This window comes from Lonchura striata, chromosome 11 (genome assembly GCF_046129695.1).
Source record: "Lonchura striata isolate bLonStr1 chromosome 11, bLonStr1.mat, whole genome shotgun sequence".
Taxonomy (NCBI): domain Eukaryota; kingdom Metazoa; phylum Chordata; class Aves; order Passeriformes; family Estrildidae; genus Lonchura; species Lonchura striata.
In genome coordinates, this window is record NC_134613.1 from 10,630,431 (window position 1) to 10,749,094 (window position 118,664).

At 38.1% G+C, this 118,664-nt stretch overlaps 2 protein-coding genes across 3 annotated transcripts; one reads left to right on the forward strand and one right to left on the reverse strand.

Annotated features, from left to right (window-relative positions):
* Positions 1 to 1,271: 1,271 nt before the first annotated feature.
* On the forward strand, positions 1,272 to 43,578 carry ADAM10 (ADAM metallopeptidase domain 10). Its single transcript, XM_021532052.2, has 16 exons — positions 1,272 to 1,524; positions 9,756 to 9,906; positions 21,196 to 21,314; positions 22,519 to 22,677; positions 29,651 to 29,754; positions 31,553 to 31,702; positions 32,821 to 32,913; positions 33,541 to 33,724; positions 35,345 to 35,508; positions 36,563 to 36,746; positions 37,625 to 37,775; positions 38,077 to 38,260; positions 39,430 to 39,538; positions 39,817 to 40,037; positions 40,729 to 40,855; positions 41,323 to 43,578. The coding sequence occupies exons 1-16, from the start codon at positions 1,470 to 1,472 to the stop codon at positions 41,415 to 41,417; spliced, it is 2,250 nt and encodes a 749-aa protein (XP_021387727.1). The 5' UTR covers positions 1,272 to 1,469; the 3' UTR covers positions 41,418 to 43,578.
* Positions 43,579 to 46,272: 2,694 nt separating this feature from the next.
* On the reverse strand, positions 46,273 to 114,628 carry LIPC (lipase C, hepatic type). 2 transcript variants are annotated; one of them, XM_021532054.2, is made up of 10 exons: positions 114,463 to 114,628; positions 97,351 to 97,463; positions 61,238 to 61,437; positions 59,871 to 60,050; positions 57,408 to 57,525; positions 55,255 to 55,488; positions 53,631 to 53,873; positions 50,503 to 50,623; positions 49,595 to 49,813; positions 46,273 to 47,428 (listed from the first exon to the last, which is right to left on the reverse strand). In XM_021532054.2, exons 2-10 carry the CDS (start codon positions 97,427 to 97,429, stop codon positions 47,323 to 47,325), a joined length of 1,500 nt encoding a protein of 499 aa, XP_021387729.1. In that variant the 5' UTR covers positions 97,430 to 97,463; positions 114,463 to 114,628; the 3' UTR covers positions 46,273 to 47,322. The 2 variants fall into 2 exon arrangements, with proteins under 2 accessions (XP_021387729.1, XP_021387728.1); XM_021532053.2 differs by lacking the exon at positions 114,463 to 114,628 and adding an exon at positions 97,667 to 97,789.
* Positions 114,629 to 118,664: the final 4,036 nt, after the last annotated feature.

The window sequence follows — 118,664 nt, forward strand, 5'->3', positions numbered from 1 at the left end:
TAAAAAATACGACCGTGGCGCGTGTAATAGATAACTTCAACCATTTGATTGTATAGGCTAATTGAAAGGGAGGAAATTTAGGTTAAGTATTGGGAAAATATTCTTTACTGTGAGGGTGGTGAGGCACTGGCACAAGTTGCATAGAGAGGCTGCAGATGCCCCGTCCCTGGAAGTGTTCAAGTCCAGGTTGGAGAAGGTCTTGAGCAACCTGGTGTCCCTGACCTTGGCAGGGGGCTGGAATTAATGTTCCTTGAGATCATTCCAACACCTTAACATTCTGTGATTCTGTAAGAATTAATGTGGGTGTATTACTCAGACTTTACCCCAGTGAACCTCTCCTCTCCCTACAGAAATCTTCAGCTTTTAATCACAAATTTTAAATAGTCTTGGGATGATAAGGATATATCCTCTCATTTTATTCTCAGCAGCTCTCTAATTTGAAGTCTGTAAACACTTGCATCAACTTCTGCAGCCTTACCTGAGGTACATTCACTATAATCTTATATTCTACGTGCATTTCCATAACACCTTCTCTCACCTGTATCAGTGTTCAGAGGGAAGTTGTTTTTTATTCTGACATGGCAATAGGAATAGAAAAGCACAAATATAAAGGGCTGACAGTAAACTGAGAAACTTGGCACGGACTCTAATATAAAAAACAAATCTTTGAGGAGGCACAGTTGATGGAAGAATTAGCATTAGGACAAACAAGGGAGGAAACATTTTGTTCAGATATGTCACATTTATATTTCCACGGGAGGATTCTCCCGTACTTTTGAATTGGGAAAGTTGTTCAAGACAATCTCAGAATGACACGTCCCTGTTCACTGGGGACACTACAACACTTCACAACATGTAAAGCATCGGGAGAAGTCGGTGACCTAAAAACTCTGAAAGTAAGTAAATTAGTTTGTGCAAGGAAAAAATGTGTGTCCGGTAAGAGATGAAGGAAACCAGAGCAAAACTCTAAAAGTAAGTTAGTTCTCTGCAAGGAAAAGCCACGTATGCGGTAAGGGGACAAAGGACAGCAGCTCGTACGATGCGTTCGTACTTGGGTGACGGCCGCGCGGCGCCGGCCCGGGGCGCGCCGGAAGCGGCGGGGAGCCCCGCCCGTCTGCGGCCCCGCCCGGGGCGTGTCCGGGCCCGCCCCTTCCGCCGGGCCCCGCCCCCGGCGCGCGCGGCGGGGCGGGGCGTTCGCGCCCTCTGGGCGCGCCCCGCGGCCCCGCCCGCCGGCGGCGTCTGGCGCGCGCGCGGGCGGAGGGAGGGGGCAGCGCTGCCGGGGGAGCCGTCGGTCCCGGCCGGTCGGCGGCCGTACCGTGGGCGGAACAGTTCCTCGGAGCGCCGGGGGACAAAGCGGAGGGAGGCGCCCAGCTCGCCCCTCCCCATCCCGCCCGGCGCCGGTCTGGGGCGGATGTGCCGTGGGTAGGCGGCGGCGGTGGCGGCGGCGGCGGGGCCTGCGCCCGGCGGAGATGGATCTGGCGGGGACGATAATCCTGCTGTGCTCCTGCGCGGCGGGCGCTGGAGGTGAGGAGCCGCCCGGCCTCGCGGGGCCCTGCTCTGGGGCCGTCTCCCTTCCTCTCTCCCTCCTCCTTCCCTCTCACTCTCTCCCCCGTCTCCGGCGCTCGGGGCCGGGGGCGGCGGGCCCCGCTCTCCGGGGCGCCCCGGCGCCAGGGCCGCGGCTGGGCCGCCAGCCGGGCTCCCCGTTCCGCCGCCGCTTCAGCCCGCCCGGGCCTCTCCTCCGCCGCCCGGGCCGGCCTGGCGCCCCCGCGCCGTCCCCGGGACTTTCCCCGCCGAGGACCGGGTCAGTTGCCCTCCGCTCTCCTCCCCGCTCGGTGCCTCTCTCCGCGCTCGGCTGTGTTTGTTTTCCCTGACCGGCTTCGCTTCCGTCACTCAGTTCTTCCCGCCCGGTCCCGGTGGCCGCTTACCGGCTCCCTGCTCCCGCGGCTGCTTCTCTCTGCCCGAAACCAGGAAGGACGGGCAGGCGGAAAGTTCAGCTTAAGGAAATAAAAGAGGAGCCGGGGTTCTTCCCGAAGTGTGACCGGGACTTCCATGAGGGTCTCAGCTCTCCCAGGCCGGAACAAAACCCGCTTGTGTTTATGGGGATGTGTAACTGTATCGGCTCCCGTTAGGAATTGTTTGTCGGCTTTAGGATCTGGGCAGTTTCTTCGCTGCGCCTGGTAATGTTTAATTGGTTAAATCATGGCAGGGAATCATGGTTTCGACTTTGTACAGAGAAAGAGTTTCGGAAAGGATGGACTTGGGAGGGTGTTTCTACAGAACTGTGGGTGGAACAACTGATAAAGACTTGTTTCCTCTGTTTCATTTGGCACCTCTGATGTATCTGGGCTCTGTCTATGTGCATCAATATGTAGGTTTATAAACAATGAAGCTAGTACTAAATCCCGGTCTTCAATACATTCTCAAAAAGTAACATCAAACTATAGGAAACTTCAGTAGGTTCTAATCGTGGCTAAGCCGTGAGATAAAAAGCAGGGTGATTTGCATGGTCAGAAGCCATCCTGTTCTTTATATGATTAGAAATGGGATGCACCAAAGAATTTAGGTTTTTCTTTGTAAATTCTTGTAAACTATCGAGATATTTCAGACTTAATTGTTGGCATGCTTTCAAGGTGTCTTTATTTTCTGAACTAAATGGTGCTGCCACAGAACTAACTCAAATTAATTAATTAACCAGTTGTAAGGGTTGTTTTCACTATTTAATTCCAGGCAGGCAGTTGTGCCTTAAAAGTCGTAGTAAAAATGTAAAGTTCAGTCCTTTGGGTATGTAGAATAAAGTTCGTGAAATAAATTTCAGAAATTCCTGTTAATTTTTTTTTTTTTTTTGAGAGAAGTATGGACACCTTCAACATTTCTGGGCACTGAGAAGTACACCTCACTAGCAGTTGGCAGAAGTACATGTCTTTGGTGTGTAGCAGTGCAGGTAAATCTTTAAAGAAAGACTAATAATGCTGGATAGAAATCTAGTGATAGGGCCGATACACATCTCTAAAATACCCAGTAGAACATTTTTTGGTAAAAGTTTTAATGTAATTATGAAAGATTTGTCATAGTTCTGTGTTAAATTAAAAACAGACTTTTAAGGTTAGGAAGGTCTATTTTACCTGTGTGCAATTTTTAGAGTTTCTTAGATACTGCAGATGTTTTTATTTATTGAAAAATAGGGTTCTTAATTTGTGTATTTTTCCTTCTAGGCAGGCATTAATATCTGTGTGGAAAGGACAAGTTCATGATTTTTAAAGAAGTTACTGTGCAAGCAGTGCAAACTGGAAAGGACTGAAAAGACCCCAATAATTTACATTTCATTTATGTGCAGTGTATCTGATCTCATTCATTTTACACAGATCTTGAAGCTAAGTTACCTTTATCTGTTATGTCTGGTTTTAAGCCCCATAGGTATTAAATGGTAATAATTTTGGAGATTTCATTAATCTGCACTTTAAAAATAATTAGGGGTTTGCATGTTTGGTCTAAGTTGGAGTATTTTTATGGGATACCCGAGTTTGGACTCTTTCAGAATTATGCAAGGCCTTGTGCCTGTGTACTGTGCAGACACTCTACATATTCTCTTGTAATAGTCTTTAGATATAAAGGTATAGATTAACTGAACCAACTGTAACATTAGCTCACAGCTAAGTATGAATCATAAAATCAACTTCTAAAAAATGGCACAGCATAATTTGGATGGTTTATTTGAGAAGGTTTAGTGAAATCTTAGTTTTGTCTAAAAAATTCTTTTCAGTTGTAGTTTGTATTGTTCTTAAAATTATGTGAGTGGAATGCAATCAAAAGCAATCAGTAGTGCTGCTGCACTGGTGAAATGTACTGCAGAGAATGTCTTGGGCTGCTTCATAGCTTTTGGTAGGTTATGTCTGTGTGGTTAAAGCAGACACATTATCAGAAGTTTAGCCCAATAGGTCCAGAAATGTTCTTGATCAGGTTCTGGTATTAGATTACTTCTAGTGATTTTCTGCTTTCTTTGCTTCCACTGCATAAATATTACTTTCATAAAACCAGTGGTCCAGCAGGTCAGTTTGAATACTGTTTCAATAGTATAAGAAGGAAAAGCCATACCATTTATTTTCTTTCTGTTAGTAATTAGAGAAAGCTAGAATTTTGTTTCTGGTATATGGGGTCTATTTGAGATAGGGTATATGTACCTTGGCTTTTAAGAATTCTTTATTTTTAAAGTGAATCTCGGCATTTTCCCAACACCCCTGGAATTGCTTGGCTTAAGGCATCTTTTCACTCACTGGTGCCGTCATGAATTTTGATGTGTGTGAAGTGGTGCTTAAGTTGGGCAGTATTATTGGCAGCTGACTGCAGCATGCTTTTTTGCACGTGATGAAGATGCATGCAGGTGTATTAATCAGTACTTAATTATCCATACATAATGATGTTCATAGAGGAATGGAAATAACTGATTTAACCTCTCCTTCTGCCTAAGGGTCATAAAAAAAAAAAAAAAAAGGGCAGTAGCAAACACAAAGCAGAACTGTTGAGGCCTCTGACAAGCTTGTATTTAACAAGAGTGACCATGCTTTGGCTAGGCTAATGAAATGCTAAATATCATTGCAAATCTGTGATAAATAGTTTGTTGTCACTGGTACAACATGCTCTTTTTATGTTGCTAGGACTTCCAAGTAGTAGTGTCTTGTGGTGCTGGATATTGAACTGCCTATTTCCCAGTGAGCCTGGGAGAAATTCTGCTTTTTTTCTGGACACATGGGGGAGTTGTGGGAAGGCATTTATGAGCTATCAGCATCTGAGTGATTTAGTTGCGTTCTTACTATAAATTGGGTAGAACAGTAGCCTTCATAAATATGGCAGCACTCAACCTCCAGTATTTATTTGGCGTTTAAAATAAAAACATTATGGCTATGACAGTGGCTAGTCAAGACAGCTGTCAGATGGTTGTTTCAGAAATGTCTGTGGTAATTAAAAATAAATAAAATCAGGTGTTTAGGTGGTTGCTTTGAAATAATGTTGCCCAAAAGCCTCAGACTGCAGTTTGTTTATACTTTTAGAAGATCCAAAGGTTTGTCTTTGCAGTAATACAGAGCCACTGTACTGAGTTACTCCTGTCTGGTGGTCCTGCCCTGGCCGTGCACTCCCCCCTCTCCTCCTGGCATGAGAAGTCAATCCAAAGAAAAAAAATCGGTCAGTTCCTGCCAGTTGTGTAACTAGAGTTGCTTTATTGAGCAAACCCAGGCCTGATGGGGAAGAAGACCTGGGACTTTCACAGGGTGGAGGGGAAGAGGGTCAATAAAAAGCAGACATATGCTTGCACTGGTGTTGCCATACAGTCTGACCATACCCTAAATTGAAGCCTCAGTTAAGGGAAATGATCCTGACCTGACTTCTTGATTACATGTTTTTCTTTCACCAGAAACTCACTTGATCAGAAGAGAGAGAATATTTTTTCAGCTGACTCTAGTGCCAGTGCAAGGGAAGAATGGAAACAGAGTAGGTGTAAAAGGGCAGCAGGGCCTGCCCTTCTGCTGGCAGTTTTGAAACAACAGCCTGAATAAATGCTTTGGAGAAGTCCAAGTCAGGAGGTATATCATAGAATTTCTGCCTTGCTAAATCTGAATGCTGTGTACATTCTTTAATGTCCCATGTAAATGGCGCTTTTTTTGTAAGATAGATAAACTCTGTGTTGAAAACAACTTGAAGCAAAAGTTGCTTTGATTATCTTAATTGAAATTATAATAATAATTCTCTACAAGATGTTTATCACATGCTGGCATTTTAGATCTGCAAATTAGTGATGATGCTTGCAGTAATAAGACTTGTCTGGTGAGTTAGCTTGGCTTCTGAACAATTTCTGATCTCTTATCAAGTTGTATTTTGTGCTTTTTTTCACCCCACAAACAAACTTGAGTTGTGTTTGAGCTATTTGCATTTGTCATGCAAGTCTTAATCTGAGTGGTTTAATGCAAACGTCGTCTTTCAGAACAGTGCGTGCTTGATTTATCCTCTTACGGGAAGTTAAATGTCATTCTGTTTTATAATGATGTGTACAAAATTAATAGATATTTATATATACATGGGTAAACTTTCAGTACTGTTTATTACTAGTCTTTTTTTTTGTGCATGGAGCTGGCTTTCATAAAAATGTGCTCCAGAATCTTCACAGACACTGATTAGTCTAACCAGCCTGTAATTCTCCAGGCCCTCCTCCTTGAAGGTGGGGATGACATTTGTCAGGAACTCCCCTCTATAACAGTAGCTTTTCAGAAAGGTGATGGAATCCTTGAAGTGGTGTCAGCCAGCCCCCTCAGCACTCCTGGATGCATCCCGTTTGATCCTTTGGACTTCTGTATATCCAGGTGGCTGAAGTGTTCCCTAGCTCATGTCATGTGCTGCAAGTGCTGCTTCTCTCCTGCAGACTGAGAAAGGTTTGTCTGGGGGGAGAAGCTCTTCATGGTTTTCTCTGGGGAAATAACCGACCAGAATCATTTAGCACATAGCACCAAACAACTATTACATCTCTCTGCTCACTTGTGCCAGGAAGCTTACAGCTAAAATCACATGGATGATCCAATTTAGCCTTTGCATAAGACTGGTTAGAAGGTGAGAGTACACGTCTCAGACTCCATACCTGTCCGGTGGGATTTGTTTGTTCACAACAACAACAACTGTAGATACTTTACAGCTCTCTAGGGATCCTGAAGAGTTGTATATCCTCACACACAAAACATCTTTCACAGGGACTGGCACACTGAGACATTTGCCTAAATGCTCTGCTGGATTCTGTTTTAAGTCCTTCCTGGTGTTTGGTTCTAAGCTATGAGCGTAAAGCCTCATTCCTGCAGGGAATTTGTCATAGGAAATGCCACATCGAGTTTAGCAAGTCTTTGGAAGACTATACTGTCAAGTTGAAATGCCATCATCCCCCTGTCACTCTCTGATGTCTGTGTCCTAAAGGGTTTCTGTCTCCTAGCTTAGTGTTTAGGTGAAGTGTAATGTTGTTTTATTCCACCAGATTGCCTGGAAGGCATCACGCTGTTTTGTTTTGTTGATAGCAATATGACACATGGAATTTGTAGAGTGGTTCCCATAAACTACGTTTAGGTGTTCATGGTTCAGTGTTTCTCACCGTGGGCTTCCTGACTGTATCCTTAATTGAAAAAAATCTTTGTCATGCGATCTTTGTTAAAAATGCCCAATCCGCTAGTTTTTCATTTACTGAAAATAACGGCAATAGTTTGTAACAGAGGTTGGGATCTGGTATGTGCTATCATGATTTCTTGGGATGTGCCACTTCTGGTTTCTGTGAAAGTCTTCTTCAGCTTTTTTTTGCAGTCTTCTACTTAGGAACTGGAGCCAGCAGTTCTACCTGCCTCATGTACCTCAGTGAAATTTTCTTTCAGTTTAATGAACTTTTTCTTCAGAATCTTCTATAGAGTCTTGTGTTACCAAGGTTGAGCTACTTATTAAGCTACCTTTGTAAAGAGATAATCCCTTTTGATAGGTAGCTAGTTTGATTACAAAGGAGAGTGTGATCAGTTGCAGACTTTGAATGCTGTAGCAATGTTGATGTTATAGAGGCTTCTTGAAGTGAAACTGTTCATCTTAAAGCTGTAAGTCCCTTTTTGGAGAAGCCATAATGCTCTAGGTGGTGTGCAGCTGCTCTGCTTAAGCAAGAAGAGAGCAGTAGGAGTGTTTGTGTTAAGTGTTTGCTATGAGAGTACTTAAAACATAAGGAGTTCTTTAAGTTTTGGAGAAAGGGAAAAGAAAGTGTTGCTTCCCTGTGTGATCATACCAAGCATATGAATTGGTTTTTTTTAAGAAGAAAGATCTTTGCTTAAAACCCTCTGCTTTTCCTTAGCAGAGAGAACAGTTATAAAACTTCTAATGTCAGTAGTCCTTTGCTGTCTTGTCACAGTAGTTAGCACTTAAAAACTATTCTTTGTGACTCAGTTAAATGCTGTCTCTCATCTTTTTATGTGGTCATGAGACCTGGATCGAGTGCCAAGTGTTATTGAGTCTTCAATAAGTTGTCACACTTCAAAACTTTTTTTCTGGGTGCCTGAAGCATTCAAAGTGTATCTTGAAATACTCAGAAGAAAAATGGTCTGTAACAATTAAAGGAGTTCATTATTACAAGCTTCCTACAACCTTTCCTTTCAGAAAATTTAAAGATGATCCTGAAGCACCAAAGTTTACAAATTCTGCAGTGTACTTACTGTCTAGTTTTGACCAATTTCTTAAAGCGAGTTATTAGTATAATATTCTAGATTCAGGTTCATTTAACAATTAAAACTTTTAAGTTTTAGCCTATATCAATTAATTTTTAAGCTTGTCTTCTTGAATGTTGATACTTCTGGGTCATCCACCTGGAATTGGAAAGCATGTATCTGTAGTCAGGCACACGTATATTGTGCATGATCTCAGGACATTTTGGTTCGGTTTATAGAAGTTCTTGGGTTGTAAGAGGTGTTATGGTTCATTTTGGAGGGATTATGTTGGAGTGATGAGAGAAGCAACAGACATAGACAATATCCTGCATCCTCAAAACTCCTGCTAGTTACTGAAACTTTGTAATAGTCCTGTGTTTTACTGAGATTAGAATTAATGTAGACTTTCTTGAACCACACATTTTAAACATTTTAAGACACCTAAGACACTTTCCTTTCTGAATAGCTGATTGAGAATAGACATGTATTTTGAGACTAAGAGTGAGAGGAGATTACGAAGAAGTTTTGTTATTGGACTGTATTTGCAGTTAAGAGTCAACATTTGCACAAGCCTATGGTAATGTGAGAAAATTTGAATGTGATTTCTCTGCAGTGTAGCATTAATTGAATTTTAAACAGATACAGCAATATCATCTTGTGCACGTGGCTTCTAAATGCAAGCAATGCATTTGAAAGTTTTAATTTATTTGGTCATCTTTTTAGGTATCTGAAGAAAAATGCCACATGTAGTGCCTGAGAACTAACATTTAGGTTGGTTTGAAGTTAAATTGATTACAAGAAGATGTTTCTTCTTGCATAATTCAGAGTTCTTATGGTTTTCTCCACAAGTTTTATTTTGGGTTTTTTTTGGTGGTTAGTGTCTCTCCTCCATCAGGATAAGAGGGTCAAAATCTTTGCCATTTTCTGCCATGTACTTGTATTAACATAAGTCATATATATTACCCTAAATACAAAATAGACTGAACTGAATCTACATCTCTGGAGATAAACTTTAATAAAACTTTTCCATGCGGTAGAACATTCCATGTGATACAAAATGTGTTGCTAGGTGGCATGATTTGCTCTTAATTTCCCTGGATATTTCACATGTAGAATACAAACATTCTGAGGAGATAGTGTGGTGTCATGACTGCAGAGTGAAGCTGGAAGCACAATTTCAGGGAACCTGAAAAGATATTCAGCTGTTGCACTTCTTGTTTTGAATCAGTTATTTTCTAAAGCATCTCTCAAGCATTCCTGTTGACAGTGATGTAGTTTGCACTGTGGGGTAGTTTTGGTGTAAATGAACTATACTTGTTTTGATTGAAATTCAAGTGAAAGATGCTTTCCAAGGCCCATCTGATGCATTTGTAGCTGCAAATTTTGTGTCCTGCCTGTGGGACTAGAGTAGAATGAATCTGATGTGTAGAAAGCAGAAAAATAACTTAAAATGGGTATAATGTGGAATTTGGGTCCTTGTTACCAACTGCTTTGCACCACAGGTCTGCCATGCCTGGCAGTATGGTTATAACCTTGCTTGTCTCTGTTTTTCAGGCCAATATGGAAATCCTCTGAATAAGTACATTAGACACTATGAAGGACTGTCCTACGATGTGGATTTGTTACACCAAAAACACCAGCGTGCCAAAAGAGCAGTGTCACATGAAGAGCAGTTCTTGCGCCTAGATTTCCATGCTCATGGAAGGTTAGTGATATGGTAAAAGTTGTTTGCTTTAAATATTTTATTCATGTATTTTAATTGTAGTGAAATGGAAAGGATGAAATACAACCACCACAATAACATTAGCTAGAATACACTATACACTATATTGCACTGTTTGCAGTTTCTGTGAAGTATTTTTCTCTTATGTCCAGTTTAGGTATGAAATTGTTACTTGCAAGCACTTATTCAAACATCTGATGGTAACTATTAATACACTTTGAAGCTTAAATAATGGAATCATACTCAGAACAGAATGGTAGTTGATTCTGAGCTTATAATGCAGTTTTGTGTTGCATATATGTTTGGGGTTTTTTTTAAGAATTGTGCCAAACTGCATTAGGAAATCTAATTGAGCAAAAGTAACATTTCAAATTGCATTTGAAGATACAAAATAGGCCAAAAATGTTCTGTTTTGTGTGTACTGGTGTTATCTGATATTTTGTGCTAGTGTGAAATTTAGAAATTATTTGACATGGGGAAAGATGATTACTGTTACAAGATATGCTTTGCCTTGTATTTAACATGTAAGATCCAGTACAAAGTTAGATATTCAGTGTGATCAACTGAAGTATAATTTGTAGGTTTTCACTTAGGAAGATCTTGTTGCAATTTGAAATTGCCTGCTTTTTGTATAACCCAGGAGAAAGAGGAAGAAAGTTAAAATATTTATATCTGTATCTTAGTTTCTATGACTCCCTCCTTTTGCAGCACCACTCTCTTATATATTTCAGGAATGTGTAATGCCCTTGTTTTTCTGGTTATTTGAGTTACAATTTAAGTATTTAGAACTTGATTAATAATTGTTAGCCATGTGTAGCACAAAAGAAGTTTAACAGAGAAAATGTAAACCTAGGTCTCCTGAATCTGTTTGGGATATTGTTTCTTGAGTAAGTATTTTGGTTTTGTGCCAGCTTGTCATTTCTTTAGGGAATGAAGTGTTGTTCCTGGAGGTTTCTGATGTAATGGCTGGATTTCAGTGCATGCTCCCAGAAGGTTAGCATTAGGGTTGTATTTCTAAATGCTATAGAACTACAGCCCAAATCCTGAATTTGAAGTCCTGTCCTTAAAACCATGTTTTCAAGTGTGATTTTTAGTCCAAGGAATTTTATTGTTTAAAGAAGAGTCATAGTGCTGCTGTCTCTGCTGTAACTTCAGTGGTGGTCTCTAGTTTTCTCTTTTAAATTGTTCTAATAAACAAGACTGCAGAGTAGAATGCTTCAGAGGCTCCTCACAGTGTAAACCTTGCTACTTTTAAATCTCCAGCAAGATTGCAAAACAGTGAAGTTCAGTTTGAGCCTAATGCTGCCACTTCTAAGCTTCAGGCTGGTGGATAATTTAAGCTCACTGAAGTGTGCACTGCTGCAGAGGGAAACAGGCCTAACCACATTCCCAGCATCATCCTTGTGCTAACACTGCTAGTGTTAAAGCCATGCAAGGAATAGCATCTGGGAACTAATCTGTCTAAAAATTACTTGGGGAAAAAAGGATCAGTATGACCTGAAGGAGTGATGGGAGGAAGAATGAGACCATTCTTGCTGGGACCAGGCCACATTTCAGGCCATTTGAGCAGCTTCGTCTTGTCATTGGTAAAGATCCCATAATAATCTTCTGTAAGATAGAGCTGCTGGCTTAGTCTCTGAGTTCTCTCTGTGTTGGGGGGGGGGGTGGGGGTTGAAAATCCTTATCCTGTAAAAATGGTAGTTGCACCTAGGATAATGTCTAAAAAAAAAATTCCTCTCTTACTTCACAGAGGAAGACCAGACTTTAGTCTATCAGGTTTATAAATATTTTGGTTGTTACTCATAAAAAAAAATGTTGGTGTTTATACGTGGGATTGGTCATAAATCCCTATGGTTTGAGGCACAAATCCTTAACTGAGGAGGCTGATTGGAAACTGACTGTAAAGTCCAACCAGTTCATAATCTAAGATTTGGGTAATTTCCTATGGCACATCTAACACTTCCTGCCAAAGAGAGGGTAGTTGACAGGACATAAATTTAGTCCAAAGTTTGTGTTAATCAATTTGGATATGTTCTTACAAAATATTTTAATTTTGCTCTAAATATAATTAGGAAGGATCAAGTGATTTGTGTTTTACTTCACAGAGTCTGTTTATTTGCTTTGAAGGTGTGTAGCAGTTTGAGAAGCTGTATAAACAGGACTGGCTTTTGCAGTTGCAGCTGGTTTAATTGTGAATTACTAAGTGATTTATGTCATCTCTGAGAAGGACAAAAGTAAAACCGTTCTATCAAGTATTCTAATTACTTTGTGTGAAGGTAGGAAATAAAGCTTTTGCAGAACATTTGAACGATGTAGATATAGGCTGTGGACTCTTAAAGTGCTGTGGCATTTAAAAACAGATGGTGAAACTTAAAAACATTCAGTCAACGTGAGAGTTGAGGTTCTGGAAACTTATGCATGGTCTTTTTTGAATGGCCTTTTACCAAATGGTCAATTAGGGTTTGTCCAGGTGTAGTGTTTTTTTGGCACACAGCTGTCCAGCTTGCATCCCCTCAACTTAATAAATACAGTAAACAGCTTCTACTTAGGACTGAAATGACAGTCTTGTATTTTGATTTGGATTCTGATGAAATGGCTGTGTTTTGTAGCCAGGAAACAATGGAAAAGCTGTCCTAATATTTACTGCTGTTTTCTGCTGGCAGCAGCAAGTGAAGCTGGGCCACAGTGGTTCTCAGGCTGTATCTCTGTGACCAGTTGGAACTTCTAAACTTCATCTTTTGGTGTGTGCCAGAGGAAGCACCTGCTGTTCACATGGCCAGTCAAGATGGGAAAGTGATTTGGCTGCTTATTTTTCAGTGAGGTTAATTGGTTCTTCTGTTTAGTGTAGAGGCAAATTTGCTCTAAGAAGGAGTGCAGAACTAAGCAGCAGTGGTGAGAGAGAGGATGCAGTACCAGCCTTTTCAGTGGCAGTGCTGACATATGCCAGATAAGCATTCATCAGACTTAACAGTTTCATTGTCCAGAAAATGGCTGGCAGCTACCAGTATTTTAGGTTTGTGTAAGTAGCATTTGTTATTTTCAGTGGGCTGTTTAGATTTAAGAACTGTATCTCATAGTACCCCTTCTGTTGAAAAAGGAAAAAATAAAACCACAATTTAAATATTACATATTTATACCAAGTTAAAGGGACCATTTAACTATGGGCTAATAGTTAAATAATAAAATAGATACTGAAATGATGTAATTAAACCCAAAGCTACCTTTTTTCATACCAGATTCAGTAATTCTACAAATGAATGTATAATGTGCCATCACTTCTCTGTTTAACTAACTGAAAGTTAGATGCTACACAATATACTGCTCAGAATAGAAATTTTTCAAAATCTTTGTTTGGTAATATAAAATACCACTTCTTAGGGTAAATGCAATGAACTAGATGGAACCACCCACACTATTCAATGCTGAAATACTAACTTAGTAGGACAATTAAAATTGCTGAAACTGAGCTACAAATCCTTATTAATTATTTTTAATAATAAACTGTGTATTAGATTAATTGGCATTATTGCTTCCTCAGTGGTGTAAAATGTGCCTATTCCTATAATGCTTCAACTTGGAATGCGAAGGTTTGAAATTATCCTGGTTGTGTGGTCAGAGCTCTTCCACCTGCCAGTTCATATTGAGTGTTCTAGTATGATTTAATTTAGGTGCCCTGTGAGTCCAGGGAAGGCTCACACAAAGTTAATGAATGCCCAGTATTAATGCCATGAACATGGCTAATATAAAACAGTTTTTGAACTCATCCCACAGTCCTTCCCCCAAAAAAAGCAAAATATAGCACAGACTCCCCAACATACATGGATTGATTCAAAGAAGAGCAATGCTTTTGGCATTGTCTTGAGATACAGTGAAGCATTTTAAAAAGAGAATTTCCTTTTGCATGTCAAGGTAATGTCAGTAGTTTCAAAAAGGAAGTTGGGACATCACTTAAACTGACATTGGATTTTATACAGTTTGCACCTGATCACAAAATGTGCACTTGCACTTGTTTACTTACTGAACACATCTCTTCCCCTCCAGAGAAACTGGAAAGTTTTCTTCCCTTTTTCAGTACAAATATTTGCAATATATTAATCATAGAATGTCTTGACCAGAATTCCTATCCACTGTAGAATGTCAGAAATATGCTGAATACTTCATAGTGATTTTGAGGACAGAGCTTAAAAAACTTGAATGATGTCTGATAATCAAATTTACATTAGAACTGGGAATTCCTGAGATGCTAATGCATTCAGAAGGGAAACATTGTCTGTGGATTGTTTAACTCTATTTTCAGGCAGCTTTTTATTTAATACATTACCAATAACTTATGCTTTCTAATTTTTTCTTGATCCTGTTAATTGTCCATCCACACCTTCTTTCAACACTCCTAGATTAGTTGATGACTCTTGCTTGGGAAAGGTGCCCACACAACTTGAGTGAACAGTTGAATTTTGAAGTGGTGCTTGAACACATGATAACACCTGCTTATTATTAAATTAAGGACATGTCAAGAATTTCTTTGATGTTGTACAGTTTAGCTATATTTTTTTCTGTAGATTTTACCTAAAATTCTATTTTTTGAAAAATACTGTAAGTTGTTCAGACACTTTTGTAGGAATGTATGGTCTTACATAGTCCTTTAGGAAAACTGGACCACAAAATTTCAGTTCTTAATTAAGTCTGAGGGATTGTTTTTTAATTCTTGATTCTGTAGTAATCTGTAATCATTCATATTGCCTTCATTACTCAGAGCTGGTAAATGTGTTTAAACAACATCATTGTTGGCCATATTTGAGTAGGTTATGAAAACAAAGGAGGATACCTGCAGAGAAGTACTTGATAAGCTGAATTTTAAAAGTGGTGTTCTGAGCATGCTGCCATGCTGAGATGGACTGAAGTAACTGAGCTAGTTACTCTTGCATTAAAGAGGACTTTATATTGTCAATTTAAGGTTTTTATTACACTAGATGTTCTTTTTATGGCATTTAATTTAAGTACTTTTAAATTGTCCATACAGCACAGTGCTCAATTCATGAAATGAGTCTGCCTTCTATGTTCTATGAGCCTGTCAGAACAAAAAGCAGATTCAGTATTACTGGACTAATCTGAAAATTTATGTTGTGTCTCTTTCAATTCCATGTGCCTTAAACACACCCCTAAAGAGCTCAACTTCTTAAGTAGGTTGGTTCAGCAGTCATCAAATAGAACCTACTGGTTGGATTTGTGAGACTTAGAATTATTTTCATGAATTTTGCTAAGTGAATTTTTTGCAAGATTAACTTACTGCAACTCATTTTAGGCTGTCCTGAATTTGAAAAAGGAAAAATTTAGATATCTTTAGCTCTTACTGTAGTTTTTTTAGTACTATTTACTGCTCTGTGGCAATTCTTCAATCATTACCTATCTAACCTATCTATTAGACCTTTTAAGTTATATACCTTGACAGATAAGTTGTCAGACAAGACACCTGTGAATCAGGTGTCACTTCCTACACTTGTTTTGTCAAAAAAAAACCAAAACCAAACCCACCCTATGCTGATGCTTGTATGTAAAGCAGTTTTATCATGCAGAAAATTGGGAAGAAGGGTCCTAAATTCTTACATATTTTTTAACTGAAATGAAGTTTAAAAAATCCTGGAGGCTGAATCTGTGGGCTAATTGTCTTGCCTTTTATGAGTTTAAATACAGTGAGCTGGATTATGAGTAGCCCTCAGGAAAAAAAAACATTTGATGCTTGACTTGGTTTTGTCTGGGAGACACAACAGTGTTGGACTGGTTGGACAGCCTGGCCAAAGTGCAGCATTTCCACTGTGCTGCTTAAATTGTTATTAATGGTTTACAGCTCTACTCCCTGGCCAGCAAACTTCAGTAGACATGGCCATGCTCTGAGAAAGTCATGCTCTTAAAATGTATATTTAAATGAATGTACCTAAGCAGGGGTAAAGGGGGAAAAAAGTCAACCTGGGGTAAAGGGTGTTCTGCCTTTAAAATCTGTACAGGACTCTGTCTTCAGGACAGAGAGATACTTTCTCATAGGGAAATTAGCCAACATGTAGCTTCTTGTAATCCTATTTGGATGGTTTCTGTTATCGGAGCTAGCTTGTGTTTGCAGCTATGCATATCAAGAATAATCAGTGGGAAATGCTTTGGAGTGAAGGCTGCATCCTCATTGTAGTGTTCTAGAATACCAAGTTTAGCAAGTCTGGCTTCTGAAGGTCGGGAAAGACATCTGAATAACCACAAGTGTCATCCTAGAGGTGCTAATGGAAAATAAATATAAGTTGTGAGCATTCTAGCTGGGATGGCTGAGTGTTGAAATACTGTAGAGATAGGGATTTACATAAACACTTACTAGGGAATGATTCTGTGTGCATCTAGGTGGATCAAAGAAAGAGTGATATACCTGGAGACCCTGTCATGTGCTGCTTCAAAGATAAGTTTTCTTTAAGTAGCAGGACTGTGGGAATTAACAATTAAGTGATAAAGTATGTTCTGTGGATTTAATAAGTAAGTTAAAACAATGAAAAAAATCTTCAAGTGTGGTGGTTATGTAGAATTGTGGGTAGTATAAATCCAGTGTTAGGTTGTTAAGCTGCCTTCTATTTACTATAGTTCAGAGCTGGAATGAGTCTGACAGTCTTATGGGAGCTGAGTAGATTGTGGGATGCCTCCTGGAAGCAGTTAGAAAGAAGAGCTCAAGTTTTGAGCTCCCTGTCCATTTATAGACACTCCCTCACTGCTTCCATTTTTCCAAGAAGAGTCTTTGAGTTCTTAGGTAGGAAAAGTAAGGATAAAAGACTTGCACCTCAAGCAGAACAGTATTTTGTAGAAGCTGGCTTGTGAAGAGGCTGATGGAGCCACCGCTGCAAGGATTTTTCTGGTTCCTACTGGGAAGAAAAGACTGTGAACCTGAAAATGGACTCTCCTTGTACTGAAGTCATGTTACATACTGCTGTCAACTCATCCCCTTCAGTTTCCTTCCCCCACCCACTTTCAGCTGTAGAGTAACTCCTCCATCTCTGTTTTTCTCGTTCTCTTTTCTCAACAACCTCCTCTGGTCACTTAATGCTTCTGTTGGCCTGTCACCAGTTACAGCAATTTCACGGAGGAAAGGCAGAAAAGGGATAGATAGCACCAAGTGCCATTTTTGTATGCCAGATAAAAGCTTTTTCTGCTGGTTGTGTGCAAGTCTGCAGACTTGGTACCAGCTAACTAACATATTGGACATTGCATTGTGGTGAAATCACTGATGTTAGGAGGTAACTCATATTAAAAAGAAATAGAATAATATATTTTGCATTAACTCTTGCATGTAAGCCTTTATATGCCCTTTACCAAATGTTAGTAGCATATAAACATGGCTTTTTTTTTTTTTTTTCAAGTACTTGCTCTGATTAGAGCTTAGGATAACTTGAGCCCATGGGAAAGTACTGGGTCTTAGCTATAATTTTTTCTTTAATTATGACTGAATTGCTGTGTACTTGCAAATTGGACATGGTCTCTCTGAGGTAAGCTAAAGAGAAATAAAAATGTACTTCTTGATAGTCTTTTGGGTACTGCCATTAATATATAAGATGTAGTTTATTGTCAAAGCAGGTTATAATTTTATATGTGTGTGTAGTTGTAAGTTTTACCAAAATTTGGTCTACAACCAAGTGGGCAACCATATAGCAACTAAGTAATGTTCTCTTACTGTATCAGTTTTCAGATCTGTGGAAAACAGAAGCAGTAACAAATAAGCAAGGTCAAAACTTGGTCTTAATTGATTTAATTCTGTTCTAGACATCACTACTGCTGGGAAGGGTCTTCTGTGAGGTAGAAAGTGTGTTAATAAAAGAGGCATTATTTTTCTGAAATTAGTTTAATTTTCTGCCTGGTGTGTAGCCAGGCTAAGGAATAGCTTAGTTTGCACTAAGAATTTGGTGCATTGTAAATTGCAAATTGTTATTGTCAAAAGATTTATTTTAAGCTTTTTGTTTCTTCCATTGTGGCTAATTTAGAAACCATATTCAGTAATTATAAAGACAGATTCATTTAACTTCCCTGGAGTCTCCCGTCCTCAGAAGAATCATGAAGTTACTGGGTTTAAGCCAAGGTAGAATTTATGTTTGAAGTTTGATGGTGTGCTAAAGTTGTTAATTATTGGAAGTAGAGATGAATAGATGCTTGTTTACTCCTCCACTCTTCCCAGCCCTTTTCCTCCCCACAGTCCCAAGTTGTCTCTTCCTTCCTTTGGTGGGGGAGAAGTAAAGGAATATTTGTCAGTTGTTCATTATTAAGAAGGTGAACAGTTTATACAGATTATCCTGTTTTCATCAAGCATGTTTGAATGACTAAGAAAAGACCTGTTTAAAAATAGCTGAGAGATTATCAGGTTATTTAATAGTTTAACTTAAGAAATGAAATAGAGAATTGTTAGTGTGAAGCACAGCTGAGTTTTTTTGTATTTGTAATAGTTCTCTAATCCTGCAGATAGAGCTAATTTTATTAAAAGACAGATAATCAGCAACAGGAGTTAGAATCTTTAGTGTTTATTATGTAGCAATGTGGAAAGCAAGGAGAGGGTAAAAATTAAAGGAAAATAAATAGAAGCTTCCTAAATCTTAAACCAGTGAAACATTTAATTTGGTACATAGAACTTCTTACAGTCCATTTTGAAGTGACATACAGGTCATGTTGATGGAAGGGTATCCCACAGAAGGAACAACCATTCCCAACTTCATTAAACTCCACTGAGCCCCTCTTTCCCCCCCAAAGCGAGCCCTGGAGTGTCGGATGTGTAGGCAGAACTCAAGGCTGGCCCTAAAGCATGGTTAGAGGGCCACCAAGGGTAACCCATGACTGCACCACAATTGTCCTCCTGGTTTGTAAGGGTGAGAGCAGCAGCTGAGGATACCCTGGGTGGCTGCACAGATCAGGCCTGGGGCTTGTCCATCCATGGTCTTGGGGTTACACTAAACTAAGCTTGGTAAGTTACCAGCTTCATGCTGACATCAGGTCCTGGGTTTTTTCCCTCTCTGGGTTTTTGCCAGTATAAATGGGAATTAATACTTCAAAGCCACACAACATTGCTGATGCAGTTGGGTGTCCAAGACAACTTCTCAGTTTTATTTGCAACATACATGAATATAACCAGAAAAAATGTAATTTTAAAGAAATGGTGTATACACTTCTGAAAAAAGTGCTATACAGGGTGGGGGTTTTTTCCCAAAAAACTTTTTTTCATGAGGAAAGATAAGAAGTCTTCTATCAAATACTAGAGAAGGGAGAAGAGATTCTAATGAATCCAGGATCTCTTTGCATTTCACTTCAGTTCAAATGCACTGAGAGTCTGATCCATCCTTGAGTGTGACAACTCAGTCACAAGGAAAGCTCAAAATGAGCTCAAATCTGTATAACACCCTGAGCAGTGTTTTACATCCAAAGTGAGTATAACTTTTTCAAGTACTTAAATCAAGTTTGTCATAGTCTCATCAGTGTTGGTCTTAATTTCTTTCTACCTGTTCATTTTTTACTTTTGCCCAGGAGGGCCACATAAAGCGGCTTCAAGTCTCCACACTGCCCGCCACCCCACCCTCAAAAAACCTGTTGGGTAATCTTGTGGTATTCAGTCCTACCATGTGTCTCTGGGTTGCTTGTTCATGTTATTTCCTCTTCCTCATGAACCTCTGGGTTGCCTTTAAAGGACTTGTTGTGGCAGAGGTAGTGAAAAAATGAACTAGAAGAACAATAATTCTTATTTCTTGTCTCAGTGATGCCAGGAACTGATCCTTCCTTTGTAACAGGAGGATCTTTCTCATAAAATACATCTCTACTGGAGCTGTGGTTGGAGCACTGCTGGGCTTGGCACAAAGCCTGAATCTCAGGGAATTGCAGAAGTTTAACCTTCCCATCTACCAGACACATCTCAGTTTCATAACCTCGTAGTAGATACCTGTGACACATTGCCAGAGGAGAGTACTTGCTTTGAAGCTTTATTAACACTGTGGCAGTAATAATAAATATAGTTTAATTGTGAAATGCTGTTTGTGTTACAGAATAGTCAACATGAGTCACTACAGCCCTTCCCAGGTTTTAAATGTAGGCAAGACTACCTTTTGATCTTGAAGTTTGCATCTTAATGTTTCAAAATACTTATAACTATGGTATCATATTTAATGTGCAGGTGGAAACTGGAGATACACTTTGTGTATGCTTCAGCTCATTAGTAAAAAGTAACTAGATTTAATCAACTTTACACTATGGATCTTAATCGCCTGGGTTATTTTGTTGGTCGCATACTAGGATACTAACTTTTGCTTTGAAGGTCAGCTCTGATGGTCATGGTTTTTAGATGAAGACTCAAATCCAAAAGTACTCAACTTATCAGTGTTACTTTTTGTGTAACAAATTGGTGACATAGCTGTAATATTCCTTCAATCACATCATTGTGCGGAGAAGGAAAAATATAGGAGGAAAATCAAGACTAAAATTGGAATGGTTGAAGTTTCAACAACTTTGTGATCTGTATTTGCACATATGTTTATACAAAATTTAAAGAGAATACCAAATGAAATTCTGAAGCAAGCTAATGGTTGTCACAGGTGTGAATTCGTATAATGTCAGGTGATTTAAAACACTTCAGTTATGTTGCTTGAATGAAACTCCTCAAGCAAGCTGTTTCATATGAAGGTTGGCAGTAGGATTTGCATTGAAGTATGTTCTGAAACCAATCATTTAATGAATAGAGCTATTTACATAGTTGTTCATGTAACTCTACCAGTTTATTTATTAGATGTTGTTGCCCATATTATTTTTTGAGTTTCAGTTGAAACACTGATTAACTCACCTACTTTCATTTATGTTGTTTAAATCTTAAGTGTCATCAATAAAAGTAAAATAAGTGAAAGCTGATTTTATCTGTTCTGCTTCACAGTGCTGTAAAGTAAAATACTTGCATTTTTCTTAAGCTACTTGCGTGTCTTCTGAAGGACTGGGAACAAGTGTATAGACCAAGTCGACACTTTAGAATTGTGTGTTTAAGTCTAATGTGTTTTCTGGCTTAAATCTTATAAACTTAGCCACTTATTTTAAAAGCATCTAAAGAATCTTGCTTTAAAAATCCTTCTAGGCTCTGATCTAATTCTTGTACAGTAAAAACATTTTGTACAGATAAATTTTACAAGGTCGGCAAATCGTTTTCACAAAAATGTAGTTGTGAAGTACTTTATTAATGCTCTTGTAGCTGAAGCTCAGTGCCAATTTACTGTCTTGTTTTACTCATTTTAGACAATTCAACCTTCGAATGAAGAGAGATACATCTCTTTTTAGTGATGACTTTAAAGTAGAAATATCAAACCAAGTAATTGATTATGATACCTCCCATATTTACACTGGACACATTTATGGTAAGTATAACACTTTTAAATGGATGGAATTACAGCAATTTTAAACAGGAATTTTCTAATAGTATATGGAGAACATTAGTATCAGTATTAGATTATTGTTAAACTTTAATAACGCATCTAACACATTTGAACTCCCAACTGCTTTTATATATGAGTCACACTTAGATGAGTATTTTATCTAATAATTTTCATACCCATAGAACTTGAATTTCAAATCTGGTTATAAAAATACTCTTCATAGAAGCCTGCATTTTAAAAAAAGAGAGAAAAGTTGTATACATTGAAGAAAAAAGAAATCAGGTGCCATTTTCATTTTAAAGGAGTAAAAGGAATATAGTTACCATCATTAAGGGTAATATATCTGATTTTAGTAAATACAAAAGATAAAATTGATTAAAAATTAAGAATAATTACAGAATTAAAAGCAGATTGAAAGAAGAGATGGATTAAGATTTACTCTGCCTCTCTTTGTACTGTTTGTTTGGTTTTCCTGAACGTCTTTGTAAGCCATTTTCTGCAGTCTTGAAGTGAGCATTTTCAACTTTGAAAAGTAATAAACACAGGGTTTCATATGCATCTAGGCAGACCAATTTACCAGTTATTTTGAGTAGGTCAGAAGGCTTTTTGATAGTGTGATTCTGAATTTTCCTCAATGCAAGAGTATATAAGTATTGTTTTAGCAGAGTAATCTTTCATCCTTTATATGGGAAAGGCTGTTGGGATGCTGCATGTTGTAGAGTCAGTGATTAAACTTTGACAGTTGTACTTTTCCTGATTATGACTGTTTAAAATACATTCTATGCCAGGTTTAAACCTAGCTAGAGTTTTAAGAGGATGCTTGAAGAGAAAAATTGATGTCTTGAATATTGGGAAGTCCTCAATTGAAAGGAAAGCCCTTCTTTCAAAGTTGTGTATATGCTCTGATTTTATTGTTTATTATTTCTAATTGTATGACCAGATGTATAAGGACAGGATTTGATTGTAGAACTACATGCTGTGTATGTACCAGCTTTAAAATACAGAGCTGAATTCTTCATTATATGATTTTAAACATTTCATTTATGCACCTGATTGGGAAGCTGCTGAAAGTTCAGCATGATTGTGATTGTGATTTTGCTGTAACTGTCTTAGTGATGGATAATCTTAGCCTTAAAAAGGAGTTTTGAAGGGTATAAAAAAGCTAATACACTTTGTCCCTTAACAGGTGAGCAGGGAAGTTTTACTCATGGGTCTGTTATTGATGGAAAATTTGAAGGATTCATCCAAACTCACAGTGGGACCTTTTATATTGAGCCAGCAGAGAGATACATTAAGGACAGAAACCTACCATTCCATTCTGTCATTTATCATGAAGATGATATCAGTGAGTACTTTCATTTTGTGCTACAGATGAAATATTTTTTTTATTAAATGTCAAAACCTGCATGCCATTTGTCAGCATCAAATGAGACTTTGGCTTCTGTATGACACTGTAAATCATGCTGTCCTCAAATGATTCATATACAGTTAAGGTGTGAGAGAGATTTATGGCTGACCAAAGTCAGTCTTTATTCTGCCATTTGAAGAAATCCTTAGCAGTCAGGCTTAAGTGTGCAATCAGTACATTTCCTACCCAATGGATATATGTTTCTTTGAAAAATACATTCTTAAAATGATCTATACTGATTGTTCTTCCATGTGTTCTGGAAAAGAAAAGATAATTAAAGTTCAAGTCACTCAGTGATTACCTATATCTCATGAGGGTGACGTTTATGTGAAATAAAAGCTTCCCCTGCATGTGTCTCTCACATGTGCCTTCAGAGATCTCTAGAGAAGAGGTGGTGGCACCCAGTATGTCCCATTTTACACAATAGCTGATGGAAGGGTACAGAGGATAGTACTTAAATTTGACAGGAATAGCCCCAGAAATCTAGCTTCAGTTGCAAATACTCAGAAGGATGAAAAAGTACCATGAAATACTTCTATGTCTTGAGAACTGATGCACCAGAGTTCTCCTGTGTTTTACCTGTCTATTTATGTATGATCAGTCTTCAGATGTAAAACAAATCAGTTTTGTTTGATGCTTAAGGTATATTGAACCTCAGAAGTACTGCCTTGAAAGTTACGGTTCCAAATTTGAATCCTTCAAGGATCAAGGAGGTATCAAAGATAAATGTTAGAGGCATTCGTTTAAGACTAACTTCTGGTTATTGAAGCTAACAAAGTGTCTTTCTAGCTAACTTCAGGATGTCAGTCTTGCTTAAAAATCAATTTAAACCACAACTTCATTTAAAAACATGTTCTGTCAGGCCACTGTGCAAACCCTCGAAGACTTGAGGTTGAAATATCATTTGGAACTGGATGAGGAGGCTTGGATTAAATCACTAGAAATTACTTGAACCACTCTGATAATGATATATGTATAAACCATTTTCAAAGTATGTTATAATGAGACTACATTGTGAAAAGAAATGTCAAAGAATAGGAAGTTAGATGAGGAAAATTTCTGATTGTGATTTGACTTTGTATATTATAATTTTCTTGGTGCTATAAGCCAGTGAAAAAAACAGGGTTATTGCATATTGCTCTCCTTGATTACTTCTCTTGGGTGAATGCAGTGAAGTGATCTTTCTCCACTAAAAACACAGCAAATTTAGGTGATTTTTTTGTACTTTACTTTCAATGGCAGTATGTGTGCTGTCTCTGAGTATATTAAAATTGCTGTGAGCTAGCAAATATGTTTGTCGTTCCTGTTATCTCATTCTGTAAATATGATTACTAACCCAAAAGCAAATAAAATTTCCATAATTTTAAAGAGCTTGTGAACGAAAGCATTTACTGGATTTGTGAACAGTATTTGTTTTCTGACTAAGTGTATATTTTCCTGGTACTTACAAGACTCATACTTAAGAATAATTGTATGGGTTAACATTAGATTTTTTTGATTCTCAGAGCTGCAGCATGAGCTTCATTTTCATCTCTACAGAGCATTGCTGGTCAGTTCAGCTGGGGGGAAGTCAGTTCAAAGGGGAGAAGGCAGTTTTTCCCTGTGAGCTGCAGTTGGAGTATTACTGGCTTTGCCGCTGTACCAGGAAAATAGTGAGGGATAAGTAATAAAAAAAAGTATAAAAGTTGGGTGTGGAACTTAAGATACATATTTCATAACATTTCTGTGAATAATTCACACATACTTCTAAGTTTTGTGTTGCATCTTAGAGGTCTCACTGAACAGTTCAGTTCACTGCTTGATAGTGGGAGTGTTGGACTTCTACTTATGTAGGACTTTGTGTAAATAAGTCACTGTCAGCTTCATAAAGGGCTTTATTAACTAACCCTTTTGTTGAAAAGAGGGGGAGGAGGAAAGTAAGAGACATAAGGCAGTGATGTGCCCAGTTTTCAAAGGTTGAGACAAGCAAGAAGATTGTCTCATGTCCCAGTTCCTTATGCTGTAAATAGTGAGTGGCTAAAAATACGCTTCACTGTTATCGAATACTGACAGAAATAGCACTGTGCCTTAAAGAAGCAGATAAATTGATTTTATGAAAGTTACTATTGCTGTTTTGTAGGAGTGATCTCTGTCAGAAGAGTAAATGGATTGTTTTGGGAACTGGAAAAAGTAATGTTGAAATTGGTTCTTACTAATGTCTTCTAAAGTGAATGGGAGCAGGGTATGCAAATTATTTAGGTATTAATATGTGGTATTGGTATGGGTTACGTCATTTTTCCTCTTGAATCTAGTGCATCAAAACCATTAATTAGAAACAAAATCAGATTATCAGAGGAGATGGTCTAAATCTATTCTGGTGAGACACATTAAAGCAGCAGTACAGTATGGCTTCCAAGTTGCCAAGTGAGTGAACGTTGCTGCTTGCTCAGCAGGATTGAAAATAGCCCATCCTGGAGCAAAGTCTAAGCAGCACTATTTAAAAACACATCACTCCTGTTGGTTGCTGCCAGTGCAGTCTGATGTGCCTGTGTTCTGATTGTATCACTTTGGTCATTAGGATCATAGATGCCTCTAGGATTTCTGTTGTCTAAAATACCTGGAGCATACAACTGCTTCTGTCTCTTTCTGAAGAGTGTGTTTGAAGCTACATTATTTTTGTCTTTCACGAGACCTATTTTTGCATTGAACTGCAGCGCCAAAAAAACCTCAACAACTCAGGAAAGCTCAGCTTTGTAGTAGATTTGTTGTTAATTTGTTGTTACTGCTCTAATCCGAAGCTAGCTCTCATGAAATAGAGTCAGACCACTACTGTCTTATGCAGGACAAAAGCAACAAAAATTATCACATTTCTGACTCGGGAGAAACTGAGGTAAAAAGTCATCTTTGCTTTAATTTGGGTATTTTTTGGTCACCCATGGTTCAGCCTTTTGAAACAATATGCTTTTTAGTGCTTTTCAGAAACCACAATGCAACATATGATTAGCATCTCAATGAGTTCTTTTTCAGTAGTTAAACAAAAGTTGTTTTGTAAATGGGGATTATATTGTCAACTTTATAAGGCAGCTTTTGTCTGTTACAGTGGATCTGGTGACCAGTGGAAGGCAGCCTTCTATTCAGGACTTGAAACACAAGTTGAATGATTTTAGTTCCTAAACCAGTCTTGATAAACTGTTTTATAATTTACAGTTAGAAAGATGCAAATTGCTGTTTACATTGAGATATTTAAGAAAAATTTCTTTAAGAATGAGGATATATTTACTTTATTTAAATCATAGCTAAATCATACACTTCAAGTGTATCCCTGAGTTAATGCTATAAAATACAAAATCAGTATTTCTTCAGATCAACAGTATACAGGAAAATCCTGTTGACATTCCAGAAAATTAACATGGCCACTTAATTGTCTTTATGATCTTGGAAGGGGCATACAACTGAGAACAGAAAGTGAAGTGGTTTGTAATTTTGCAAAGCCCTATCTGCTGAATAGGCTGACCATTGCAAACTGTGTTATTAATGAGAGCCTGGTTTCTTTTTCATCACATTGTGATGACAGTTGTTATGGGAGCACAGCATCACAGAGTGCTGCAAATTAAATCTGTAATAAGGATTTTTTTTTTTTTTTGTATTTGTTTACATTTGAGTTTTATTCTGCCATTATTGCTTTTGCTAGTATTGGGCAGATTTCTATGGCTGTTAAAGAATTGAGCTTTCATAATTTTAATGGATGTTTGATGTCATCCTTGCCCAAGATGCCTAAATTCTGTAATTATTAAGTGGTTAGCCTAAATGCTTAACAGATCATAGTATTAATTAGAAGAAGAAATAATAGAAGAAAAGAAATAATTAGAAGAAGAAAAACCAAGTATTCAGGAATGTCTTTGTGGAAGGTAGTAGTGCATCTTCTTGAAAGGAAAAAAATATTTTTTATATCTGAAGTATATATCATTAAAAATTATCTGCCATCTAGTTAGAATAAGACATTGTAGTCAGAAGGTATGCAATTTTAAGATTTTGCAGGTCGTTTTTAGATTGTTACTTTTTTTCTACTCTTTATTATTTCTTAACATTCTGCCAGGATGTACAAAACCTGAAAGTGGACAGTACTGGAAAAGAAAAAGTTGGGGATTTTTTTGCCTAATGATTTTTTCTAGTTAGAAGATTGAACCTGTTATTAACCTCTACTACAATAGCTCTGATGGAAAACAGTCTTTTGTTTTCTTAACTCTGCATTCACTGTAAGCAATCATTTCATGGTGAAAGCAGGTTTTTTCCTTTTGGCTTCTCAGGGTTGTGGTGTGGATAGTCTAAGAAGCTCTTGGTCCCAAAGAGCTGGCAGAAGGCTGCACAGAAAGCTGGCACATCTCAGAGCATTGAAAAGCTTCACAAGAGCATGGACCAGACCTGTGTCTTGTGGGTCAAAACTGGCCAAGTCATCTGGCACCATGTAGTTCTTGCTTAGCTTCAGATATTTCAGACTGGAACTGCTGCAGGGGATGATGGAAATCAGGAAGTCTCAAGATGACAAGGGAACGGTGCCTTCACAGTCTGGGGGCAGTTCAGCATTTAGCAAATAAATCTTCATATGCAGCTTCCCCTGGAAGTTAGAAATGGTTCCAAAGTGAACTATCCTGTATTACCTGTCTCTGTGATTAGCAGGGTGGTTTCAAATCTGCCTCTGGGGGATTTGTCTTTTCCAGCACATGCAAAATCTTGGCAATTGCTGTTGCAGACTGTTTTGTGTTCATTTTTTTGTAATTTTAACTGTCAAGGCTTTAAAGTATTCCTTACTAGATTATTACTTCTGAAGTGAGAAATATCTGAATTGCAGGCAGTCAGTATAAAAAATGTGTTAAGGGATTTCCTAACATCTTTGGGAAACAAGATAGAAAAGAGAGATCATTTTGTGTAATAAACTGAGCACATTTATTTCCAGTACTGTTCTGCCAGTTGTCATAATGCTTCAGAGTGGGGCTCCTGCAAGAGTTTCAGGGTACATTGGTTTTCTGCAGGGGCAGTGTCAGGGGGAAAAACAGGATGGGCCATTGCTCCTGCCCCAGGGTAACCTGCTCTTGTTGCAGAGATAAGCTGTTGGTGGTGTGAAGTCAGGTTGTAAGTAATGAAAATTTGCATTAGACTAAATACGGTAGAACTTTTTATACTATAGTGGGAGGAAGGAGGGGTGGTGGAGATGGAGAAGGGAAAGATCATATCTACAGTCCTTTGCTCATAACTCCAATCTAGTGATAGTACACAGGCTCCCAAAAGTAGAAGGTGACTTCAACAGAGTGGTGCTATTTAATTTTGGTTGTAGCAAATTCAATGTTCCAATACCATGCTGGAGAAAATTGTGTGAGGTGACTTGCAGTAAAAGCAAGTTTATCTTTTTCTCTCCATTCTTCTGGCACTGTGCTAGGGCTAATTGTGTTGGGAGGAATGTGATGAGAGAGCAGTTCAAAAATGGTATTTGTGTGGTGGTGGAAATTGAAATGAGGGAAACCAGTATGTAAAAAGTAATTAAATAAACTTATAAGGTAAGCTGTATATTGAAATAGTTCAGCAGTATCATGCAGTATGACTGTAAGAAACAGCCTTAAGAGTCAAAGATTAATAATGGCAGTTGTCAGATGAAACCATACAGAGCCCATACCCCAAAGGAATACATCTACTATGCTGCCACACTTTCATTCCACAGCCCAGACTAGAGCTCTAGTCCAGGGCAAAATCACCTGAAATGCACAGAATGTGGGCATCAGGTTCAATAGAATGTGAATAGAACGTGGGCATCAGGTCCTTGGTGCCTAGGCTTTACAATTCTACTCTTACATAGCTGTTCTTTTACCCTTTGAATTTGGATCTTCACTCTTAAAAAAAACCCAAACAACCCACCAAACAAAACTAAAAAGATAAATTAATCAACCAACAAATCCCAGAACACAGCAAACCTTGGTAAAGTTTGTACATTTCTGACAAAAGTGGCACTCTGTTGAGATGGTGCTGAAACTGTGGTTTGCCCTACAGAAACTGACTTGTTAAGTATTCAAATCTGTGGCTACCATAACCTGTATGCTATTATTTCTTACCTGGGCACCAATTTATGATGGGGTTGAACCTGCAAAGCAATCAAAGGGGAAGTATTCAGTATTTCTCATCTCCAGAGGGAGCTATTGCAAACACAGGTTACAAATCTGCAATAGGTACTGACAGTAAAAGCTAAGCACGTGTCTGAAACACATTCCCTTGTACAATGAGGTCTGCACTGGCAGCTGTTGCAAGAGTTGGCCTTGTTAAAGAGGTGCTTGTGAATTTTCTCACTGGTTTGGATCTCCAGCATTTTTAACTAACATGTAGTGGTTAACTAAACCATGGTTCTATCCATTAGCATTTCCCTTCTTATGTCTTGGTAGTGAAGTAGCATAATGTGAAAACTTTAAAAGAATCAGTGGAAGATGAATAAAATAATAACATCCTGTAAGAATGTTGGCAAGGTTTCTTAGTTTGTTTACCAAGTGGCATAAAAACCTTCTCTTACCCAAGCAGTCTTCAGTATACTTGATATCTAATAATTTTCCATTGTGATGTCATATTTTGAAGGCTGCTTTTAGCTGAAGTGTGTACAGATGTGTGAATAAAAGCTCTTGTTCTTATGTTAGGCACTGCTCATCATGTTTTCTTGTGCTGCCTGAGAAAATAATGTTAAAAAGCAAATGTCAGTTTTGTTCTGTTTGTAAAACTAAGAATGTCTTAGTAGAATGCTTAATGAAAAAAAGCTGCATAGACCTTGCATCTTCCGCTGCTTCCCTCAAACCACATGCAAAATATTGGACACCAACTGAGTAAGTTGCACTGATGCAGCCATATTTTGAACTTGTACTTGGAATTTGAAAACTCAACCTGGCCTTCCTCTTTTTAGAATATCCACATAAATATGGACCACAAGGAGGTTGTGCAGATCATTCAGTATTTGAAAGAATGCAGAAGTACCAGATGACTGGTGTAGAAGAACCAACAACTGAGGTACAACAAAGGCTGATGGATTATGTTGTTCAGTACTTAGTGTGTTAACTTCCTATTTCTTGTATGTTGTCTCTTTTATTTTTGGTGAGCTATCATCCCTCCACATTGTGAGATACTTAAAAGTATTGCTGGAGGTTTCTTTTTAACATATTTTTTCTAAATTCTTTTTCTTATTGCTTCTGTAGCCCAGATGTGCTACTTACAGTCTTAATGAATCCTAAGTGATCTCAAATTTTTCAATTTAGTTAGAATTTTAGATGGATGTGGAAATCAAGCTTGAAATGAGGAATATACTTTCTTGCAATTGAGAAGGAAGAGTTTCAAGATCCCTTGATCTCCAAGTAATACATTGGTTCTAAAGAGTAATAACTTCTAGATTTTCAAGTTATGTTAATATAACACACTTGGGATATGAGTGCTTTCAGTGGAAAAGTGATATTGGTGGGAGGGTCTTCCTAACAACCCTGTAAGCTTGTGGGGGTTACAGCATGTTGCAGATTGGCTGCTGTGAGAGGTAAGTTTCCTGTGGCAGGAACCTGTGTACCTGGTGGAGTCCCACAGTGGGTTGCACTCAGGTTTGCACCACATGTCACAAAATACTTTTTTTCCAGCAGCAAATTACTGAGTTTCTTTTAGACTTAGCTGTGTTCTGAGCTGTTCCAAGTCTTGGCATAATTTTGTGGTGTCAGCTAAATATATACTCAGAAAACTATGCAATATGGCCTGTTAAATAGCATCAGCAACTTAGTTTATTTATGTTGTGACTCCAGAAATTGTCAACATTAATGCACTTTTCAGCATTGGTAACAATAACATGCTTTTCCAAAAATGTGCTTGTAAAACTTCTTGGTGAGAGAGGGCCATCAGCCAGTGAATGCTGTAAGGCAAACATGCTACTGATGCCTTGAGGGGCTACCTGCAACAGTGGCTAGACAGTGTTAGAGGAATAAAGTAGGGATTTGTTAAAAGGCCTTTGAAGGATGTACCTTGGGCAGTACAAAGAGCCTGGCTGCGGCTCTACCCAGGATGGACTCTGAGTCACGAGTTTTCACACTTTTATAAGTTTTGGTCCATTTCCATATTGGGGTTAATTGTCCAATTACAGCTTCAGGTTATAAAGTCCCATCCTCTCCTCAATTGCCCTCCTCAATTCACTGTTGTTTCCACTTTTTGGGTTTTGTCTGACTAAACTGTGAAGAGAACTTGCTGACACTTTATATGAAGTTCAGAGTTACATACTAATACAGTACAGAATCTGGAAAATATGGAAGCTAAAACTTAATGCACCCCTATCAGATACCACTCAGGAACACTTGGTGTTCCTTTAGCTTCTTGTTCAGTGCCCCATTTGTTCCATGCTGAAGTACTTAAACATTTCTGTTTGCTGGGGTAGCTGACTAAGGTAATTACAGTTTGAAATAACTGCACCTTCCCTAACACCAGCTAAGTCCAACCAGTGCTGATTTTTTCCTAACCAACTGTTTATCTTAGAAAAGGATTATAAAGAAGAAAAATTCCAAAGATCACATAAATGAAGAAACATCTATATAATGTTGACTGCCTTTTGAATGTAAAATGAAGTGCAGCAAGAGCTTTTGCTAAGATTACATTCCAAGTATTTGAAAACTGAGCATAATGTACCTAATTCAAGATTCATGAAACTTTGCAAATTAAAGAAAAATAATGAAAACCTGTTTGTGTTAGTGGAGTATGTTTAGAACCATTGTTATTTTTAGGCAATCTAGTGCAGCAGGTGGAACTAAAAAAATTAATGTATTTCTTTCCTGTGCATGTGTAGAAACCTGTTGAAGAGCCTAAGAAGGATGATCCACAGCTTTTGAGAAAAAAGCGTGCCACTCAGGCTGAAAAAAACACATGCCAGCTGTATATCCAGACTGATCATTTATTCTACAAGCATTATGGAACCAGAGAAGCTGTGATTGCACAGGTATTTCCAGTCCCTCTGTTTTCAATTACCTGCTTTTACTTTGGGTAGTCCTGATAAATTTCATGTAACTTTTCTTTTTGCTTAATTACTGTATAATGGCTTGTTTCCTTCTTTAAAGTGGTCTTGGCATAATTGAAACAACATTTTTTGTTTTGCTAAAAAGATGCTGTTTCTGTGACAAGTCCTGGGCGCATGTGCCTCCTTTAATGGCAGCTGTGGTGTGTTTAGCACCTCTGAGCAGGACTTGCAGTCTGACTGTTTTCACTTCTTACTCAGAAAAATTGTATTTCCTGAAGAGTTCAGTCCTGTTTGACAGCCTGCCTGCCTCTGTTCTAACACTTACATAGGCTTCCCTTTGAAATTCTAGCTCAAAACACCGTGAGCTGATAATGCTGACATCTATTCCTGTAGTGTCTAATATAGTGGATGGTAAAAAAAGCAGTGGCAGCTAAAGGCAGATGTGTTTCATTTGTCAATATACTATTAACTGGGAAAAGGGTTGATATGATTTAATGGTTTTGGTGATAATTTGTTAAAAATACAGCTAGCATGTTAACATACTTCTGCTGAAGTCTGAAGTTTCAGTGCCATTGCAGGTCTGAATTTTACTATTTATTTATCACACTGTACGTAGGCAATTCAAGTAACATTTTTCAAAGATCTGAAGTTACCTTTCAGTCACCTTTTAGCTTTTTAGTGAGTTAGCTTTTCTGTGTGCTCTTACAAAAGGTAAATTATTAGTTTTTCCATATCTGTATTCTCTCGGAAATTAAAGAATAAATCTGTAACAAGTAAATTTTTTTCTCCAAGAAAGAATTACAGTGCTTTGAATACAAAGCAGTGATTAAGGGAATATTGCAAACAGGTACCTGAAAGTTGATAGAATTATACGTTTTTAAAAAATCAAATGGCAAAATCCTTTTGTGGTGTCTGGCATAGTGATGATGCAGGTAGTGATTTATTTCCATTGTGGGTCATGATGTAATTCAAAAGGCCTGTTAGAAGTTCCTACAGCACAGTATCACATATTGTAGGAGTGTAGGCATTGCAGCTATTGCTGTTAAGGTAAGCTGTAGTGTAGTGGATCTCTGAACTGTAGCTGCTTTTGTTTTCAACAGATTTCCAGCCATGTTAAAGCAATTGACACCATTTACCAGTCAACAGATTTTTCAGGGATCCGTAACATCAGCTTCATGGTGAAACGAATCCGAGTAAGTTGGGTTGGAAATGCTTTCAGCTTCACTGATGCTGCTTGGAGGTCTATTCTTCAAATCTGCTGTTGCTGTTGACTTGTACCCATGTACTGTTTTATAACAGTTCTTTAGCAGAAGTGTCTCTGCAATAAATGGTGCCCTAAACCATTTATTTTATTTGGTTTTAGTGATTATTATCAAAAGCCCACTACTGATGTTATTAAGCTGTGGTCAGTTTTTCTACAGGAATCAACTTACTTTGTTTCAGCACCATTATTCTGTGGTGAATAAACTATTGCTATTCTCCAATAACTTAATACTAAAATAGAGAATGGCTATCTATGTTGGGACTTCCTTGTAAAAGTGCTAATTTAGGAGGATAAATACAAATTTTTGGAGACTGATGGAAAAAAAAATAGAAGGAAATAGGAGAATGGGGATTTACTACACAAATGCAATTCTTCATTTATTGTTACGCTTCATTTTCCAAATGTTGGGGTGGTAATTTACAATCAAGGCTTTTAAGTTTTAAACAACATCTTTAACTAGGTGACATAGCAAGGTACTGACAACAGTGAGCTTCTTAGCTGTCATGTGCAAGTGGAAATGAATCCTGTCTTACCATTGGTTTCAATTTACTTTTAGATTAATACAACTGTCGATGAGAAGGACTCTTCCAATCCCTTTAGATTTCCTAACATTGGTGTGGAAAAGTTTCTGGAACTGAACTCGGAACAGAACCATGATGATTATTGCTTGGCCTATGTGTTTACAGACCGTGATTTTGATGATGGAGTCCTTGGTCTGGCTTGGGTTGGAGCCCCTTCAGGTAATTCTACACAAGCCTTCAGTGCTATGAGATAAAGTACTGTAGGTAGGCACTAGAAAAAATGTAGAAACCACCTTTTAAACTGACAGCGAATACACAAAAATCTAGCTTTTGACAGTTTTGGTTCGGTATGGTGTAATTTTATTTTTAGTATATTGTACCACTTCAGTTAATCTTTATGTATTTCTGATAAGCAGCATATGAACAGTAAAGAAAAACACATTTATTTTGTTATACAAAGGTGATATTACTTGGAATTGCTTTTTATTTAGGGTAGGTGTGAGTGACATGTAAAGTGACAGGTGGAACAAGTATCTGCTTTATATAAACAGAGCTTACAACTATGAGAACTGCACTGCAGAACCTTTAGGTTTTCTAGGTAGTATTGAAAGAATTTTTTTTTTTTTTAATCAATGAGATCTTGTTCTGGGAGATAAGAGAATAATTACTGCATGACTCTTCTTTAACTGCTTCTCATTAGTTTTAGTCTAGTTGTGTATTTTGGGTCTAAAGTATATCCTTTGATGTAAAAAAAAAAAAATCTTAATCAGTATGACTTTAATGAAAACATTATTGAGAACTTTAAAAGAATTGAATAATGGTAGAAGAAACATGAAAGTGTTCATATAAGGGGTAAGAGATCAACAGACCCATGACTTCAGTTGGTATGTTAGAGGCACCTGTGTGGACTAACCTTAGTGACTGTGGAAGAACCACAGGAAATGTAATGCCCAGAAGGTGAATAGAAATGAGAAATTGGGTCTGTGATAACTGTTTTAGTGTATACACTGAGTGAGGACAGGATGAATTGCTATGTGCAATCCACAAACACTGCTTTCAAAACTAAATTTAATTGAGAAAAGCTATGATCTTTGAGATTGTCATCTTTAACACACACACTGACATAGATTAAATGGGATATGTCACTAAAACAAAATTCTACTTGAGAAAGGAAAATGTCTTTAGACACCATTTACATTAGCAGTAGAATAGCTGGATTTTGGAACATTATTCACTAGAAACTCAAGTTATGGAAAAATTTGGTGAAATTAAAGTCAAAATTTTGGGAATTTTCCAAACAGGAAGTATGATGCACTTGACTGCCAACCTTCTGAACAGGTCTCATTAGCCAACACATCAAAAGCATTTTCAGCTTTAGGGTTTTTTTTTCTGACAATGAGATACATATATATATATGTACTTATTCTGACAATGACATTTTATATATAATGCTCTTGCTGTGAGAGAGGATCTCCACATTTACCTTGTACTTTTTCACTTGGTGAAATCCAAATAAGTTGTAGATTGAGGCTGCTTCTGTTGGACATTGCACCCTGCTAGTCTTGTACAGGTATGATGAAATAAGGGCTCATCTATTCAGGGAGTACTCAAAATAGCTCTCAAAAGCTATTCTAAACCAGCTGACTTCCTGTGTGAATTTATCCAATCTGTGTTGAGAGCATTTGTGTGAATAAATCTAATCTACCTTCAAGGTTGTGTTCATATTAATTATAGAGAGCTCTTAGTCTGTAAACCTGTTTGTTGCTCTGGATGTCAATGGACAAGTAACACAACACTTCTTTCCCTAAATGTGTGACTTGTACTTTTGTGTGAATGTAGGGAGCTCTGGTGGAATATGTGAGAAAAGCAAATTGTATTCAGATGGTAAGAAGAAGTCTCTGAACACTGGAATCATCACTGTGCAGAACTATGGCTCTCACGTGCCCCCCAAGGTTTCTCACATTACTTTTGCACATGAGGTTGGGCATAACTTTGGCTCCCCTGTAAGTATTACTGGTGATCTGTTAACTCACTCTCAGCCATTCACAGGGGGGGATTTACAAATGGAGTTTTACTGCTTATAAACAGGGACAGCAGAATCATGACTCCATGGGCACATACGCACATACATTGCATACAAACAAAGGGATGGCAGCTGAGCCCTTTCATGAGTATTTGACAACACTGGTGCAACGGTGCATTTTGTGAATTGATTACTTATATTAGTTCAATCCCTTACAAAGATACATTATTGTTGCTCCCTAAATACTTCCCTGTCTTTATGAGGAGTAGGGTCACATGCACCTTGTTAAATGCATTGTACTTTATCCTGGAGAGGAAGAAGAAGCACTGCAAAATTGATTAAGATGACATTTTATTCAGCAAGTGGCTCATGTTTGCTAGATGATTTATACTTAAAAGTTTATCTAAGAAAATAGTGGAGGGAATTAGGATGCTAAGAAGAATGGTTTTGAGGAGAACTGTTTCACAGACATTCAGGGATGTTTGTGGTAAGCTTGAAAGCATGAGACTTTGTTTTGCCAATGTAATGCATTTCATTCCTCATGCTGAATATTGTAGATGTAGTCCCTGGCTGACAGACTCCTGCTCTGTTTTGAAGTTCTCTTTTTACCCCCCTCAAAGCAAACAAGAAGAATGAACTGTGGTTTCTGTTAACTCCTCCTACTTTTATTCCACAGAATGCCGATTACCCTTTTGTGATCATAAAGCCACTCTTTTTAGGAGGTGGCAGCTTGTCCAAGTCAGTATTCATTCCAGGACATGCACATGGGGGTAAATTACCAAGAATGCATATAAGATGAAACTTGAGAAATTAGATACTTGCTGCTGTTTTCTTGGGGGAAACAAAAACAACAATGGAACAAAGAGAACACAAAATCAAACCTTGGGTTTTCATATAGTTTTTGTATTGCAAGAAACCTGAGTGTAAGATGGTGGTTTATTTTTATTTTATTTATTCTGTGTTAAGGCTACCAAATCCCAGGTTACTTTTGCACCTGCTATGATTGAGATCATTGTAAAATATTTGTTTTGCAGCATGATTCTGGAATGGAGTGCACTCCTGGAGAGTCCAAGAACTTGGGACAGAAGGAAAATGGCAATTATATCATGTATGCAAGAGCTACGTCTGGGGACAAACTTAACAACAATAAGTTCTCTATCTGTAGCATTCGGAATATAAGCCAAGTTCTTGAGAAAAAGAGAAATAATTGTTTTGTTGGTATGTATTTAATACTCCTGAAAGCTGAGTAACTAAAATATTACTGCAATGCTTAATTTAAAATTATTTATTTTTATTTATCTTATGTTTTAAAATTTACTGAAAGATTCTGCAAGTAAATAATTGAATTTGAGATCTCCAGTACTCTGTCAAGTTCTGGGCTGGCCAGCATAGAAGCAGCAGGACATACTGAAGTCAGTCCAGCAAAGGGCCATAAGGGTTATTAAGAGATGGGAGCATCTGACATATGAGGAGAGTTCAAGAGAGTCTGTTTAGTTTGGAGTAGAGAAGGTTGGGGGAGGCTCTTCTCTGTCTTTGTAAATGCCTGAAGGAATGTAGTAAACAAATAGGGTCAGACTGGTTTCAGTCATGCTCATTGTGAAAGGACTAGAGGTAAGGAGCACATATTAAACTGCAGAAAAATCCTATTTAGACAGGAAAAAGAATTTTGCATGAGTTTTTCTTTCTGGAGTCTGATATATGAGCTCTCACAAATTTTGAGAGCTTGTGCTCACATAGGTTTGCACATATATTCAGTAGGTTTGGATTTGGAGTAGCTCACCCCAGTACCAGCAGCATTTGCCTCAAGGTCCTCTGACTGTTAAAGGAGTGCAGAAAAGGATGCAGCTCCCTGGGAGACTGAGCAGAAAGCTGGTTCTTACACTCCCACTCTTATCAGCCAAAACCTTTTACTCAGAGGCTTTAAATGCTATGAATTGTGGGAATGACTAAGCTGGGTGTTGAGCAGTAATGCAAGTTGACTTGAGCCCTAGTCTCAAGTCCAGCTTGACTCTTTCAAGCTGGATGCTTGTTGAGGTTTATAAATATTTGCATATTCTTTGTACTGCTTTGTACATAAATATACTGGCATTTTTCAGAGTCTGGGCAGCCCATCTGTGGTAATGGACTGGTTGAACAAGGAGAACAGTGTGATTGTGGATACAGTGACCAGTGTAAAGATGACTGCTGTTATGATGCAAATCAACCAGAAGATAAAAAATGCAAGTTAAGACCAGGCAAAAACTGCAGGTATTGTGCATGTGTTACACTACACTTGAATTTTGGGCATTTAGTGGGAACTTTAATGGGGATTCCAGAATCTGAATCAGCTTACCTGCATTTTTACAAAAGTACTGATTTTGTTTAAAATGCTCTATACAGTGAGTGAGAAGTACATAAGCGTAATTATGCTATGGGGAAAATTATTTTCAAGTCACATTTGATTAGGACAAATCAGAAGTTGGAGTGCTTGAGCAGGTTTCAGGGTGAATAGTTTGTTTGGAATGGTTCATGCTTTTTCTTGGCACCCACAATCTGTGCTTGTTTGCAGCCCCAGCCAAGGCCCATGTTGCACTGCCCAGTGCGATTTCAAATCGAGGACAGATAAGTGTCGGAACGATTCTGACTGTGCTAAGGAAGGAATGTGTAATGGTGTCAGTGCTCTCTGCCCAATATCTGAACCCAAAGAGAACTTCACAGTGTGCAACAGGAACACACAAGTTTGCATAAAGGGGGTATGGTTTTTAGTCTTATGTAACTGCTAATGTGGTTTATTGCAGGGCACTGTATTGTGAATTGGTACTGTTTCTGTACTTACTGCACAGGAGCGCAAGCTCAGTCTCTTTTTCTGTATAGATGTTTGATTTATTGGTGTCAGTCAAAATAACAGTGAAAGTACACCAAGGATTAAAAAGTAGGTAATAAATTCCAAGATAGCAGTACTGTCTGAGAAAGTTACACTTAAAAGTTTTTTGTAAAAATCAGGATTATGAAGGTGTTTTATTTACTAGTGCCACCTTTTCACTTTTCTTCAGTCTTGGTCAATAATTTTGTTGCCTTAGAAAACTGGATAGTCTGTCAGTAGAGGTTGAATTTGGTTTATTGGCAATACACAATTTCTCCAAACACGTACATATAGCACTGATATGCAAGCATATGGAATTAGAATGATTCTGAACTGCCATTAGTTTCCTGGGCTAAAGAGAGCATGGCAGATGCCATGCAATATGGATGGGAAGTCTCTTATAAATTGATCTTCGTTTGCTTGGAAGCAAACACAAGCAAAAATCATCCTCTTTAAGACCTGTAACTTGTTTTGCTTGTTTTCCACAGTCCAGGATTTTAATCAAGTGCTGCTTGTAATATTTTTCAGCTAATTTATAGCTATCTTAAAGATAGAGGAATTGTTTTCATATAGGTACTGATTTTGAAACAAAATTATAAATAAACTGAACTTGGAGTTTGAAGGATCCTCACGAAGTGAAATTAAATACAGTATCTTTTCTGCCATTAATTTTTATTATTTTCCAAGAGATATTTGTGTATACTTGTGTTAGATTTGTTTTTCTAACCATGATTTTGAGTAGTCATGTTCCAGTGTGAACTGTGGTGCTGTGGGTGTTTTCCAAGGTACTCTCAGGTTATAAAATAACCTGTGTTAAAAAATAAAATGGTTAAATCACCTTTTAAAAAACTAGAAAATATGCCAAAATATTGACATTGAATAACTGTAATAATTTTTTGTTTATAGACTTTAGAAAAAAAATTGAAGCAGTTGATTTATTGATAAGCATCTTTAGAGCTATAATTATGCTTTCAGATATTAAATGTTAATATCTCTCCTAATGTCAGTATGGTTAGAGTGAAATTGATTTTTGTGTTGCTGTGCTTTTGTCTCCCACAGCAATGTGCTGGCTCTATCTGTGAGAAGCACGGCTTGGAGGAATGTACCTGTGCTAGTTCAGATGGCAAGGATGACAGAGAACTGTGCCATGTCTGCTGCATGAGAAAAAGTAAGATTCACCTGAATCATAAGTGTAAATAGCTGGGGAGGGGTCTGAGGAATCTGCTCATGGTGTTTGTACTTGAGGTTTTGTTACCTTTGAGAACATTTTGTTCAAATGTAATTTCAGACAGACATTGCATTGTACTGTGTAGGAAAGAAACAATACATTGTGCATTTTTACAGATTATTAGAAAAGCATTTTGAACTATTAAACACTAGGTTGGGTATTCATGCATGGATTTTTTAATACAATAATGGTTTGATTCATTTGTATTCACTTTTCAGTGGACCCTGCTACTTGTGCAAGCACAGGCTCGAGCCGATGGCAGGAATATTTCCACCTTGAAACCATTACTTTGCAACCTGGATCTCCCTGTAATGATTTCAAAGGCTACTGTGATGTGTTTATGAGGTGTCGGCTAGTAGATGCTGATGGCCCTCTAGCTAGACTAAAGAAAGCAATTTTTAATCCAGAACTATATGAAAATATTGCAGAATGGATTGTGGTAAGTATATTTTTCTATTACAAGTCTAATATGAAATGTTCTTGGTAATCAATATTCACAGTTGATAAGTGTTAATATGCAGACAGCTTCAGCATTCTTCAAAGTATAATTAGCCCTTGTTTCACTAGATTTTCTGTGAGCCCCCGGTGTGCAACAAATAAGTTTTCTAGATTAAAGGGAATGGAAACAAACAAATAAGTAGGATCTGTTAATACCTCTATTCATTCACGTTTTTAATTTACTGTTTTTTCATGTTTTGACTCTTCATATTTGAATGCTCTGACTTCTTTCAAGGAACTCAATATTTTGATCTTTAGCATTCATAATTTTTATTGTGCTAGATGTCACTTTAATAATAATATACTGTAAGAGGAGCTAGAGTGAAACACCCTTGGAGAGCTGCATAGGCAATTCTGTGCAAGCTGTTGATTATTTTAGGCTTATACAGCTCTGCTGGAGTGTATCTTCTGTGAAGTACCCTTCTGATACTAGAATGGAAGTATTGGGGCTTTTCTGTGGAAGAACTCTGGGGACATTTTTTTCAAATTTTTGGCTGGATATTCTTGGTGATGTTTCAGAAACTTTTTGATGACTTCAAAAACACAGTGGAAAGCCATATTCAATGTCCTCTGTCTCTTGTGCATGCGTGCCAGCCCCTACACAATCTTTTTGTTGTGGTTTTGTTTTTTAGGCTTATTGGTGGGCAGTGTTGCTTATGGGAATTGCATTGATCATGTTAATGGCTGGCTTCATTAAGATATGCAGTGTTCATACTCCAAGCAGTAATCCAAAGTTGCCTCCTCATAAACCACTTCCAGGTGAGTAATGCAGCTAATTATAGAGATATGTTTCTCCTCAGCTGTTTAGTTCTAAAGAGAAATTTCAGGTGTTTCAGCCTACAGTTCTTAGGCTGGCATTGTGAAACTACAAATGGAATTAATGCCACTGAAACAATTAATGAAAATCTAATTCTTGTCTTATTTTCCTATAACATAATATGCATGTCAAAAGAAAGCTTTTAAATACTTTTTCCAGCATCAGAGTTCCTTTTATTTCCTATCCCATGCTACCTTTTGTAAGAATTGGCCTGTTTAAGGAAGTGCTGTTGAGATACTGAAATGTATTCTGTATGTCCTTGGTGCAGTTACTCATCTAGTTAAAACTTTGCAGGTCTAAAAAAAAAAAAATAGTTGTATTTAATTTGCATGGGCAGGGCAACTCTTCTGGAAATAACTTGAGTTTTTTAAAAATTAATTTTAATAATGGCTACTTTTCTTTGAAACAGGCACTTTAAAAAGGAGGAGACCACCACAAACCACTCAGCCCCCACAGCGGCAAAGGCCCCGAGAGAGTTATCAGATGGGACATATGAGACGCTGACTGCAGCTTTTTGCCTTGGTTCTTCCTAGTGCCTACAATGGGAAAACTCACTCCAAAGAAAACCTGATAAGTCATTGTCCCCACTCTAACTCTCAAAAATTGAAGAGGAAAAAAAAAAGCATGATATGCCCTCAAAACAAGTGGAAGTGGTTAATTTTTAATGAATCTTCCAGCTCAAAAAGAAGAAAAGTGTTTTCCTTGAATATTTTTAATTTAGTGGCACAAAGTCCTAGCATATCATGATTCTTTCCCCCTCCTGTGCTCTTCATTGCTGCATTTTCTTCACTTGCAGGCAAATATGGCTGTAGTAAAACTTTACTCAAGAATTGAGAGGAAGATCTATTTTTCAACTGCCAGACAAGGCTAGGAAGCTAGACCACCTCAGCATTGGAGACATTACTTGTCAATGTATATACATTGTTATATGCAGACATGTATTTCTAACGTACACCCGTACTTGTGTGCAATTGTAAACAAGAGAATTGCAATATGGATGTTTCTTTGTATTATAAAACTTTTCCGCTATTAATGAAGAAATTACTGTTTAATTGACATACTCAGGATAACAGAGGATGATGGTGTGTAGTGGTCAAGGGTCCTGTGATGCTTTACACAGCAATTTTGAATCCAATCACACTTTTATCATTATCAAAGTTGTTTCAAGCACTCATTTCATCTTCATCCAACAGCTGTTAAGATACAGCATACAAGCCTGGATGGTCTTAGACAGATTTAACAGGTGTTCTGCAAACTTTGCAAATGTCAGAATGTTTCAAAAATGTTTTATGTGTCTTCCTTGTAGCTCAGCGTAAATATTTTTAATTTGTCTGATTATTCAGTGAAATAATGAATAGTTAGATCAAATATTTCCATGCTTTATTAGAAAATTTTGCCTGTTATTCAACTTGTTTTAAAAATTGCAACCACTTTATTTGGGCTGTTCAGATATTCTTACAGTTTGGTAATCAAGTTCATGTTCTAAGAGATGTGGAAAGAAAAAAAAGCTGTAGTTTTTTATTTTCTATTTTAATTTATCAGGTGTTTGGATAACTTTTCAGCATGATACTGTTGATTGATAACCACTAAAGTAGAGTGACTTGCCTGGCTACTGTGGCAGAGTTAGAACTGTAGTTAGGACTACCAATTTTCCCACATTTATACCAGTAGTGAAGTTCAACAGCACAATGTCCCATTCCAGAGTTTTTATTACAAATGTAAATAATTGGCATTTTTGAAGATGAATAAAAGATGTCTTAAGGTGCTTACTGCTATGCAGGAGATGAAAGGGGGCATTACAAAATGTTTAAGCTTGTGATGTATTTATTGCTTGTTTTCCAAAAGCACCAAGCTAATTAGAGATGCAAATGGCTATAATTTTCCTGGCTTTGCTTAGGAGAAAATTTACTAAGGGTTGGACAGGCTTCCTTTGTTTGTTTCTTTTTTCTTTGTTTTGTTTTTTAAGAGTATAAGGTTTACACAATCATTCTCATAATGTGACGCAAGCCAGCAAGGCCAAAAATGTTACAGAATATAATGGGATCTCTTCCTTGTAAACTTGTACAGTATGTGGTAACTTTTTCAAAATACAGCTTTTTGTACATGGTTTAGAGACAAATTTTGTACATGAAACCCCAAGTCCAATAGACTATATAAATAATTCTAAATGATCTTAACTAGTTAGAAGTGTATGTAGTTGCTTTTAAGTCATTTTAAATACATTTGTTTTAAGACTGTGCAAAGATTGGAAGTGGGTTTGCATTTCTAAAATGGTGACTTTTATTCAGCAAGAGTTCTTAGTAACTTCTTGAGTGTGGTAGACTTTGGAACATGTAAATTTTTTGCCTGTAATGTTATCCTGTGGTAGGATTTTGGCAGACAAATGCTGCCCTATTTTATTTTGAGTCTAAGTTAAATGTTTTTTGAAAACAGAAATGTGCACTGAACTCTCCACTGCAAGTCAAGATGTGGTAAAGCCGAAAGGAAGTTCAAGACAATGAAACAGAAATACTACTGTCGATTTCATGTCCACTGTGTTTTATACAGTCTCTTTTTTTGTTCACTTTGGAAATTTTTACTAAAAAATGCAAAAAATAAAGTATTGTGCAAAGATATGTAAGGTTTTTTGAAACTTGAAATGCATTAATAAATAGACTTGATGAAATCATCTTCTGAAGATCCATTTACTTGTTGAGCCCTGAAAGCAAAGAAGAATACACAGATTTCACTTTGCTTGAGTTTTGGCTTTTACTGTCATATCAAAATGTAGTTGTACTATCTCTGTCAAAGTGTCCCTCTCAATTTTAACATCCTGCAGTTATATATAAGAATAAATGTGTTTGTGTAACCTGTTTAGGGAAAACCATGAAATTAATTTTAAATTGCTTACATGATCACAGGAATAAAACTTTTCTTACCTCCAAAATGAAAAACTAGTTGCTGGTGGGATGTTCAAGCCTGACATCATCGTTCCTGATGGATACCTTTGGAAATCTATTTGGAGAGGCATATTGGAATTAATATGCAATACTCTGAATACACAGTTGGTGGATGAGACTTACAGAGGGAGCAAATGTGCTTTTTGCAAGGCGTTTTGCAACTGCTAAGTCGGCTCTCTGGGTTTTTGTGTGTGTTGCATGGTTGATTTAAGTGATAAGACAGCTTTTCAAAGCCAGGTCCTGCCAGTGAGGCTTCCATTCTTAGGGCTGTTTGTTGAGAGTGGCCTGCTTGGACATCTGTTTCCCGGAGTGAGCGGGGTGGACTTTGATGTTATCAGAGCATACTCAGAGTTCCTTCCTCACAGTGCTCCCCCCACCACCCCATGACTTTTTATAGAAGTGCTTCTCCCTGTAGCTAAATAGCACTGTCTTTGCAAAGGGCATTAAAAGAAAATCCCTTGGAGCAGAGCCCTTCTGCAAATCCTCATAGAGGTGGCGGTGGTTGTGTTTAAATCTCTGTAAGAACACAGACCAGAGGGGTGGAATAATGCCCGAGCAGCTCAAATACAAGTTTTGTGTATATTTTAAAGTCTAAGTGAAACAAATCAGTACATAGTTTTTCTAGCTAATGTTTGACATAATATTATTTGTACATATTTATTTATTCATCTTGCATTTTTTAATGTTCAGTTATTAAATGTATACATTCACCTCATGTAGAAACATATATAGGGTAGTCAGAATGGTGTGAGCATGACAAAGGCATCAAAGTTCTCTTAAGCAATGAAACTTCATACCATACCACTGATGGTTTTTAATTAGTGTTCCAATATTTCTTTCAGGAAAAACACAAAGAGAAAGGAAGAGGCTTTTATTTGTCAACATTGGAGGTTCATTATTGCAAAGAGGTGATGAAAAGGACAGGAGCCATTCTGTCACTCTGAGCTGTGTGTACTCTGACTGGAGTAAGCACCTGGTGGCTTCCAAGGTCTCAAGTCAGCTGTATGGAGTGAGGCAGGAGTAATTCCAATGAGCACAGAGTAAGGCACCACCTTAGGCACTTGAGACTGTAGGTATGACTTCAGTTTTATGATCAGGCATGACGAGACTGAACGTATTACAGCTTGGGCTTTATTCCACTTTTATATCAGAAATTAATGTAATGGCTGTCAAAACAGGGACAGAATTTGTTTGGGAATATGATTTGTGAAAAATGGCATCAGAAGAAATATCTTCATATCTGCAAGAGTTCACATACTGACTGTTCTTTTAATTTTCCTGCTTGGCTTTTTAAACCTTTCAGATTGTCTTATCTGAGTGTATACCATCTTCACTTAGTTGAGAACTGGAGAATGTCTTTTCACAAACACTAGAAGTCATCAAACACCCATTTCTTGAGTTTCAGCACTATGTAGACACCCCTGACCCTTGTTCCACCTGCTTTTCCTGAAGTAATGCCTTTTTCTCCTGAAGTTTAGATCCCTTTATCAGCCTGCTTACCAAGAAAGTGATAGTAATTTGCAAGAAAAGCCAATATTGATGTAGGAGACGTTTCTAAGAGTGTAGTTTCTCTACTGTTGGGGTACAGCCTAATTCTTTTTAGCCTTTATCTCTTGCTCTGTCATCCTTCAACTTCTGAAAAAAGCTTTTATTTTGAGGAGTAGGGATAGGATTTGTTTCAGGAAGCTTAGAAAATTCATAGCTTAGAAAGTTGGTGATAACTGATGTAAATGCACTTTCAGTGACAGTATTAAATTCTCTAAATAGACAAGTATTTTATGAAAAAAGAAAACCCTGAAACAGAAGTAAGTGGCAGGTCTTTAGTAGCTTTTTGCAGAAGCAACAATTCAATTCTAGAAACAATCTAGAGAGATGCCTAATTTGAGTTAGCCACACATACTTCTCTCTGTTTACTTTCATTTTCCATTGTGCTTTGGAGCACTAAAATGGCCACATTGTTATTTGTTCCTTGCCTGCCATCCTGCAGGACGTGCTTCATTGTAACTCCATGCCCCTAAAAATGCTCTCACTGGCTCTAGCAACCGAGTCCCTGCAGTGCGTTATAGCTACTGCAAATGTAAAAAATCAACCAAACAAAAGGCCTTGGTGCTTATCTAACTCTCTCGCATACTTTTGACTGAAATCTCATTCTGTGTATGCTCCTGGTTTGACTCAGCTATTGTACTTAAACAGTTGATTCTTACACAAACACAGAAGAGAGCTCTCATAAAATAATTACGTTGCAAAATTTAAATATATATAAATATATAAAGCCCACTTTATTCCTGATAACATCTGAATATTTTGATTCTAAATTCCCTGCAGTATCTTGGTATTTTTATATTCTTTGCATCAAGTCAGCACTTTTTTGCACTTTTTTTTACCACTTAGAGAACATTTAGCACAAATTACATTCAAAATTCAGAGTTCAAGAAACCTTAATTTTTAATTAATCTTATGCTCAGCATTAAAGTGATAAATGAATACATATATATTGATTTCTGTTTCAGTACATAAAGCCATAGAATAAAATCAATCTGAGACAATAATGCTCCTTTTTGTTGTTTATATTCTGACATAGGAAACAAGGGAATTGTGTATGTTTGACCTTACAAAGTTTGTTTTTATGCTCTGAAGTTTTTTGAAGGTTTAACCATTTTTATTTATTCTGGCAGTTTCAAGTCATACCGAAGTCTGGTATATGCCAAAATCTGGTATACAGGTTTTTTATAATCTAAAAAACTCAGACCTTATTTGAATGGCTAAATATGATTTACATGCAAAAAATTAACTGAACTTAGTTGTGCTAGAATTTTGTGTAGTATACTAATCATCATTCAAATAATTAAATTGCTAGTAATTTAAATCAGTTCTTTAATTAAAATAGTTAGCAAAGCATTTTCAGAGAAAAAGATTTATTATAGAATTTTTAGATGATGCTATTATTGGGCTTTTCATATGGTTATTACAGCTCAAGCATTTTATATTTTTATATCTATTTGGTAGTATTTTCTTTTATGAACTATGTAACTCTTCATTAGGAAATAATCTAGCAAAATTTTAACTGATAGTCATAGCTATTAATATTTCAATGTATCTACCATGAAATGAAGTTTCTTTTTTGCCTTAAATCCAACAAAATTAAGTTTTTCAAAGGCTTATGACAATGATTTTTTCAAATAATATCTTTATTTCTGGTGAGCAGATGGTTTTTTAAGATTTTAAACAGTTAAAAATTGTCAGTTTCCTTGATGAAGCTGCTCACTGATCATTTTCAGAGTATGCTTCTAGATGAACAATAGCATATTTCAGCTTACTGTTGGATGACAAAAACTAAATATCTTAATGTATTTTTTCACCACCTCTGAAACTGCTAGGATATTTGATACAGCTGCGAATTTTTAAAACACTTTACTAGATGTATTGTATTATGGATATTTTGGCGAGGAGTTCCCTTTTTGTGTTCTTGCTCATTTTCTGTTTTGTCTCTGGAAGACATCTTCACACCTCACAAATGTCTTCTCTTGGGATGGATGAAGGTGAATGTTGTCAATGCTTTGGGGACAAAATGCGTTTCTGCAAAGAAAAGACAGCATGTGAGTACAATGTTGGTCACAAAGCATAATGTTAGTTAGAGTCTCCCATTCTTTAGCCAGTTCTTTAGGCTGTCTTTTACAGGAAGGTAGCTTTCTGTTTTATAGGCTTGTGAGGAAAGAGTTGTGTCTGCCTGCCAGACCATAGGTACAGAGGAGAAGAGCAGCAGGCAGCTCCTGGGTACTGAGTGCATTGTGCCTCTGTCTCCCTGGTGTCACTGTGCACGTTCTTCAGAGCACATCCTCACAGTCACTTGGGCTTTACTGTTAGTGGGGCATTGCTGTTGTTCCAGCTCTCACTGTTATCAGCATGGTTGCCCTGTTTGGGCTGCTGGAATACTGGTACTTAGCTGGGAGGTTGCTAAAAAGCAGCTATATAGGATGCTAACATCAGCAACTGCATATGCTAGAGAAATATTTGAAACCAAATATTGGAATCAGGTACTTTATTGCTCGTCATGGTCTGTTTGTTAACTGCTTTTTAAGTTTATGCTGTTACATCTAAAGTCTTTGCCATTAGATAATCTAACAAAAGAACTTTCATCATGTGTACAAAGATCACAAACATCTAGAGGTAGAGATAACCCAGAGATAAAATATTGTCAACTGTTCAAATGCTTAAGAAAGCACAAGAGAAGTCAAAATATATTTCATGTTTACTGCCTTTTTAAATTATTGAGTTTCCAAAATTGCTAATTCTGCAATACATGATGTTTGGTATTCTGAGGAAGGCAGAACTCTACATACTCATTGAAGAAAATACTTTTCCTTGAGTGTCCTTTGTTTATGCTTTTAGAACCACCTAATAATCTTTCCTCCTCTAAACATTAATGCGGCATTTCAGTGATAACTGAATGTCACTGCCCAGATTGCAAAGAACAAACCCCAGCACATAATCAGTGTCCACTGAAAGCTTGGCACAAACTGCTTCCACTTGCAGCAAAATAAACCTTCCAAGTAGCATTAGTACCTGAAGATACCAGCATTATTTTTTGTCAGTATAAGTGCCCCCATCACTTAATAATTTGCTAGATGAGGAAAGTAGTACATCAGCAGTAATTATCTTGTGCCAGGTTACTGGCACAGCTGCATTGGATAAGAGCTTCCTGGTTAGGAAAATGACTTCTCACCTTCATACCTTTTTATCTCAAGGTACAGGACCCTGCACCTAAACAGAGCTCCCTAGTTTGCAATGTATGCTTTGCTTTAATTTGCTTTGCCAGCTAGGTAGGTACTGATTCTGGGTCCTGGCTTTTAAAATAGCAGATGTTAGAGAAACTCCTTTGATTTTAATGGCAGGAGCACGTGTCAAGTGCCAAGTTAGGAACACACCTCCAAAATACACTTTTAGAAGGATTCAACCTAGGAGAATATGATCCTTCCTCTGCCCCCCAGCACACACAGATTGTCTTATGAAATGTCTCTTAAATTGTCTAATTTGTTTTTTGTGTCAATATTAAGGAGATGCAGCTCTGCCTGTAAGAGTTCTTCTGCAGGAAATCTGCACCAGTTGTGGTGGTAAGAAAGGGAATGTACCAACGAAAACTTGCCTTCTAGGACTGAGCCTCAGTTACAAGGTAAGGTGCTTTTCTCATTAACTTTAATTAAACTGCTCAGTTAGCATTTCGCAAAAGATTAAAGCAGTGAGAATCGTTATAAGTTTTTTTTATTCTGTCTTCTGGCTGAAATTTCTCCGTATGACTACGCAGTTTCAGATGTGTTGTTAGCATTGCTGTTTGTAGAGAGCAAGGCTGCTCAGATGTGGTGATCCAGTTTCAAAGCAATAAACAGGGGAAAGAAGAACACAAAAATAATCAGAGGACTGTGTAATACAGCACATGATCCTTCTAATGAGTATTTTCAAGAATGGTGATTCTGAGTTTCTCTAGGAAGTAAGTATTGAAAGTCAAATAATTAAGATTTGGCATATTTTTTCTAAGTAGGAATGTGAATATTTCACTATGTTAATGTTGGAATCATTATTTATCTTGCATAGCATCTTGTTTCATTGAAATTTCATCTGGTCCTTATGGAGTGAGGTAATTACATTCATTGGTGTGACTGCTGGGACTTGGATGCTTGTGTTTGAACTGGGATAACCTGGGTGCCAAACACCTGAGGAGTTACTGAGTGCTCTCATTACACTTACTTTTGCTGTGTTTCCCCTGCTTTCACTCTTATTTCCTTCACTATAAGTCCTGGTCGACGGGTGCCTTTTGTCCATGGTATTATGGTTTGAAATGTGTCCCAGATATTTCCCCAAAGTGGAGGTACTTCCCATTTGAACTTGATCATTATGAGGTCACCGATATCAGTGTCCAGAGTGATGAGAAAGGAGTAGGTTTTATTCCCAGTAATACCTTCAACTCTACAGTAAACAAGAGAGAATAATGTTGTCTTAATTATTATGAATTAAAGTGAAAAAAACAGGATTTTTTTCCTCTGAAAAACAGAGAAAGAACTATGTTTGCTTCTCCAAGACAAAACATTAATGTCTTAAGAATGTTCTTCCTCCAGGTGCAAAAAAGTGATGAAATATGACAACGTGCTAGGAAAGAAGCAGAAATGGCAGAAGTTTGAACAGCTGATGAAGCAGTAGTGGTTTCTGACAGCAAAATAAAAGCTGTCCCATAATAGCATCTATGTTACACCTACTGCCTGCTAGAGCAAATGCTGAGCCACACTCTGGCCTTTGCTTTCGTTAATGCAGATAGTGTCCATTGTGATAAATATCCAAAATGCTTTATCTTAATTACAGCTGATTTTTTCATTTGTGTTTTAATTGATTATACCTCCCTGTCTTAGCTATGGAATGGAACAAAGTAAGTGGACAGAAAATTTTCCAAATTTACTGTTTGTATTTTAACAATTTTCTTCTGCACAAACTGCATCATCATTGTAAGAACTTGTGACTTTCGGGAAATATGAGTGAAGAGACAATTTCCAGCTCATGTTTTCACTTAGCTGTCCTAAACCATTTCCCTCATAGCATGACTATCAGCGTGGTATGATATTACAAATTGTCACATGCACAATTACATGTGATACAACACTCACAGTGGGATGTGCAGGCCTTTAGCATCCGCCTTAGTCCCTGCCAGAGACATGGTGAAAGCTGGGTCTGTCGGCTTGCCTTGGATTTCATTGATGATGTGGATCTTGAACTGATAATGATACACTGTAGGAAGGAAGAATTTGCAATAAGTGGCAAAATGAATGGTCAAAGAATCAATAGATTTCTTAGGCAAAAGAATTTTGCCTATCAGAGCAGAAAGTTGATGGCTATTCCATTTTATTTTTCAAACTAGTTTGTTGAAATTAAAATATTGTCATTTTTTCTGGTTGTTGCTGTGTTAGCATTCGTGGCCCTGTTGCTTCATTTAAAGTACAGAGAAAAAAGTAATCGGTGTTGACTTTCTTTTTGGGATAAAACATTCTTCGATGGGAAATATTTCAGCTTTTCTGGAGTTCAGTTGTCAGGATTTCTGGAAATCCTTCTATCTAGTGACCAGGCAAATCCTTGTGACTGGGCATGACTAGAGATGTATGATACAGATCAAAGACCTTATGCAATGTGGTCAGGCTCTTTCTCTGATCAGCTGAAAATTGCCCTGCAAAACAGATGACTCACAAACTTTCCTTGACTGCATAATGATACACGTTGTGCTTAACACACATCTGTTAACAATGTCATTAATGCTTCAAGGTCTGGGGAGTTTCTAGAACACTGGTTAGGAAAGTCTGACCTGAGTATTGTCAGCATGAAAAATGCCTAAGAAGTCATCAATTTTATATTTAAAAAATTATGAAAAAGAAAACCCCAATAACATAGATTTCGAGTATGTGCATACAGATATTGTCAGCTATATTTGAATGTCCAGAACTCTTCTATCTGGTCATTCTTCCAGCAACTTTCTGGACCAAACTGCTAGATTTATAGATAAAGGAAGGTTATTGTATGCTAGTTTTTGAGTAGAGCCACTTTACCCACTTCAGTCTTCACTACATCTGAGAATGGGTCCCCATACCACTAATGGAATCATGTTTTTATGCACATGCACAGATAGATTTTTTTTTTTTTTTTTTGGTGTTGCTCATGATGGAAAGTATTTTCTGGAACAGCTGTATCATTTTATTGTTCTATAGTTGTTGTATGTCAGTACAACATGAACAATGTATTTTCTTTTGAAAATGTGTCCCTCAGTAGAAAACAAAATGGCTGATTCTGTGCCACAAACCTGATGATGACCAAGGCAGAGAGGGTTGTTTACAGATCACTTACATAACTGATCTGTCTTTCTCTGGGTTCTCTCTCTATGCAAAAACTTATTTTTCAGTATATGATCAGACACAGCCTAAGGTTTTGCAGTGGTTATGGTGCTTACTTTTAGGAAAAGTCATCTAAAAACCCAGAGTCTTATCACAGCTTCATTATGAATGTTAACTTCCATGGAACAAACTGGGGGTTTTGTTTGAGCTGGACTGATGTATACTCCAGAATATAATGTCATTAACTTGAAATTAAATGTTAGATTTTTTGAAGACACAGAGAATTGTGAAGTGTAATGTTGAGTTTCTCACACTTCTTCCGTTTGTGCTTCTCACATGATCTTAAAACTTTTTTTTAAAAAAGCATTACAAAGATGACTTTGTAAGCACCTTGCCACAGTTGCCGCTTTGTTTGGCAATTTTTGTGAAAGGGGATCATTGTCTGGGGTACTTTTTCCACATGTGTGCCAAGGATGGTTTTTTATGCAAAACCAGTTCTAAGCATAAAAATGCAACATGTTTAATTGAAATCAAAGCTAATAGGACAGAGATATTTTACTCCAGTCTGAAACTAGCTCCATATCCAGAGAGGAACACAACACAGTGATCACATATCTGTGCCCAGATGTGGGAGCATCCCCAGAGCCTGTGTGTGATTCTGATAAGGACCTGACCCTGACTGTGCTGGAGCAAGATAACATCAGGAACTAGACACAGCCTCTGGAGTTTTAAAATGTACTCCAAACATCTTCCTGAGCCATTTTAAACAGTATTAAGAAGAAATTCAGCAGGTTCAGCTGCTCTGAGTATCACTCAGGGCTCTGCAGATCCCTCTGGAGTCATCACGGGATATTTTCACAGCTGTGCTAGTGGAGGACTTGCAGAATTATTTTAAAAGTACCTGAATTTTTGTTGGGTTTTGGTTTGGTGGTTTGGGGGGTTTTTTTTGTTTGGTTGTTGCCGCTGTTGTTGTTTTTATGTATGATAATGCAGCTGAGTAACCGGGCGCTGTGGGGAGACCAGCGACACAGTGCAAGCAGCCTCTCAAAGCCGTTCTCCCCATCCCCTCAGGGTTCGTGCCGGGTGCGGAGCGCGCCGGGCGCTCCCCGGCGCCGCGGGGCCGGCGCGGGCAGAGCGTCCAGCCGCGGGCGGCCCCGGCCGGCACGGCGGCGGGCGCCTGCACCGACAGCCCCGCGGAAGAGTGTCCCACACCGTCCTGCTTGTTCTCACTTTAAAATGTACGGGAGCCTCTCCAGGGGCGAGGGAGCGAATGCTCAAACAGCGGTGGGCTCTGGCGGCTGAGTGCGGGGAGACCGGCAGGCCATGGCTCCTCTCTCTGATCACACAGCCAAAAATCCACACTGACTCGATAAAGTAACGCAGTAGAGCTAAAACAGCACCGCCAGACTTGATTTTAGTGCTACACTTCAGCATTGTAAAAGTCCAGGCTATTCTGTTCTCTGTCCATTGTGTGGAAAGTAGTAATTTGTATGTCATTTCATAGTCTAATTGCAGATAAAATTTGGGCAAATGTGGAACAGGATGTTTTGTAGGCCTCCCAGAGTAATTATGCAGCTTTTTTTGACTTGGCTCTATGCCTGCATATGTTAGAACGAACCTGCACAGTCCAGTTGCAGGAAAATCCTGCAGATCAGGAGCCTGGGCGTCTGCGCGCCCTCAGCTCCACAGCTCGCCTGGGGCAAGCAGGCAGTGTGCTTTTTCCCACAGAAATAGGAGAGCCAGGATCCTGATGAAAGGGCATCAAGATGGCCCACTGGGATTCTCAGTTGTCTCAGCAAATTGATCATTCTCACAGTTTTATAAGCTTTAATGACTGAGTAAATAGGATCACAAAGCTTAGGCTCAGACTTCACTTTGTGATCAATCTGGACAGTGTAAAAAGTATTACTACAAACCTTTGAAGGGCATACGCGCTCTTGTTTTCAGAAAGAGTCGTCTGCTTTTGGGCAGCCTTTCCTCCCTGATGTTGTAGCCCAGGGTGTTACACCGGTTCTTCTTACAGCTGAGGCACAGTCCTTTGTTGAAAGTGTTGATGTCGTTGCACCAGTAAGCTGTACTTTGCTTGTCCTTGTGCAGCAGAGAGTCGATGAACAAATGAACTGACCTCTCATGAGCACATTTCACAGTTTGAGTGATCCCTGAAAAAATGCAACAACAAAATTTTACGTGGCCTTGTTTCTTTTTACCATTTCAACTGCAGAGAAGTACCATAGCCAACTATAAACTATAAACATGATATTGTTTCCCCCTACACGCCCCTACCCTTTGCATCATGGTTTTGCCTCAGAAATCATATATCCTAGCAATTTTACTTTTAGGATAATTCTAAAATAGAATGGCTGAACTTCCATGATAATAAACTTAAGTAATTTTCTGCTTAAACTTCTCTAGCCTGACAGTATCAGACTGTAAGTATGAGCCTTGATTTCAGTGTTCTGGTTGTTTTTGTCAAAAGAAAATACAGCCTGAGTTGATGTGCAGTCTTTCAGATCATGCCACATTAAAGACAGCAGTCTTATTTGAATTGCTGAATACTCTTGGATTTGGATGCTTAGGCAGCAATACCATATTTTGTCCCTATTAGACTGACACAGTCTTATGTTGAATTTTTCTTGCAGTTACTGCTTGGAAAAAAGGAGAAAAAAATTTATTCAACACAATAAAAATATTAAATAGGTCTGCCCATTATGAGAAGTATCTTTTTCTTTAAGTGCTGTCAGATTGCAAAAATTATTTTGTACAAATAGGATGTATCACAATGGACTGCTTTATGTCTCTATTGATAAGCTTCGAGCTGATGCTTAGTTTCACATTTGTCATTATTTATCTTCTAACAAGTAAGGCCCAAATTAGGGCCAAATACAATTGTAGAGGATAATTGAGAAATACTTCTGCGATGCCATGTGCTGGGTGAGCAGGGCTCATTGGGGGTTTTCGGTCAACACTTCTGGTTGTCACTGCACATCAGGACCTTTTTCAGTATCTTGCATCAGTTTCTCTATAGGTTTATGTTTAGGTACATTGAAAATAAGCTTCTATAAATAAAAGCTAGCCTGGAATACTGACACTCAGATCCTAGAGAGAGCATCATCTGTGCTGCTGAAGGACATGGAGCTGGGAAAAGGTGAGCTAAGGAGGTGAGTAGTACAGACCCGTGTTTTATTTGATTTGAAATAATTAATGTCGCACTAGACAAATCTGGCTTAATTAGAATAAATTTTATCATCTCTCCTACTGCTGAAACAAATACCATTAAATTATTCAGAGGTGCTTGACAGCAGGATGCTCATGGCCTCATTTTCAGGAGTGCTAGGCAGCTCAATTCCTTGCTGGAGTCAGTAAAATGACTATGAGCTCAAGACATGTAAAAATCAGGTACTTCATCTCTAAACAAGAAAATACCTTGCATGTAAGGGGTGATAATAATAATCCTTAGATGCTGTTTAAGACCACCATTATGTAGTTTCCCAGACAGACTCACTGCTCCCCTGCCTCCCACTGTGTGCCATTGGTTCTTACCAGCAATCCCCAGTTGTGCAATGTGGTTGTACACGTGCAGGATGTGACAGCCAGGCTGGAAGGTGCCTCCGTTGGGATAAAAGTCAAAATGAGCCACAGGCTGCTTGATGCCAACACTGAGGCCCATGTGCTGTTTAGTGAAGGTATGAATTGCATCCACAAAGTTTGCATCATCTGGAGATAAACGGTCTGTTGGTGACATTCCTTCAAACAAGGGACCAGCAGGGTCAAGGCCTGCAATAAAGCAAATAATATCTCATTGTCATATAGTGCAGAAGGACTGTTCTACTGCTGTAAGTCTGATAAATGTCTGAAAACAGGCAGCACCTGGTACTTTACAAGGTCTCTGATGGAAACAATAAGAGCGCTTGTCCCACAGAGGGTAGATGGTTACACCTAAAGCAAACACAGGCACTGTAACAAACACTAACTGGGACCTGCACAAGGACACAGGCCCAGAGCCAGACGTGTTTGTCAGAGACAAACTGTGCCTGCTGCCAGTGCCACTTGAGGGACCTTGACATAATTCTGTTCTTTCAAACTCTAGAGGTTCTGTGTTTCAGAGGCCCTTTGGAAGTCACCAGTCCCACTGCAAAATTTACTTTATCTCACATGTGGGACCTAAAACTTTATAAAACTAAGTTATTGTTTAAAAGCCCTATATGCCTGCTAGATTTTATTAATAATAATTCTTCAGTTTAAAACATCTCCAGGGCAGATTATTACAGTATTCAGAGAAATAATACTCCACTTAGGGAGTCTTGTTGATTTTTGTTTTCTGGATTTTTTTGCACAGTGGTCTTCTTGGTTGGGAATTGATTTAGGAAGAGAACTTTGTGCTTAGTTTAAAGTTGCATTCAGCTTTTAGGACAAGCTTCTAAATTTGATATTCTTCTGTTGGTATTGTGGACTAATATCGTTGCATAGATATATCCAGACAAGACTAGTAACATAGGCAGCAAGTAGGGAAGTCCCACAAAGACCCACATTCTTTTGGGCTTCAATAACTATCCATTTTTGGAACTTATTGTTACAAATCTGAAAAGCTTTTGCTGAAGAATGCATATAGTTGTTACAGTCAATAATGTGCTTTTAAGTGTTTTTTTGCTTACCCATTTTCAAGGTGTTATGTTCCTATAATGTTTGAGCAAGCAGTGCTGGGGAACAGAAGTGCATACACTGGTGTAATATCAGGGTACATTTTGTAAAATCAGCTTCTTGGCACTGCCACAAGAACTGATTGTGTAAGAGACTGGTATGTGGCAATGTATCCAAGATCAGAATGCTGACTTCAAAGTACAGCCATGAGTACAGCGTCACTCCTAAGACTGATTAAAGTAAAATGTTTGATAAATTAAAGGTAGCTGATGTGGGTCTTGTGTAAAATGCACTTCCGTTTTCATTTTGTTTGGTTTTTTTTTTTAAGCTCTCACTGTATATTATATGTATATAGTGTATCAATAATATTATAAATATATTTTCATTACACTCATAATTAGTACACTTACAAAACATTACAGAAGGTTCAGAAAGTCACTAGTCAATCAAGTGTTAGGGTTAACTTTGTTTACTTTAAGCATCTACTAGGGGTACTCCAATGATATGCTTCTTGTAAAATGTAATCCAGAGCTCTCATTTTTGCCACAGGAGAACTGTTTGGAATTCACTATATGGGCACTGTCCCACCATTGAAAGCTCAAGCACAGTCAGACAATTTCCTTAATATATGTTTTTAATTACTTGCTAACAATGAACAGTATTTTAATGACTTTGGGTCAAGACAGTGGCTTAAGATCCAAGGTTAGTGGCTAACATTTAGTTTAAAGTGTTACTGGAAATGGATAAGAGCTAAATTTAAGCAACCTGCATCTTGAGTCTTTGGTTTATGATTTCTAGTCCCTATGCTTGTGTATTCTTTATGTCATAATTGGACTGAGGTAGGAAAGATCAAAGGTAGAAATGCTATGAGACCTAATTTTCAAGAATATTTTAAGTTTTCTAAATCGAATTTCTAAACCAATGAGATGAAACTTCTAAACTGTGCTGAATATTGCTATTCAACAGCTATTTGTTGATACAACATTGATATGTCAAATATCTTCACAACTTGATTCAGTTGACTATTACTTTTCTGAAAGGTATAAGTCTTTTACCTGTAATTCTTCCAATCTTTTTTGTACCATTGATAAAACTTCCAGCAAATCCTGAAACATGAGCTCCCAGGCTGTATCCAATTAGATGAGCATTGCTTCTGGAAAATTGAATGGATTCCTGGAAGATAGTGGAAACTTGATTTAAATGAAGAAATGTGAAAAGTAAACAGTGAAATATCTTTTGCATGCTAGCAATACTGTGAATTATAACACAAGAAATTTGTATGTTGATGGTGGTCAAATGAGGTGCATGAATCATTCAGTAAATTTCTATTGGCTGAATGTTATTTCTTGCTTCTTTTTCATGCAGCAGGAAAATGCCACACATTTGGGCTCTGCCACTTATCTTCTATGCACAGGAAAAGCATGAACACAGTGGAATTGTTATTCTGCATTTGATGCAGATGTTCATTGCTTTTTGTCAGCAGCACTTGGCTTTCCTATAATTATAAAATGGATATCTGTTCTTTAACTTCAGGGTAAAATAATCCCCTATAAAAGGTGCCTTGGTTGTTTTGCCTGAGATACCAGTACAAGCCAAACTAAAGGGATCAAAATATTGATCAGACATGTTAAATGACACAGTAATGATATTTCTTGTAAAAAGATGTGTGTCTGATTTGTAACAAACCTATTGAAGCAGAATTGCCCTGCTTTCTACCTAATCAATGCTATGTACATCTTAAGCATTTCACCTGAGCTGCAAAGTTTATCTGACTTGAAAAGAAAAATGTATCATGTTTTGCTTGCAGGAAAGGCAAACCTCACTTAATTTCTTTGTGCATGTTGCCTGTCCCAGTGGAGTGGCTGTGCAGTCTCAATACCAATCTCTTCTGAAGATGAGGTGAAACTTTGCAGACTTCTTGTGAGAGAGACAGCTCTTAGAAATCACAAGATCTGACCATTTTTTTTTGTCAGGTGATGCTGAAATGGATGCTATTGAGGCTGTTACTGATCATGCCCTATTAATTCTTGGAATAAGAGCACTAATATTTACTTACTGTTTATTCTTTATTAAAATGTGCAGCACTGTGGGTTTTGTTACATCCATTGAGAAGCTTTGAAATAATTGTCTGCCTGTACGCAGACAGAAGCATAGCAGAAAGATAGTTATGGCAGTTTGAATGAAGGGGTTTTAACTCTGAAGGACTGCTTCTCCATATGAGGAACATTTACTGGCTGGAGACACTCAGTGCTGTGAAAATTTATGGTATATTTAAATTCTGGAACACATCACAGTACAAGAATAACTACCAACAATACTAGAGAAAGGAGTAATTTATTCAAGCCTTGGTTTGTTTGTTGACACTAGGAAATCACAGAATGACTTTATTGTTGACAATGTGATATGTCATCCTGGGAACTGATCAAATTCCACTATTTGATTCATTCAATAATTAAACAGCTTCAAAAAATTACTTTAGGCTCCAGGAAGTTAAACCATATTTGACCAAGAGCGGCGGTTTCTTCTAATATCACAATGAAAAATAGTGACTGACTTTCCTACCTTCTCGTTTGTACCTCTTGTCCCTAGCTGGGTGTGGTATCTGACACCTTCTAGCCCTGCCATTCCTGCTTAGGCCTTTAATGGTATTTGCTACAAACCTTTCATCCTTGCAGTAAATTTCTCTTCCACCTTTCACTTCACTAGGTATTCAAAAATTCATTGTTAGCTATATTATAGAAGTATAATTTCATTTCAAATTAAGTAGCTTAATGTTAGAGATTGATGGAATAAGAATTGCTTAGAGTTCCTGGTTTGTATGAGTGATTCTCATTCTACTCTTTGCTTTCTGCCTTTTCTTAAATTGTGCTGTGCAGGGATCCTCTGCAGACTCGGCTGCAGCCTTTTCAATCCAGCCATGGCCACTGCTCCCCATGCAGCAGGAGTTTTGTGAAAGAGTCACTGCATTAGTCTGGCTCTGTACTCACTACTGCCTCCATGTCATCTGCTTTGTGAAGCATATCTGTCCTCTTGAAATGTCTCCCTTTACATTCTGGATCTCTAAGCCATTATTTTATCCTAATCTTTGGGAAACTGCAGCAAAAATCAGATGCAGTGTCGGGATTGAATTCTGCAATAAAAGCTGAAGTTGAGCACAGATAACAAACTCATTTTCCTGTACTTTTGTCTTGCAAATGATGGTTGCCTGTTTTCTATGTATGGAACAGTGTCAGCTGCCTACACACATGCTAATGGAAAAGTCAAAGTAGCAGGAAACTATCTCATCTCTAAAGATACATAAAAATATTTTCATAAGCAAGGCGACTTGCTTTGACCTCCTGCCTGACAAAAGTTTTACAAAGTCATATGAAAGTTTATGGAAGAAAAATGTGCACGTCATAAAAAAAAAGTGAATGATGGAAAAGAAAGCATTAGCAAGCACAATATTTCAGAAAGGTTGTGGAAGTATAAGTAAATACATCTTTTCCAGAGAAACAGGCTGTTCTGGCAGTTCTCACCTCCAGCCACTCCAGGAACTGTGCGATCTCTTTTCCTGTGGTGCGTGTGTTCCGTACGGCAATGGGATAGTGCTGGTGAGCCAGTGTGAGCCAGTCTGCAATGATCACGTTCACTGGCTTATGATGAGACTTCAGGGCTGCTGCCATTTTCCAGATCCAGCTTTCTAATATCCCATCCACCTGTCACAGTTGAAAAAAAAAAACCAACCCAAACAATAAGAAAACCATTGTTATGGGAAAGCAGTCTCTGCCAAATATTTGTTGAGAAAAACATAAGGAAACAAAAACCACAGTATGAACAGGGAGGGATTAATGCTGAGAACTAGATTTTAGGGGCCCCAGCCTGCTTCAGTGTTGAGAATCTTTAGGTTTTGGTGGACCAAAAATATAAGAGTAATATAATAAGGGTATAATAGTGTATATTTTGTAATAGGATCTCTTATAAGTCAAAATGATGTCTCCAAATACTTTAACTCATCTGGAGATAACTGTTAAAAAGTACTGGTTAAAAGACAGACAGAAATGCCCATCATTTGAGGAGGAGGGTGTAGGTTTTGAACAATTTTTTTTTTTTTGTGAAGCTTGGCTTTTATTTACTAAGGGAGTTAAATGTATCTCTCTTATTTGTTAAGGGAGTTGTGTGCATCACAGGGGGTGTTCAAAGTTCCTCTGCATATTTGCAGATGTGCAAGAAAGATCCATTGTGCCATCTTATGTGATTCCATTGGTTCTATGAGAATTTAAGGATCTCTTAAAATTACTTTGTTTCTTATCCTGCCTTTTCTTTTGTTTCTTTGCCAACTGAGAAGCTGATGAAATGTCACTCTTACTATTGGCATGCTTTTTAGAAAGCTTTTTTTTATGGTGACTTGGTTTTTTACAGTTTAACTGGAAGCAGTTCAGTAATAATTAATTGAGGTTGAAGGCTTTGCTTTAAAATAAAGGGTCTTGTGGAGAAGTTCTTTTTAAAGGTCTATCTGTGAGAAAGATGTGGGGATATTGTGGCCACTTTTCAAGAAGTCTGTAAATATCTGGCAGTGAACATATCAGAGAAATGAAACTGGTGTTCTTCTCTCCAGGGCATAGCACATTAATTCAGCTACTTGTTCAAGCTCTGCTGGCTCTAAACCAGGGCTGAATTCAATCCTTGGCATGGGAGTCCCTTGTGAAAAATTGTTCGTAGGCTGCTCCTTCAGAATCTGTTGGGAATATCCACTTTGTATTTTTTCTAGCCATGATAGGTACCAGTGAAATCTATCATCTTTGTATCACAACCTTACTTCTGAAGTTACTTCTGTAGCATGATGAGAAGGAAAGTATATCAAATCAGATGTAGTAAGAATTAAAAATAAAATGGGAGTTCATACCGACCAGCCATGGACTATCATCACCAGAGGAAGAGAGGCATTGAAACGGCATTTGTCAAGAGTCTCCAACTGATTAACAAAAATCTGGCAGCTGCCTTCAGCTCTATCTGTATAGAGTCGAAATCTGGTTTCTAAGTTTTGATGATCTTTCTTTCTTGTAATGTATCCACTCCATGATCCCAGTGCCTCTGAAATGAAATCTGTGACAACAGTCTTAATAGGATAGAATTGAAAGCCTGAAAAAGTTACTAGTGCAACATACTTTTTAAAACAGTAAATTAGTAAGCTTGAAACTCTTCCTGTATTTAATTGTTGCTTGTTCCAGCTGGGCCTAAGCTGTGCATTTTGGGTAAAAAAAGTGATCTTTTTCAAAGTTTGAGATGGTCTAGATGTGCCTGTGAGTCCCTCTGTGTGAACAGTAACAGTTAAATGGGAATAGTGATCTGATTGCTACGGGCCTTTATAAATGCACAAGGATGGTAAGATCACAGTACAGGTGTTACAACTTGACCATGGAGTGCATGCACAGACAGGAACATTCAGAGGCCCTTATCTCTGCAGAGCATTTCTGCTAATGTGCATTTGCTAGTAATTGCTGAGCAAGCATCATTACACTAAAATAACCATTTTATTCAGGGTTATAACTGCTTAGAGACCTGGGTGACTGCTTAAAACTATTAGACCACATACTACTTTTTTTTTTTTCTTCCCTCTGAAAAGGCAAGATGAAATGTTTTTATTTTAGCTGTAATATTTTTTATTATTTTGTTTTTAGGTAAAATAGCTTGGTGCACTTAGGACAGCATTTTCAGAAATGTCTGTTAAGTAAGAAAGTGGCGGCAGTGTGAACTGTGGTCTAAAAACATCATAAACTTAGAAGGAAAATACATTAAATATAGAGCAATTGCAGAAAAATAGAGTACAATAAAGCAGAAGCTTACAAAAAGCACCTTGTGACGTGCAAGCCTTTCTAGTGAGACTTCACCATATTTATTTAGCTGAAAAAACTCCATATAATAAATATCACTTAAGCTATAAAAAATGGGGATTAGTAGAAGAGAAGGTATGATGAACTACGTAAGAAAGAGGTTACTGTTTCTAGTATTGGAGAGGAAACATTTAGATTAGAGAGGTTTTACTAATAGAGTTCTTTTGGGACAGTTTTTTGGCTAATCTTGTTTTAATATTTTCATTAAAGAAGCAGCAGGAAAAGTACAAGACATGAGAGGCCCTTGCTAACACTGTTAAGACCAAGCCATGAAACATTAAGAGCTAGATGACAATTTGAAAATACAGTAAGTGAAACTGGTAGAAATTTCTTACTATGAAGTGCAGGGTCATATAATTGATAGGAATTTCTCTATAAATGGGACACATAAATAGGAAGTGACACAAAGATAAAACTTGACTGAAGTAATCAATAACAAAACTGACCATAAGTCACTGCTATCATTTGACTGTGAGAAAGGAAAATATAATTCCAAGATGCATTAAGGTAGATGGTTTTGGTAGGAAGAGAGGATGTCAGTTGCAAGTAAAGGCAGTTGTTAACCACATCCAGAACAGTGTGCATAGCTCTTGTTGCCAGGCACATCTGTGAGAAAAATGTGGGGAGATTGTGGGCACTGTAAATATTCGGCAGGGAATATATCAGAGAAATGATACTGTTAGTTTCATTTCAAATGAAATTTGTGGTTCAGGTGTTACCAATTCCCTCAATTCCAGCTGCTCATCAGTACCACTGAGGTGGTCAGGAAGGAGGCTTTTTTTTTTAATTAGACCCAAGAAGAAATGAAATATTACTGTTATTACTGGAGGTGAAATCAAATATTTTATCAATGAGAAGTTAAAATTAATTTTGTTGCAGCAGCACTGAAATTAGTTACATTTCAGTTCTTATTTTTCCTGCATAGAAGTTCCTTAATAAAACATTGATATCGGAAAGATTTTATTTTGTCTTCTAAGACAACACTTTTTTTTTTTTTTTTTTTTTATACATTGAAACTCTTACTGTCGATGTTTTTAGAAAATACCTAAAATCATAGACAATTAATTTCTCTGTTGTATCTGCAAATCTATGCTGGGGTTCTGTGATGTTGTTGTATTGATGAGATTTTGGTAGTTTACAAGAACTTGTGATTCATTTACAGGGGAATCTTTATCCTGCAAATGTGTGTTGTGACCTCTCATATCATGAACCTCTCATATCATGAACCTCAAATATCTGCGGTAGTAGTATCTTGTGATGCACAATACAAATAACCCCAGTGTGGAAGTGTTCTGGGTCTAGATCAGACTGTGGTTTTGCCACATCAGTTCTGTTACAGACATTATTCAAGGTTTAATTTCAGTGTAATGATAAGACATGATAGAACAGCATATTTCATTTGTTTAAGTGCATAGCAATTCTGGCAAGAAAACTCCTAAACTGACCTGCACTGAATGTACACTGTTTTCTATTTGTTGCTAATTATTGTTCATTCCAAAGAACAGGCAATGTTATGTTTCACAGCTGGGAAACATTGAAGAAATCTATTCAGCCTTGTACAATAGTTGGAATTTTAAAAGCTTCAAAGTTACAGAAGGTTTGGTTGATAAAATTTGTAGCTTCAGTGTCTAACATTTTCCTTTCAGTACACTTTTAACTGCCATAGGACCAAGTCTGATCACTTCTCCCTACAATGTCCACTTTAAAAAACTTCTGTTGAATTTTTTTTTTCCCTCATGCAGAGGACTTAGTTTCTGAAGTAAGTAATATCAGGAAAGGATGAATCTACATAACTGAAAATCAGAAAGAGCTTTAATGATGTTGATATTCTTATTGTCTGGTTTGTTCAGCCTTTGGTGAGTAGTCTCTACACAAAAATAAGCATTGTGTTCTATTTTTAGCACAAAAAGGAAAACAAACAAAAAGTAGCTTGTGCCTGTTCCATTGTACACATCCTTTCTTTGTTTAATGCCTTGTTTTCATTTTCTTTTTGCTCTCTCAGTGTTTGTGCAATGCAAAGGCACTTTGTCACTCTGTACTGTTTGTACATAGTACAGAAAACAAGTCTGATAAAAAGCTGTTTTCTTTAGACACTGGCTGGAAAGTGCTGTGGTGCTTTAGTGGCTGAGTGTTGTTTTGCTGGTAAATCTGGGAGAGAGGATTAAAAATACTTCTTGAACTTCTTCTTGGCTGTCAAAAGTTAGAAGTTCCTATAGGATCAGATGGGTTATTCAACAAGGAACTGCTTCGATCTGTTAATTTGTGTAATGACTTGGAGAAGGAAATGGTGTCTGAAGAGCCTGGCTTCCACAACAGACTCTTGCTGAAAATGTCATGCCAGTGACTCAGTGACATGGCCGCAGGGAACTGGGAACTTTCTTAGGTCAGTTTGCAAAAACAACACAATTCAACTGCTAAAGATTTCTTCATGGTAATTACAGTTAAGTGTGCAGAGATCTCTCTGAGCCACCAGAGAGTTTTGCTTTGGAAAAATACAGGTGAGCAGGTTGCTGATTAATTTCCTTTTTCTCAGAAGATCCTACTCTGACATGAATTCTTTCAGCAAAGGCACTGCAGTGTGGCCACACTGATCTATGTGCTTCCATAAATTACCTTCCCACAGAGCAGTGCAGTAATCATGAGCGAGAAAGGCTATTGTCAATCCCAAAGTAGGTTCAGCCCTTTACCTTTACTTTGTATTAACAATATTTCTTTGATGTGTACTACAGACTGAAGGCTGGGTTTGTAAACATCACTTCATTGCAACATAGCAGATTCTTGTAAAATGTTTTTTAGTTAGTTTTGGGCAGACAAACCTGCGGCACAAACCAGAGCATTTTTACATTTGACCTGAGATAATCATGTTTTCTTATTGAAAAGTAAAATGAAGAGAGATTCCCAGTTGAACAAAATAAGCAGGTTAATACAGCAGACTGACTTGGATTGAATCACACCATAAGATAAGAAGGTGTTCCTAAATATAGAATTTTGGAGTCCCTTCTGAAATTTCCAGATGTGATAGCACTGCTTTAAACTTGTTGATAAAAACTCTAACAGAAACTAGACAAAGGTCTAGATGCTGCCTGGGTTTGAAACTATAAATATCCTATGCTTTTCTGGGGGAGAGAGCCACAGTAAAAATATATTTATGTATCATGTCTGATCAGGTATAAAAATACAGCTACAAAATATCTGCTCCATAGCAGAAAAATTGCCTAAACATATAAAGTCATGAGGATGAAGTATAGTAGAACTATCTAATGTTAAGAGCAAAACTTTAGTATTTGCTAAGTCATACACTATAAATTCATCTTACAGTACAGCATAAAAATTTTTAGTAAAATTGGCATTTCCAAGTAAGGAAAGTAACTTTTCTGCTTAAGAAAAATAATGTTCAACATCCTTCTTCCTGTCATGGAACTTGGGTTGAACAGTGGCTCTCCTAATCTTTAGGCAATTGAAAAATTATTTAAGTAAACTGAACAGAAGTTGAAATTTGGGCTGTTGGTGTGTTAAGGATACATGAAAATCACACAAGTTAGCATGTGAACACACGCTATTTCCAGGTCCTGGCTCCATGTGACCCCAGCAGCAGCTTCCCTTCATGGTCAGGAGTGGATTTGTCTGAGCCCTGATAAACCTCATGCATCTTTTGGGTGGCTTTTCCTGCTTACAGGGAAATGTTTCCAAGAGTACTTATGTATTGTAATCATATTTTAGTGTCACCAGTATCCAGCATATTTCAGAAACAAGTGATGCAACAATTCCCCAGAGAATTCTGTTGTGAAACTGAGCAAAGGCAGTGATGTGTTAATAAGTTTGGTTTGTGCCATGAGAAGTGGAGTATATCACAGATCTCCTCATTTCCAATAGCAAGATTTTTTTGGTATCACTTAAAAGAAGAGCTAATGTCTTGTCAGTATTCAAATGTCTCAATTTGACAAATACTTCTTGTAGAGCTTTTCTCTTTAGTTGATTTTTATTCTTCCTGTCACTTCAAGGTTTTTGGATGTCATAAACATTTGGATGTCATTGGTTGATAATTCCATCTCATGTAGTTCTTAGGGGAGAACTCTATAACATGTAATTTTCTTTTTGGGGCGGGGTGGGGAGAGGGGATCCTAGGCCTGTTTTAGGATTGCTCCTCAGTCCCAGTCAAAACTAAGGTTGTTGTGCTTAAATTTTTTCATATCCTCATATAATTTCTTTGTGTTCTCACTCTCCTTAACTATCTTTCATTTTGTACCTTGCCAAATGAAAAGCAGGTATCACTTAGCAAAGAATGGATGGGAAAAAAGCAAGAAAGCAAGAAAAGGCTTTGACAATTGGATTAAACATTAGCAGGTCTGTTTAGGAAAAAGACATTTTAGAAAAAGCTTCCCTTTCTCTTCAAGTTTAAATGAATTATGAGATTAGATATGGCTAGGTATTAGATGAATAATTATATTCTCTGACTGAGAAGTATTCTGAGCTTTCATTTCTTGTTTCTCTTGTCCTATGCATGCATACAGGCATGCCAAAGGTGAATTGAACTCCTCATGAGTGTAGTTTGTACCCAAACAACCACAGAGGGAGAGTAGTGATGATTACCTAACTGTTGTTAGCCCTCTGGTAACACACTTTAAACCCTCTGTTGGGAAATCCAAGAGGAGAGCACGTAAAATTGCACCTTTTATACTGAATGCCTTCTCTCTGTGTGTCCTGGCTTTCAAACCATCCAGGCAGTGGTACTGGGAGGTGGCATTAGTGAGCCTTGACATTGGAGAAGGATGTGTCTGGAAAGAGGCCTGTCCAAAATTCACTGGAGCTGCTTCTGAGGCAATGGCACCTTCAGGGGAGGTGTGTGAGGTGCTGGTCAGAAATCAGCTCTGTGCTTATCAGGGATGATTCTGGCTTTACTGTCATTTACCATGACAGTGCAGAGGATACCTTTCATTTCCATGGGACCAGGAGAACACCTCTATTACTTATGTACATAGCCCTTGGAACCATTTCCCATATGCTGATACTCTCATGACAAGTGCAAATTTTGATTTTAAAAAATAGACTGTCTTGCAATAGATAAGACAGTTTTTGAGTTGTATTTTAAGGTAGCTATCCTGCAAGTGGGAGTTCATTTTCTTCCTATGGCCTTACTTTTTGTATTGTGATCTTGCAGTGAAATCACTTTCCTGGTGCCAACTTGGAAATTAGAAATTCCAAGTTATGGAATTTCTGACTTATGTCAGGAATTCAGCATGATTTCTGGGTCACAGCATTCCATATTATGAGGAGAAGTTAAATAGATGCACCAAGAACATGTGTTTGAAGTTCAGAAAAACACAAAACCAGAAGAATGAGAAGAGAGAAACATCAGCATCTTTAGAATATTAGCACAGGAAGGCATTACTGAGTAAAACTCACTTGCTGGGCCATGGGACAGCCCTGCAGGGCAGGCTGCTGGATAATAGATTTATTCCCTGGAAGGCAGAGCTGAGCTGAGGGCGTTGGGTGTACAATAGTCACATGTACAACCAACCTTGTCTGCACAAAGTTAGTGAACTGTTTATTTACTTATTGTTTGGGTTTTGTTTATGAATTTTTGGTAGTGGCTATTCCACCAAACTCTCCTTGTGAATATTTATGCTTGGCAGCCTTCTGGTACTCAGAAAGAGACAAATAACTGTCTCAGTTTGTAGAAAGGCAGGGGGGAAAATGAGAGGTCAGTAAGGCCTGGAAGGTGATTGAGTGTTGTAGTGGAAAGGAGGTAGGAAAAAAGAAAGTGGATACTCGAGCCTTGTTAAGTGGGGGAATCTGCCTGGGTTGAGTATAATGAAATCTCGGGCTACCAAAGTGGCCTTTGTTCTATTCAGGGAATAGGACTAAGCATCCAAAAATCTCAGTCTGAGTGCAGACTTGGCATCTAGTCCCTTAAAATTTTTCTACTTCCAAGAAACCTGTGTCTTAGAGGAAATATTGGGAGAATTTTAAAGGGTATGTTCTATTTTGCTTTAATCTCCCTCTCCTCCCATTCTTCTTGTCTCCTTTTCTCTTTCCTCTCCAATAAGTTCCTGGTTTTTTCCATTATGTCCTTTGATTGTTTTAATTTTTTTTAAAAATAATAGAATTGTTTTCTTTTGCTGTTTTTGTCTGAAAGCCTTAGTTAAACCAAAGTAACTGAGGGGAAATCCTGTTTTTGCGGCAGATAAAAGCTTTTTGCTTTGACAAGCACTAGGTGTGTTCATCTAAGCAAGAGTTTGATGATTTCACTGATACAGTATTAAAAGGCTTTGATTATTTTAAGTGTATCCTGAATTTCTCCAAACTGATCTTTTACAGTAGATGCCTGTAGATATTTCTTCTAAAACCAGTGCAGATTGTTTACAAAAGTTATTTCCACACAATTCTGTCTAGAAGTTAGACTTTTTATCAAATACTGAATGAATTTGTTTTCAATGAATAAATTTGTTTTTCTTACTTTAAGAGGAAGAGGAATTTACTGGGGACATATTTTAAATACATTCTGTGTACAGAACTGTCACGCTGTCATACATTACTGTCATGCAATTTTTGTTACAATTTTCCTTGTATTGGTGAGCCCAGGCTATAAAAATCGCCATCACTTGAGCCATAGTTCACAAGGAATTTCTCAAGTACATTCCTTTAGTGCTCTAGTACAGCTCTCTCTTCTGGTAAAAGGGGCCTCACAATGGTGTCCTACAAAGATTTGTCTCTGTAAGTTTGGAGTGAGCCATTATTAAAATGGGCAAAGTTGTGGCTGAGCTCTGCAGGCCTTTCCAGGACTCCTGTGAAAACTAGTTCAGAAAATACATTTTGTGGAATATTTGATACTGTCTGCATAGTACAATGCAAAGTGCTACTGAAAATATTAACTGTACAGAAGACTTTTAATAGAAGTTTTATCCCTTTTACCCATAACGCTGGATACCTTTGTACATTGTGATTCCAGTCATAGGTAAAATATGTATAAAATGATAAAAACTGATTTTTAAAATCATGATGCTAAGGTCCAGTGAGTTAGATTGCTAGATATGTGATTTGTGTCTCACTCAAAGCCTTAAATCTCAATTTCAAGCGAAATAAAGCTGCCTCTTGGCAGCACTGCAAGGGCACACAGTGCTACAATTTTAACCTATTACTGTGACAGGGAGAATTGAGTTTCTGGGCCTCTGGCAGTATTTGAGGTTTGGGTGCAGAATTCCAAATTTGAGAAGGGCAGAGAAAAAAAAAAATTGTTTCATTTTGTTTCATGGTAAGTAACTTCAAAATTTGTAGGTTTTTAAGGTGTTCTGGGACCAAAACTCTGGAAACCAGTAGAAGTAAATATGTATTAGAGGTTAGCAAAGTAATGCTATGTAATAGTTTAATGCTGTGTCAGAGTATAATTTGTAAGATAATTATATAAATTACATAGCTATAATGGACAATTTTGAACAGTTGTGTAAAGTGCATACACACATAGAAAGTGTATACTATAAAATTTGTATACACAGTTGTTATATGCTGTTTATAAATACAATGTTTGCATGCACTTGATAAAGCATATGACATTTCCCTCATTATTACAGCATTTATTGTGAATTAAACCATATGTTGGGCATTGGCTTAGAAGATTCAAGTGTTTAATATTCAGAGACCATATACATAAAATATCCAATTTCTAAATCTTTGCTGTGCATCTGTGCATTGCTGAGCACTTTTTCCAGGCCCAAAACATGGTTCTTAATGCAGATGAAGGACATGTGAGCCAAACAGCTGCAGGGGGTTGGATAACCTTCAAAATGCTTCAAGGCATGAGTCAACCACTAATTTTCAAGATATATTTGAATTTTTTTTCTGGACCATTCAGTATTGATATATTTCTAACCAGATTTTAGGGTGTCTCTGGTTAGATCTGCTATTTCAGTTCCTGTAGTCCTAGGTATTTGAATTTTGCAATAGTATGTCACATTGAACAAAAGTTGGATTATTTTTTATTTGTATAGGGTTTTTTTAGCAGTTGTAGACTGACATGAACCAAACTGAGAAGATTTAAGTTGGTCTCCACATTTTGAACACAAAGAAATTGATGAACAAAATCACGATGTTCCAAAGTGAACAGCAGTAGGATTGTTAATGTATTTGATTTTTAGGATATCTGAGAGCACACATAACTAAATGTATTGTGCTAAACCTATTGCCAAATATTTGGGAAAATCAGTGTATGATCTTCAAGTATTATTTGGAAATTTGGAATTCTTGTTCCAAAAAGTGTCTCCCAGTAATTTGCACTAAGCAGGAGTGCAGAATGAGTGAAAGCCAGAAACAGATGAAGGGTTCTGCAGGGGTAGAATAACCCAGGGGTGCTTCTGTTTATGCTGGTTTTATTCTGTGAATAGGAAATGTCAGTCTCCCAGTCAGTCAAACCCTTTTTGTGAACAACATATTCCTGATGCTAAATACTATAGTTCAAGCAAAAATACACATCCTCCCCGCGCCCCCCCCCCCCCCCCCCCCATTTGATTTGTTTTTCTATTTGGGATGAGGTTTTATTTTATACCTAGTTTCCATACTTCTTTATTTAATCAGCTGCCCTTGCTCATTCTCTTTAGACTTTCCACCTTCACAAGTTTATGAATATCAGAAGATAAATAATTCCCTGGAGTTTCTTTGATCTCTGCTTGTGATGTCTTGATGAGAAATTTATCATAAAGTAGCTGAACTATGAATGAGTTGTTGAAACTTTTCACACATTAGATTTGCTGGTGGATGTTTAATGAAGCAGCCTTGTGTTCTGTCACCAGGAGCTGTTCAACAGAATCCAGCAGGGCAGCACCATGAAAGTGTGCTGAGGCCAAGTAGGGATTTTGATTGTGATATTTGCTGGGATTAAAACAGAACAATCCTCTATAAACTTAAAGATGAAAATGGAATAATTAAAAAGCCTGCAAAATTCTCTCTGAAGGGATGAATTTAAAATATTGTGAGCAATGTGAAGAAGAAATGGATGTGTTTATGGTACCTTGTTCTTCCTAAATGTTAATTTTTAGATTGAGCCTATCTATATTCTACTTGTGTTTTAAGATATTCATTTAACAAGACTTTCGGGACTAATATAAATAATCTATGTAATGTACATATTAGTACAGCAGAGTAATTCCCCTAAATCCAATAACTGAGAGTTGTTATTTTCATTCTAGATGTACCTAGAGGCCTGTTCAGGATAGGAATCCCATTGGGCAAATACTACCAATCATCCAAGATTAGGGGATCAGTTTTTGTTCCCCTGGGAATCAAAATGATTTAGCAGAATTTTTTATGAATCTGACTTGTGTCATTTTCATGTCCTTAAACTTCACTTCTGGGATCTTTAGGTATGCATTCCTCTAAATTAAGTTTATATTCTTAACTCTTCAACTTTATAACCTTACATCTTTAAGATAACCTTATGTGTTAGGCTGACATATTGGGGCTAATTTAGAAGGAGGATGTGAGACTGGATGTAGCAGACCCCAGTGGGAGCAGGCACACAGGCTGAGAGTGGAGGCATTCACAGTGGCCTATGCTGTTCCTCAGGGTGCTGTGGGTGCTGCAGCTTTCCGGGGGCTGAGGGTCCCTGCTGAGCTTTGCTGTGCAGGGATGCTGTGCTGCCTCTTGTAGGGCACTGTGACACCAAGCCTTGCCAGGCCCTGCACTGTCAGACCTTGTTCTGTAGGAACATGAGACTCAGGAAGATTTTGCTGGTGAGGCAGGAACCCCAGTTCCTAGGGACCCCTGGTCCCAGGGGTTGTATATCCATGGAGGTGATAATAAGAAATTCAGAGGACCCAATTCCCCATACCTGAGCAGTTCTGCCATGATTCTTGCATCATTTAATTCAGTCCACTCAGCCAACATGTGAAAATGAATTTTTTTTTCTATTGGGTTAGTTTGATGTTGGTTAGCAAGCTAAAAAGACTCCTGCAGAAACTGCGTAAGTCAGCGTAAGGAATAAGAAAAGAGATCACAGAAGTGATCAGGCAAATTCATGCAAAACCTCCAAATGTGAAAATCAAATGGAAGAAGGGTGCATCCAAAGACTTAAGCAAAAGCTTTGTCACCCAAAAGCAATGATTGTAGAAAAATTTACATTTTAATTTACTCAAGATTGTTCTGAAAAATATCACAGCCCACTTAAACCTTTTCTTATTTTTCTATTAGCATAAGAAAAGGTATCTTTGAAAGTACCTGGAAAGCTGGTTTTATAATCTCTGTACAGCACAGAGTGTGTAGCCTCAGAAGTTAAAAATTCTCCAAATAGTTACAGACCAATTGTATTTGGCCAACAATGTGAAACTTCTATAAAGTGTCTGAGAAAACCTAATGAGACATTCCTCTGTACTGCTCCAGAGCACAGCACAGCCAAAAAGCCTTATGAATGCAGTGTGGGGGAAAGGGGCAGTTAGTTATCAATCCAGAAATGGCCATCTCACGTGCACCAGCCCAGGAGAGAGAGATCAGTGGCTCAGCTGAACAGCCAGATAGCCAATTTTGCTGCTTGGCGAGCAGCTGCCCTTGCTGAACACAGCAAACCTCCAAAAAGCACCAGGACCATGTCAGAGTGGCAGATTTTCCAGCCCTTCTCTGCAAAGTATGGATGTGATAGGTAAGGGTGTCAAGTAGCTGCATTAGGGCCCACAGTAGGAAGGGACAAAGCTGAACTGGGGGCTTGTGCCTGTAATTCTGTGGGCAGAGACACTCCATAGGGTGCAGCAGCAGCTGGGTACCACTGCAGATCAAAGTATTGGAACTCTGGTTCTCTGGGAATGGGGGGAGACAGCAATAACTGGGGAGCCGAAAACCGAAGTGCACAAATATGGAGATTACCTTTCTGCATTGTTCTCTTAGCTACTTGAGTTTGTCAAAAGCTGCTTTACCATATTGTGCATAGGTGGTGCACATAACACCAGAGCTCATGCTTCTGACTTTGGTTGGCATGTTTTATCTAGAATCTGTCATATTTTGTAATGCAAAGAAAGTGGAACTGCTATTCGTATGCAAAGAATTAAAGACACAGAATGGGAAGGAGCCTTGTGTAAAAGAGTAGTTAAAAGTTCTTCCAGAAAGCTTCTTTTTTTCACTATATATAAATTCACTTTTCAGTTTAAAAACATCTTTTTTTTCTCTCTTTTTTAAAAAAACTTTTGTAACAATAGAAACAAAACTATTTGGATGCAGACTTTCCTTTGTATGTAAGAACTTAAATGTGCTTTAGAGTATAGTCAGATTATAGCACTGGCATCCTTGTCTGCATCCATCTGTATCAGCAAAGAGGTTACCACCTCCAGCTTTTTGTCACCTCCCACCTGCCAGAAATTGCCAGCCTTACTGTTCTGTTGTCAGTGCTCCAATGTTGCCCATTTGCTGCAAGGAAAATTGGCTAGGTTACCTCACATCACCTGTTTAACTGTTTAAACTGGTCTAATTTATATTGCTTGAAGAAATTTGGGCATGTTTATGTGAACTGATCTCCTACAGGAGTTGGATAAAAGTGGCAGCTGGAAATGATAAAAGTGGATGGAGTGCTACCAGCAGTAATCCTCGACTGACCAAGGATGTTTGTTCATGGTCTGAGACACATACATGCAAGCATTTGCTAACTTCTGGAAAACTGCCTTACTGATAGTTGTTCTTCATTCCTTACACCTTCAAATGGAGATCAGGTGTATTGGCTTGTGTGTGATGCTCACTCAGTTTTACTGTGGACATTAGAATCTTTTCACTATAGTATAAATACACAGAAATTACCTATAAATAGAGAGAACCCATGCATTTTATTGTTATCTTCTAGCAAGCAGTAATATCAATTTATCAAATTTTTTTACCCACTTTCATTAAACAACAGAAAGCTCTCTAATTATCCCAAGGCTTTCTTTAATCTCTAAGTCATTATTTGGTTCATCTCTAGTGACCAACCTGATAGTACAGTCAGAAGATAAACAGCACAGATAAACAGAATTATTTGCCTCTTCATGTCATGCCTGGAACACCAAGTAGGTAAATTTATCAGCCTTGTTATTTGGCACTACATTTGAGTTCAATCTAGAATTCTCAGAGCTAAGTTTTTACATAAAAACAAAGCTATAATAGTCATAGTTTATGTGGCTAAGTCACAGAAGGTGATAATGTATTATACACTGCTAGAACATTTTGTTTTCCATGTCTCCTCTCTCCAGTTCATTGCATAATTTCCTTTTCCCTCTGGTCCATCCCTTCAAAGCTCTGTTCATATCCAGTAAACATTCATATCAGATCCTAATTTTTAAAAACACATTGTGTTTAATATTTGCTTTAGAAAATATAGCCTCCTATTGCATTGTGCTGTTTTTATGGACTGAGAAAATCTGCATGCCCAGATAGACAATTCAGATCTTCCCTGTCATATAGCAAAGCAACTAAATACAGCACAGTGACATGTCATGCTGCACATGGGACATTCATCCTGTCATCAGAGCAAGTTCTAGAACTGGAGACTCTCCAGCCTCTCTGAATGTCTTCATGACTTGACACTGAAAAACCAAACCAAATCCATCGTCACCTCTGCTAACTTTATCAGTAAAGATCTGCATGATGCAAGAAGTGATCTCAGAGTGGATACTGCTTTTTAGGCTGGAATAATGTGCCAGCTGCCAGCACTGCCTTTGTCCACAGCAGAGTCAGCTCCAGCCAAGTTTGTTCTCGTTCATGTCTGCATCTTGGCTGCAGAATGACGTTTCTGGTAAAAAATAGGAAATAAGCTGAGCACCACCAGCATACTAATGAACCCCAAATTCCCTTGCAGCTGCTGGTAGGCCAGTGAATGCTGCTGAATGAGCCCCACAGCACTGTGAGAAGGGGGCATGTGCCACAGTCCTCACCATCCAATTCTCAGGCTCTCCTGGGAGAGCTGTTGAAAAACACAGACAAAAAAAATCTACAGGAAAAGCCATTTATTCCAACCATTTTCTTGGGCTTAGCAATGGCTCATAAGTGTAACAAAAGCAGCATGGACAGTTGGACACTCAATTTTTAGTTAAGGAAATGTGAAACAACTGCATTCTGAGCTTTACTGACAGGGAATAAAGGTAACAGAAATATTCTGTGTCCGTTCGCTGTTCTTGTGCTCTTTGTATAGCCACGAGGAGAGGGATAATGTGCATCCATACTGATATCTGGCACAATGTGGGAATTAATGATAACAGGGAGGCAAAGGTCTGTGCATCCACATTCCCTGGCACAGCACATCTGACTCTTGCCTGTGCTGCTGAGTTTTTCCTCTCAAAGATGCACATCATGCACCTCAGTTGTAATAACTATAACTATTTTCTTTCTATTCTGTAATGAGAAAAGAAATGAACACAGGATGATTTTCAGCCAGGCAGTTATGGGTGTTTTGTTCCCCTTAAAAGCTAACACAGTATGTTTAATTTAAGAAAAACTGTTGTTCAAGATTAATAAAATGTACAATTTTTTGTAAATATTTCTCAATAGCAATTGAGAAATCACGTTTCTTTTCCTGTGAATGAAAATGCTTCTGTATTTCTGCCAAAACATTAGAAAGGTACTAAATTAGTAATTTCTGTAATTATTTATTCTGTAGACTCTGAGTGATTAAAGTGACTTTACCTTAACCTAAAGAAAGAAAGAAAAATCAATAACTTCAGTCAACCACTGAGAGTGTGACAAGCCAGTGGAAGGTGCCAGAAGATAGTTTAGGATAATTTAATTATAGAAAGAAACCCCCAGTTTAGACTGAGCTAATGGATGAAAGTCAAAGGGAACTTTAAAGAAAAAAAGCTAAAGCACCTCCACAACACCACCACTCTATCCCAATTTTAGTTCAGTGCCATGATTGTTGTCCTGCTTATTTTGAGTGTTCCTGGTGCAGCCTGGACAACGCAGTCAAAGGGAGAATTTCAAACCAGATTCAATGTGGGGCACACTTTGGCTGCTGTCTTTCACAGCAATGGGCAGCTACCTCTGTTCTGCACTTTTCAGGCATCATGTCTAATATTGCTGATGGGACATTGTTGTGATTGCATTTAATGATTAAATTGACATTTTAGACATTGCTGTTTGTCAGATTGGTGTGAGATTTTGGGTTTTTTGGGGTTTTGTTGTTGGTGGTGGTTTTGGTGTTTTTGTTTGTTTGTTTGTTTTTTGGGTGGTTTTTTTGTGTTTTTTTTTTTTTTTTGGCCAACTGAGTTATCTTGGGGTTTTTTTTGTTTTTGTTTTGCTTTTTTTTTGAAACCTGTCTCTCTGATAATAGATAATCCATATGCAACTGTGCTGATAGCTGGTGTATATTATTGCTTCTCAGGCCCTGTATCTATCAGCTGGAGATACATCACTTGTTTTCCATGGGGGCTGGCTCAGTTAGAAATGAAAGTGAAGCTCTTTGTTGCCTTTCTTATTCTTTTGGTTTGCAGCACTGTCATACGTTTTGTTCAGATTTATGGGAGACTGCCTAGACTAAACAACTTCCACTGCAAGCAGCAAAAATCATACTCTATTAAGTTCATTTTGAATTAGAACCATCTATTACCCCTCTACAGTGATTTTAATAACTCCCATATTTTTCTGCTATAGATTCACATAAAGGGCACGTTATTTTTAAAAGATAAATACATGTTCTTCTACCTGGACCTGACAAATCTATTAGCCAAACCTTCCATTAACAGAAGAAAGAGCTTCCTTTATTTTGCACAGGTTCTTTCCTAACCTTTAAGTTAATTAGCTGTAATTATGCTTCTATGTAATGACAGGGCTGATATTCCAAGTATTCTGAATTTTAACTTTAAGCAGCACTTATTCTAATTTCTGTGGTGCTGTGCAGACCTGAGGTATTGCTCTGTGTTGTAGCCACCTTTGGGGTTACATTTGTTGAAATATGGGGAGAATTATTCCTTAAAATGGATATTCATTTTGTCCTAATCATAGTTCTTAGTCTCTCAGCTTTATTGCTTCTTTTATTAGCAGCTTTACAATTTACTTAATCATGAACAAAGGCTTTTTGGGAATGGAAGTAGTGATGTTTTGGCTTTTATTAACAAACCTAATACTCTTACACTGGTATAAGATTATTTTTGAGGACAGGCTCTGCTCCACATGTGTTTTGTAGCTGCCACCCTATCTGGACAGAGCTCTTCAGGACAAGTAGAATAATTGGGTAACATAAAATTGCAGTTGTTTGTACAACTTCTGTCACAGTGGCTCATTTTATAAAACTGTCCTGAGAGATCCTTAGCCACCCTTGTCAGCTGAACTTTGCTAGGCCGCCACACTTAACTGAGCTGCAATTTTCACATCAAAATATTTTTATGTGTATTTCCTGCTGTATCAGGAACTTTAGAACATGCTGGAAGCATCCCAGAAATCATAGGAGAGGTCACAAGGCAGGGCAGTTATTTCTCACAGTGCTTCAGTATGTTTATAGTTCCAACTAGAATCGAGTGGAAATGAAGTAACAATAAATTTATCAAAAAATTGTGACTTTTAAATTTAGTTTTAAATTTTCTTTATCTGTTAGAGTCTATTCAGTGATTTGCAGAATGGCCTCTGTTTCCTTCATATATGCAGAATAATTCATTTATTTCCAACAGAGTTGTCTGAGCTCAGCTTTTCATGACAAATATAGATAATAAAATGTTATTTATCTGAAAAATATGTCTGAAATATATGTGGAAGAGAAAATAAATATAATTTAAATATTGGCCTTCAAATTCTTCAAAATAGAATTAAATTATTCCTTCTTATTAGAGAAGTGGAGAATAGAAAGACTATAAACATGCTGTGAGAAAAACTTCTAGTCCAAATTCACTTATCTCTTTTGTCCCTGACATAAAGTTGAGAGCAACAATCCTTGTATTAGGTCAAAAGTTCCCTGTGGAGTTCTGATTATCCATTTATATTTCTGCTATCCTGAAGTCCAGGTGGAAATTGTATAGTCCAAAGCTGGTTCATCATCTTTTAATGGCATATTATTATCTACTGTACTAAAGGAGAGTCCCCAGGCCAATCCTAGCTGGGTCTGGAATGGAAGTTGAATTGGGAAAACTATGAAAAAATCTTCATAGATTCCACATTCTTTTTCTCAAATAGGTTATTAATAAAACCTTAAAACTGTCTGAGTCATAATTTGCTATTGTTCTGTATGGAGAGTATATTTCTCTGGACAAAAAACATGGTCCATGTTGTGTCTGCAAAATCATCCCAAAGGGCAGAGACAGCCTAGGGCAAGGTGTGGGACAGCAGCAGCCACCAGCTCCTACTAATTCCTCCATTCCTTCAGTCAGGGAGCTGCTCTGTTCTGTTCAGTGCAGTTTGGCAGTAAAACATACAGAGCTTACAGTGGCATCTCAGCCTAGGGCAGAGAGCTGCTCCCTAAACCTCCCAGGCAACAGATTTGAGTTGAGTCAGCCTTCTTCACCTTGTCCTTGGCTCTGCAGGATGGGGATGTGTCAGCAAATCGGGACTGGCCAGCGTGCAGGGAACATGCCCAGACAATGGGGCACACTTTGCATTTCCAGTGGATGTGCTGGAGGTGTGCAGACACTGATTCCATCAGAGCAGCTGCCCTGCACCACCTCCTTCCTTCCCACGCCTGCCAGGCTTGGGACTTTGCTGCTGTGCTTTGCTCTCTGCAGCTGGGAAAGATAACTCTGTCTGGAGGCAGAAATTAAAAGTCAATGTAGCTTTGAGATATGTGTAAGAGTCTTTATGAGCTCAAATCCTGCTGCTGCTGTATTAGTTTGGGACTAGATATGCCCAGGGCATGTTCTCTGAACATCATTTGTTTGAACAAGAGGCTGCAGTGGTTGTGCATGTGATACTAAAAGTAAGTATTTAAGAAAGATGTTGCTGACTCATAGACCTGTCAGATAAAAGCAGTATTCAGAGAGGACACAGTAGCTGACCTTTTGCCAGCTTGAATATAAAGTTAACTTTCAGTAGGACTGCGCAGACTGTACTGATAAGGAGGGCAGAGTACCTTGTGGAGGAAGAAATATGAAGTCTGGAGACAGAGACAAGCTTTAAGTGACTTACGGGATCTCTGATAAAGCTATTGCTCAGCAAATAAGGACTTTGTTTGCAGGATTCTCTATTTGTATTGTTCTGTTTGTCTTTTAATCTAACTGCAAATTCTAAAAATTGTGGATAAAATGTATTAGTACACAGAGCAATTTGTCACACAGCACAGGAATTGTTAGCTGAGGCCCATAGTCTTTGTGGTGGAGGGGAAAACAACAGCTTGGCCAAGAAGAGAAAGAGAGCTGGAATCTGAGTCAATGTTATTTCAAAAAGAGAATAAACCTTTCTTCAAACACCAAACCTTATGGAGGATGCCTAAAATTTGCCTAGGTGGCTGGGCCTTCCTCTTAAAGCTGTCTTGCAACAGATTAATTAAAGCAGACAAGCTTCATAGAATCACAGAATATGCTGAGTTGGAAGGGGCCCAGCAGGATCATTGAATCCAACTCCTGGCCCTGCATGGGACCTCCAAGAATCCCACATTGTCCCTGACATCATTGTCCAAATGCTTCAATGCTTCTTGAACTCAGACAGGTTTGGTATCTTTTCTTTTTGTTTGTTTTTGTTCTGGAGACAAACCATTCTCTTTGTAACAGCTTCTGATGTTCCAGACAGCCATTATGACAGGATGAAATACTTCTGTGTATTAAATTATCAAGTTTTTAATTTGACTTTATCAGGAGGCTGGTTGAGTAGAGTCTGCAAAATTGTCAGGCAAAGGAATCTTCTAAAAATAAAATGTTGTTAGCAAGATACTCAGCATGCATAAGATGAAGGAATTTATAAATAGATTTGGGAAGAATTGAGCTCATTATAAAATAAATCGAAGATAGATTTTTAGGGATATAGTCACGTTTCAAAGTTATTTTAAAGGAGCCTAAATCTCCACTGTGGAGACTTTGTCTCATTCTTTCTCTGGCACCAGGTATTCTCCAGCCCTGCAAAGAAAGGCAATGAAAGGAGAGAGCCTGTGTGGCAGGAGGCAGGCACAGATCTGTCTGCAGCAGCAATCAAGGGATCTCATTATTAATGAGCTTTTATCTCCTCCCTCTTCCTTTTTGTTGTTGTTGTTTTTTTGTGGTGGTGGGTTTTTTTAATCAGAAGTGTCATAAGTAGCCTCCCTGGAAAGAAAAGTGCATCCATCAGGGGAGGTGGCTCCCAGGAATCTGCTGGCAGGTTTGTGGTTCAGAGGAGGAAGGTTTTGAATTGCAGGCTGCAGTGGGAGCTGTGCCTGGTGTGGGAACAAGGAGGAGCAAAAAGATGGAGTTGATGTGAAACCATTCAGGTTTGTGAGAGGTCTGCTACATTTACTCAAACAAAAATTTACCTTCAAGGAGATGGAAGGGATTCTTTTTTAAAAAAATTTTCCAAACATACCAGCAAGGGAAAGAAAAAAGGAAACAAGTTTTACAAATTATTGTAAGGAAAAAAAAGTTTTTTCTGTTAATGATAGTTTCTCAAATAATTTCACAGTGCTGTGTAACTGTATTGTATCCAATTACTTGCTGCGTGTTATATGTTTCAGCCACAGTGTAAAATTTAGACATTGTAAAAAGCATTTTAAAAAACCAAAATTATGAAGATTTTACATAGATCATGCTTTTAAAATGGAAGTCGTGCTCAGCGTGGCTGTTAGCCATTCATCTTAGCAATGAGACCTTTTAAAGTTGTTTTTGAATGAAAATATATCTAGAAATAAAATTATTATCTGAATTTAATTGCATTATTTCAATTTCCATTCCAAGCCTCATGATTTACTAATTCCTCATAAATGGAACGATAAGCCTTATTCTTATGTTTTCAGGCCAATTAGATGAAAAGAGCAACTGCCTGGGCAAACAGTTTGTCTGTGTCATGAGAGGGGAACAGAGACATTTTGCTCAAATGGAAGTACACGTGAGGTGCAGCTGTGAAAGGTTTTTGTTCAGCCCCAGGATGAGTGAACTCTCCAGGAGTGCACTTTAAAGCAGCCCCTGATCTCCCCGTGCTATGGTTTGATCTGGGCACGCAGAGCAGGCTCCTAAAAGCTGATCCACCCCAAAGGCTGTGCTTTTAGAGTGCAGCTGGTGTGCTCCAGCTCCCCACGAATCCTCATCCCCAGAAGGAGTGCAGCTGGTGTGCTCCAGCTCCCCACGAATCCTCATCCCCAGAAGGAGAGCAGAGCCAGCCCAGAGTGATTCCCAGCACTCCCCTGCCACAGAGGCCTCTGCGGGCTCACCTTGGTGCTTTACACCAAACGTCTCACTGCTCACACCTGCTCTTATTGCACTGCAGGACATCTTGCAGTGGCATGATCTAAATGTGGTGAATTATGTAATTATAATGTATAGCAAGATTAATAGCTGCCAGTAAAGAAAAAAATAATAGTTAGAGCAAATACAGAATATTTTAAAGAAGATACAATAGATTAAATAAAACACACTTCTGCTGTCTTTCTTATACACCATATTCTTTTAGTATTTAACTTCATACTCTCTTGGAAGCTGAGGGAGGCTGTGGATTAAATAAAAAATTCTTTGTTCTGTTTTCATATTTGGTCACAATACTGCATTGGAGTGTGCACCAAAGCAGAAAGAAAATGTGGTTTTATTAATTGAATTTTGGGGCCTTTTTCTTGCTTATCATATTTGGGGAACTTATTTTCAGTCTCAAGTGAGATATTTAATAAAAATTAGTTTTAAATCCAGCAAAGAAGTAAAAAACAAGAAGGAAATAAATCTCATAAATTGCTTTCAAATTCCCTTGTTGGCATGCCATTTTCTATTACTTTCATTCACGTTTTGCTACCGTCATGCAAACAGCACCGACAGCCTGCCCTTACTTATTTTTTATTTGCAGTTCTATTTGAGAACATGAATATTTTATCTGACTACTTCACAAAGCAAGAAACTTCTCAGAGAATTGCATAATTTAAGAACTTGGTTGGGATGTTAAAAGTGTAGCTTGATTTCAGGGACCTAATCTTCATGTAATAATATGTTCAAGAATTATCATTCTGCTTTCTGACTTCCTGGTCACAAATGGAGATTGTAGGGAATGCCTATATTTTAAAAAACACCTAAATTTCAATCTCTTGAACAAATCTCTTTTTGTCACCTTTCTCTGATGGGATTATTTTCTTTCCAGGAACAAACTTGATAGAAATGGTGAAGTTGCTGAAGTTTGGATTACATGTGATTTTTATGGAATGGAGCAAACTGCCAAAAATCGCTGGGTTTGAGCAGATTCAGGAAACCAGAGTGGTCACATAAGAATCATGAATGTAAACTTTTATCTGCTGCTCTTGAATGCTTTTCTCCTGACTGTGGAAAGATCCTTGTTAAGGTAAAGATTGTTGTAATTTATCAAGCAATTTGTTTTTGTGGAAGTCCTAATAAGGAAATTGGAAGTGGTCAGAGGGGAACATTATTTTTGGTTTGAAAAGTAAGGAACTGGAACATTTGGCTTTATTAATAGTGGAAACTGCAAACAATTCTTGCCCTTTAGGATCCTGCTCACCATCTTATTCCATGATGAGTGGATAATGATCAGTGTCATTTCTTTCTGTGGTGGCTCATATGTTTCTGATTACCGTAGATTACAATATGGGTCAATGCTGATGAAAACAGAAAACTGCTCTTTCTAACAGAAAATGTCACTAAGAGCAGATAAGATTATATTCTTCTGATACAGGAGAGAGATTTTGAAGCATTTTAAACATGGCTACCTCAGAATTGTTTTCTTCAATTTTGCATAGGTAATAAAGAAGACAAGCTGGTTATATATCTTGACATTAGAGATTAGGTATGAAAAGCAAAGTCTGAAGTTCTTTAATTGGTTGTTTTTTATGTACTTTTTAATGTCCTGGTTTTTACCACTACTTTTACTATGCTGACCCTCCCAGGTCACCAGGAGATGTCCTGGCTGCTTGGAAATGTCAGGCCAACAGCAAAGTGTGCCAAAGCAGATTCTTATTGGGTCACATTCCTTCTCTGAGATGGCAGCAGTTGAACTAAAGTATATTTGATGTCTTAAACATTTGAACTGATATATGCTAAAAGGTATGGGAAAAGTTCAAAAATACAACAGCAACACATGGCTCTCAATTTAGTGGAAGTGATTTAAAGTGAATAATCCTTACTAAGTGAAATTGTGAGTGAAACACTGATGCTTATACACAACTTAGCTGAGTTTGGTTGCTTATAAATAGGCACTGTACATTTGATTACTTCACTTTTAAAGTTCTTCAGTGAGCAGGGTGATACATGCCTTCTAGTCCTGAGATACCAGAATCACAATCCCTCATGTCACAACAACAGAGATTTTTGTTTTCAGTTCTCTAATTTTGCACAACGTTTTTTTGAAACATGGTAGAAAACATATATAATGTCTCCTAAAATAAGCATTCATTATTTGAATGTATCCAGCTCCTGTTTATTTGGTAAACAGAATCTACATGGATATCCAAGGCATCCCAGGGCCCTGGTATACTATCAGTGCTCAGCAACCTTTACTTGACTTTGCAACCTTATAAAGGATTTGTCAATAAGCCAACTGGGTTAGAATAATCACAAAGAGATAGAAAATTATTCTCTTTTCCTTTCTGAGAGTAACTATGAGTTAGTAGTGCTTGTTTCTGTAGAGAGGTTTGTCTCTGTGAGGTGAAGTGGTCCTTGTACATTTGACAGTGATTTCTGTCATAGCATTTAAAAGACTTGATTTTACTCAGATGTCCAGAGATTCAGTTCCAGAATTCCCATTATCCTAATTAGTTCAGCAGAATGAAACTACTCAATGCACTTCCAGGCAATTATCTTATCCTTCAGCTGCTGGCATGATACTAAAAGAAATGGATCACGTCATTTATGCATTCCCAAAAATACACCTTGTTAGCTGTGCCCTGGAGTCAGGAAATCAAGTGTCTAAATAATGAAAATGTTACAAATGTGCATTGTTGAAAACTATGAAAAAAAACTGATACTCTGTTGTCAGCGTCATGTCTCAGTTTGTGGCACTTCCTTTTCAAGACAAATAAAAAAGCAGTGACCTTGATTCATCTTAATGGTACTATCACTGAGCAAGTGCAGGCCAGAATTTTGATGCTGTTTGTATATTAGTTTTAGAGGAAATGCATTGCTGTCTTTACTGTGAATAAGAAAGTTATTCAGGAATGGGATGAGGAGGCTAAAAAGAATTCCAGTTGTCACACTGAATGGTCTCATAGTAGCTAGAGGCTCAGGGGGTTTTGTTGTCTAATTGAAAGCATAGGTAGTAATACTGATCATGCTAAAATTGTGATCATTGATGTTACTGGTGTTTCAGAATTGTGCAGTTGTTTGTTAAATATTGAGTGCTACCTTAAAAAAGAGAAAAAAAATCTGATGTGTCATGTGGGATGGACTGATGTATATCCTAGGGCCTTATTCCCAGCTCTGTCAGCTGACATTTGGCTGTATGAAAATGTGTGAGAGAGCATTGCCAAGTGGAGCTGGTGGGGAAGCTGCAGCCTCTGTGGCAGATACAAACTTGAACACAGCTCAGAGTGACACAGGCAGCCCCAGTTTGGGTGAGGTTGTCAGCTTTCAGCTGGTGGGTTGCATGTCCAACTGCTGAAGAGCTGCCACTTGTCTGTCTGCACTGAGCTGGGCCTTGAATTTTTTTAAAGCAGTGTTTGTTCTGTGTTTCTCACTCTCTGCTTTTCACTTTGAAAGGATTGGTAGCTGGAGATACATCTTGCCTATTGTCTTTTAAGGCTTCCAGTTGTTTCCAACTTCTTGCCATGGAGAAGATAATGACTTGTTTCTGGAGGTGAATGCTTTAGGTGCCTGGTTCCCACATAGGAAGTTCTATAATAAATATTTGCTAGTTTTATTTTGGATGATATGTTATTCTTTTGACTCCTGCTACAATTTTGCTTACTCTTTGTAGAAAATTTATCTCTAAAGGTCATACTGGCAGTTATATCATAGACCCAAAATAGCTGATTTTAACACATTTCTTTCTCCCCTCTTCCAAATAAATCCTTCAACTGCTCTGAAGCAGTGCTTTTGGCTAATGAGAGCTATTGCCAGGCTTCCCTATTATGACACATTGTTAGAAATGTGCCTAACATACAAAAGTGATGGCTCACTGGGCTTTCATCACTTCTTAGCCACTGTCACAATTAGGATCCATGTTTTATTTGGAGCTCAGTGATTCAGTTTAGATCTCTCTAATTCTCAAGGGAGGCTGTCCACAAGGACAAAAATTCAGTTTTCATACAGACATATCTTCAAAGTCTTACATAAAACACTACATTAAAAGAACAGCACTGTAACTGAGTAGGGTATGAATTGTCTGTAACCTGGTTGAAAGGTAAAATATAGCACCACTACATTAAGTAAGACCAGATGTCTTCCTTTTCTGCCTAAGGATCTGTTTAGACATGTGTAGAATTCCTTTGTTTTGGAACAGTTTCATCATATCTCTCCTTCTGTAGATAATTTGGTACATGGATCAGATACAATTTTATCAAAGGTCTATTCACATGCAATAGAGCAGTCTCATGTTTCTAAAGAGGATCAAGTTCTCTTATTCTTTCAAAGATGAGAGCAAATTCTGCACCATATTGAGTGCCCTTTGGTTGCAGGTGAAGAATTCAACAGCTTGTGAGAGTGCTAATTAGTGCTAATAATAACTTCAGTGACCTGCCTTGGCTTTAAAATGCCTGACAGAAATTGCCCTGTCCTTGAAGGACAGAGATTTTGTTTCTGTGTATGTCTGATTAGGGACACTCATGCCTGCATGTTCCTGTGTTTAGTGATCACACACAATTACCAAGTGAGTGCTTACATGTGAATAAAGAAGAACTGGGTGGTGTAGGGGAATCAAGAGGGAAAAAAGGCAAAGAGACCTCCCAAAAATACTACACCAGAATTCCATTATTAAAGAGATTTCTCTTGTAGTCTAAATAGCCTTATTAAAACTAGAAATAGTAATAGTAAAGCATTAGATTAGGGATTGGATTATTCAAAATTAAACCTTATCTCTCTAATTTTGGTACTTTTTCTGTGCTTACTCTGTTGAAATATGTATGGAGGGTCTGAGGAAAATGAAAGCTGTAATTTGAGCAAATACACAAAAAGCTCCAAAGTATGAAATTTTTATTTAATCTGGATAATATGTGGCTGATAGTGCAGAAAACAATTGTATTTTCAAGGATATTGCCCTAGACCTTTTTAATATAAATTTCATTAACACTAGCCAGAAAAATGAATTACTTTATGAGCTGGAATGATAAATTAGGGGGTTTTCTGACTTCCCTTTCTTTTGCTAAAGTGATTTTTGAATTCGAGTTGAGGAAAGGGTCTTTAAAATGCTAATAGGGACTTAATTGTATGGTGGAAACACTGATAAGGTAGCAGATTTATTTATTTATTTTTTTAAATTGAGGATAAAAATTTGAAGTTAAAAAATATGTGACTCAGTGTTTAGTTCCTAACTAGACATCTGGCTTCAGTGCTGCCCAAGCAACTCTAAGCAGACTTTTCCCTATCCTGCTGCCACCCACTCACTCCTGACCTCCTGTAGTCTCATCACTGCCCCAGCATAACTGTTCCCTTAGCTGCAGAGTGAACATCAGGGAGCTTATCCAGCTAAAAAGTAGGATAAGCAAGAAAAAATAGGATTGTTTTTCAGCTGGATCAGTTTCCAAGCTGACTGGCTACAAGAGGAATTGTGAATCCCTGTGTGGCTCCAGGGAGCTGTGCTGGCACGGTGGGGTGTGCCACAGCTCCGGTGCAGTGGCCAGAGGGAAGGGCTGCTGAAGCTGCTAATGTCACCGTGTGGCTCACGAACTCCAGTCCTTCCCTTTACATTAAGATGTTGCCATCACTGCACACTGGTGAAGGACAAAGCACAAAAGTTGAGTATGTGAGGCCTTGCTTTTCCCCAGAGCTGCAAAGGTGCTGAATGTCTTTGCTCTCATTTTGATTACTGTTAAAAGAGTATCCTAGAAATCAAAGAGCAAAGAATATTCACATTTGATTGCCTTATTACAGTCAATTAAGCTTAGTCAGGAACACGTGTGTATTGAGGGACTAACTTGCTGCACAGCAAGAGGGAAAATATTGGTTTACTACATTTTCCAGCTACCCACACCATCCCAGAGAGTGCAGTATACAATCAGTGTGGAAACACTCAAGGCAGTGTCAGCTCACAGAAAGTCTGTGGGGAAAGCTACTACATTTTAATGAAATGAAGAGATATGTGAAACAAGCAGCCTTCCATCTGGAGATTCTGGGGATCCAGAGTGTTCTGTAGTACAACAGTTTAGCTGTGTGGCTGTGTTGACTTAGAAAAACAGAAACACAGGTAGCCAGTAGCCAAATTGTGACAAAGTAGATCTTACAGAAGAGCTGTAAAAGATCCTTCAATCACTTGTTATAGACACAAGAGTCATCTGTTTGGATTGCTCTGGACTTGGTCCAGAATGCCTGAAAGGGAGATCAGAAGCAATGAAGTGCTGGCTTTGCAGGGTGCTAAGTGCTGCTCTGATGCCTGTACTCTGAGAAATCCTTCTCAGCTCAGAGTACCCAGGCCCTGAGCAGATGTCTGAGAATTTGGTTTCCTCCTGCACATCAAGATTATCATATTCCAAGTATTCAAAGTGATTTTTTTTTTCTAAAGCCAGTTTGGGAACTAGCATTGATACTGCATATATGGAAAATAACTAATAATTTAAATATTTTTGGTAGGCCCATAAATATCAGCTCTTTGATGGTATTTAGGAGAGTAACATTTTATTGAAATGAATGGCAAGAGACATTTTAAGGCCAAGCAGTTATTATCAGTGGAATTAATTGACTAGAACTTAATGTTCTGTAAAGTAGAACATTTTAAATAAATATACACAATCTGCATAACCTAGAATAGAAAGAGTAGAAATGGGCATGGGATTATAAGAGAAATTCTAACCCAAGGTCTAAATTCTATGAATTTACTATAATTCCAGAGATGGGTTTGGGAGAAGGGATGTGCAAAAATTCCTCTCGGATGGAATAGCACATCATACTCCTAGTTTTATTTTTATTCTCTAAGAGTCTCAGTGGTAGTTATGCTAATTTCTGCTACCTGAAATTTCAGATAGAACACAATGTATTCAGCAGCGCTTCCCATTGCCACTTCCTGTGAGCTGATTTAGGGAGATTAAAATAGTAAGCAGCACAAGTGTCTCCTGTGGGAGCTGTAAGTTTACTCCAGATCCAAATGTCCATCGCATTCTTTATGATGACACTGATACTACCAAGCCAGAAGGTGCTGAGGGACATGTTGCTTGGCTGAAGTTTCTTACAAAAGTTGCATTTCCTTTAAATTAACATATTAAAGTAAAAGATTACATTGTGGTCAGATAGCATCTGAGAAGAGACTGAGGCTATTCAATGGCATACATCAGGATCAGGCTGAACTCCCTCTCCAGGAAACAGAGTGCAGATTGCTCTTGGTATGGAGGCAGAGTCCTGACAGAGAGGGAAGGCACATTAAGTTTTTGAAAGTGTGAATCCTGAAGACATCTGTGCCCTAAGAAACATGTGGAAACCTCACAGTGCTCTGTGGGACACACTGTCCTGGTGTAGAATGGAGGCAGCATAGTAAGCAAAATCTCATGTTAGCACACATTTCTCTGTGTATTTCATGGTGTTTGAAATGCTGTTGCCTTACTGGCAAGAGGATGTGGCAGCAGCTCTCTGGCCACAGAGAGCAGGCACAGAATTTCCCAGGCATTTTCCTGGGGAAGGGTGTGAGAAAATCAGAGAAAAGAGTGAGAAACAATTCTTATCTCCACTTGTTGCACCTGCTGTTGTGCACACGTGGAATGTGTCATGAGATTTGTTTACAAAGGGTGATTTCTTAAGTGGACACTGGATGGTGTTTAGCTGGATTGACCAATGAGGTCAAAGCTGTATCAGACTGGCTGGAAGAGCTACCGAGTTTATTAATAAGTACAGTATAAGATAGGATAAGAAGATATAATAAAACAATTGATCAGCCTTCTGCAGTCATGAAGTCAATGCTAATTATTACCCAGCTGGGGGCCTGTGGCAACAAGAGGATGCTTTCAGGGTTTATTTTTTCTCTGCCTACCTTTGTGTGCCCCAGAAAGCAGTTAAGTACAGGTCAGCAGCAGGGGAATTGCCTTTGTGGTGAAGGCCCAGCTGCTATCACTGTTCCATGGCAGAGCACTGCAGTCAGCCATGGAGCCTGGGGATAATGAGGCACTCACTGCCCAGTTGGAGGAGAGATGACTGAATTGCATTGTAGTGGTCAATGAAAACCAGAAGAGTAACCAGCACTGCTCACTGAAAAGGTTTGTGTGGGAACCTTTTCAGAGCTTCATTGGGATTTCTGATCAAGCCACCTCATTAGTACCTCAGCTCTAATGACCATTTGATGTCATCTACTAAGAAAACAATGATTTATGATGTTCCTTACAAAAAACCTGTTACCAATTAAAAGAACAAGCTCTACTTTCTATTCCTGGGTAAGCAGAAGGTAAGCATGATGGATAGAGACCACAGCAGATTTTCAGATGATGTGCCAGCTGGCTTTCTGTGTAGCTTCTAGTGCTGCAGAGATCCACTCACTAATGCTTTATGCTGGTAGCTGCGTTTTTTATATTTGAGTATTCTCCATTCCTTTCTTTCTTCCTTTTAGGTCTAGACTAATTCTACAGTCCACTCTGCTCATTTCATTACTGACAGTAGAGCAGGGCAGAGAAATAGCTTTAATCCAGTCACAGTTCCATTTGCTCTGTTTCTTGAAAATATACAGAAACTGCGTTGGAGTTGCTTTCAAATGTTCAGAGAAGACTCTAAGTGTCTCCTGTTTGCTATTGGTCCTTAACTTGAAAAGCAGATTTGGGGAATCCTGCAGAGATACAGTCTGTGAAAGTCTTGTTCTTGAGGGTGGACCTCTGCTCTGGTCATCCTGCTTACTCTCATTTGCATAAACACATTAAATGCAATTAGGACTGTCAGGTTTCCTTGCAGCTTAGCTAAGCACTGTGGTGTAGGTGGCAATTTATATGTTGTCATAAACAAGCTATTTTTGTCAGGATCAGTTAAGAAATTGTTCAGATATTTGAAAGGTCATTAAGGTGCTGGCTCTAGTGACTCCCAGAAGAGTGATATTGAAACATTAATAGCAACAGGAATCTAGGATGAGACATTAAAAAGGAGTTCAAGTAGATACTAAGGACTTGAAGTTTTGGGGCATTTTTATGTAATGTAATTCAGTAAGAAAGATGAATGGTTTATAGAGATGTTTTATAGAGAAGATGTTTTATAGAGATGTTTTACAGAGATGTATTTGGCACAGTAAACTGGAGGTTAAGTCATGTCCTCATGTCTAAGAGCACTACTAATTCATATTGTTATTTCTTCTTCATGTTTCAGGCACTGAAAGTAATATTCTGCTTCAGTAAATAGTAACCAGTTTCAGAAACGCAGTAACTTTCCTGTCTTTCTAAAAATAATGATAAGGGTTTTAAATAGTATCTGGCATTCTTACAAATTCAACTTTTTAAACAATTTTTTGAAGATTGAAAGCTCTCTAGTGAAAGCATTACCTGGATAATACCACTCAAAATATTTTTTGTAGTGAATAAAAGTTGCCCAAACAGTTCCTCCTCAAAAAGAAAATCAGAGCTTCTTCCATGTCCCTTCCCTTCCTAGTGTCAAACCCTAAAAAGCAAACCTTGAAGGCATTTGTACTATCATCCTAAGTCAAAGTACAAGTGACATAAATATGAAAACTAGTAGTACTATTTCACCACAACAGAAAAAAAAAAAAATTGAATGGAAATATAAAAAACACTAGCCTCTTCAGTATGTATATAATTTTCGAAAGTCCACATAATTTAATTTTTTGTATTTTTATAACAATTCATAGAATTCCAGTCAAAGGTAGGTTCTGGACAAGTTTTAGTCTCAAGACATGATAATTACCTGGACAGTATATTAACTATACAGTGATTTGCCTGGTAAATAAATTAGAATGTATTTTGATAGTATATATATATAACTAAGGAACACACACACCCCAATTTGACAGAATCTCTAATTTGAGTGACTTTTGGAAATGCAGGTTGGCAAATATGGTGTTAAACCTTAATTGACGTCCTCCAACATCCCTTATGACCCATTGCTGCTGAAAGGGAGAAGAGTGGTGCTTGAAAGAGTAAGTAAATTCTTCACTCTGACTCTATAGATTACTTTGAGCCTGAGATGCATGAAGTAGAGCACAAGTGATCTAATATAGACAAGATTTTAGAATGAAAAATTTCCTCTCGGCAGTGTTTCTACTTAATGGTTTACAATGTTAGCATTAAGATATGGGAGAATATGCCAGTGTAACAGTATTTTAGGGCAGTTTGTCAATTTAAGACACAAAGCCAAATCAAACATATGTGTATGTTTTTATTTTTGTCCTTGGACCTCCTCTGTTATAATTTCCTTCGTGGTTCAGTGCCTCCCTCAATAAGCAATATACACATTTAGAAAATGCTTTTTGGATCAAATATTTAAAACCAGCAGAACTTCAGAGGTTTGTCTCATAAAATTTGGGTTTTCAGATAGAATATGCTGGTTTAATTCCAGAGAGAATTATGTGTATAAACACCTTGTTTCCTCATATTCAGTATTTCTATATCTCTTTTTTTGTCATTTGTTGCACTTGGAGCTACACCAGGAATTCTGGAGGCCAAACAGGAACCCAAATATAAACAGTATTATTGATAAAAGATTCAAAAGATTTTACTAGACTGGGCAAGCAAACCAGAGAATTTCTGTAATTTTAGCCAGCAACTCCTGTTTGTGTGACCATCTTGTTTTAGAAGCATTTCAGCACCATCAAAAGCTTTTGTTGGCTGATTATAATGGGTATGTGGAAGGGTATGCAATCCTATGCAGTTAATGCTTTCTGAGGATATTAGCAGCTGTAGCAATTTTTAAAATATTGAAAGATACAAACAAGAAAGGTATCATAGTAATATAGCTTTAAAACCAGTATATTTTTCCAGAAGAAAGGCTACAAAGTGTGAAAGGTCATTTTAACTTGGAGCATAGACATTAAACAATTTTTTGCAAGAGTCATAATTCACATTTGGCCTATGGCCAAAGCAGTGAACTTTATCACCCAGCCTTGGCATGTGCAGATAGATGGTCCCTTCTGTCTCTTTTGCCAGTTATCGCTCATGTTGCCAGGAAATCTTAATCATGCTGCTTGGAAGTGGCTGCTGGCCCATCCCCCTGCTGCCAAGCTATTCCTCTGAGTAAGGAGCCCAACTCAGCTCCAGCAAACAGACTCTTAGCTCCATCTAACACAGGAAAAAAGGTCACTGTGCTAAGGCCACTCAAGGGGACCATATGGTGGTAGGACTTACATCATCACGATTGCACTGCTGTTGATGCAACCCTATTAATAACCCTGAAGTTCACAAGGACTTGGCATAACTAGGCTTTCTAAAAGGAAATGTGTAATATGCACCTAGAGTGAACCACAAAACAAGAAGAAAAGAAAAATGCTCTCTTTAATAATGAGTCATAGAATGGTTAGAGTTGGAAGGGAGCTTAAAGATCATCTAGTTCCAACTCTCCTGTCATGGTCAGGGATGGCCCTCATAGGTCAGGCTGCTAAGGGCCCCATCCAACCTGGTCTTGAACTCTTCCAGGGATCAGGCATCCTCAACTAGGCAACCTATTCCAGTGGCTCACCACCCTCTGAATAAAGAATTTATTCCTACTATCTAATGTAAAAGTGTTCTCTTTCCGTTTAAAACCACTGCTCCTTGTCCTGTCATTATCTGCCCATATAAAAAGTTTCTCTCCCTCCATTATATAAGTCCTCTTAAGGTACAGAAAGGCTGCAGTGAAGTCTCCCTGGAGCTCTCTCTGGGTCAAACAACCCCAACTCTCTTGGCCTGTCTTCACAGGAGAGGTGCTCCAGCCCTCTGATCATCTTTGTGGCCTCTGGACCCACTCTAGCAGGTCCACATCTTCCCTGTGCTGAGCTTAATGCAGTGTGTTTTTGTTGATACTTATTTTCCATTGAAACTATGTATTTGTATTTAAAACTTATTCTAGCCTTCTCTAGTTTGAGAACAAGGAAGACATTCAGTTAAGCAGTTTGATTGCAGTGCCACATTACCATTACACTGTTCTGTATGTTCAGGTTTTTCCAGTGTCACATGCAAGCACTGTTCAGGCAGCAATATTCAGAAGAATGTAATGCTCAAGTCATACAAATTGCAATCCACTGGTGAATTTAAGCTCCTCATTAAGATGTTTGGTCACTTGCTTTGGTAGAAATATTGAAAGTTGTTTTGTGCATGGGTTGCTCCTTTGTCAGTTAGGCTCCTGTTGTTGTCTCTTTTCATGGAAAAGCAAAGGGCCTTCTGTTAGTTAAACTGTAATTATATTTTGCATCCTGTAGTGAAAATTTATGTCTGAAATTGTATTCATAGATTTTTCTAGGTGACAAAAGGAAAAATAACTTGTTTAGATCATAGAAATTTTGGTAGAATTCTAAGACTCTTGGGAGCAGTGCAAATTTTAAACACAGCCAGTCAGAAATAGTTTTGCAGAACTTTTCCTGAGAATATCATAACACAGATCATTAGTGTAAATGGTATCTGAACTTTCCAATTCCCAGACTTCTTGCACCATTATTTTTGTATGTCACAAAATTTAGTTCCTGAATGCCTGTTTAACTGATCTAACAAGAAGTGATGTGAATTTAAACTTCAGAGGTGATCAATAAGTCCACTGAAGTAAATAAGAAATACTAATGGTTTTCAGACTTGTTTCTATGGGCTCACTTTAGTTCTCTATCTCTACAGTTTAAATGGCTTTTGAATTTTCTATGCTTTTTGTGTTTCTAATAGTTTTTCCTATAGCTTCAGGTAGTTTTTGGGATCTGATAGGGTATACCCCACACACTGCATTTTGCTGAGGAATTTTATATAGACTTTGATAAAAATATGCTATACCAAACATCTCTTGCATCTATAATCCATTTGGGGAATGAAGAAAACATAACAGCTATTCAGATTTTTGTATAGTCTATTCCTATGGTCTGTGTGTAATACAAAGGTGATGATAGCACTGCAGTACTTAAAACATAGCAGAATTGGATGACAGCTAAGATGTTACCTTCTCTTTTGGACAAAAAAACATGCAGCTCAATTGCCAGCTATGAGACTGTCAAGAAGTGGTAGCTCAACAGCATGCATTTTCATGTCAGCTGCTATATAACTCTGCTCTGCACAAGGAAGTGGAATAATGGAAAATATTCCCACCTACTTTTTATGTTTACAGGAGAAGAATCAAAATAAATAAGAGTTTAAGTATTTTTTCACATGCTTGTAGAAAGAATCATCTTGGCTCAGTTTCAGGGATGTTATTTTTAGGTGCTTATTTGTCATTCTGGAATTCTGCTTTTAGATAGTGAACCTTTGCCAAAAATGCCAAACTTCTTTCCTGCGATATAAATGTACAAGAAAATCATGTCATTTCAGAAACCCTCTGTGGTTTTTAAAAGAATAACCCTGTGTGTGTTTTAAATTTGGTGTTGTCTTTGCTTGGTAATGCACTCCATCTTATTCTACATAATTAAGTATAAAATAAGAACCTACAATATATATTTTTGTACATAACTTGGTGAAAAATATTTACAAACACTCATCTAAATTGATTTACCTGCTGCAATCTAATTACTTTAAGTTCTGATTTTGTAATGTGATTTCTTTTACTGTGTAGGTGGATACAATGATACAGAAAAAAAAATTGAAGCAGTTGTTTATTTTCTGGATACAAATGAATGAGTAGGACTTTGATTGTTCTTTTAGAGAACAGCTCTTTCATAGGTAATTGCTTGTGCTAGAATTATGTACCAGACACTCATCCCTGAGGGGGCTTTGCACTCCTGACAGCTGTGCTGTTCTATGCTGCAATTCCTGCTAAAACAAGAACAAGTGAGCTCCAAGGTAGAAGGATCTCCAGGTAAAATAGAAGCAATGCTCTTGGAAAGCTGTCTCCACCTGACAGCATTAAAAGGCCTCTTATGCAAAGCTAAAGGCTTTGCTCCCCTCCTTAGTGTGAGGGGATGCCTTACTGTCATTTGCATCTGCCATTGTGGCAAACAAATCTGCCTCACTGAGACATGAAATAAGGAAAATGACCCCCTGAGGTTACTCAGAGAACAAGCAGAGCTTTGCTGACAAGTCAAATGGTTACAGAAATAAGGCAAGGTTTTGAGAACTAGGAATTACATTATTTTCTGGCCAAGGTTGGTGCAGCTGAGATTGGATAGAAGAAGGATACCAGGGGAGTGAAAGGTATAGAAATACTCATTCATGCAAATGGACAACTGGAATTGGAATTGGACTGATTTAAAAGTGACAAGAGATGAGGGTCTTAATTCAACATAATGGAATACCAGGGTCTTTAGCCTTGTAACTACCCACTGTAGCAGATCTAGTTAGGCTGTGAGGAGCCTCTGGAAGAAAAGACAGTAGATTTTTTTTGCAGTTATAGAAATAAACCTCCACTTCTGAAATCAGTCCCTTGCCTTAACATACGATGAGTTGGGCATATCTGCTAGTGCCAATATGACATGTGACCTGTTGTTTGTGGCCCACAAGTAAGGTTTTAAATTGCAGAAGCAATGAGCAAACAAGTGAAGTCCATGATACAGGAGTCCTAGGTCATGAGGGGAAAGGGGATGGAGAGAGTGAAGGGACTGACCTCTCTAAAAATGGTGCCACAGGTCGTGGGGGTGGGAGAATGTGAGCTGCATGAGGCAGGACCTGTGACTGTGAAGGAACAGGGGGACAGTGACTTCCTCTCTCTGCCTTGTGTATCTTTGGGGAACTAAACTTTGATCATACAGTGGAATCTGAATAGTTCTGAGCAAAGATGATGGTAGAAGCCTCAAAATAAAGTTAGTGCTCTTATTTTAGGTTTTCTCAAAACTACAGAATTAGTCAACTTTCCTAAACAGCTTTCTAAGTTTCAGTGACTGTGAAGGATGTGCAGGCCTTGTCTGGTAAACCAGATCAGGTTATGGCATTAATTGAAGTTTCTCACAGTGTTTTAATTCAGGGATTTTATATTGTTCAAAGTTAAACCCAAGGGGAAATTTAATGTGCAGGATCAAAGAAAGGTGGTCCTGCCTCCTGTAGATTGAAATCACTATGCCTATTGCATATACAGAATTTGTGTAGCAAATGGTTTCTAAAACTGTTAATATAAATTCACAAAAATACAAAACACAGCTGCTGTAAAGGGCCATACTTTTGTGAATGTGCATATCTTGCTTTTTTTCCAGCCAAGGAGAAAACTTTGTTTATTCCCTCCAGACTTAGAGTATTAGAAATGCAGTTAGATAGGAAGGAAAACTAATGCTTGTTTTGTATACATCAATACTGAGGTCAAACATGGCATTTTCTTTGTCACATTGGAGAGGTTTTAATGTTTGATGTCCTGTCTTGCTCAACAGTCACACAGACACTGACAGAATGTGCAACATCACAAATGTGTAGGAAATGGCTGTATAACCATGCCAGTGATAAAGACCCTTCACAGTACTGCTCAGCAAAACCTACTGCAGATGGATCTCTTTCACTCAAAGATATTCATCCACTTGAGACAAAAGGCAGTCTGCATAAGGCAACTCAGCCAATGAAAGCTTAAACACTGTCAGGTAGCTGGGAATTTTGATTCATAATAGGAGACTAAATCTGTCACACAGAATAATTCCAGCCCAAGAAGATTATAACAAAAACAATTATCAATTCAGTGAATATTTTCAAATTAATACATTTTAAAAGAAGTTTTGTTAAAGGTCAGATTACCTTAATTCTGTAGCCTCAACATGTATGGGTTCCCCCTGGGAAATATTTGTGGTAATTATAAGCAACTACACTTTCCAATAAATACAGAGAGCTATAAATGCCATATTTTAGGGAACACAGCACCCAAACCCAAAATCCTAATGACCACACAGTCAAAATTACTCAATTTTTATAGCATAAACATTTTTTAAAATTCATGATCAGTATTTAGATTTAATAGTATATTACCTTTTTTCTTTCCTTCATATGTATTTGCTGAGGTGATGATACAAGAAAGCAATAAAAATGAAAGTTGCAAACTTCTCATTTTTTGTTTCTTTGAATGAGAGTTCTGCTAAATTCTGCCAAGAGATGGGAAAAGGAAAGAATTAGCAAAGCTTTGCAAGAAATTCTTTGCCCATTAATCATTAACCTTGATTTCGTCTGTCCCCTGCTCCGGTTTTTCCTTTTATGGAAGGAAAATTGAAATTTGTCTATTTCCAACCTCTTAATTTTTATTTTATGCCACGTGTGGGAGAAATAATTTGGAGCTGGATCTTCTTACCTTGCTCAATAGTGCTCAGCTCTGAACACAGACTTGAGGGCATTTATTCTCTGAAATACTGCTAAAGGCCAGGGTAACCAGCTTGAATTCAGCTGGTCGACAGCTCAGTCTGAGCACATTGCAAAATAAGGGCAAGAGCTGAAGGTTCATCTAAATATTTCATTAACATAGACAAATCCCAGCAAGGCAATCATCAAAATTTTATATATATTAAACTCTTCTCTTATTTCCGTGATTCAATCAGTACCAGATTTTGGATAATCACAGTCTTTCAAATTAAGTGAACAATTTTTAATGCATAAGATATTAACTAATACAGCACAATTAACCAACATATCTCCACTTCCAATAAAAGAATCACAAGAAACTGTAGGTTCTACATGTAGGAGTCATTTCAGAGGAAAGGTTTCTACTAAATTAGTAGGTTTAAATAGTAAAAGTATGGTTTATACTGGAAATCAGAGGAGAATTTTAATTACAGCACTGTGTGTATGTATGCAACGAGTAGGTACATATTGCAAAGCATGAGAGGACAAAAATTCCTCTTGGAGAGGCAGCAGGGATCACACCAACTCGACCTCCCACATGAGCAGGACACCATGCTGGCCTCTCCCATGGTAGCATCAGTCTGCAGCTTCACAGATTTCCCACACCACTCAGTGGTGTTGAGAATGCTCTGGCTCATTTTAAAGGAACAAAGTGCCAGCTAGGACACAGCCATGGCAGCACTGGCCTTATCATGGGCTACAAATCTCCTGCATTTCCATGGGTCACTGGATTGTCAGTTTATGTGGGGTAATGCTGCAAACCTCCTTGGCTACCTGCACACCTGAGCTAAGGCACAATTATCCAGATAGGTGTATCATACCTCACTTACATGCTTTGCACCATTGTGGAATTTTCCTTAGAAATAGGCACGGGAAAATTTCTCCCACACTCTGAATCATTAAGAAGCTCTCATGCACAAGAATGGGTGATAGTGTAAATTCTTCACTAAATTTAGTTTATTATGGATTTGCTATTAGCAATAGCAAATGGAGATAATTTTTTAAGAATCTCTGTCAAATTACTGAAACAGAACTTATAAAATTGAAAAAAAGTATCTTTTGAGCATTCAGTGAACTCCAGCTTCTTTATGAAGCCTCTTATGTTAATTACTAAAAATCTAGAGTACAATAAATTATAGCCACACCATCCCAGACTGAGGAACTTTCAATTTTTATGTTGTTTTTATAACCAACTATTTTAAACTGTCCCAGATAAAAGAGTTTTCTCTTTTTTAAAGACTATATCTCATATGACCAATATGCTATAGCAGAATTGACATGTTAGACAGAAAAAACCCTGTATTCTCAGCAGGGAAATTCTGCTTTCTTGGTTGATGCATTGTTCAGGTATATGAACAATGGGGAGGGGTCCATACTGCTGGATGCTGCACGGAGGCAGGAGAAAAGTGCATATCACTTTCTTTCCTTGCTCATTCCAAGCAGATGTGAGTCCAGGATACAGCAGACAGCTGGAAAAGCCTCAAGCAATCTCTAAGGTCAGAACACTCACTGCAGCTGGCAGTGATCTTGGCACAGTAACATCTGAAGCACTGTCAAGACTGATTGATTATGTGTGTGTGTGTGAAAGTATATTGGATAAGAGGACATACAGAAAAAGGGGGTGATAGGATCAAAATTACTCTTGATAAATGAAAAATACTGATCACAGCAGTATTTTTAGTGGGGAAGAAAAGGAGACAGAAGATAGAACTTGGACATAAATTCAGGCTTTTATGCTGGATAGAAAATTCTGCATTTTAGTGAAGTTAAGACTGGTGGAAATTCCTAGTGTGATTTAGCACAGCCTTGCAGTGAACTTAGAATAATGTTGGCTGAAGATTATGTGAAGATGACAGGTCTGACTGACAGATTGAATAGTGACACTAGGCACAGTAATCAAGAAAGTAGAGAGTATTTTGAGGAGAAAGATTGCAAGTTTCATTTTCTGCAGACAGGAATTGTTCTGGAACAAGGTGCTAGATCTGTCAGGGACAGAACTGGCTGTTGGATCTTTGTGAAGAGATTGCCTGAAAATAAAGTGCATAGGGATCAATGTTTGGATTTACTTCTCATTATGGAACCCATGTAGGAAGCCAGGATGACATTATGAGCATTTTATGAAGGATTGCCTAAACTGGTAAAAGAAAAACTGGGGAAAAAAGATGGAGGAACCTGCCTTCCTTTGGCAGGTTTTATTTCATTTGGCAATTCTGTACCAGTTATTGCTGGTATTTATTTGTCTTTCCAGTAGTCACAGAATGTCAGCAATAATGAGAACACTAAGCAGTGTTGTGGGAATAATTGTACAGCATTTGAATGAGAGGTTTCTCAGTGCATGTTGAGGATGAGTTTATGTAGCACTGAATTGCCTGCTATGGCACATTAGTCTGCAGAGAGCAGATGTGATTGTGTTCCAGAGGAAGGACCTGCTCCTGATGGCCTTGACAGCATTGTCACACAATGTGTGCAGAGAGTGTGTTTGGGTTTCCTCCATTTGATTTACATGAGTAATTCCAATTACTTTTATTATCTGCTCAAAGAGGAAAGAATGGGTCTTCTGAAAATAAAATTATCATTAGAGGTAGGAAACTCCTGGTAAATAATTTTCCTGTGAATCCAAATATTGAAATTATAACCATTGCCATTTTCAACCTGTTTACCTGGTCACTTGATAACTACTTTGCTTGATATGCTCTTAGATGGGTTAATTGTCATTTGTATTGTTATTGCATATATAATATTCTATGAATATATAACCTAAATTATTTTAGGAATTAGTTACCCTAATGCAAAAAGCATAACAAGAAAGAGACCGGCACATTATGAGGATAGAAAAAGTGGAGCCAGGTATTTACCAGAAGCAACTGTGCAATTGCTACTCAGAGTTACTGGCAGCATGCTGCATCACTCACTAAATGGCCTTTTTCAGCCACATTTGAAGCTGCATGAGGTGTAGTGAGTGGGAGCTGCAATATTTCAGGTGAAAATCACTGCAGAAAAAAGAGAATCCTCTGGGAAAATGAGGTTGCTCTGGATCTTACTCCACTGTTTGATCATAAGAATAGTGCCATAAAAATGGTGAAACTCAGTACCCCTGAGGCACTCCCAGTGTTCTGCCAGAGCCTTATGAACTGTAAGGTTGCTCTGCTGCAGTCCTGCACCACTGGCAGTGACAAAATGTACAACACAGGTACCAGGAGATCGGGGAACAGACATCTCAGGGACTGTAAAGGAGGCTGGGAGGCTGATGTAGGAAAATGACACCTGGAATATGCAAGCTGCACTGTGTCCTGATGTTACTTTCAAGAGTGAGTGGAAAGTTTAGGATTGGATATGTTTGCTACTCATGCTCTGGATAAGGAAAGTGCATAATTTGGTATTTGCAAAAATCTTGATTCTTAAAAACTGTCTGAAATTAAGTTGTTTAAATTTAAGGTTTAAATATGGTTATGGTTAAATATGTTAATCTTAAAATTTAAAGGATCCATTTAAAAAAAATTCTGGGGATACGCTCTCTCTTTTCTGTAACACCCAGCATTTGCAATTACTTCATTTTCTGCATTGAAATCACTCATACCTACTGCAGTGATCTGGATTCCAAAGTTAGAAATAGATATTGCAAACTGCTCTCTATGAAACAGACAGAACACGTTTCATATTGCATGGAGGCTACTGCTTTGCTAACTTCACGTGAAATAGAATTTTTTCTTAAACACACAGTGGTCAACCCAAATTTGTAGCTTATGTCAATGTGTTTATATGTAGTTTGCATGCACTGGAAGGAGGCTTGATAACCTTCTCTCTTCTGCTGAGCTGCTGCTTGTACAACATATACCCAGGAGGTGGACTCTCAATCACAGTCCCCATCTGCTCCCTGGCTAATGTTCCAGTTACAGTTAGACCTCTTGCACATATTCACATCTAAATAAAATTGATGGTTCACTATTGGAAGCAGCGTGTGACTAATGATGCATTGTACCAGGCAAGTTTTTGCTTGAATATATCTTTCTAATCAAGTTAAAGAAGAGAACACAGAGCAGAAATTTGTCAGGCATACAGTCCTCCTTTTTTTCTAAAACCACATTGTTCATCAAGATGCTTTTCAATCACCTGAAGACCTGTTATATTGTAGTACAAGATGTTCTTTCAGGTTTGGAAGAGATTTTATGGGCCAGAACTTCAGCTAGCATAAATTGGCTTCTGTGCAGTTCTAATGATTTTCAGCAGCTGAGGATCCACCCTGTGTTCCTATAATAACCCTAGCATCTGCAAAAAGATTCATGTGATGGTTATGCTAATACATCTGAGGTTATAGAGCAAGAAAATTTTTATGTGGTTGAATTTTTAATGCACTTTTAAAATCCAAAATTTATTCTGCATGTTTGATCTTTTCTAGGATTTTTTAATATCAAATAACTCTGAAGAGACATTTTTAGATGGACTTTTGTGTATAGATTCATGGTCTATGTCAAACATACAGCAGCTGCACATGAGTCTGAAACTTCCTTTACAGCAGTAGCTATTGAGTCATCAGACTTTTCAGTATTAAATTCAAAACTAAATAATTGATCAGCAAACTTTGTTTTCTGATATGAAAGAAAACCACTAATTTGCATGAGCATAGTGTTGTAAAATATTAATTTCTCATACAAGATGCATTTCATACTCTGTATCCCCTGATAAGGTAGTCTTTTTCCATGACTCATCATCCAGAATATGATCTGACTTTACTTGGAAGCACATTTGGGACTAGGAATGGAATTCTTGCAGTTTCAAGTTTTCCCACAAGTCTAGAAGATTTTGAATATTTGTGCCTTTCAATAATTTTTGCAATGTGGTTCACTGAGTAATTCTTATTATAAACAGCTGTAAACAAAGAAGAGAACCTAAATACAATTGCCAAGCATAACTGTAATTGTATAATAAGTGGGTCATGTACATCTACTTCAAACTTTTAAAAAAGGCACTTTTTGTTTACTTCAATGTTCATGGAGTGCTTTTCATAACGAAGCATTACTTGTTTAATTGCCTTAGAAGAATGCTGTTTCTTCTGGGTCTTTCTCATGTGTACTCTGTGTTCATATGGGGCATGTCTCTGAAAGCTTGACAAATCAGAAAAGCACAGAGTTGATGAACCAAATAAAAGGAAGAACAAATCCCAATACATCTGGACTGCCCATGCTCTTCCATTATGTGGAGAATATTGGGTGTTTGCATATTACCCCTGCCTTAAAACAGGTTGGGAGCTGGCCTACTCCCTGCCTCCTGTTACAATTAGTCCTGTTCTTCAGCAGACAGGACTAAATTTCTGTATTATTATGCACTACTGGAAGGGGTAGTGCAGTTGCAGCTCTTTTGTCCACCTGGATTCTGTCTTGTTTTGGATATTTGCTGTTGTCAGTGTCCTGTTTCAGGGATGACCTGTAAATGTTTGGATTGAATTTTTTGTTGTTAAAGCAGCTTTTACACAGAGCTGTAACACATAGGAAACTTCCCCCAGATCAGCACTGGGGTGTCAATAGATGTAACTGGGAAGAGCAGATGTGCTTTTGGAAACCTCAGTGTGCCTGCCCAGGGCATTTCCCTTCACTGGTCTGTGTAAGAAACAGCCAAACATGTGCAACAAAGCTCCTTGGAAGACTGAGATCCAGCCCAGCTTCCCTCCCCCTTGAGGACTGAGCTTTATGGTTTTAAGTAAAACCAACACAAGAGCAATGCCTTTTGAAGCTGCCTTGCTTTTTCACCTCCTCACATCAAACAGAAGCATATCTGAAACAGATGGATACAGAGGAAAACCAATAGTGCTCTCACCCTTGCTTTTGAACTACTGTATTTAGGAGGGAGAATTTGTAACAACAAATAGAAAGCAGACTTGTTTCAGATATTGATTGATGGCTCTTATGGATAAAGAAGGCAGCAAGAACAAGAAAACCAGGGCTTCTTGTAGGTAACATATTTGAAGAGGATACACATGAAGGCACTTAAGCAAAAGGCAAAGACCCATGCCAAAGTGAAGAAACTTGAAAGACACTAAACATTCGAAGGCTGATTGATGATGTCTCTTAGAACTTAACATGCTCACAGGAGCAAAACCCAGATCTCTGTGTAGCTGCTGTCATTAAAATTGAATTTTCATGAAAAGGGAAGAACAACCAGACATGAAATCCAAAGCAGAAGAATAGGATTAATATATACAGAGTAGATGAGGCAGCAGCATGCTGTTTGAGGTAGTTAATTATCAACCCTAAATGTTTTGTTTGTTCCAGGACCTGACACAGTTCTTGTTAGTCCTAGCAGAACTTAGATACTGGGGTGGATAGACCCTTGGATCTGATGTATTGTGGGAGTTGCTACATTACTAAAAGATTAGAGGAGATTATGAGACAGAAAATTGGCTTAGTTGAGGGATGAAGAAGCCTTAAATACTTTAAGCATCAGTTAGGATAAACATGCATTTAAAATCTTCTCCAAACTTTCTGAAAATCTGGTCTGAGAAACTGCCTGAAAATGTTACAGGTTGGTAAAAGAATTGTGGACTTTGTTCACAAAAATAGAAATGAATGTAGCCTACTAGAAAGAATTAAAATAGTTGTTTCTGTGTTAGTTCCGGAACTGCAAGTCTTTGATGTCTGGATAAGCCATAGGATAATTGATTAAATACATCAGTAATCCAAAATCCATAGTTGTTGAAATGATTCAGAGAAACAAATCAGTCAGTATTAGGTTTGAAGTGACTGTGACCATGAGTTCAAGCAATTTCTTGGTAGTGTCCTGTAAACACTGATGTTCCACAACTGAAATGGGAAGAGCTACTAAACACTGTATTTAGCACAGATGTTTCCTGTTATAACAGCTCAGTAAAATTTCAGTGTTCAGTGGGCCTTGAACACCCACCCTCCATCTGTGGAATTCATTTTTAGCGTTGTGGAATAGGCAAAAAGAACTGGCATATAATTAAAAAGAAGCCCCATCAGGGTGTTTTCTCTAGCTCCCCTTTCGTTTTTTTTTTTTTCCTAGATGTGTTCCTTCATTTGTGTGTGGAAACATTTCATGGGTGGCAACACGGGTAAGACAAAGCTAGTTCTCCACCTGGGAGTCCCACCTATTGCAGCCAAGCACCCTCAATCAAGCCCTGGAGCAGATGCTGCATCCATGAGTGCTGATCGAGGAAGGCTGATTACGTCAGCTGGGTAAGAATAATATTCTTTTCCAAATGACCAGTTTGTGCTTGTGGCTTTTAAGTAGCTGTGGTTCACCAAAGTGCTTGAGAAGTGCCTTTACTTTGAAGAGGAAGTAGAGGGAAGGGCTGGAGGCAAGCAGTGCTGAGGGACCGGATGAGCACTGTGGGAGTAACAAAGTCAATAATGATGGTAAAGCTCATCTTTGAGTAACTTGCCTGGGGGACAAAAAAGGAGAAGGAAGCAAGCATTGAAGTGACTCTGACCATAACATGCATTGCAAAAACATTCAAAATTCACAGTGTTTACCTACTTCTCAAGTTTCTTTCATGTATGTTTGTTCCAGGTTGAATGTTCCAAAACCTTAATATGTGGCATGTTATTTGTTGAATAACCTGTGAGACAGAGCACAGGTGTCAATCTAGTGAATTTTCAAGTTAAAGAACTCCTAGGTTTTTGGTGATTGGGGAATAGGTAAGGAATCTAAAATGTATTTACTATGGAGCAGAGCAGTGCCATTGCAAGGGCCTCATCCATGGGATGCAAGCCTTGCTAAGTCCGCAGTGCCTGTGGCACATGGACCTGCACCTCCTTATCTGTGTGTGTTCCTTCACTCTGCACTGTGGCATGGAATCCAGGGCAGCCACCACTGGCCTGCACTACCCTCACACCACCCTTAGGAAGAGCATGGAGGCAGGCAGCTGGCCTTTCCATGGAGATTTAATAGCTCCATATCCTACTGTGTATTCCTCGGTTTTCTGTGTTCTAATTACAGCTTCAAAATTATTACTAATTTCTTTTTAATTTCCAAATTCCATTTGGCATCTTACATTGAAATTTCCTGCAGAGGAAGAATTCAAACTATTGGATAGAAATCTTTCTTGTCATATTCCCCCACAGATGGTCCAATCTGCTCTGCAGTTCATGCCTGACAGCTAGTTAATCTGGCAGTGGAGGAACACACATTTAAAAATGCAGGTTCTGGCATCAGCCTCAGGCAGGCACCTCAGCTATGTTCTGTACCCTGAAATTGAGGAATTCAGTCTCTGTTCTCCTTAAAGGTGTCAAGAGTGTGTTTTCCAGATGTAAGGTATACTGTAGAACATAACTCTGAAACTGAGATGTAACTAGGAATGTTTGCGTTGTTGCAATACACTAACAATGTTTTCACACTTACACCACTGGTTTAGGGCCATTTCCTAAAAGTGACTGAGAAAAGCAAACCCATTCATGGTAGGTCTGAATTTGTTATTAATGGACTTGGATATCCTCTAGAAAACAAGAGAAGGAAGTAAAAATATTGAAAAATATTGCGCTAAACAAAATGTATTTGAAACTTTAGAAAAACATTGGATAAATGCTTTATGCTATTATATTTGTTAGGTCAAATTTTGCTCTCTATCTGGTTAAACCATCTTTGTACAAAATTTATAAAATATTACTGAATTGCATGTATATGTTTCTCATTATGGACTCTGGGAAGTCTTACAAAAACTGGAATAAGAAGGCAGAATATATTGTGGAGGGTTTTGTCTTAGTGGCACATTATAGGAATCTCTTTCTTGGTATAACTAAAATGAAACTTTCCCAGATTTCCCAGCTTTCTAAAAATCTTCTTACCTTTACTAATTCCCACATAGGAATGCACAATTTATTATAAATACAACAATTTCCCTTTGAACCAGAAAATACAACAAATATGCACCTTTGCTCAGCATCATGAATCTTAAGTCAGAAACATATTTAGAGAGTAATTTGTGGCTAAAAGGATAGGATTCTTTTGTTTATTTACTACAGGACCATTTTAATAATTTTTTTTTTTTTTTTTAGATAAAGTAATTCTTTTTTCTGGAAACTACATGTTGTATTCAAAAAATGTGAAATGTGTCTCCCAGTGTGTTCCAGATTAGTGAAATTACCATGTGAGATTCTACAAAAGTTATTGCACTTTAAATACATCAGTTTTTATTAATGCAAAAGAGATAAAACCGATTTTTCCATTTGCTCTAAAATGACAGTCTTTAAATGGCAGCAAGCAAATTTTGCAAAATGCTACCTCTCTTTTTGCATACCCATTCTGTATGGTATTTGTCAAGAGATAATGCAAATATTCATATTAGTCATTTACTCAAACTTTAAGGCTGAGTAGTTCTTTAATATCACATTTTCCATTCCTTTTTGATGCAAAAATAAGAAATCAAGAAATGAGGATGAGGTGCTATTTTTATAGGTCATATATAATGTAAATGCTGAAATGGATGCAGAACTTTTCCATAATACTTCTTAGCAAAAAAAAAGTCTGCTTAAAAGCTTTTACAACTGTCCCTAGGGTTCCCAATGAGGTGATGATAATTTTTGTTATGAATTAATCTTAGTAAATTTCACAGTAGCAAAAATTGTGAACATTTAAAGAAATAATGCAACTTTAAGAACAGTTCTGAAATATTTCAACTAGCATAACCTAAGGGTTGGCTTTCAAAGAACCAGTATATTCCTGATTTTAATTGTCTTCTAATTCATCTCTTCTGGAAAGAATCAATTTCAAATGCAGAAGAGGTTCCCCAGGTAGTTTTTCAAGAATCACTCATTAAGAGGAGCTTTTAGGTCATGCATAAGCAGAGATCATAGAATCATAATGTGGTCTGGGTTGGAAGGGCCCTTAAAGACCATCTCGTTCCACACCCTGCCATGGTGGGTGCGGGGGGTTCCACCAGACCAGGTGGCTCAGAGCCCCATCCAGCCTGGCCTTGAGCACTTCCAGGGATGGGGCAGCCACACCTGTGCCAGTACCAGCAGCCTCATGGCAAAGAATTTCTTCCTAATGTCTAATTTAAATTCTCCCTCTTTCAGTTTGCAGCCATTCCCTTGTCCTACCACTCCAGGCCCTTGAGCCTGCCAAGTCCCTCTCCAGCTCTTTAGGAGCCCCTTTAGGCACTGGAAGGTCCCCCTGAAGCCTTTTCCTCTCAAGGCTGAACAGCCCAGCTCTCCCAGCCTGCCCTCACAGCAGAGGTACTCCAGCCCTCTGATCATATTTGGAACCATCCTGTGGACTTGCTCCAGCAGATCCTTGTTTTGCTGGGAGCCTCAGAGCTGGATGCAGCACTCCAAGTCTCTCACAAGAGCAGAGTAGAAAGGGAGAATCCCCTCCCTTGACCTGCTGGTCCCACTTCTTTTGGTGCAGCCCAGGATATGATTGTCTTTCTGAGCTGCAAGCACACACTGCCAGCTCATGTCCAGCCTCTCATCCACCAACACCTCCAAGTCCTCCCCAGAGCTGCCCTTGCTCCTCTCTCTGCCCAGCCTGCATTTGTGCTTTGATTTCCCCAGGCCAGGTGCAGGACCTTGCACTTGGCCTCGTGGAACTTTGTGAGGTTCATGCAGACCAACCTCTTAGGCCTGTCAGGATCACTCTGGATGCCAATCCTTCCTTCCATTTTTTCTATTAGACTTAGGTTGGTCTAAGTCAAAGAACTGGTGTATTTTCCAGATTTTTTTTTGCTTTAGCTATAGTTTCTTGATATTCTTTTTCCCTTTCTCAAGGCATTGTTTCATGCATTGTAATACATGTTCCCTTTGAGAAGAACAAAATACATAATGAAATTTAGTTCTTACTTGGAATTACAAGGAAAGTGTATAATTTTTCAGATTTCATAGCAAGGGATATCTGGGTTGTATCACTGGCAAATCACTTCAGCTATAGTCATTGGAGAGCCATTAGTGGAGCATATCACATATCCAGTCTTCATCAGGAATTGTGACAGCCCAGGGGAGGAAAATACACCATATTTTGCTTGTATTATATTTTGAGCCATGTATCCCTGTATTTTGTTGACAGATTGTCAGGGAAGTGATTAGTCTGGATTACATGGTGATGATTTCATTTTATAAAAGAAAACAAAAAAAGCAAGCGAAGAGGAATTGCTTTTGGCAGAAGATGATCCCATTACTTAGAAAAAAAAATTACTTGATGTTAAATTAAATGCTTATCAAAATGAATGCAACAGAATATGACAACAAATAATAGATGATAACTAATTAATGACTCTGAAATAAGGATTTAGACAATATTTTCTCATTCAGTGCTAAATCAAAGCTGTGTAAGCAATATTACATTGAACACTTAGCTTCATAGAAATAGCTACTGGTAATGCACTACAGGGCCCAGCTACTACAGATATGACAAGAGGTGGCTTTGTACAATGTTGGCAGTATCATAATGTATAAAATATCTGTGTATACCAGAATTTCTGGAAGGAAGTGCTTCCTTGCAAGGCTGCTTATTTTCACTGAGGCCTTTGAACAGGAGTGGTGCTATTCTGTTAAGGAAGTTGGTTTGGCATTTTGTCCAGGGAAACTGGGTGGATTGAGACTAGTGGGTGAAGAGAAGGAAACCTCCCAAAAACCTGACTTTCAAAGAGTTGACCCTGTGTCACAAGGACTGAATGCAGCTGGAGAATTGTGCTGGAACACCATAGGTGCAGCAGTGCTCCAATGCTCATTCCTCCTGGGAAGGCAGCTGATCTCTGACTGCACCTCAGGACTGCAGAGCCCTGATCACCTTCTTTCCAAGTAGCAGCAAAATGCCATTATGATTGTCTTCTGCAACAGTCCGATTTATGAGGAGAAAAACACATAGTCCCAGAAGAAGGTAAATAAAATTTCTTAAAACTATGGGCTGCCAAAAGAGGAACTGCTAAAATACATATAAGCCATAAATCTATTAAAAGTACATGTGCTGCAGTGGTTAGTATAGTGCCTTCTGGGAAATAGGGCTAATTTTTCCATTTCTATCAAGACTTGTGCTGTTTTTACTGACAGAAGCCAAGATCTATGGCAAATGGAACATTTCAGAATTGAGTATGTTCTTTTCCCTGGGCAGGCACTCTTGGTCACTTGAAGGAACACTGATCTTGCTCCTTTGGTGGTGACAAATCAGATGGCATTTAAAAGTATTCCTAATCTATATTTCTATTGCAGACCTGCTAGGGAGCTGTTATGGTGTGCTTTCTAGATTACAGTGGCATAACATTCTTAAGTAAAGGCAACATAAACATCACATCTTTTAACTTCAACTGCTAACTTGAAACCAAAAAGCAACCTTTGAGTACAGTTCTTGGACTTTGTCCAGTCAACCTTTGAAGAAAGAGAATGTGCCTTTTGTGTAAATCAGGACCAGACTTAAACACATGGGGCAATTTGCTCACTGCATTTGAAGTTAAAATTTGACATAACAAAGGATATTACAAGAAACAGCAGTGAAGTTTAAAAAGATCAGTACTGAGCTGAAGTTTATTGCCAGTACTGTTCTTGCAGATCAAGGCTATGCTAATGTGGTCTAGGTTTACTTTAATATTTTGCAGCCTCTCATTCCCTTGATGCATGTTTTAAGCATGCATATCACTCACTTTTGTAATAAAATAACTTGATAAAACCTTCTGCTTTGTGCTGGTCTCCTGAGGTAAAAAGTCATAGATATGTTAAGTCTCACATTATTCGTCCCACCTTCATTATATATATCTTGGTAATATAACAGACAGAACTTCCTCAGTAACTGGATTGCTGTAAGGAAGGGCATTTTTCATCTGAATAATGAAATTGTATCCTAGTTATTTTTCTGGTCTTCTTTGTAAGACACATATAAGAGATTGACAGCACTAACTGCTATTGCACAGCATGATGGAAAACTTTGAAAAGGACTTTTGTCTTTAGGGATGGATGAGTGGAATCTTTACAGTCTTCCTGAAAGATGTACTGTGCAGCTTTTTATTCTCTGTGCAGGAAGAGGTGTGTGTGTGTTCTAAATATAATTATGGGTCAGAGTGTAAATGTTGGGTTGTGTGAAGTCCATGACTGAAAGCAGACTATCAATTATGTCGGTGGGAGGTTACTGCCAAGATCAAAAGTAGATTATAGGCCTGGCTAAGGCTGTATTCACACAGCTTTGCTGGTGCATCAATGCTGACGTGCTATCCTAGCAAAGAGCATGGCACTCCTGTGGAGGCAGCGTATTCTGGTTGGCTGTGAGTGAAAGATGCTCCCTAGAAAAGAAATGCTGTCCATGTAAGTGCCTCTCTGCACTCAGCTTTTCCTGATGCAAGTAGCCATGTGTCAGTTTGGTCCATGTTCATGTCTGAAGCACTCACAGCTCTGATTGGTGAGCAGAGAAGCCTGGCCTTTAGCAGATGACTGAGAGGGATGAGCCAAGCCCTTGCCCTGCTCCATGGTGAAGGGGTTGAATAATCATAAGATTGTCTGTGTAACATGGGACAGGGATAGAAACAATTATTCACCTGGGACAACCCCTTGTAATTCTAGGGCATCCAAATTCCCAGGGAGTCATCAAATTAAAATTAAAAAGGACCCTTCTCTTTTGAATTTTTGTTTTGGTAAGGAAGCAGAAGCAGACAAATCAACTCCTAGAAGAAATCTAATTTGGTCTAAAACCATTAGATGGAAAGTTCTTGATTTTCCTCATAGATATAAGACAAAATTATTAGTTTTAAAAATCAAGGCTTTTCAATGTACAAAGTATACTAAAATTACTCCAGTTTCTTCACTTTGGCCTTACTAAATCATGGGGTTTATAACTAAGGGATTGCAAAGCACTGAATGTAAAAATATTGAGACATGATGAATGCAGAATCTTTGTTACACAAAGAAGTAGAAAGTATTGATCAAAAAAACTGCTCTGAGGCAAACCAATTAGAGACCCATTGACAGCAAAATGACCTGCTCATCCATCTTTCAAATGAAATTTAAAACCTAGGTCCACATTATTTGTGGCCATTTTAAACTCTTGAGCATTTTTACTGGAGTCTGAATGCTGTTCATTTTGGTCTCTTGGCCAAACTCCAAACTGAATAATTATTCTGCTTCTTTCCTAAATTACAGCAGCAGCTTCATTAGGAACAAATGCATTCATAGTTTGCTGACCTAAACTGCTCTTATATTGCTATGCACTATTAACTGTTGCTGCATTTCCAGCCGAGGCTGGCTGTATTTCCATGATTAAATGACCTCTGGACAAAGCATGTATATCTTTAGCTTCTTTCAAAGGCTGTGGGACAAAAGATGCTGTATATATAAATGCTGTCAAAGAAATAATTTTTGACCCAGAACATGCAGGTCTGGAAGTGTGTTCACTGAACAGGGGGAACTACTGGCATTCAGTGATGTAGCTGGATGAAAGACAGAGACTACTTTGGGACAGAGGGTGTTTGCTTATGGGCTGGAAAGCTTGTGGCCACCAATAATCATGAAAAAGGCAGTTTCAATGAGAAGCATTGCAAAATTACAGAACAACATGGGAAGCAAAGGGAGAGTGGAGATTTACTAAAACCAGAGGCTCAGTGCTTTCTGGATATGTGTTTCTGGATAATGAGGTTAGCTAGCAAGAATGCATGTTGGGTTTTTTCAGAAGTAAAAGTGATTAAGTTGTTGAGAAGTCCAATAAAATATTCCAGATATTCTATGCATGGTTTCTAAAGGCTCTATATTTTGTTCTAGTTATGTTCTAGTTCCTTTTAAAAAGGTCCACACTGGCTGAAAGGTAAGGGAAACCCTGAAACAGTGTGAGATATGAGCAGGATATTTTTACAGTTTGTTGTTTTGGTTTTTTTTTCTACTGTGCTGTTTAGCTACAGCATCACCCCTGCTTTCCAGTGCTATCATTGTTGTACACCACTGAAATTAGTTGCCTAAAGTGGTTTTAACTACCAATTTAGTAGGAGATGCTCAACTACACAGCTGTTCCTAAAAAAAAACCCAGAATAGTCTAAACACAAACAGCTAACTGAAAATGTTGTTTTTGGGAAACTTCCAGTTGTGGGAGAGCCACATGGCAAGAAAGCTCTCTAATCCACAGGATGGTTACAGTGGCAGCAAGGAACTGATTTGAGCCCCAAGGTTTTGGCTTTCATTAACCTTTGTCTCTGTGCTGTGAAGTAGAAACACTGTGTGATCCTTTCATATAGCCTGGAACCAGACTACACTGCAGGGCTGGGCAATTTTCTTTCTGTAGATAAGTTCAACAAGTACAAAGCAGAACTGTGCTCCCATTCTCCTAAGTGTTAGTGGGTTCTTTCACTAGATAGCAGATTCAGAGTCAGGAAAAATCACAAATTTATTTCCAGCACAAAAGCTATTACTAAAAGATATTTTTATTGTCTTAGAAGTCAGAGCCTTGGAATAAAGGTCCTATATTTGGTGTGCTCTATGCAGTGTGCTATATTCAGGTGTTTATGGTAGACTAGATATGACTATTCAGTATCACCTAGTTGTTGTGTGACAGAACTCTAAATCCCTACACTTATTCTTTCCTGACAGTGAAACATTCATACCAGAATTGTCCAGTTCATTAGTTAACTGAAATTATTGTGATCATGCTTCCGTACTTTACTAGGATTTATTCTTAGACTTCTTCTTTCTTGTTTGGATGTAATAGTGCTATTTCTTTTTTATTTTCTCTCGTATGAACTGGACTGAAAGGACAGTGTCCTTTACAGATAGAAAAGCATCTATTCCCTCCAAAACATCAATATTTATCATCAAGGGAAAGAACAAAAAACAGTTACTGTAATGCACATCACCAATTAAAGCTGCTGACCATTGTGGATGGTCTCCTAATCTCTCTCAAATGAAGAAAAAGTGCATTTAGAGAAACTGAAGCATCTTTGAACAGTCTGCTATGAGTCAAAGGGGTTTGTTTTGCAACAGATTTTATTTTCTATGAATAATTTGATGAGCTTTATTTAATTGGCAGACACAACAATAATCACTCATATCACATTTCCCATAGGCTCCAAATCATGTTTGAGCCCTTTTGCACAGTTAAATGGTTACTAGTTTTCTTCTTTCAACATCTGTTTTAGTCAGCCTTGCCAAGTATCTAGTGATTGCTGTTTTAACAAGATGTTAAATATTTAGAATTACGGAACAGCTTTACAATTGTGCCTGAACTCTTTTAACTGTCTCACTTTGGATTTTGTGACTTTGTATATAATTTTCAGAACTTTAGGACAAAAAACAGATATCTATTAATAAAAGAAAAAGGGAAACAGAGGAAGTACATAATTTACAGTTTCAGCAGAATTACAGATTCTCACTTAGATTTCTGTAGAATATAGACATCTAAAGCACTTAGGAAAATCATCATTTTTAAAAATCTAAACAGAAACAATCCACAGCTTTCTCCTGCCTTACAATAATAGTCCAGTGCACTGATGTTAATTATATTGGAAAACCTGGTAAAACCCAAGCAAAATGTACATGTCTGCACGTCATTGTTCTGATGTGGTGAATAATGGAAACCAACACTGCAATATTTGAGTCACAGGATGTCAGCTCTTTTTGATTTGAAGGACCAGCACTGGACATTGAGAATAATAGTAGCTTTCTAAACTTCTCATACAAACCACTTAGTCTTTTCACTAATATTCTCATTCATAAGCAGCAAGAGATCTTATGTTAATTCTAAGCCTTCATTCTAACCCTTCTGTATAGAAGCAGGTTAGTCTAAACAGAATTCAGACCACAATGTACTTTTCATTGTATACAAAAAACATGTGCTTACCCAACTTGGCCTTACTTGATGATATGTCCCAGTTTGGCATAAACTATTTTATAAAATGAAAATTGAAAATAGACGTTAATGAAGACTCTCTCCTTAGAAACAGTGGATAGGTTATATCACAAGCCAAGAATTCTCAATTTTATACCCTCTTCCACAGAAGGCACAGCTCTGTCACATATTTGAATGGCTGTTTTTTCAAAATTGGCGTGTTTTTCAAAATATTGCTAAATAAGACCATTGTGTACCACATTCTTGTGCCAAAATATACAAAATGCGCTATATCAGTCACATGTGTAGTTAGGCATCCAGGACAGGACTCAGAACTGCCTTTTTAAAACTGTAAATAACAAGCTTCTATTATGACCTAAATGCTATTCTCTCTGTGAGACAACCATAACATTTATTTACCCAAGCTCAGCAGAATGCTTCCCTAAAATTATAGCAAACTGTCAGAGACAGAAGAGAAAGACTAAGAGCATTTAGGCCCAGATCACAGGCATTTTTAAATCCAAGGCTGATCTGTCATTCCCTAAGAGACACCAGTATTTTGCCTGTAATGAGCAGTTACTCTGAAGCTGGCTTTGTGGCTGAATGAAAGAATAAGGAATTGTGTATGGAGGAGATCAGATTTCCTGCTATGACCAAGGATACATAAGCTGGTGTGTAAAAAAAAATGTGCAAAATAGTCTTCTATATACTGGATCTTGTACTAGATCACAGGTCCATGTAATTTGATATGAATTTTGAAGGAAATAGGATTCAAAATGAAGCCCTAATGTGGGATTTAATTGGTCAGATACACAGTAAAATACAAAACCACTGTTCAAGGAAAAGGTTTGTGTGACACCCAGAAGCAGTTACTGGGCTTGTTTTCTTACCATTACTTGTGACTGAGGATATGATAAGTTTATTTTGCAGGAGTTCATGAAGGAATACCCTGAAAATCAGAATTTTGTGGAAGGAAATAATCCTGGGTTTCAGACAGGAATATTTCACCTCATTAGTCTTCTTGCCTTCTTCCAGGGTACATTATCACACTGTGGCTGGTGTGAGTGATACAAGGTACGTAATGCCGTGCTTGTGGAAATAGAAAGAAGATATTACTATGCCTTAGTAATAGTTGCACAGCAGTAGAAAGAGCATGCAATGGATAAAAATCCATCTTTGGACAGGAGAGTGGGGTTATTAAAAAATTGCATGTTTCCTTAAGGATATGTGAGTAAGCTCTTGTTTATCACTGTCTCTAACTAGACAGGATTGCAGTATCAATTTTAAAGCAATAGCAGTATAAATTTTCAAAGAAACAATTGCTTATGAAACCAAAACTGAAGGTAAAGAAATTTCAGAATACTACAACTATGTCCTAGGACAGTTATCTGTTTAAGATTATAGAAGACCTAAAGGATCAGTCAAACACAATGCAGACAAACTTATCTCAAGTTTACATAAGTACATATTGCATGTGTTAAGAACATGTTCACATTAAAACTGAATTAGAGGATTTTAAATATTCTGGCTGCTTTCATCTTGAAAAAAATCACTTGAGCAGCTGTGTCAGTCAGTTAGAGGACTGAACCCTGCAGAGGGTTTGAGGGGAAAAGAGGCTTAGCTAAGAGTTTCTGAAGAATATATTTCCTAGCCTAGTGAAATAATATGGAAATTATACTTGTCAAAAGTCAAGGATAGTGATCTTGTTTGCTTTCCTGAGAGAATTTGTGTTTTGGGTTAGATGAGGGAATGCAGGGGTGTTAAACCACAGTTTTGGAGATTTTGTTCCAGTACACAGTGCTTACCTTGCAAGCCTGATTTTCTACATCTCTTACAATTTCCCTTCTGTTAGGAACCCAATCTTTGTATGTTTGCAGAGCAGAGTGTACTGAAGTCTCAAACTCTGAGACACTTCAGAACCACAGCTCTAGGAAAGAGAATATTCAGAGCAGTGGTGAAGGAAATAAAAGCAGGAAAATATACAGTGATAAGAAGAGGCTGAACAGAAGTGTTAAACTTTCCTCTCTAATTTGTGGGGAAACTCTACTATGTAGACACAACTCTACCTCTCCAGATTTCATGAAGAGGCAGGAAAAGAAGGCTTAGAATTTAATTTGCATCCCTGCATTTTACTCCCCCACTACACTGCCCTCGTGTGGTCTTAGTTCCAGCACAGAAACTGTGCTGGAAGCACAAAAGAATTTCACCTGGGGTTATGGAGAAGTGTGAAGCAGTCACATTATAATGTGGACCTGATTCAGGATGTTTTAACCAATCCTACTGTTCTGGACTAAAATCGCACAGTGCAGACATGAATCAATTGTTATTTCATTAGGACAACAGCTCCTAATCTGATTGTCAGCCCCTGTGCTCTAAGATACTATGATCTAAATGCCAGTTTCTTACCTTTTCATTCTCTGAGTTTATGTCTCCTGTCTCTGTTGTGTGGCTTATGTGAAATGAATGGGTAGTTTGAGATCTGTGCACAGGAGATAGGTGTTATATAGTGAAAATCAGTATCTCCAAGCAAATGGCATAATTAGCACTATCAGATCTCTGGAACAGAGAGGGCAAGGCTTTGGGGATACAGGCACTGCACCACTTTCTCCCAGACATGACTCCTGCACTCAAGTCACAGTTAAGTTAAAACTCCCCCTAACTATAAAATGTGCTGGATATGTTTCACTGATCTCTAGAAGAGTTTTCTCTCTAATGCACGAGTCCTTTCCAGCTCTGAATTGCATAAAGGAAATGTGGCAGAAGGTGACTGTTCATGGTGGCAGTGCCATCCCAGGACAATCCTGCTCTCCCTCCCACCCCAGCAGTGTTTGAACAAGGTCTGACTGGGGCCCACTGGAGCCTGGTCATGGCTCTCTGTAGGATTGCAGGTTGTTTTCCTCTCTTAAAAAGACAGAATTGCCTGGCACTCACAGACCCTCTTCTTTCTGCCTTGTGCTCTTGGCTGGGTTGCACCCGAGTGCTGCAGAAGTAAGATCCATGTTTTCCAGGGATCGAGGCTCACACTGCCTGTGGTGTAGGCAAATGTAACTCTGACAGTCAGCAGCAATGTGCTGTCTCATGCTGAATTGTGGCCTAAACACTTCTACACCAGTGATTTGCTGGGCAGACTTTTGCTTTAGCTGCTGCTTTAACTAATACTAAAATGCAGCATGGAGAGGGCACTCAGCCAGAGCTCTGCGTTCTCTTCCTGCCTTGGCCACGCTCATACTCCTTTTGATTTGCTGGCTGTCACATAGGAATTGTAATACTGAAATTCCATTGTAAAGTGCTTATATAGCTACAAACACTAGGTACACATTAATTATTATTTTTACTGTAGACTTTAGGAGCCAAATTTTGACCTTCTCTTGCACTCATATGTCATCAAATTGCCATAAGCCTGTCTGTAGAAATAATTTAACCAGCAGGCTGTAGTACAGCAAGGGCTGCAAAAAAATGCTCACATCACAGATCCAATTGAAGACTGTTGTCCTGCTATCAAAACAGAACAGAAGAGAAGAGATCTAAACAACAGCAGGTATTAGGAGCCATTTCCCACAATCCCTTCTAGGAGAGGTGAACTGATGGAAATTAATTTGTGTGTGATTTGAAGAAAATTTTCAAGAAAAGAAAGAGATCAAAGAAACAAGAGTTGTGGAACTGAATATGATGAAGCCTGTTGGCCATGTGACCCTGGCTGTCTCTGAATCCTTTTCTCCTTGTTAGTGACTGCCCCTTTCCTTCAGTTCAGGCACTCTTCTGTTTAGGCAAACACAAACAACAGCTATGTAATCTTGTCTAGGATAGACAACTAGGAAAGCAGAAAGAACAAAAGTAACTTTTCCATGAGAAACCACAGCTTGATCTTGAACAGGCTCTAGGAATTCAGAGAACAAAGCAGCTAATGTCTCTGCTACCAGGCAGATTTCCTATAGCTTTACAAGAGGGAAAAGGTGTGGGGAGTTTTTGGCAACCCACCCCACGCTCTGACTTCCACATTTAAGAAAAGGGAAAGGGTGCTGGTAGAATACATCATAGCTATACCCTTAGAAATTAGTAACAGAATGTGTAAAAAATCAGTTTCAGTTGTGAGTCATGAGTTCTCAACAGTGCCTCTATTACACATTAGAATACTACCCAACATACCCAGATGAGCCTAGTTAATAACTGAGGAAACATTATAACAGTAACAAAAAATTACAGTCCAATTATTT

Coding starts and splice junctions, on each gene's coding strand:
- ADAM10 (XM_021532052.2), top strand. CDS start 1,470: ATGGATCTGGCGGGGACGATAATCCTGCTGTGCTCCTGCGCGGCGGGC. Junction 21,315..22,518: donor TTACACTGGACACATTTATG/GTAAGTATAACA, acceptor GTCCCTTAACAG/GTGAGCAGGGAAGTTTTACT. Junction 38,261..39,429: donor CACAAGTTTGCATAAAGGGG/GTATGGTTTTTA, acceptor TGTCTCCCACAG/CAATGTGCTGGCTCTATCTG.
- LIPC (XM_021532054.2), bottom strand. CDS start 97,429: ATGAGAAGTTTGCAACTTTCATTTTTATTGCTTTCTTGTATCATCACC. Junction 60,051..61,237: donor TGATAGTCCATGGCTGGTCG/GTATGAACTCCC, acceptor CAACTGTGACAG/GTGGATGGGATATTAGAAAG. Junction 49,814..50,502: donor AAAGGCCTGCACATCCCACT/GTGAGTGTTGTA, acceptor TGTTTACTGTAG/AGTTGAAGGTATTACTGGGA.